At 43.1% G+C, this 144,179-nt stretch overlaps 5 protein-coding genes across 12 annotated transcripts in view; 2 read left to right on the top strand and 3 right to left on the bottom strand.

Moving 5' to 3' along the window:
* Positions 1-17,876: 17,876 nt before the first annotated feature.
* Positions 17,877-24,414, top strand: LOC108931636 (6-phosphofructo-2-kinase/fructose-2,6-bisphosphatase 3-like). Of its 3 annotated transcripts, none has more exons than XM_018747556.2 (15): positions 17,877-18,085; positions 19,481-19,609; positions 19,798-19,891; positions 19,972-20,038; positions 20,362-20,436; positions 20,535-20,591; positions 20,676-20,797; positions 20,882-21,089; positions 21,299-21,445; positions 21,574-21,678; positions 21,784-21,913; positions 22,007-22,069; positions 22,174-22,238; positions 22,329-22,493; positions 22,974-24,414. In XM_018747556.2, the coding sequence occupies exons 1-15, from the start codon at positions 18,004-18,006 to the stop codon at positions 23,025-23,027; spliced, it is 1,563 nt and encodes a 520-aa protein (XP_018603072.1). In that variant the 5' UTR covers positions 17,877-18,003; the 3' UTR covers positions 23,028-24,414. The 3 variants fall into 3 exon arrangements, with proteins under 3 accessions (XP_018603072.1, XP_018603070.1, XP_018603073.1); XM_018747554.2 differs by having other exon boundaries at positions 19,478-19,609; XM_018747557.1 differs by lacking the exon at positions 22,974-24,414 and having other exon boundaries at positions 19,478-19,609; positions 22,329-22,966.
* A 17,334-nt stretch (positions 24,415-41,748) lies between these two features.
* On the bottom strand, positions 41,749-55,982 carry LOC108931662 (protein kinase C theta type-like). Of its 4 annotated transcripts, none has more exons than XM_029249855.1 (19): positions 55,830-55,982; positions 51,073-51,243; positions 50,777-50,941; positions 50,299-50,498; positions 50,090-50,150; positions 49,301-49,475; positions 47,998-48,029; positions 47,816-47,901; positions 46,790-46,919; positions 46,593-46,702; positions 46,311-46,434; positions 45,481-45,638; positions 45,174-45,347; positions 44,667-44,758; positions 44,484-44,546; positions 44,161-44,299; positions 42,687-42,875; positions 42,301-42,429; positions 41,749-42,077 (listed from the first exon to the last, which is right to left on the bottom strand). In XM_029249855.1, the coding sequence occupies exons 3-19, from the start codon at positions 50,892-50,894 to the stop codon at positions 41,919-41,921; spliced, it is 2,139 nt and encodes a 712-aa protein (XP_029105688.1). In that variant the 5' UTR covers positions 50,895-50,941; positions 51,073-51,243; positions 55,830-55,982; the 3' UTR covers positions 41,749-41,918. The 4 variants fall into 4 exon arrangements, with proteins under 4 accessions (XP_029105688.1, XP_029105689.1, XP_018603129.1 ...); XM_029249856.1 differs by having other exon boundaries at positions 50,777-50,936; XM_018747613.1 differs by lacking the exon at positions 55,830-55,982 and having other exon boundaries at positions 51,073-51,302.
* Positions 55,983-77,256: 21,274 nt separating this feature from the next.
* On the bottom strand, positions 77,257-124,540 carry sfmbt2 (Scm like with four mbt domains 2). Of its 2 annotated transcripts, XM_018747487.2 has the most exons (22): positions 124,412-124,540; positions 117,711-117,865; positions 115,400-115,494; positions 109,726-109,966; positions 108,405-108,425; positions 101,041-101,129; positions 100,309-100,552; positions 98,270-98,367; positions 96,543-96,644; positions 94,392-94,539; positions 94,034-94,116; positions 93,807-93,933; positions 88,533-88,646; positions 88,024-88,066; positions 87,469-87,536; positions 86,841-86,980; positions 86,551-86,660; positions 86,036-86,211; positions 84,742-84,911; positions 84,342-84,605; positions 84,124-84,252; positions 77,257-79,884 (listed from the first exon to the last, which is right to left on the bottom strand). In XM_018747487.2, the coding sequence occupies exons 2-22, from the start codon at positions 117,805-117,807 to the stop codon at positions 79,744-79,746; spliced, it is 2,700 nt and encodes an 899-aa protein (XP_018603003.1). In that variant the 5' UTR covers positions 117,808-117,865; positions 124,412-124,540; the 3' UTR covers positions 77,257-79,743. The 2 variants fall into 2 exon arrangements, with proteins under 2 accessions (XP_018603003.1, XP_018603004.1); XM_018747488.2 differs by lacking the exon at positions 108,405-108,425.
* A 6,034-nt stretch (positions 124,541-130,574) lies between these two features.
* Positions 130,575-143,508, top strand: tmem110l (transmembrane protein 110, like). The gene is made up of 8 exons (XM_018747524.1): positions 130,575-131,257; positions 133,202-133,250; positions 133,771-133,866; positions 134,170-134,291; positions 139,786-139,898; positions 140,099-140,182; positions 140,568-140,696; positions 142,455-143,508. Exons 1-8 carry the CDS (start codon positions 131,125-131,127, stop codon positions 142,578-142,580), a joined length of 852 nt encoding a protein of 283 aa, XP_018603040.1. The 5' UTR covers positions 130,575-131,124; the 3' UTR covers positions 142,581-143,508.
* Positions 143,509-143,976: 468 nt separating this feature from the next.
* LOC108931622 (inter-alpha-trypsin inhibitor heavy chain H5-like) overlaps positions 143,977-144,179 on the bottom strand; it is a 12,193-nt gene continuing 11,990 nt past the window's right edge. For both annotated transcript variants that reach the window (XM_018747521.1, XM_018747522.1), the window contains one exon: positions 143,977-144,179. This exon is cut by the window's right edge and continues 2,760 nt beyond it. The gene's annotated coding sequence lies outside the window, so the exon portion shown is untranslated.

Below are 144,179 nucleotides of genomic sequence, written 5' to 3'. Positions count from 1 at the left end.
ACCACTGCATCCACACACTTGACACGCAATGCTCTCCCCCTCCCGCACAAAAGAAATGTTACTTCTCCCACAATGCGGGAGAGAGTTACCCTCAATCTGTTTTGCTTCCAACAAGCAAGCCAGGGATTTTAACACCTCATTGTGCCTCCATGTATATCTGCCCTGAGATGAACTAACTTTGCACGCAGAAAGAATATGCCTTTAAGAGGCTATGCTGCCACAGAAGCTGCAAGCTGGCTCCATACCTAACCAACGACTAAGATTCTGTGGAGTAGGAAGAACATCGTAGGTGGCTCCAATAACAAATTTAATATAACTGGCAACCATCGCCCACAGATCACACCACCTGAGCTTCTGTTTCTCCACGTGCTCCCTAGTTAAACATCACCCCTGAACTCCATGTGACATCGCAATTGCCCATCTCATCTCCTCCTCCTGTTCGTGGATGAAGCCAAAAACCATCTTCCTCCTTTCTGGTAACTTAGCTTTACTCCACAACTTTATCGGATCACTGGGGCCAACTACATCTCTGTGCTCCAACCCTCTCTGGGCATGCGCCACCGTTTCCTGCGGATTCTACTTACATCCTGCTTTTAATCTTATAGGTGCCGATCTCACCACTAGGTCCCTTGTGCCTGACAACGTCAGTTCCAAACCAACCTTGGCACACTTGAATTTTTCTACCACGCTAGTCAGTGGCAACTCCAGGACCCCTTTCCATATAGTGCCACACCACTCAAACAGTGAGGAACACCCAACCATTTCTTTATAGCTTTACTCAAAACACCTTCTAATCTTTTCACCCCTGATAGAGACCTTGTACACAGTTAGTGGCTACCTAATATGAGGCAATATACCAAACTGCAGACACCAAATCTTAAGCTTCCCAGGTAAAAAGGACTTATCAATCGTATTAATTGCCTGCACAACATCCTCTCTCAGTCCTTTTACCTGTTCCCTGTCACTTAAAGAAGAATCATACCATCTACCCAGGCTCTTAATTGGCTTCTCCACCACCAACAGAATCCATTCTCCATCAGTCTGAAAGTTCTCCTGCAATAACAGACTCCTACACTGACTTGGTTTAACTTTCAACCTAGCCAACTTCAGATTTTCATTTAGCTTTGCTAGTAAGCGACGGGTACACGGAACAGCAGTAGTGAGCGTGGTCATGTCATCCATATATGCTCCAGCTGACGGGAGGTGGGTCCCATCCTTTGACATCATACCCCCGGCCACCCATTTCAAAGATCTTATCACCTCCATGGCCATGGTAAAAGCCAATGGTAAGGTTATGTATCCGGCCATTATGCCAATCCCCAACCGGTGCCAGGTTGTAGTGTATTGTTTGGTGCAAAAATAAAACTGAATGTCTTCAAAATACACCTTAACCAGCCTTGTAATGCACTTTGGGACTTTAAAAAAATCAAATGCCTTCCACAAGAGAGCATGTGGCACTGAGCCAAAAGCATTTGCCAAGTCTAAAAATACCATGTGGAGGTCTTTACCTTCCATCTCGGCCTCCTTGATCTGATGCCAGAGCATACTACAATGTTCTAGGCATCCTGAAAATCCTGTGATTCCATTCCTGCTTTCTTCACAGATGTGTCAATTAAATTGTTTGCTAACAAATATGCAGACAACCTCTGTGCCACTACAGTAAAAAAAATCTTTCCCTCAACATTAAGAAGGCAAATTGGCCTGAATTGCCCTATCTCTACAGCATCTTTCTCTTTGGGTATAAATACCCCTCCTGCTCTCTGCCACTCCTTTGGAATAGTATCTTTCTTCCATACGACCACCATCTGCTTCCATAAAAACTTTAGAACATCCAGGGCGCCTTTGTAAACCCAATAAGGAATCCCATTAGGTCCCTGTGCAGATGCTGCCCTTGGCTCAAGCACCACCTCTTGTACCTCTTTCAACCTCGCAGGACTCACATCCATTTGAGCCACAATCTCCCCTAATGGAGGAATATCTGTTGGCACTTCAAAAACTCTCCCTCTCTCACCATCGGTGTGCATTTCCTGCAGGTAACTCTCCAGCTACTGGCTTCCAACATTTAAACAACCAGACTTCTGCTCAAGTAAGGACTTCACAAATTTAAATGGGTCCTTAAAAACACTACTCTAGCCTGCTCTTTCTTCTTTCTCTTCAACCTAAGCCTCTCTGCTCTCCTTAACACTGACAACCCTCATACATTTCAATTCTTCCTGCAGTGTGTTAATACCTCTCCTCCCCTCCTCATCTGCTAGTTTCCAAAGTCTTTATAACTGCCTTTTTTCCCAAATCAGTCCTTCAATTTCTACCTGCTGTCTTGACCTCGGCATAACCCGCACTCCTTTACTCGTCCCCTGATACACCCCAAATCTCGTCATTCCATAATTAGAAACGATCTCACCTCACTGGTTAATCTTACCTTCAGTTGTACCTTTCAAATCATCTAAAACCCCTCTTAAATCGTCGTTAATGGAGGTCCACTCCTTGCATTCAGCAGCACCTGGCCATCTTGTTTTAGGTTTTTGTTCTCCACACCTTTCCTTCCTTACCTGCCCAAATATCGACTGCCCCACATCCTCTCCATGATCGATGCTGCCTTATGTATCTGTGTTTGGTCTTATCCCCTCTAAGACAGAGGTGTTGATGTCCTGTGGACTTTGGTGTGCAACCTGCCCCTGGAGTTCAACCGACTTATTTGAACCACTCCGTAGGCCGTGGTGATTAAAGCGGGGCCCCTGCCCTCATTCCCCCAAACATTTTTTCTTGCTTTGATGTATTCTTAGGCCTCTCACTGAAGTCATGTTCCTCCAACCACAAATACACACCTGCAGCACCGATCCACCCCTGCTTGGCATGGTTATGTTTGTGCCTCTCCCCCTGCTCATGGTCAAGTTCACGCCAAGTGCTGAAACCATTATATCCACCGAGGAGTCATCATACACCCCTACTCTTGCTGACTCTTGGGGTATTGATAATGTTTGTATGTCTGTAGCTTAAGCAGGGCACATCACTTCCTGAAATAGCACAGGAGGCTACCAGCATCGGTTGCTAGCACATGCTAGCTCCTATTGGGGTCTGTTCCCTCCTGCCAGCAGTCTCTCCTGGCTGTCACACGATCTTTCCCATGTTGCCAGCTGCCCTATTCACAGCAGTCACTAGCCAACTTAGAATGATCATACAACAGTACAGAGGGAAAGATGTTAAAACCCTGGTGCTAAAATTATGGGGGCTGGACACAAACCAACCATGCCACCAATACTCATTTCCTTCTCAGTACCTATATCCCACCCACAAATAATATGTTTTTCTTATTTCATTTATTTAATAACAAAGTTATCCAATGCCAACTGGCACTGTGTGAAAATTAATTTCCACTTTACAGTTATTAACCGGTTGTGCCCCCAATGCTTTCTGGAATTCAGTATCAATGCTTTTTCATTAACTGTGGTTTTCCACAAAGCATGTTCATAGCTCTTCAGACTTTTCGAAGAATGCTCTATGGACTGATTAATCAAAAGTAGAACTTTTTGGTTGATATAGGCCCCATTATGTCTAAAAAATAATTATGGCATTTCAGTGTAAGAACTTAGCAGTCAAGCATGGTGCTGGCACTGCGACAATCTTGGGATGTTTTGCTGCCACAGGTTCTGGGTGCGTTGTTATTGCTCACAGATCCATGAATTTCTCTTTGCATCAGAAAATTCTAGAAGAGAATGTTGGGCCATTAGTCTATGAGTTGAAGATGACGCGCAGCTAGGTCAAGCTGCAATTCAATCATCTCAAAGATACAAGCAAGTCAAAATCAAAATGTCAGGAAGAAAACAAAACTGAAGTTATTGAATGGCCTGGTTAAAGTCCTGTGATGAATCAAATTGAGATTTAGTTATGAGACTGGAAAAAAGCTGCTCATGCTTAAAAACCTGCAGATGTTACTTAGCTAAATTAGCTCCGCAGGGTGGAATGGGGGGGGTGCAGTGGCGCAGTGGCGCAGTGGGTTGGACCGCAGTCCTGCTCTCTGGTGGGTCTGGGGTTCGAGTCCCGCTTGGGGTGCCTTGTGATGGACTGGCGTCCCGTCCTGGGTGTGTCCCCTTCCCCCTCCGGCCTTACGCCCTGTGTTGCCGGGTAGGCTCCGGTTCCCCGTGACCCCGTACGGGACAAGCGGTTCTGAAGATGTGTGTGTGGTGGAATGGGCTAAAAGGGTATTGCTTTCCCAGAATGATCTCCCTGACTTTTATTGTTCTGGATTTTAGATCAGCTATTCCACTGAGACTACCGTCCTCCTGACATCTGGTTAGTTAGAACTGCCTCCCTTTACTTGGTCTTACTTTTCCTTGACCTTTCTCCAGCATTAGATACCGTCACCTACTGGATCCTGCTTTTTTCTCTGGAACAGCTTGGACACAAAGTGCTAGCACTGAAATATTTTGGATCTTGCCTGTCGGGTTCCTGCCAGGTGGTTTGGTGTAGCTCTATGTCTTCCCATCACTCTCTCTCAACTGGTGTTCTGCAGAGTTCACTATTATTTTCCATCTACATTGCTTCCCTTGGCTCTGTTATTGTCCCTTACAGGTTTTCCTATCAACATTATGCTGATGATACCCAGCTCTACTTCACTTTTTCCCCAGCAACTACAGACGTAACCTGCAGCTTGCATCTCGGACATCTCTCCAGCTCATTTATGGTGTAACTGTTCACGCAACATAACTCCATAAGCATCCCCAGATACAAACTTATTCATCCATTACTCTGGCATTATACTTGCTCATTTGTGTATCTTATAATATTTAAAAAAAAAAAAATTAGTTGGAGGATATCAGGATTTGTCTATCCTCTGTCTTATGCACCTACTCGAATGATGAACCTCGGTGCAGCAAGTGGTAGGGAACAAATTAGGTTTGCTTGGGACTTTCATGTCTGCAGCTATGTCTCCTTCTCTTAATGTAATGCATAAATTGTACTTTTGCTGAGATGTACGTCGCTTTGGACAAAAGCATCTGCTAAATGAATAAATGTAAATGTAAATAGTGTAAATAGTAGTGTAAATCACCTTGATGAATAAGGTGTGTTGGTTAGTACACTACATAGTATGCGTTGTAATTCGCTTTGGAGAAAAGCGTCTGCAAAGCGAATAAATGTAAATGTAAATCTCTTCTTGGATGACTGACCACCACCTACAACTTAACCTCTCAGGCAGGTGCATCCATTTGTTGGGAACTCTGTATCAAACTAGCAAATTCAGTAATTTCCATGTCTCCTCTCTGGCACCTGGGAGAAACAGTTGACTCAAGACCGTGCATCTCGAAGTACACTGAAACCATATCCCAATCCTGTTGGTACAACAGATACAGGACCACCTGACATCCGCAGGATCTGTCTTTATCTCACACCACTCTACACGGCTCCTGGTGCAGATCATGGTGAAATCCTGGCTAGATTACTGCAATTCCTTCTGCTCTGTTCTGAGTTGGAATAAACTGGGATTTGTAATTGAAATTAATTTCCTGATTATAGCACAAACGTATAATATTGTTCTTCATGTACTTTGTACACACACACACACACACACACACATTTTCAGAACAGCTTGTCCCATACAGGGTCACGGGGAACCGGAGCCTACCCGGTAACACAGGGCGTAAGGCCGGAGGGGAGGGGACACACCCAGGACGGGATGCTAGTCCATCACAAGGCACCCCCAGCAGGACTTGAACCCCAGACCCACCAGAGAGCAGGACTGTGGTCCAACCCACTGCGCCACCGCACCCCCCATTATGTACTTTATATTTTTATATATTTTTATCCTTTATTCACATATTCTATCTTCTCATCTGTGTCTTGTCACTGTCATTCTGTCTGTGCTGTGAAAGTTTCTGTCACCAAGACAAATTCCTTGTATGTGTGAACATACTTGGCGATAAAGCTCGTTCTGTTCAAAGCTCGTTATGTATGCCTTTTGAAATTTACATTGACTTTATAGTGGAAGATACCACTTTCTCAAATGTTTTAATTTTACACATAAATTTTGCAAGTAAAATGAAACATTTTGCAGTGTACAGTTTAAGCTGTTTTACTGCTTACATTATTTTTAACATTTGTCCTATTAATATGTCTTCATAACAGCCCCTGAGACTTGAAACAGCATTCTTCCAGTCTTCAAGAAGCCTGTTAATATAAAAATGCAGAAGCAACATGACACAGACATGCAACATAGGCAGGAAGAACAGCACAAATAAGGCAGCACAGTGAGTAGTGCTGCTCTCTCACAGTGTCTGGGTGGTGCAAGAGGATGTGGGTTTGATCCCTGGTCAGTCTGTGTGGAGTTTGCATGTTCTGCCTGTGTCTGTGTGTGTTTCTTCTGGGTGTTCTGGTTTCCTCTTCTGGGTGCTCTGGTTTCCTCCTACAGTCCAAAGACATGCTGTTTGGGTTCACCGATAATGTGTGTCTAACAGAGAGAGTGTGTTCTACTGATGTATGGATGAATGACCCATTGTAGGTAGTGTATCTAGCAGTGTAAGTCACCTTGGTGAATAAGGTGTGGGGGCTGATAACACTACATAGAGTTCACTAAAAGCTGCTTTGGAGAGAAGTGCCTGCTAAAATAAATAAATAAATATAAATAAATGTAAGAACACTCTGATTTCCAGTAATGTGCTAAGTACCTTAAGGACAGCGACCTCTAGTGTTGACAATGAGGAGTTCAACATTCGGTACATCCTAGACAAGGAGTCCCTTCTTTCATAATAATAATATGTTTGCTCGTTTTTAAAGATTTAAAGCAGAAAGTCTGAGTAATTCTACCATAGTTGTGTTGCAGGAGTGAAATAAACCTTTTGGGTTCTGTTTCCGATCCCTGGGCACTGACAGCACCCTTTATAAACCTGAGACATACGGCACCAGATGGTACATAGTGATGATTCCGTTTCAGTTTTTTTTTTTAATATTATTTTTTTAAATGTTGAATATTAATAGCACTATTTTAACTTCACCAACAACAAAGCATCTGAACTTCAATCTTTAACACCATGTAATATCAGTTCTCTGTTTTAAAGCATTTATAGAGCTCATCTTTTCAGAACATTGTGTACAGTTTTTATTATTAGTACTGACCTGAGTTTCATGCAGCACAGTGTTTGTGCCTTGATTTTCATCGTCTGACTGTTACCTTGTGGCCTTGTACCACTCTTTTACCAATGTAAGTCACTTTGGACAAAGACACGGGCTAAATAAACATACCACGTAAATTATAAATAAGGGATTTGTTCTGATGAGATAGTGAAAAAAGGAGAGTTGGAAGAACATACAAGCTCACATGCATGCCCAAAAACAGATGCACACAGAGGCAAATGTGTGTGCAAAGCCGGCGAAACAAATTGTCTCTCCCGGATAATGGTTCCGCACACAGAGCCGAACACTGTCTACCAAGAACAGAAAGACCACAGAACCTGCAAGCTTGCTAAGGGTAGAAGCAGGTGATGTATTCATAATGTACTCTACTCTGTATTATAATTTCTTTCTTTCTCTCTCCTTTCACAGCCCACTTCCCCTCTCTATGTCACAGTTTCTTTCCCATTGCCATCCTTTGATCCTCTCTGTCTCAGCTCTGCATGGAGGCACTGTTGCCTCCCCCTTGTCATTGGTCTTGACACACACAGGCTGAAGCCACTTGTCCCAAGCAGGGTCACAGCAAACCAGAGCCTAACCCAGCAACCCAGGGTGCAAGGCTGGAGGGGGCACATCCAGGACGGGACACCAGTCTGTCACAAGGCACCCCAAGCGCGACTCAAACCCCAGACCCACCAGAGAGCAGGACCCAGCCACACCCGCTGTGCTGCTGTGCCACCGTGCCCCTTCAGCTGTTGATCGACTATCAATATTCCAATGAGTAGTAATGTTAGAATCCCACCGCTAGGGGACAGAGCTGCTCCTCACAACGACAATAATACATTACATTGAGAGTTACCTGAAAGAACACACACATTTTGCTAAAGATATATTATAGGACTGCTGTACATTTTGCCTCAGCTGTATAACAGTATGAAAGAATGATATTTTAGTTATAAAATGAACATCCTGTATTAATGTACATTTGAATTAAATATATTTATGTTTTGCAGCTCACACAGTAATATGTTCTGTTGTGTGTGTGTGTGTGTGTGTGTGTGTGTGTGTGTGTGGGTGTGCTCTTCTGTGGACATTTTTGTGTGTGTGTATTCCCTTTGAGTGGATAAAATAATCTCAGACGTGTGTTACAGAAATATATGAGAAAGTCAAACTGAGCACCTTTTTCAACGTAATTCATTGGAGTGTAAGTTTTGGGAGTTTGGTGAGTCCCTGGATTTCACTTTAAATAATTCTACTTAGCATTATAGAAAAGCAAGCGCTGACTCTTAAAGCCAAACTAACGTACAGTCTTTGACCCCACTTATGCAGCTGGGTAGCACAGTGGAACGATTCAGGATAATTACCGTGTTCAACGGTAGCAGGCAGGGAGCTCAGACCAAAGACCTTCATTTTACATGATACAACGAGGTACGGGTGTCTAAAGGGTCACTAAATTTGGATATTTACCAGCACCACAACTTTCCATAGATGTGATGATTTTCCTGGAGTTTGAGACTGCAGAATTCACTGTAAGTGCTGAACAAGAGGTTGATCACACCTCTGAACACTGGAATGCAAAGTGCCCTGGGGTGGATGCTGTGACGTTTGAACGCAAAGAGCGTTGGTATTTAACGCAAAAGGCAGCTGTGGAACTGAGTGACTGGATCTCTTCCATGGTGCCAAATGCATATATTGTAAGGCTTGGTGTCGAGCCTGTACACGTAGCCCGAATTCCACTCCTTTGCTCATAGATTCGTGTGGGGTTACATAAGCAGCCATTACAGCTCCTTGGTCCTCTGTGGCTCGTCCTCAACATTACATCACCTGTCCCAGGTGCTGTGGAATCAGAACAGCTGATTTAGGAGGTCGGGTCACAACGCTAGACTCAGCACTTCCTCGCTGGGATTCATGGCACTAAAGCAAGAGCCAAAGTCATGACCGAAAAGTAGGGGGTTCAAATGCACATGAAGAAGTGTACATGTTTGTACCCCTCCTCATCGTTGTGGACAAGGCTTCCAGGATAAGCTCTGGACCTCTGCAATCGTGGCCAGAACAAGAACACACACACCATCTGAACCACTTGTCCCCTACAGGGTCACAGGAAGCCAGACCCTAACCTGGAAACACAGGGCATAAGGCTGGAGGGGGAAGGGACACACCCAGGACAGGACACTAGTCCATCACAAAGCACCCCAAGTGGGACTCAAACCCCAGACCCACCAGAGAGCAGGACTGTGGTCCAACCCACTGCACCACCGTACCTCTGCCAGGGCAAGCAGTTAATGACAATTCACTGATGGATGTTTATGATTATCAGTGTGAATAAGAGCCTAAAGCCTGCAAGTTCTGAGTCCTGGATGGGATATAGCGATAATGGGAAGGTTGTGGGTGGGCATGACAGGAGTACAGGCCAGGGGTGGGACAATAGCTAGAGTGCAAGTTTTTTTTCTGGTCAAATATGGTGTGAGAGAGATATGAGCTGCAGTGAGGAGTGTGGCCCCTTGTGAGAGGAGCCACCATACTGCTTGGACTAGAAGAGCCCAGGTTTAAATCCAACCTCCTGCTGTAGCAGCCTTAAGTAAGGTATTTACCTGGAATTGCTCCCAAAATAATTTCCCACCTGGAGAAATGTGTAAATCCGGGTGCTCTTGCCCACAGTCCAAAGAGATGCTGTTCGGGTTTACCCATAGTGTGTGAGCGAGTGACAGAGAGAGTATATTCCACTGGTATATGGATGAGTGACCCATTGTAAGTAGTATATCCAGCAGTGTAAGTCACCTTGGTGAATAAGGTGTGTGGGCTGACAACACTACATAGAGTTCATTGGAAGTTGCTTTGGAGAGAAGCGTCTGCTAAATAAATGTAAATGTAAATCATTGTTAGTAATTTAACCTTAAGTAGGCTCTGGAGAAGCATGTCAGGTAATGAATTAACATGTACTCATGTAACACACATTCTGTCTGTCAGTTCATTCATCTATCATTAGTAAAAAGTGCTTATACAGTGTCATTGTGGTCTAGAGTCTATCAGGGAAGCATAGGGTAGACTCTGGAAGGGACTGCAGTCCACTGCATACATCCAAAGAGCAGTACATTCATTTAGCTGCCACCTTTCTTACATACATTTGTTTCTACAAAGTAACTTATACTACATACAACTTTCAGTTGTTTATGCCAATGAGTAATTTTCCTTGAGCAATTCAAAGGAAGTAAATTGCTCAAGGGTACCAGAGTAGTGGGTGAGACTCAAACTGGTGACCTTCAAAGTCAAAGGCAGCAAAAGCAACCCCTAGGCTGTCCACCACCAACAGTACTCAAAGTCACCACTTCAACTGAAATGCATGTCTTTGGACTGACGGATGACACTGGAACCCCTGGGGAGAGCACACAATCCCCACACACTCCATAGCCCAGGAGCTGCAAGACACCAGTCTTATCCCTTGCGCCATCAGCTGATGTTTAGTATAAATCACCATTTTAGGAGATTAAAGTGTATGTCCTGTATTTGTCCTTTTTTCTAATCATGTTGTACTGCCAGGCTATATGAATGGTTAGCAGAATCTGTGGCTGATATATTTTGATACTCGTTTTACACTTTTTTCCAGTTCCTGATGTAGGACAAGCACCTGTACAATGGAGCAAATTAGCTGCTGCGTCTGATGTGATGTAATGGCAAGTGCTCATGGGAGTCTTAAAATACACAGAGAGTACATTGTACTGGGTCACAGACAGCAAAAGCTTATGGGGAACCATCCCAGAGCGACAGCTTCCTCTGGGTCTCCTTCTATTTCACCCTAGAGTTTGTTACGTAAGTGTATGTGTGGTATTAAAGCAGGTGAGGGGGGCTTGGCGCAGCCACTCATTGAAAGAGGAGGACAAAGACAGGAACCATGATGTGTGCGGCACAAAGAGCAAGGCTGCATAAGTAGAGTCCAAATACTGCCCCTGTAGTTTTTCAGTGATCTGTGCAAGCATTTTGGACTGAAGGAGTACAGCAGAAAGAGAAGAATGTGTAGATTCTGTCATTGTTCATATTTTATTCTTATGATTTATCAGTGTCTTTCTTCTGGTAAACTTCCTGTATTTATTTAACAGTACTCATTAACTCGGAACTAATCCACATTAATCCGGAATCCACTGTGAAGTCTTCTCATGGAGGTGACTTATGTATACTTAATTTTCTGGCATCTATTATTCATGCTTTGCAACATCACTTTCTTGAATGAGGTTTAAATGTACAGTATTCAGTTATTACCAATTTTTAGGCTATTAGTCATATAAGGTTGAATTCTTTTATAAATAAGTACACACAAACACACACACACACGCAGTCTGAAACCGCTTAGCCCAAGTGGGCTTGCGGTGAACCAGAGCCTAACCCGCCAACACAAGGCGCAAGGCCAGAGGGGGAGGGGACACACCAAGGATGGGACCCTAGTCCATCGCAAGGAACCCCAAGCAGGACTCAAACCCCAGACCTGCCAGAGAGCAGGCCCCAGCCAAACCTGCTACGCTACTGCGCCCCCTTGAACAAGTAATAAGCAAGTATAAAGTATTGTACAAAATTAATATTTTTCTGTTTAATTGGTCATGAGGACATAATGAATGAAAACAACAGCAGCAGTTCCATTTACCTACAGCAAAAAGTGGTGGGGTAAATGGCAAAGAGTACCCTGTGTCGTGTTCGGGGAGAGGGAGCAAAGGGAAGCCTAACTTGCTGCTTCCTAACACTGCTTCCATTTCCTGGAAAAACAGAAAAGGCACATCTATTTCATGTTATTAGGTTTCTGGAACACCTGGCTGGTTGTAAACAGACCTATGTGTCCCCAGAATTTACCACAGTGTATCAGCAGGTGGTCTAGAGGTTACAGCCGTCTCCTTCGAATTGGGAGGTCTAGCGGTTCCAGTCTCACTTCCTGCTGCAGCACCTGTGATAAAAGTATTTCCCATGAATGTTGCCACAAAAGTTATTACACTGTATGTGGTCTAGTGTGTAAACCTATTGCTGTAAATCACCCTGGGTAAACACGTCAGGTCGGAAAATTAATAAATCTCCAGAGTGTCCCCAGCAGGGGGGTGCGGTGGCGCAGTGGGTTGGACCAGGTCCTCCTCTCTGGTGGGTCTGGGGTTCAAGTCCTGCTTGGGGTGCCTGGCGGCCTGGCGTCCCCTCCCCCTCCGGCCTTACGCCCTGTGTTACCGGGTAGGCTCCGGTTCCCCGCGACCCCGCATGGGACAAGCGGTTTGGAAAGTGTAGTGTGTCCCCAGCATTTGAATATTGATGAAGAAGAGGATGATTAAGATGGGGACAGCCATAGTGGTTAGAGCTGTTGCCTTTAGGCCCAAAGGTCACAGCTTTCAATCTCATCTCTGGCTGTAGTACACCTGAGCAAGCTACTTACCCTAAATTGCTCCAGTAAAATTACCCTGCTATATAAATGTAAATAATTTAACATTGCAAGTTGCTTTGGAGAAAAACTTCAGCTAAATGAATAAATTTCAAGTAAATTTCCTTATTATAACCTTGGTTAACAGAGGTTCAGTTATCTATCCCACCCATTTGAGACGCACTGGTATGGCCATCATAATAATACAGTTACGAGTCACAAGTTCAACATACAAACAGGTTACAGTAATTATAGATTCCCATAATGGTCACACTTCCCTGATGAACAGAACTAATCCTCAGCACACACACTGTTTGCTTTCTCACTCTGTGCTATTTTGGGCGATTGACTGGCCATGCGGCTTCATTATTAAATGGACACTTTCCGAAAAACATGACGCAGTGAGATATGTATTTAAGCTAACTCGCTTCCAGAAAAACACCCCAGTGAATTCAGTGGAAATTAAAGTGGGGTTCTGTGGAAGAAAAGATGTTTGCAATTACTTCAGCAATACTTGTGAAGTGGGGGGGTGTGGTGGCGCAGTGGGTTGGACCGCAGTCCTGCTTTCCAGTGGGTCTGGGGTTCGAGTCCCGCTTGGGGTGCCTTGCGGCGGACTGGCATCCCGTCCTGGGTGTGTCCCCTCCAGCCTTGCGCCCTGAGTTGCTGGGTTAGGCTCTGGTTCCCCGTGACCCCGTAAGGGACAAGCAGTTCTGAAAATGTGTGTGTGTGTGTGTGTATACTTGTGAAGTCAAAGAGGAAGTTGAAAATGATGAAACCAGAGTTCTCAGCTTTTGTGCCTTGTTCCCTGTTCCTACACAGTGAAAGGGGCATGACCTGCTGGGCCAGGAGTGCCATGCTCTACGGGTATGTTTGGGGCCTACTGTGAGGTGTCAGCTATGTGACCAGAAAATCACCCGTTGTCTTCATATTCCCAATAACGTAATAAAAACAAGGTACTGGGACTGGCTCCAAACATATAATGGACAGCTCTCAGAGGAGTCCCACAGAACCAACCCCATACACCCTTGTTACGCATATAGCTGCTCAGGTTATAATGCTGTAAACTACCTAACCGGGGGGCGCAAAGTAATATATACAATATTTCTTGCACAGGGAAAACGTTAACAAACACTTATTAATCCGGCATGACAGCATGCTTTTCATATTTAGCAGACTTTGCTCCAAAATGACTTAAATGTTAAGCTCCTTACAGTTATTTACCCATTTGTACAGCTGGGTAATTAATTTAGGGTAAGTACCATGCTCAACAGTAGAAGAGCGGGATTCAAACCTGCAAAGCCAGTAACTCGAACTGCTCTCTTATGAGCAGACCCCACACACACCACTACACACTGCCACATACCTCCACACACCGCCACATACCTCCACACACCGCCACACACACCGCCACACATTGTCACACACCTCCACATACTGCCACACACCTCCATAAACCAACACACACCACCACACACCTCCACATACTGCCACACACCTCCACATACCGCCACACACCTCCACATACCAACACACACCTCCACACACCTCCACATACCGCCACACACCTCCACACACCACCACACACCTCCACATACCAACACACACCTCCACACACCTCCACATACCGCCACACACCGCCACATACCGCCACACACCGCCACACAGTCACACACCTCCACACACCGTCACACACCTCCACATACCACCACACACCACCACACATCGTCACACACTGCCACACACCTCCACACATCACCACACACCGCCACACACCTCCACATACCGCCACAGACCTCCACATACCGCCACACACCTCCACACACCACCACACACCTTCACACAGCTCCACACACCTTCACACAGCTCCACACACCGCCACACACCTCCACATACTGCCACACACCTCCACACACCGCCACACACCTCCACATACCGCCACACACCTCCACACACCACCACATACCGTCGCACACCACCACAAATTGTCACACACCTCCACATACCACCACACACTGACACACACCTCAACACAGCTCCACACACCGCCACACACCTCGACATACCGCCACACACCACCAGACACCTCCACATACAGCCACACAGCTCCACACACCTCCACATACTGACACACACCTCCACACACCGCCACATACTGCCACACACTGTCACACACCGCCACACACCGTCACACACCTCCACACATCGTCACACACTGCCACACACCTCCACATACCACCACACACTGACACACACCTCCACACACCTCCACACAGCTCCACACACCGCCACACACCTCCACATACCGCCACACACCTCCACATACTGCCACACACCGCCACACATTGTCACACACCTCCACATACCGCCACACACCAACACACACCTCCACACACCGCCACACACCTTCACACACCTCCACATACCACCACACACCTCCACATACCACCACACACCTTCACACACCTCCACACACCGCCACACACCTCCACATACAGCCACACAGCTCCACAGACCTCCACATACCACCACACACCTCCACATACAGCCACACAGCTCCACACACCTCCACATACCGCCACACACCACCACACACCAACACACATTGTCACACACCTCCACATACCACCACACACTGACTCACACCTCAACCCAGCTCCACACACCGCCACACACCTCGACATACCTCCACACACCACCAGACACCTCCACATACAGCCACACAGCTCCACACACCGCCACATACTGCCACACACCTCCACATACTGCCACACACCTCCACACACCGCCACATACCACCACACACCAGCACACATTGTCACACACCTCCACATACCGCCACACACTGACACACACCTCCACACACCGCCACACACCTCCACACAGCTCCACACACCGCCACATACCTCCACACATCACCACACACCACCACACACCTCCACATACCATCACACACCTCCACACACCTCCACATACCACCACATACCGCCACATACCACCACACACTGACACACATTGTCATACACCTCCACAAACCACCACACACCTCCACATAGCTCCACACACCTCCACATACCGCCACACACCTCCAAATACCGCCACACACCGCCACATTCCGCCACACACCTCCACATACCACCACACACCGACACACATTGTCACACACCTCCACATACCGCCACACACCTCCACATACCGCCATACACCTCCACACACCGCCACATACCGCCACACACCGCCACATACCACCACACACTGACACACACCTCCACACAGCTCCACACACCGCCACACACCTCCACATACTGCCACACACCGCCACACATTGTCACACACCTCCACATACCGCCACACACCTCCACATACCGCCACACATTGTCACACACCTCCACATACCGCCACACACCTCCACATACCACCACACACTGACACACACCTCCACATACCGCCACACACCTCCACATACTGCCACACACCGCCACACATTGTCACACACCTCCACATACCTCCACATACCACCACACACCGACACACACCTCCACACACCGCCACACACCGCTGTCACCTTCCTCGTCCGGAGCAGTGGCCAGGATACAGTACACGAGGCTGCATTTCACTACTATCAATATACATTTCAGGGTTTTATATCAGAAACCACAAAAATACAGTGCTGCTTTGATTTTCCCACGACTTTTGATGATTTATGACAGCAGAGTTTGTGTTGCAGTGATTCATATACGTACTGTGGTGTGTGTTGCATTCGGTGCCTTCATGTGAGGAATACAGTAAACTCTGGAAGTTGAAGAAAAAATAAAGTGTCACAGAATTTCTTGATCTGATTTGTCACACACAGTACAGTAATACTGGAGGTTAAACAACATTATCCGTGTTAGATAATATGTAATATTTTCTATTAAAAGCTGAACTTCTTATCAAGCTACTTCCTCTGTTCTGTTACAAAGCCCTGCTGTCTAAACTAGTACATCTTTTATACAAAGTCGGCATCGACATCTAGTCTAGAGTGATCCAGAAAGAAATGGAAATATCTGGGTAGCAAGTACATTTATATTTGCATTTATTCATTTAGCAGACGCCTTTCTCAAAAGCATCCCATAGAAAATACAATTTGCGCATTACCTTATGCTAAGAATACAATATAAACGTTACTATTTTCCACATACCACATACCATGGCATGTACTACATTCGCAGCGGGACATGTGCTGAACCAGAGGATGCTGTGCTGTGGCCACACCCTTGATTCCAGCCTCCACCTCCTACGTGCCGCTCCGGCAGTAGCTCTTTTGGCGAAGGCTCGCAAGCCACTCATCACTTTTTTTTTTTTTTTTTGTATTTCTAGTAAATCCTCCAAAACGCGCTGCTTTTAACCCTAACTAAAACTTAAGGCAAAACACGATTAAATGCACTGACTGTGAATGTATTTGCATGCGTATGGGAAGATGTACGTGTACTCAACGGAGCGCGGATTTATATTAATTTCTTCGTCTGATTGGCACAGGTTTTATCCAAGCGATATTTTCATATGGAACACAGTTCAAAAACTAAGTTATGCCCCGTCGTTTTAATATTCAAAGCATAAGTTGGGAGAGCGCTGGAGCGCGACTCCTTTTTGAACTTGTGCATATTGATAATTAAATATTTATCATACTTAATCTATTATTTGCTACGATTTGACTAGTAGTGTACATGTCTTTAGCAGACAGTTACAAGACGCCATCGCACAAAAGACAAAAACAACATTTTCTTTTGCCTGCCTATTTATTCCCTCTATTAATTCATTTATTTATTTATTTCTGGCATTCTCTGCAGACGTCTGACTCGGCACGTGCGCCAGGGATGCCCATGGTTCAGCCAAGACGGGGATGTCCTTCACTGAGTCACTCGATGTATAATTAATGTTGACTTTAAAAAAAAAAACTGCCAAGCTCTGTCTGGTTTTCACTTTTGCTTCTTATTTTTGTTTAAGTTTTAATAATTCTTATTGCTTTTAAATGAGCATGGTAGGTTTACGTATGATACGTGTTGTTTTTTAGATGAATGTGGACTTCGTAGTTAATCCTCATAATAAAACTAAACTTTGGGAATTTACATGGGAAAAGAAAAAATAGCAGAGTTGTGAAGTCACTTGTACATTTTTTTACATTTCAATGTACGCTGGCTTTTCACATTTCAATTTTTATGCTAAATTAGCCCTTATGTCTACCATCGAACTGAAACTACAGTCTTTCGCCACAGTGGGGCGTAACTGAAAACCGTGAGCGCGAGGAAAGACAATGAGTGCACCCACGCGGAGCACACGTCACAACGTTGACGTCGCGCTTCCTGCTGCGCGCTCTTAAATACAAGAGCTCGAGTGAGTCATCCGAATAGTTCGCCACACCGGCAAGGACGACGCGGAAGGCGGAAGCACGCGGCAACTTTTGTCTTAACCGGAAGGAGCGTTTTTCGGTGGAGCGTGAACCGGTTTTGGTCCTCTCTCTTTTTTCATTTGATCGCTGAGGAATGCCAACTGAGCTCACACAGAACAGGATCCAAAAGATCTGGGTTCCCTCTAATGAGGATGTACCTGCGGTACCTCCGCGCGGTGAGTATGGATTACCACGAGTGGCGTGTGTGGGAGACGCGAGACGAGAGTGCTGGCATCAATTTTATAATCAATGGCATTTCTGTGTTAGTTTGGTGTTATTTCGATTCGGTGGCGTGCACAGTGTTGCGGGCGTGCGCCAGTTTTCGACTCGTCCTCTCTGTTCAGATCAGATGTTCTTTGATCCTTCGTTGCCTTGTGGCTTGTGCACTGACTGTTCGCTGTCTACATCACGTCGTCATGACGCAGGCTGGGGCAGATTCCATGATGTGAAAATGGTGACCGAGTGCTCGCTGGCTGCTGAAGCGGAATTATGCCCTGTTCGGAGGAAGGACAGAGTGCACCGGTATTTCCCAACGCCCGCTTCTAAGCGCTCCTCGCATCCCCTAGGCGCGGCGTTGCCACGCATGGGCTGGGAGTCGTTTGAGGGGTGTCCGTCAGGCGTTTCATCCGTGTGACCTCGCAACCGGCAAGGAAGGAAGCATTAGATTAGACCGGCTCCGGGAATGAGCCCGAGCCCAAACCCTTACCCGGCATCGTGCGCTTCACACGAGTCAATTGCGGGGATTAATGCGGTTGTCTGGCACGCGGCGCCCCTGCTTACACTCACACGTGTGTGTGTGTGTGTGTGTGTGTGTGTGGAGCACGGCAGTGTAGTGTTGCAGAGTCTCGACACCCCTGTACGTCAGTGCAGGAGCGAAAACCCCATTTTCTCACAGCTCCTCAGATTCTGACCCTCGGTTACAGGGATTAGGTTTCCTTGGTAACCATAGATTGGGGGGGAGGGGGGCGGTGGCCAGAGCGTTCCCATTTGCAGATGAATGGAGAGAGCTTGGGGTATTGGTCCAGATCCCATTGGGGGAGGGCAGGAGTGGGTGGGGGGAGGGCAGGAGTGGGTGGGCTGCGCTGTCATTGGGTGGCCGGAATCCGTCTGCATGGCGCGAGGCTCACTGGCCACTATGAGAAGCCTTCTTGCCTCTGAATGTGTTATGTTAATTGAAGGTCCATTTGTGTCGCATTGCTTCTCACCAAATGCAAAGTCTGAAGTGAGATGTAGGCTTTCTTGCACCTGAGCTAGAGGGTGCTCATCAAAGCAGTGTTAAAATTGATTTTATTCCAAAATTCTCTTTAGGTTTTAGAAATTATCCACTCTTAACAAAACCCCCAGTTTGGCCCTCTTCTCCACATTCATCTGTGATGAGGGTGGTGTGTACATGGGTCTGCTGTATGGGATGGTGCTGTCAGGTAGATGTGGCACCATCCCATTCTGGGAATGACTCTGTTCAGCCTTTGGTCTAACTTCTATGGGAGGAAATGTCAATTTCAAGTGTCTTGTTGTGCTGGTGTGGTGAGTATTAGCTTAAGTGTTAAATTCTCTTCTTTCCTTGTCAGCAGCCTATGGGGGTCCTCACCTGGCCAACCCCCCAACTGTCATTGTGATGGTTGGCTTGCCTGCACGAGGGAAGACCTACATCTCTAGGAAACTCACCCGTTACCTCAACTGGATTGGTCTACCTACAAAAGGTGCTTATTCTGGCATCTGTTGACTGATGGGTCTATATGACATGCTGATGCCTCTCCATATGGGGAACCATAGTGGACTAATGATCCCCCATCCACATCAGCAAGTTTCATATGTGGTGTGAATTGATGAGCTTGGTCAAGTGTTGGTAGGGCTTCTGACATTTGTTTTGTTTTTCCTTTTGCACCAGTCTTCAATGTGGGTGAATATCGGAGGGAAGCAGTCATATACAGCTCCTATGACTTCTTCAAGGCTGACAATAAAGATGCCGTGAGGATCCGACAGTGAGTAACGACCAGAGGATCTGGTGATGCTGGCAGTGGAGGTGCTTATATCTATATCTGACTTGGTCTTCTCTTCACAGCCAATGTGCCTTAGCTGCTCTACATGATGTGAAGACGTATCTGACAGAGGAAGGTGGCCACATTGCTGTAAGTGCATACTTGTTTAGAACTGACACCAGTAGTGAAACTACGTTGTTTGCTAGAGCAACTAAGTTACTGGAGTAATGCAGTTTAATTGCCAGATTCTTTTTCACCAGGTTGATCAATTTGTAAGTTAGTGCTAATTTTCCCTGAATAAAGTCAGGTTGTTACCAATACAAGCCAAAACATCACTCTTTGGCTCATTCTGCAAATGTGGATCCCTTCAGATCAGCTGTACAGTTGGATGTGAAAGAAGGTGTGGAGTGCTGATTGTTCAAAGTGTGTGCCCCATGCAAACCAGCTAACCACAAGGCTGTTCCTGTCCCCAGGTGTTTGATGCCACCAACACAACGAGGGACAGGAGAGATCTTATCCTGAATTTTGGCAATGAGAATGGCTTCAAGGTCAGGATTTGAAGTGTTTAAGCATATTTTTGTGTCTATTGTTACTATAGTGATTGGTAGAGATGCGTGCAGTTGGCTCAACGATGTTCTTTTTGCAGATCTTCTTCATTGAGTCAGTGTGTGACGACCCAAATGTCATCGCCACAAATATAATGGTTGGTCTGTTCTATAAGTTCTGTAATGTGCTACAGGTTGATATGGTCATGTTGCCAGAATGTTGACTTTTCTCCTCTCTACAGGAAGTGAAGATCTCGTGCCCGGACTACCAGGGTTGCAACACTTCGGATGCTGTAGAGGACTTCCAGAAGAGGATTGAGTGCTACCGTGCCTTGTACCAGCCTCTGGACCCTGAGCATGACCGGTATGAACTCTCTAAGCACCTAAGGCTCGTAGACTTATCTCATGTACAGTAATGTTTCTAAAAAGCTTTTCCTGGTGTCCGCAGGAACCTGTCCTTCATCAAAGTGATTGATGTAGGTTGCAGGTTTGTAGTGAACCGTGTCCAGGACCACATCCAGAGCAGGATTGTGTACTACTTAATGAACATCCATGTACAGCCGCGTTCAATCTACCTGTGTCGCCACGGTGAGAGTGAGGACAACCTGCAGGGCCGCTTGGGTGGAGATTCAGGCCTGTCTGCACAGGGCAGAAAGGTATGGAGATGGAGCAAACAATGGGATCAATCATGCAGTAGACTACAGAATAGTGTAGCATTGTGACAGTATGTTAAGAGGTGTGTTGAAACAGCCTGGTGTGGGAGTTGTGTGGAAGTCTTAGTGTAGTAAGAATTTTCTTGGCTGCTGATTGCAAGCCCAGGTTAACCCCTTTCTTCAATTCTCCCCCCTTCCCACCTCACCGGCAGTTTGCAGTGGCGCTGACTCACTTTGTAGAAGAACAAAACCTGAGTGAGGTGAAGGTGTGGAGCAGCCAGCTACGCCGGAGCATCCAAACAGCTGAGGCCCTGGGCTTGCCCTATGAACAGTGGAAGGCGCTCAATGAGATTGACGCGGTGAGTACTGCTGCCTTTCGATGTTTGTGTGTTTAAGCCAGACTGAGGTTCCTGTTCCCCTTGGTGACCTTGGATCTGGCTCAGTGTGGAATATAGTGTCTTCTATAGCAAGGTGTCCCTGCCTACAGGGTGTCTGTGAGGAGATGACCTATGAGGAGATCAAGGAGAAATACCCTGAAGAGTTTGCGCTGAGAGACCAAGACAAGTTCCATTACCGCTACCCCAGAGGCGAGGTATGTGCTGGCTGCTGCCTTCTGTTTGGATTCAAAACATTTATAGAGTAAGTCACATCTTGCTCCCCCACCCACATCCTTAACAAGTATGTATGTTTTCCTCAGTCCTACCAAGACCTGGTTCAGAGGGTAGAGCCTGTCATCATGGAGCTTGAGAGACAAGAGAATGTGTTGGTCATCTGCCATCAAGCAGTCATGCGCTGCCTTCTGGCCTACTTCTTGGACAAAAGTGCTGGTGAGAAGCACTTGCCATTGACCACTAAGAAAGCTGACATACCACATTTAAAAATGGGTCTGCAGGTGTTACATGGCTGCTTTTTGGTTTTAGAAGAGTTGCCCTACCTCAAGTGCCCCCTCCACACAGTGTTGAAGCTCACACCAGTTGCCTATGGTGAGAATACCAGCAATCTTCCCCTTCAGTTGCACACTTGGCTTTCCTCTTTTCTGCTGTGTTTCACTGGTGTGCAGAAATGACACTGGTATTTCTGTGTTCAGGGTGCAAAGTGGAATCCATCTTCCTGAATGTGGATGGGGTGAACACACAAAGGGACAAACCTGAGGTAATTTGCATGCCTGCTATAGGTGTGTGTGTGTGTGTGTGTGTGTGTGTGTGTGTGTGTGTGTGGTGACCTCTGACATATTTTGTACAGGAGGCAAAGAAGGGTCCAGCTGTGCCCTTGCTCCAGAGGCGGAACAGCATCACCCCACTGACCAGCCCTGAACCCTGCAAGAAGCTGCGGATCACCAACATGTCTCCCACCCCCCCACCATCTCCCTGCTCAGCCTCAGCCCTCCCTCCTGCCCTGCCAGGACAGGTCAGTCCTCAAACCTGCAGTGTCATGCTTACCCTCCCATAGACTTGTACTGTATTGCCTATGAGCACATCAGCATTACATCATTGTTCAGCATGTGCCTGTACTCTTCTGTTCCAGTCTGTAGTCTACTGGATTGCACAAGTTTTTCAAACAAATCATTATCAGGTAGAACACGCACTTCTCTGAACGCAGGAGCCTAGTCTCAATTGTTGGCATTCCCTCAACGCTGTCTGTTTCCTTTCAATAAACCTGACCTCTTCCTACAATAGAGACCACACACTGTTTAAATAGTCAGGAGTTGTTTGGGGGTTTTTTTTAGGGAAGGAATATTCCACTTCGGGGGTGTTTGGGTGTTTTGTTGCAGAATGGAAACTGAGTCCAAATTAAGCCCACTGCCAAATCTTGTCTGAGACACTTTGGCAGGATTCCCCCCCCCGCCTTCTCCACAGCAGTCAAGTGACATCTGTCTGTTCCTTTCAGAGTCTGCGGAGAAATGGTTCAGACCTTCACGAGGCTGTCCAAGTCTTCCACTGAGACCAGCTGGCATGGTTCCCCACAGCTTCATGTGGGAGGTGACAAACAGGACTTTCTCCCATGTCTGGTTCTTGATGAGCCTAAAGTGCTGCCCTAGATTTTGCAAGGGCAGGTTGCTCTACATGGGAGTTTCCATACACACATTGCACATTTACAGAAACAATTGATGTAACTGGAGGGATGATGGAAGTGATACGGAGAAATAGGAACTCTGGGTGTGTGCATTACTTTTCTTCACTGAAGAAACCTTGAAGGACCCAAGTGTTCATACACCGAACTGCATGGGTAGTTTTGTGTAGTCCATAAGTGAAAAGAAGGCTTTGAAATGCCACCAAAGACTTTTTTTTTTTTTTTTTTTTTTTGTTTGTTTTGAGTAACACTGACTTCCTTTCTCCTATTTCTTACCATTTTCATTTCACACCCATATGCACTAAGGTTACTTTCTTACACTACCAAACAGGAATGTTAATCTCAACAAAAATAACAAGTACTTATTTTGTTAAATTATTTCTAGTACTTAAACTGTCAGCCATAACTAATGTGGCTTTGACAGACTACTGCTTCTTTGGGCAATACATAATTTACTGTATATTTACAGTGCTTTTGTTAATTGCTGTATAGAAACTTGGTTAAGTAGGTCCAGTTAGTGATTAAATTTTTTATTTTGGGAGGTAATGAGATTTGTATGCATGTTTTGGGAGATGACAAAACAGGTTTGTCCTCCGGTGCACTTTTTCCTTCCATTGTTTAGGGTGGAAAGGCTGACTGGTTGATTGACACACAGTGCCTAGTGCTTTGTTTATAAGCTTTCTTACGAAGGGCCGTGTGAACCCCGGCTCATATCTGCTGCTCTAGACTGCTCAGGTAGAACATCAGTCATTTTGGTTCCTAACGCTCTCTGCACTATAATTAATGGTTAATGCACATCTTAGTTAATTCATCAATTAACTGTTTTCCCAGAAGAGCTGAAGCAGTGTGTTTAACTGTTGACATGTTTTTGGGTACTTAAAGATGTGACTAAGTTTCATAAATGTGCAAGCGTCCAACTGAAATTCCAGGAATATAACGGTGCTGGGAGATGAGTGAGATTTTGTAGATGCTGATTGCTCTGCTCTAAATTTGGGGACCAAAGTGTGTGTGTGTGTGTGTGTGTGTGTGTGTGTGTGTGTGTGTGTGTGTGGACCTGATGAGTACACTGTCTTGTCTGTGCAGACATCCTGGAATGTGTGTATGCGTTTGGTAAAGATGCTTGAATTTTGTTTGCCTCCTGCTAACTTATTTATTTTGAGTACTGAGGTACAATGGACTTTTTGTATACATGTTAATGTTGAATATACAGGGTTTGCATCAGACAAAAGTATATTTTGTATTTGCTGGACCAATAAAAAAAAAAAGTCTAATTTTGGCTTTGACTTCAGTTCTGTTCAGTCAGTGGTTCACTTTTTGCTGAGCTCATGGATGCGTACAAATAGTTGGCACCAGTGTAAATGACCCCATTATACACATTCTTCAGGACATCTTTGTTTCAGCCTGAGCTCAATAACATCTGTCTCAACCCCCACATCTCAGCTGCTCTTTATCATAACTTGGTTTCCCAGAAGGTGCTGTTGTGGCCTCCCATTTTCACATGCTTATTGCCCTAGATCTGATGCTTTGCTCACACAACAGCTACTGCTTGGCTGCACATCCGCTCTTGGGGATTAGCAAGATAGTCATCAGTGTGACAGTTCTCTTTAGAAGAGTGACTGAGGTGTCTGACGTGGAATCTGGTAGTCAATGAGACTATGACAATCTGAATCCTGCAATTTGTACTTTGCCTGAGTTTTTTAAAATTCAGATGCCAGCAGCAGCTGGTTTTATTTGAATGTGGAAAGACTTGAAATTAAAGCCATTCCTGTTGCAAGTTGTATTCACATAACATAATCACACAAAGCTTGTCTTCACCTGCTAAGGCTGACTACAAAAGACCTAATTATATTCAGCTCCAAGCTTTAGAGAAAAGGATCATTCACATGAATAATTATGTATAGTAAACTACAGAAAGCATTACCCAGTGCTCACTGATAGCCTGTGGGAGATGGAGTAGATGTCCAAAGTAGGTCATTCCAGAAAGCTTAGATTCCTGGCCATTGGGGGATGGATCTGTGTGCAGCCAGGTGGGTCAGGAGCGTGGCTGAGATTCTATGTGAACAAGTACACATGCTCAAAACCTGTGTGACCCTGCTGAGCACACATGTTCCCACCTTTTAACAGTTCAGCAGAGAATTTCTGCAAAGTCCAAATCATGCTTTGTGTTTCTCCGCTGGCAGGTTTTTCAGAAATTGTCCTTCACTTTCTTCACATGTGCAGTTTTCTGCTACTCCCTTAGAAGGAAAGGTTAACAACAGAAAGCGCCCAGTCATTAGTCAACTAGGGCTTGTTGTAAAACAATAAAAACTCCAGTCTTCAGGCTGCAAACTTTTGCAATCCTGTGTCCTTGTGACCGTGTGTTGCCAACTCCTGAGGAAACTGTAATGGGCCACACCGACTGTTGTTTATCCTTTTCCGGAAAGAACCACAAACAAATATCTTGCAGCGCAGAGCAAGCAGACTGTTTCCTGCTGCTGGGATGCTAGCAGCTCCAGCAGAGAAAAAGCCTGTGCTCTGCAAGAAGCAAACACTGTGTTTCAACGCCAAACGTTCATCTGTGACACCGAAGGGTCCGAGATGAGGCGTACTGCTTAGCACCTGGCGCTGTATGCTGTATGCGTATGTACAGTATGACTCTCTCTATAGGCTTTCTCATGACCTCATCTGTCCACTCCCTGTCGGCTACTGATCACCAAAACAGAACCGAATCCAGGGCAAATTTCAATTTTACTACGCTTACTGTGGGTGTGACCTGGTTTGAACTCACCAACAAAAGTGAGCATGGTCTGATTTAACATCATCCAGGTGTAAATTTTGAGGGATTTTGCTTCATCATGTTCTGCAGGGCAGGGTTGCCAACTGGTTGGGTGCTGAAGAACCCAGCATGCAATTGGAGAAGTAAATAACAGCTGAGTGGTGTGTCTGGGGTGCTGCTTAGGCTGTGGGTGATTTTGGTTTCCTCATGACTTATTCCTCATTCAGACCTGCCCAGCTTCACCCGCTGGAAGTCACTACAGCATGCAAAATTATTTGTTTACAGAAATAAAATTCGTATTTGTGAGATGGAAGTGTGTGTCTCAGTTCAAGATGTCTGAAAAGTTCAAAATAGCATCAAATATCTTGTAAAATATCCTTCAGTGTGACAGTATTTCTGAATCATTTTTGAAACACAGTGAGAGTTGCATGCTTAGTGGTCCAATGTCCATTTCCTCTTGGTATCACTGTTAGTCAGCTGGTTGGCCTTCAGATCACTGATATTGGGAAAGAGTAATGTCATCGCCAATCTTAGTTACCAAGTGTGTAAGGCCAGGAAAGGGCTTCAATGAGTACACGTGACATCCCATACGTCAGGCATTGCAAATACTGTTTTCAGCACAGCTGACGTTGGCTTGTTGACTTAATTTGACACCGGGAATGGGAGGAAGACACACCCAGGACACTCACACAGGTTGTCCTTCTGCCCTTTCACCCAGCCCAGCACCCAATACACCCAGACACATTGCCAGTTCACCCAACCAGCACCCAGTACATTCAGGCAGATGTCCAGTTCACACAGCCCAGCACCCAGTACATCCAGACACTGCCAGTTCACCCAGACCAGCATCCCAGTCAGCCAGACAGGATTCCAGTACAACAAGATCAGTATGCAGCTCAAGCAGAACAACATCCATTTCATAGAGAGTAGTATCTCACCCACCCAAGCAGAAGTTTATTGCATTCTGAGGTCTAGATCGATTCCATCTAAATACATGTTCAGTTCATCAGGACCAATGTCTCCCCCTGACAGCAGTTCAATGCACAGACACAAGTTTTCCAGTCCCCAGGCCAGTTTTTCCAGTTAAACATCCATTTCTGAGTGTAAAAAACCATTTAAAACTACATCTTTCTAATGTAAGAAAATCATATGATGATAATTGTCCTATCATCTTTGTTGCAGCTGCTGGGCTGCAGGTTTGAATCCAGCCCCTTCTTTGTACATGATTGTATGTTTTTCCAGTGGATGCACCACCTTCCTTCAACACCTCAAACACACACACAGACATTCATTTCATGTAATATATGTTTGTGACAGACACCTATGTACCATGTTTTATAGACTGAACACACAGCACCAGAGCACCTTTGAAAAGCTCTTCCTGACAATGCATATAGATTGATGTCAATCTTTCAGTCTACATTCCCGTTACACATACAGTACATGTGTTTCACACACACACACACACACATTTTCAGAACCGCTTGTCCCATACGGGGTCACGGGGAACCGGAGCCTACCCGGTAACACAGGGCGTAAGGCCGGAGGGGGAGGGGACACACCGAGGACGGGACGCCAGTCCGTCGCAAGGCACCCCAAGCGGGACTCGAACCCTAGACCCACCCGAGAGCAGGACCCGGTCCAACCCACTGCGCCACCACGCCCCCGCATGTGTTTCAATCTACATTAAATATGGGGCTTGAAAATATATGAAAGAAAGTTTCTCCCTTTCCAAAAAGAGCGTAGAAATATGTGTAAGACCACACACACACACACACACACACACACACACACAGAGCCTGAAGCCACTTGCCCCAAATGGGGATGTGGCAACACAGGGTGCAGGGCTGGAGGGGGAGGGGACACACCCAGGATGCCAGTCCATCACAAGGCACCCCAAGCGGGACTCGAACCCCAGACCCGTCAAAAAGTGGGACCCCGCAACCCCCACCCCCACCACTATAACTACATTTTTTTATTAAAATGCAGGAATAATGTGAAACTGAGACACAGATGCATTTTGGCTACAGACCTTGTTCGGCGTGTGCAAAAATGAGTAAATCATGCAAATAAATAACAGCCATACAAGGTCATGTGACACATAATTGCACGTAAGAATGAAGACCATTAGATACAAAACTGGTGAACATTAAAGCAATGGACCTGTCAAAGGGCATCTTGCATTGCAAGACAATTTGTCATTTTGACTATTTATTTTCACTATTAATGATTATATGGCACCTGTTACATTTCAGCACATGATTGTTCATTTTTGATGGTACAACATGGACAGTGGGCTTTCAAAAATGGCAACAGCTGTCATGCAAAACCGGACCTCATTTTTGACAAGTAAAGTAGCTACAAGAATGTAATCATCTGTTATTCCCAAAAAAATATCTGTGTCTACATCCCAACCAGGAAAAATTTACATATACACACTTAAAACAGTAAGAAATCCATATATATCCCAAACACCAAAAAATACAATATTCGTTACAAAAAAACATGAGAGGGAAAAATTCTCATTCATCTCCAATGGGGATGTCATGTTCAATATATGGATGTACCATGTCTGCTGTTAAAGCTATGCTATCTACTCCTAGTGCCACCTTTCCTGTGTTTACCTACAGATTCACACACACACACACACACACACACATTTTCAGAACCGCTGGTCCCGTACGGGGAACCGGAGCCTACCCGGCAACACAGGGCGTAAGGCCTGAGGGGGAAGGGGACACACCCAGGACGGGACGCCAGTCCGTCGCAAGGTACCCCAAGCGGGACTCGAACCCCAGACCCACCGGACAGCAGGACCGCGGTCCAACCCACTGCGCCACTGCACCCCCTCCTACAGATTCAATACCCATAAATCACAAAGTGTCCTAACTTCTCTCCAAAAAGCCAACAAGACCAAATAGCACTGGATCACAAGAGCAGTTTTGAATATTCGTTCATTTTCTCAGTAAATAAGTCTATAAAAGTCACAGTCACAATAAAATCATATGAATGATTGTTAAAGGTAGAATATGTAGAGGCAAAAGTATAAGCGGAGCTGTCATTTGTCGGCTAATTTATTGTTTTAACTGTCACACATTTATGTATATTTCTTACTACATGACTAATGCATGCAGTGATGGAACGCAGGAAGACAACAGGGTGTTTACTTCAGCAGAGACTTTGTTAGAGCAATTGCACATAAAATTCAGAAGCGTTCACACAGAAGACATGTTGAGAACACTTTACATAGGGACCTAATTCATCTTACCTTAGTAAATACATACTGACACTGTAGCTGATCAGTAGTTCTGGCTTTTCAGTCAACTTCACATAACACTGAGACATCAGAGAGTAAACATAGTCGTTTCCAAGACACCCTGCCAACCTCAGATTCACACCCCTCACAAAACCACAAAGGAAGGTGTGGACAGTGGTCTGGTCATTTGTGTCACCTGTTGAGTGTCATTTCCACAGGGCACTCACAACATGATTTGTGTGTGCTCACATCATGACCAATGTGTGTGCTCACAATATGATCAGTGCATGTGCTCACAACATGATCAGTGTATGCAGTCACAACATGATCAGTGTGTGCTCACATCATGACCAGTGCTCACAACAAAGTGTGGATATTCCCTTGCGCACATCGCTGTGTGTTTGTGTTGTGTTTCCATAAAGGACTTTCAGTCAAGAGAGGGGCTGAGTCAGGTCTGAGGACAGTATCCAAGGAGAGACCAGAGGCAGCAGACTATTGCACGTCTGCGGTTTATTCAGAGCTGGAGTCACATAAGGACAGCTGACTGCCTGCGGAAAAACAAACCGTCTCCCAGACCTCATCATGTACCGACAGCGAGCGCCTCAACTTCCCTGACGAGTTCCGAGTGCAAGCTCTGCACAGCCTATCTGCTGAAAGGCCCCCCAGAGCACCACCGAGGTGAGATGCACCTGGAAGAGATGCACACTTTCGTCTCCTCATAGCCAAACTGAGAAAGGTGCAAGGAAAGGAGGCGGCCTGTGTCTGAAAGGGGCTGTAGCTACTTGTCATCTGTCACCTTGCAGGAGGACATAAAAAAGTTCTCTAAAAGATCTCACAGGACTTCACGGCTTGTCTTTTGAAAGACTGATGTTGACAGATGGAGCAATTTTCCTTCAATACATGAAGCACGACAAGGAGAGCTGCTGGAAGCGTGCTGCCTTGCATTGCCAGGTCCCCTGCGGGCATGCGCTCCCATTGGCCGCACTCCCGGGCTACGCCCATGCCAGCGCCCCTCTCCTGCGCGCGACGGAACAGCGGTCACGTCTCGCACATCCACAGCACCTCACGTCTGATGCTTGGGGGGCGGGGGGTGGTTGTTCGGGCACATTCCAACATGTGGTGTACGAAGGAGCAGCAGGAGGAAAGAGGAGAAGGGGTGTGTGTGTGTGTGTGTGTGTGTGTGTGTGTGTGTGTGTGTGTGTGTGTGTGTGGGAACGGGGAGGATAGAGGTGAGAAATGATGACAGAGACAGACGGAGAAAGACAGACAGAATATAACGACAACAACAACAATAATAATAATAATAATAATGGTAATATACCACAAGTCTTTGTAATTATTAGTTTTTACTCTCCATCTTTCATTATTTCCCTCCCGTTTTCCTTTTTCTTCCTCTATAATAATAATAATAATAATAATAATAATAATATTAATGTCTTTAAATATGATATTAGGGAGGGATTACAATTATAATAATTACAGAGACTTCTTTATATGTTATTATGTATGAATTAAGTTTATCCCTTTAGTACCACAAGATAGTTTGTTATGCAAAGAAAATGTTTTGAATGGCAATTTGAATTGAAATTTGAATTTGAATCGAGACAGAGGTAGGGAAGAGAGAGACTTTTGTGGGCGCAGGAAGAAAGCGCGAGACAGAGCTTGAATCCAGTGAATTTTTCTTGGCGACACGACGTCGGAGGAGGTCACAGGAGCAGCAGACACGCCAACTGCGGGCCTACGAACCCACAGTAGAGTTCAGGGAACAATAGAGCTGGAATAGCAAACAGTTACATCACTACAGTCACAAGACCTCAGTGCATCAACATGACTTTGTGGGAAAAAATGCAAAACGAACCTAAGATGACATTTGTCTGATGTTAGTTTCATATATATGGAATGAATTCCATAATCTGTATTACAGTATCACATTCTGGGTCAGACGTGTGAAGCTCTTTATGTCTTTGTCCTACAAAAACATGGCACAGTTTAATACGTATGACATGGAAGTTCTAAAAGTTGCCTATTAGTTTAAATTAAAAATGTGGTGACGCATTGTGGTGTGGCTATTTCAGTGTACCGCCTACTGCACAACGATTACGGTCCAATTACAGCCAAGAGCTGCAGTCATTTCCCACTGTAATCCATCGCGTAAACATGAGCCCACAGCCTGCGTGGCGTCAAACCTGCAGATTAAGAGTTCACGTGAAAGCAGTGTCATGGTGGGAGACGGTAGGAAACAGGGTAAGAGACAAGATAGGACACAGGGTAGGAGACGGGCCATATGTTGGCAAAGGAAATGCTCCTAATTCCATGTGTCAAGGGTAAAACCTCATTAATTTATTTTTGTGCCAATAGAAATACAGGCTAATTATTTAAAATCGTACCCATTCCTGCTGTTGTACACAGTCAGATGAGGTCTTCTTTTTCTCTATTAGCTCTAAAAACTGGTTAACGTGACAATGAAATAATGAAACATGAGGTAGGCTTTCTGTTTGTTAGCTTAAAGAGTTCAAGGAGTGTACATAGAGCAATGTGCATATTTTAATATGTCAAATGGCTCAGACCAAGAAGGTATGATGGTCAATTTTTGTGTCCTGCTCAATGCAGGTGACCTCTGATGGGAAGACTCCCCACCCGTCTGTGTTCTCTCTGCTTCCTGGTGGCATTAATGAGCCCAACAGGTCTGTAAGCCTCTTACATCCCACAGTGAGACTGAGTTATTGTTGAAAACCTTCCCTGATTAGTCCCTGTCTTTACTCAGCATCCTACTTGGACGTTCACCAATATTTAAATTGAAAAATATTAATGTTCACATTTACTCATTTAGCTGACTCTTTTCTCCAAAGTGACTTACAAAGTCAAGCCACCTTACACAACTGGGCAATCCCCCTACCTACTGGAGCAATTTCAGAGAGGTACCTCCCTCAAAGGTACCACAGATAGGAGCCAAACCTATGATCTTTGGCTCCAAAGGCAGCAGCTCTAACCACTATGACAGCAGCTACCCCTCATGATTAGTGATAAAATCCAGCCTCTACAAGCACAAGGCATAACTGTTAGAATGAGTAAATGGTCATTTGAATAATGAGTGGATGAGGTTTAAAATTAGAATGACAGCACATTGCATCACACTCACTGAGTCACTGAGTCTACGTGCCTCTTGCAAGGTCTTGCAATTTACAACGATTTGCTTATGAACATTGTCCTCTAGTGATGGTTTATATTAACTACAGTGCCTGACGAGGGCATTTCTTTCAATTCACTTCTACTTTACAATGGAAAAAATAAACTTTATTCCACTACACCTCTTTTTTTGAGACCTCTGGGCTGCATAATCTCACTCATACATGTCAGAGATGAGAATGGAGGATGAAAACAGTACTCCATCCCTCTATACCTCGTACCCTGTGTTTTCCATCACTGAAAAATGCTGAGATACGGCTTCTGACTAGATTCGACCTTGTGAGATAGATGTCTAATCTTCACTTAATGCTTGGATATTTATATACTGTCCACAAAGTGAGAAATCCAGGCTCACAAGGATGAGTTATTAGGTCCACAGGGATCTGGAACGGTGTCCAAGACTGCTAATCCACTAGACTGTCCTGGATGGGTGGCTGCGCATCAGCTGAGCCTTGCCCTGTGCACCGCTGTGACGGACAGCCATGGTGTAAGCAGTGTGGCACGAAGCAGCAAGACTGAGGACAGTGACCTGCAGCTTCTACAACACACCCCCTTTAATGAGATAGTAGGTTGCTCTTTAGTGCCTGAATCGCTGATGAGACTGACATGTATATTAACCTTCATGTACGTTTCTACAAAACATTTCAAAATTAATAAGTAAACAGTTGAAAGATTTAAAAAAAAGTTTGTTTGCAATTTCAGCTTTGTAATGAGCAGAATATAACCGAACTAAAGAAGACCTGACAAGTATTCACCCATTTTTGAGTTCATGTAATTTTATTATTTATTTATTTTTATTATTTGTAGAGCGCTCTTCTCACACAGTGACACAATTTTGGGGTAAGAACCTTGCTCAGAGATACTACAGCTGGAGGGGGGGGGGGGGGGGGGGGGGGGATTCAAACCTGTCACTTTTGGGTCCAATGGGAGCAGCTCCAACCAGTACACTACCAGCTCTTCTGTTGCTTCTTCTGCAACCGAGCAAGATGTTGGTACGACGGCGCTACTTTAGGACCCTCATGTTCAGTGTTGGGTCTGAGCTGGTTCCCTTCTCGAGGGCCAAAGTGCAGCACGTTTTTCAGGACATGTTTCACTTTTCTTACTGACACCCAAAATAACTGGTTGATCCAGTGCCATCACTAGGGTATTTTTGTGATTTCATATATTTGACTAGCTTTACTTCAAAGATTGACTAAATATTTTGAATTATTACATACAGGGGTGCGGTGGTGCAGCAGGTTTTCCCTATGCCTGCTCTCTGCTGGGTCTGGGGTTTGAGTCCTACTGGGGTGCCTTGTAATGGACTGGTGTCCTGTCCTTGGTGTGATCCTTCCTTCTCCAGCCTTGTGCCCTGTGTTGCTGAGTTAGGCTCTGCCTCACTGTGGCCCCCCTTGGGACGAGCAGCTTCAGTCTGTGTGGGTGTATGTATGTAAGTAATACGATATGTTAAGATTGTGATATTTTTGTTGGCATTTATATGTTAAAAAATACTTCCAAAATTCCTGTCACATAAAGTATCTCCAAAATAAGTGGGAAACACCTCCAGTTTCTTTTTTGCATGTTTTACCACATTATTAAGCATGTGTACTCTGTGTAGAGTGTCATTAGTCCTGGGCAGAATACACACACACACACACACACACACACACACACATTTTCAGAACCGCTTGTCCCATACGGGGTCACAGGGAACCGGAGCCAACCCGGTAACACAGGGCGTAAGGCAGGAGGGGGAGGGGACACACCCAGGACGGGACGCCAGTCCGTTGCAAGGCACCCCAAGCAGGACTTGAACCGCAGACCCACTGAAGAGCAGGACCCAGTCCAACCCACTGCGCCATCACGCCCCCCTGGGCAGAATACTGAACTGCATTTGTCTGTTTTTCTGGCACCTGTACTTTCTGCATTGTGATCACTTTTTTCTTTCTTCTTTTTTAACCATCTATTAACATTTGTGATAAAAAAACTCCACAGACAGACAAGACGAGGCATTTTGTTGTGATTGTTGACTTAGTAAAGACCCTTACATGGTCATTGTGCCAGGAGTAGAGAAAGACTCCTAATGTGTTCTCTGTCAAATAATGTTGAATTGGCAGATGTTTGGAAGAAAACCATGCGTGTTTAATGTGCTGTAATGTACGACTAACTGCTGAAAGTCAGCAAAGATATGTTCTATATAGCGATATCCTCCAGAGGATCTTCCTTTTAATGGCCATATTTTTAGATGATTCCTGCCAGTAATGCCCTCGAGAAATAAAGGGATACCTGACAAAAGTGTTTTTTGCAATGGAGCCATATTTAGGCTAACGAGTCCATAAAACTCATTGGCCTAAATATGGCTCCATTAAAAGAAATCATTAAGGATCATAAAAGAAATCATCGGCACACAGCTACCAGCAGTCCAGGACACCTACACCACACGCTGCGTCAGAAAGATGATGCACATCATGAAAGATCACAGTCACCCCTCACGGGCACTTTTCTCTTTTCTGCCGTCTGGAAAGTGGTTCAGGTCTATTCGAACCCGCACTGCTAGGTACAGGAACAGCTTTTACCCCACTGCTGTAAGAGTATACAACACTCACCAATGTGCCACCTTTTGTAACTAGAGTTGGACTGCTCCGTCCAAGCACATTGGTAGAGTACACTGTCACTCTAAGCATTCTCATGTTCTGAGTTCTCTGGCTGGCTACTGTTATTTATTGTTATTGTTACCGTTATTTATTGTTATTGTTTATTAGCATTACTAATTGTCATTGTCGTTATTGTTTTGTTTTGTGCAATATTTCTATTGTTTTTGTTCATAGTCTGTGGAGAAGCATTCAAAAAGAATTTCATGATACTTGTACATGGTACTTGTGACAATGAACTTGAAACTTGACTGCTGCCATCCAGAAAACGTGTTTAGGAGCACTATATTCCTGCTGATTACTGAAACGGTTTTTTGTTCCTGTCTGTGGAGGAGATTTCATTTCGTTCTGCTCTCCCAACAGCCACCTGCTATTGATTGTCTCAGGATGAACTTGGTACTACTTTGGGGCAAAGTAGCAGGAGAAGTTTATTGCCTTTAAAAGCTCCTTCTGGGAAACGGAACCTTCAGTGTAGTAAGATTGCTGGGGTTTTTCCTTGTCATGGAAATGAAGATGATGTTTCCGCTGCGTTTTTATTTTAAAGTGTAGGAATCTTCGTGGGTCTTCTTTGCGCACGAAAACCTTAGTTTTGTGAAAAAACGTCTGGCCTGACTGAGCTGTCAATCATGTATGTAACTGCCATGATGAATGAGACTTTCCATGCTGAGCTGGGGATCCAAGATATCATTTAGCAACAATATCATTATTACTTGTTAAACTGGCTTACAATTGTTACTTAATCTAGAATTCCCAGGAGGGGTGGGCAACCACTGGCCCGTGGACCCCCAGAGGTTTTTTTCTCCCTCAACCTTCAGTTGGTAGTTTTTGCTCCTTTCCCCGGTGGCCAGTAGGCATACTTATAGCTCTATAAAAGTGCTTTATTATGGTAGCTATTAGTTGACTGTCTTCTTTGTTTGTACCTGTTTTTCTTGCCTTATGCCTGTGTTAAAGCGCTCTGTGACACTGCGTGAGAAGAGAGCTCTATAAAAATAAATTGAATTGAGCTGTATTGAATATTGTGTGTGTATACGGTATAACCACTCCCTAACCTACATGCGCTTTTTTCTACAAACTCAGCACCTCCCTACCTCCACCTCTCATTGTCCAGAAGTGTCCCAGTGAGGGGGGCTCAGCAACGTCACTCAGAAGTGGGTGCAAGACTTCCAGCAGACTCTGAGCCAACATGGAAAGTAACACTAAGGGTTCAGTCCAGTGTACTCTCACAGTCTAATACTTCCCTCTCCTGAAAAGAATTTGGGGAATATATTAATTTTTATAATGTTTTGTGATAATGATAAAATCTTTCAACTTAGCATGACCATTGTGCTTTAGCTTAGTATGTCAGGGTAATTATTTTGATAGCTGAATCACTGCTGTTAAAACCCAAGTCTCTGAAAGACCATAAAAAGAACATTGCAAATACCATGTGTCTGATTTGATAATCTCAGGGACACCTAGAGAAAAGCCCTTGCTTCTGTCATAGTTTAGAGTATACCTAGTTCTGTATACACAATATACCTTTTGCGCTTGAAACAATAATGTGGCAGAGTCTGAGGGGTTACTCAGGTACAAAAGGGAAACAATTTGAAAAAAAAAATCTACACACACACACATTTTCTGAGCCGCTTGTCCCATACGGGGTCGCGGGGAACCGGAGCCTAACCCGGCAGCTCAGGGCGTAGGGCCAGAGGGGGAGGGGACAAAAAATCGAAGTTTCCACAAATACATTATGACTGTGTTATGGCTTTGTTTACAGATTTTCAAAAAGAAATATTCTATAAAGTTTTAGACAATAGCACTGCCTGTGTACAGGACGATCAAATGGTTAAAGATCAGATGTGTAAGCTTATGGTTTCCCACTTTCATGGTAAGGTTGGTGACCATGAACTGCAGCTCTCTGAAGGGAGAGATTTTTCAAACAATTACTACCATCTGCTGGACGCAAATGGCAGAGGAGCAAATGCAATATCTAATAAGAGCAACATCATGAATGAATGAATGAATGAATGAATGAATGTTTGTATGTTATATACAATGCAAGGGAAAGTAAATGATGTGAAAAATAAATATAAATATAAATAGCGTTGTTTATTGCACCAGTTTACTCCCTAGGGGGCATTTAGCTTTATTGCCAAGTATGTTTATACATACAAGGAATTCATCTTGGTGACAGAAACTTCCACAGCACAGACAGAATAACAGTGACAAGACACAGATAATAAAAGTAGAGTGGGTTAATAAAAGATTAAAAAATATATATAGAGCATAAAGTAAACAATATACAAAATAGACACTAGTCATTATATGTTTGTACAGGTATGTTATATACAATGCAAGGGAAAGTAAATGAGAGATATGATGTGAAAAATAAATATAAATAGCGTTGTTTATTGCACCAGTTTACTCCCTAGGGGGCATTTAGCTGTTCATGAGGTAGATGGCCTGAGGAAAGAAACTTTTCCTGTGCCTGGCTGTCCTGGTGCTCAGTGCCCTGTAGCGCCGGCCAGACAGCAAAAGTTCAAAGAGGAAGTGGCCTGGGTGCGGTCTAGAATGATTTCGCCAGCCCTTTTTCTCACTCTGGACGAGTACAATTCTTGGAAAGTGGGGGGGGTGTGCCGATGATTCCTCCAGCCGTCCGGACTATCCGCTGTAATCTTCTGAGGTCTGATTTTCTAGCTGAGCAGAACCAGACAGTTATAGAGGTGCAGAGGACAGACTTCATGACTGCAGAGTAGAATTGCATCAACAGCCTCTGTGGCAGGTTGAACTTCCTCAGCTGGCGAAGGAAGTACAACCTCTGCTGGACCTTCTTCACAATGGAGTCTATGTGGAACTCCCACTTTAGGTCCTGTGAGATGGTAGTGCCCAGGAACCTGAATGATTCCACTGTTGCCACAGTGTTGTTCATGATGGTGAGTGGGGATAACGCTGAGGTGTTTCTCCTAAAGTCCACAATCATCTCTACTGTTTTGAGCGTGTTCAGCTCCAGGTTGTTATGACTGCACCAGACAGCCAGCTCTTTCACCTCCTGTCTGTAAGCAGACTCATCACCATCCCAGATGAGGCCAATGAGCGTGGTGTCGTTTGCAAACTTCAGGAGCTTGACAGAGGGGTCTTTTGCGGTGCAGTCGTTGGTGTACAGCAGGGGTGTCAAACTCAATTGCACAGGGGGCCAAAATCCAAAGCACACTTTAGGTCGCGGGCCGAACAGGATAAACATTTATTGAACACACTAAAACTAAACTTTTAAAACTTTAAAACTTTTAAAACTTAACTTTTTTGAACATAAATACGAATAAAAACAGACAGGAATATTATTCCGGAATAAATCAACTCAAACCTTAAATAACTTATAATATTTTGCTCTCCATAAAAATATATCCTGTCTAAATTATACAAGTTAGAAATAAAGTAAACGTTAAAAGAACAAACATTCGAATTTCTTTACTCTTATGTCATTTTATAAAAAAAATAAACTTAAATTTTAAATATCCCAAAATATTTTGCTCTCCATAAAATATATCCTGTCAAAATTATACAAATTCAAAATATGAACATGCTGCATAACAAAACCTGAAAATATAAATAAAATTTGTGCTTTTCAGCAATAACAAATCAAATCATTCAGTTGTCTTTGCTCTTATGTCATTTTCAGAGCTGGACGCCTGGCATCTTTTTTTGGCAACAAGTTCGTTTATGTTTGGTGTGAGGTTCTGTGTTAGATTAAATTCTTTAATTACAGCCACATTAGCTCCACAAATGAGACACACGGGTTTACCGGCAATGTCAGTAAACATATACTCAGCCTCCCATCGGTTTTTAAAGGCTCTGTTTTCAGAATCAACTTTTCTCTTCGGCATCGTGAGGGCTAGCTTCGCAATAACTTGCAGCATCATAAGCTAGACTTGATTAACGCGGGAAATGTTCGGCAAGGCAGCTGAAGCGCTGCATTATGGGATCTGTAGTTTATTGTGTTACCAGCGCTTCATATCGCTGGGCCATTAATAACACACACACACACACACACACACACACACACACACACACACACACACACACACACACACACACACACACACACATTTTCAGAACCGCTTGTCCCATACGGGGTCACGGGGAACCGGAGCCTACCCGGTAACACAGGGCGTAAGGGGACACACCCAGGACGGGACGCCAGTCCGTCGCAAGGCACCCCAAGCGGGACTCGAACCCCAGACCCCCCGGAGAGCAGGACTGTGGTTCAACCCACTGCGCCACTGCGCCACCGCACCCCCCCCCATTAATAACAATAATATATAAAATGATCTCGCGGGGGGGGGTGCGGTGGCGCAGTGGGTTGGACCACAGTCCTGCTCTCCGGTGGGTCTGGGGTTCAAGTCCCGCTTGGGGTGCCTTGCGACGGACTGGCGTCCCGTCCTGGGTGTGTCCCCTTCCCCCTCCGGCCTTACGCCCTGTGTTACCGGGTAGGCTCCGGTCCCCCGTGACCCCGTATGGGACAAGCGGTTCTGAAAATGTGTGTGTGTGTGTGATCTCGCGGGCCGGATATAATTACACGCCGGGCCGGATGTGGCCCGCGGGCCTTGAGTTTGACACATATGGTGTACAGGGAGAAGAGCAGTGGGGAGAGCACACATCCCTAGGGGGCGCCAGTACTGATCCGTGCGAGTCTTGGATGAGAATTTTCCCAGCCTCACTAGCTGCTGCCTGTCCGTCAGGAAATTGGTGATGCACCGACAGATGGAGGTGGGCACAGAGAGTTAGGTTAATTTGGACAGGAGGAGGTGCGGGATGATGGTGCTGAAGTCCACAAACAGGATCCTCACATAACTCCCTGGTTTGTCCAGCTGTTACAGGATGTAGTACATCATTTCTTTTTGTAAATTTATTTGCATACTTATTCATGTAGCCAACACTTTTCTCCAAAGCAAATTACAGTTATTGACTTATTTATACAGGTAGGTAACTTTAGCAGAGCACTTCAAGGTAAGTACCTTGCTCAAGAGTACTACAGCTGGAGTTGGGATTCAAACGTGTGACCTTTGGGTCCAAAGGCAGTGTCTTTAACCACAATGCTGCCAGCTGCTTTATTCACTGGACACAGAAGTATTCTGGCGGCAAATATAGTATATTCTTCACTTGACTAACAATCTTTAGAACACATGGGCTCTCCAATTCATTTGAATGTAAGCTTCATGGACACTTCAAATAATGTGCCAAGTTCCCTCGATCTTCGATCTTAGGAGAGAAATGTTTTTGACAGTATAACGTAAGCTAATAATGTCAGGAAATCGAAGGCCCATGTTTTAGTGGGAACATTGCTTCCCAATAAAATAGTACCTATATAGCATAGACATAAACAATCTTCATAAGTACAGACAAGTAACAACAAACAGGCTGTTAAATCTTAAATTATATTTAATAAACCAGAAAACCAGACAGAATCCACCATTTCTATGTACATTTTTATGGTGTATTATAGATGTAACACAACAAAGCAATAATATTACACATATATACATATCATGAGGTCATAAAATCAGGCATTCACATTATAGGGGAGCCACTCTATTGTACTAAATTATTTAACTACAAGCACAAATCATTCAAAGTCAAAAACTGGAAATACTATAATCTCAGAAAAAAATAAGCAAAATGATGCTTTAATAAACTTCTGAAAAGAGTAATAAATCAAAAGGCAAATGATAACTAATATTCGGAGATAATAGCATCCATTATCAGTGTCTAGTAGAGCCAGAACGTACTGTTTAATAGTCTGTCCAGTCAATTAAAACAGTCTGTTATGTGGCACAGCCACAGTTATTCTCCTTTTTCACATGTGAGAGAGATCATACAGCCCAGCTGTCTCCAGAAAAGGTTTGCCTTAGTGCAGCTTTGCCACAGTGTCACAACATTAAGTGATGGCTGGGCGTCACATTCAGTCTTGCAGATGCTAGGGATCTGATGTGCAAATCCACTTTGTGGTACTTCAGAAGGGCTACCTCACATAGCAGTGTCACCCTGTATCACATCAGCCATCAGCGCTTCCCTGGCCTCACACATATGGAGGGAACAAAAACTTTGCTCGGCGAACCAACTGTCATCCGACGGGAAAGACACACCTGGCTGCTCACCCCAGAGGAAACAGAGGGTCATACAGTATGTCCCACAGGACACACATTCAGAGGATCATAGAGGACACAAGATTTTTTTCTGAGCTACAGACTGTTTCAGCTCTATTCCTCTCATTATGATGGCTGTGGGGATCTTCCATCAGTCAGATTCCTGCAAGAATGATTGTGACCTAGTTTATGTATCAGCCTCCCAATGTTTCAATAGTGACAGAAGGTATTCATTAAGTGTTTCTTGTTTGCCTACTTCCTTTCTGCACTCACCCTTATGAAACAACACATTACCTGGGAAATACCTCCGATGATTAACTTTTGCGAAAGACCTGAGTCTGGGTACCCTGGGAGTTCATTAGTGAGTGTCTCTGCAGCTAACCTGCATCCGTCATGCTCTTGTATGCTGCTGATTGATTAGTGCTGACTGCCTCTGACACGAGGGGGTGCGGTGGTGCAGTGGGTTGGACCACAGTCCTCCTCTCCGGTGGGTCTGGGGTTCGAGTCCTGCTTGGGGTGCCTTGCGACGGACTGGCGTCCCGTCCTGGGTGTGTCCCCTTCCCCCTCTGGCCTTACGCCCTGTGTTGCCGGGTAGGCTCCGGTTCCCTGTGACCCCATATGGGACAAGCGGCTCTGAAAATGTGTGTGTGTGTGTGTGTGTGTGTGTGTGTGTGTGTGTGTGTGTGTGTGCGCCTCTGACACTAATCTGAGTCCATCATACTGTTGAACCTTCCTCACTGATCGTTGCTGACTGCTGCTATCCACTACTGGATAGGCCTACTTGAACTGGTGACCAATTATTAATGCTCTGGGTGATCAGGGACCCTTGATGCGGTCCATTCTGGGGTTGACAAAGGAGAAGTCGCAGAACATTGTCTGGTCCACGCTGTTGATGAGGGTCCGGTCTGCACATGACAGCCGTGGCTTCTCGTTAATGAACTCCCGGTCAAAATTACTGCAGTCACTTGCTGATTTCTGCAAATGGAAGGAGTGTTCAGAATACAATGGAGCGAAGGATCACAATGAACATCTCTTCTTGAGCAGACATGTCAAGAGAAGGGGATAGCATGCTTGAAGAGTGTTACACTAAACACTGACAACGGTGACCTGCAACCTCCTAATCATAAGACTAGAGTAATTTCAGGCAATTTCACCCTTTTTTCTTATTTATCAAGGAAGGCATGGAGGAGGGGCTCACCACAACTGGTTTAAATGGCGGCTGCACCTGCCGGCCTTCAAGAGCAATCCAGTCCATGTCCCGGAAAAAAGAGTGAAGCCGGATGTTGCCCTTCACCCCTAACCTTCGCTCTGGCTCCCGCACAAAAAGCTGAAAATAATCATAGACAGCTGTCAGTGCAAAAGACCACCTAACGCTCATTTGTCAACCAGCCAGTCAGTTTGCGAACAAGTATGCGTGATTTCAGACACCAAGAGCGTATAGCCATCACACTAACTTGAAAACAGGGGAACAGTGGAAGAATGTGGTAGGTGGAAGAAGTGGGATAAGCATTAGGACAAGCATTTAATGATTATGAATGAGAAAAAGTACAGAAGCTGGGTGAAAATATCCAATGGGATATGGACCTTAACCAGGATGTCATGGGCATCCTTGGGAAGCCATCTGGGGTAGATGGGGTCATCTGTGCGGACAGATTGAAACAACTCTTCTTCATCTTGTCCATGGAAGGGAGACTGTCCAATCAGCATCTCATACAGCAGGACTCCAAAGGACCACCAGTCCACTGAGAAGCCATACTTTTGTCCTAGGAGGATCTGATGGGTGATGTAACCAAGCGTTAGAGATAAAAGATCGGCACCCAGAAACAGAAAAACAGTGATGCATTTTGGCAGAAAACACTTGTTTAAATCGCATAAAGAATAGGTTTGGTCTGAGATATAAATACCTGTAGGCACAGATTATAAAAGATGTTGTGACATCCTAAATGCTACACGATAAGGTTATAGTGAAAAAATGTAAACTACTGACATTATGCAACTGCACAAAATAAATAAAATCCAGATCATTGTGAACCACAGGTAAAGCTCACTAACCTCTGCTTAAAATTTAGCATTTGTATGACATACTTTGTAGGCATAAAAACTGGCTATAAGGCAAGCTGTCTTTTAAAGCAGGCTGGTGAAAAGAACTGAAATAAAAGGTGTTTCATTTCCTTATCAGTGTGTATACTGTTTCCAAATTTCTCAGCACAATCATTGAGAAACAGGATGTTTGCGGAATTGTAGAAAAAAGTGAAAATAATTATAAGCATTCTGGAGTGCACATAAAAACCAGAGATTTAGGTGCTCTGTTGAACCAGTCCAAATGAAAAAAATTCACCACCACATTTAACAGTTAGGTCAGACTGCAACTGAGAAAAAAAATGTAGCATTGAGTTTGACTTCTTAAACATATGACAATTCAAAGTTTACAAGACCACCGGCATTCTCTCTGGAATAGATCAGCATGCTTTCATCATCTACAATGACTTAAACACTTCTCTTTGGGACTAGTAAAGAATTACAGTCTCCCCCCACACAGCAAATGCTCATATTTTGAGCACTTAAGAGGATATGCAATGCATACATTAAAATTCACATAAGAAGTTATCAACTAACATTCGAAACATTAACAAAACATACTTCAATTCAGAATATCAGGCTTGGTGATGAGCGCCACACAGGGCAAGCAGCCTGTCCCCATGTATGGTGTGACCTCTGTGGATCTCATTTCTCTTGTAGACAAGTATGCGCTTGCAAACATCTATTAGAAATCTTGTGATGTTTATTGGATTACAAAACCATCATCTATCAAAATAATAAGCACTAAAATAAAAAAATTTTCAAGTACTACTGAAAGATGTGGAAACTGCTAAAAGGCAAGAGAAAGCCTTACCTATCAGTTTAATACTTGAAGTTATCATGTTTGTCTTGAAAGGCAATGTCATTGCAAATTATTTTGTTTGTGTTACTGGATTTAATAATAACTGACAGCAAATGCATGTTTGTGCAGTCCGCAGCAGTAGTGCCTCGCTGAAATTTTGAATAGAAACAAGCTGACCTCAGGTGCAATGTAGTCCGGTGTTCCACAGAAAGTAGACGTTCTGGAATCTCCTTGCATATTCTCCTTGCACATCCCAAAGTCAGCGATCTTGATGTGTCCTTCAGAATCCAGCAGCACATTATCCAGCTTCAGGTCTCTATGCAGAAAAAAAGCCACAGAGAAATATGACATCACTATCACCATTAAAAGAGTCGCAAGGGCAGGATCATAAGGTGCCATAGTTGTGGTTTTGTGTCCAACATGAGGGACTCTGATGTTCCAGGCACAAACCCTTACAGTGATTCTGTACTTCTCACAGTTCAGCTCTGTGTATGAATTACCTGTATATGATGCCTTTTGAGTGCAGGAACTGTAAACCACATATTATTTCAGCAGCATAGAACCTAAAGTACAAGACCAATAAAACATAATGGGAGATTAGCTGAGTCACTTTATGAGTGGTCAATATGACCAAAATGCAAATGTCTCCCTTTCCCCCGAAGTAGGCAGTGAACGTCTCTCACGTTGATCTTGGCAAGTCAAACTTCTGACAGTTTTGTATATGGAACATCAAGTCACCACCATTCAAATATTCCATCACAAAGAAGAGGTTTTCCTGTAGAACAGAAAAATATTCATGGCACTTTTACTACTTTGATTCTTATTAGTTGTATAATCCCTGTAGATGTAGATGTTTTAGTGCAATAAGACCACAGGTGAGTGAGTACACACACACACATTTTCTGAACCGCTTGTCCCAGACGGGGTCGCGGGGAACCAGAGCCTACCCGGCAACACAGGGCGTAAGAGGAAATTATGATACATGGAAAGTAAGAAGGTGACATGAACCTGTACAAAGGGTGGCACAGGTACTTTATTTTGCAAGTCGCAGTTCAGGTGTGTGAGGAAGGGGTAGGACTAATACCTTGGTTTTTGAAGGTGCAGCTCAAGTGTTCATGAAAAGGGTAGGGATTGGTCGCTTTGGGTGAAAGGTACATTTCCCAGTGTGTCAAAAAGGGTGCGATAGGTACCTTGGTTTGAAAGGTGCAGTACAGGTGTGTTAGGTATGGATGCTCCCAAGCTAGAGACAGGACCCTCTTCTCCACCATGGTACATTCAACATCATCATCCATCAAAACCACATCTTTCTTTAGTGCTTTCACAGCAAAGAACTGATTGGTCAACTTGAGTTCTGCCAAAAAAACCTAAAATCATAGAGACCAAATCATAGATACAGTGTATGCTGACACCCTGTATGTAGTGTGCATTAACTTTCCCAAACCTGCCCTTCCCTACATGTATTGTAATCTAACTTTCTCAGACCCAACATACACTAACCTTTCCAAAGCTGCCCTTCCCAAGCATTTTGTGTAGGATGAAGTTGTCAATGGTGAACTTATGCACATCCTTTTGTGGCACAGCATAGAGGGGGTCCTGTATTTTGGGGGTTGACTGCTCTCCTTCCATGGGGCCATCCCAGGAGATCCCTTGAGGGTCTTTAGGATGCAGGGAGAAGAAAATGGCCACTGGCTGAACACAATCCACTTCATGGAGTACTGAGCAAAGGTCTTTAAAATCATACTGTGAATGACACAATTAGACAAACTCTTGACATTACACCATAGGAGGCAGCAGCAGTACAGCATCACCTCAGTAGACCTCCATGAGTATGAGACAAGATTTGCAGGTAATTTGTAGGTACGGATCTTTCACAGCCCCATACAAACTGCAGCTAATGAATGAGTCTTTGCTTAGCTTTAGCTTGCCCTTGTCAGTTTAAATACCAAGCCATCTGCTACCTTCAAAAGTCTCCTTAAAACATTTCTCATTCACATGTGGTTACCAACTTTGCCCTTCACTGGCAACCTTTGAGCCTCTCCAGTCGCTGAACTTCCTGCCTCTCCAGGTAGCTGTTATATGCACAATACCTGGCCATTAGAGGTTGACAAGTATCTTCTAGAGGATCCAATATTTCACAAGCTCTGTACCATGGACCAGTAGGATTTCTCCATTGAGCACCATGGACCATGGAGCACCAGCATGCTATTTGCAGAGCCCCAGACATCTAGAAGTTGATGGGTATCTTCTGGAGGACCCATGCTATCATCCTTCTGTACCAAAGGGCTCCCCCATCTCCCGGAACTAAGGTTCTTGATTCACTTGAGTACCTTTCCGGCCTGATGCTGGCCTTGGGAGTCTTGAAGGGGTTTCCAGCATCTCTCTGGTTCCTGGCGTGCTGATCGCCAATGGAGCCTGTCTCCCAAAAACATCATTGTCGCGGGAGTTTTTGGCCTAGGGATAGACCAGTTAATGTTACTTCTGAGCAATCAGCCTTGGATTTATCTTAAGAAATTAAGGTCCACAAGTAAACCTTGAGAGTGAACATATCATAACTGAACCTGAGATTTCCACAACCAGTCAAGTCTCGTGCGTGTATATGCTGAACCCACCTGCTGAGTGCTCTCAATCGTGGCCAGTGCCTCAGCCATCAGCTTCTGGTTAACACCACAAAGATTGGCCACTTTTGTCTGGCACTTGTGATGAATATTCATGCCACACTCTGCAAAACAGCAGCATAATATATAACTTTCTGTGATGCATGCAAAGAAACTAGCTTTCACATGTGTGTCCAGAGACTCATTCTCACCTTCACACTTTAGGCCCTGCCTCGCCAGACCCCACAGCAAAGTGCCACAGTGTTCACAAAAAGTGGGGCTCTTGTAGTTGTACACTTTAAACCTGTGCGGCATGTCGATCTTAAACCGCTCTTTGTGGATCTGGGAGGACAGCAAAAGAGACACAGACTGACTATGAAAGCATCATTTTACTCTGATACATAAGATATAAATTAGGCTTTGTCTGAAGTGAATTAGCAATTATTCTTGACAAAGTGTAGATTGTTAATTTGATTCAAAATCGTTTAGATAAAAACCTTGTTTCAAATCAACAAAAAAATTTTGTATACTCAGTTTTTTACATAGGGTACATTAGGCATGGATTCACAAAAAGTTGATCAAATTTCAAGAGATGCCACTGTAAGCTGTATCACTATGGGCAAGTAGAACAAGAAATTCTATTAACTGAAGTCCTATGAACATAAATACAGTACATTGGTAAATTGATCTCGGCTGTCTCACGTGCTGGCTTTTGGCAGCGCACCTTCTGAACTAAAACTCATAGAGCGGTTTACATTTACACACAGATGTACCCAACAAACCCAGCACGTAAAAACATTACATAGTCTTTCCTGTGCTCAAAATATTTGGCATCTTTTCATCACAGTGTTTGCTGCAACCACCAAAGTATCTATCTATCTATCTATAAGGAAGTCACCAACTTTTCACAGAAGTGTGACTCAACGGTGCCTTTTAATGACAATTGTTGATGTCTTTCAGTGACACCAGGAAAGTAGGAAAAATGTGAAAAACACAAAGCATCAGAGATCATACAAAGCAACCCTCTGAAGCACTGAAGACCACAGCTTCTTTGATGTTTTCCTGTCACCCATCACCTTTTTACCATAAAAACAAGTCTACACAGTAATTAGTATAACAAATTTAACAGCAATAAAATTACAATGGAAACAAATAGAACTGTGTTAATACTGGAAATGCTGGAACATTATAATGATGTTATTGCGCCCTCTGACATTTGAGTTCCCCATTGTCCTCACCATGGTCTCCTTGCTGTTGACAGCTGATCCTGTGCACTTGGCGATCACCTTGTCAATGCATTTCTTATGTATGGCTGCATTGCACTCTGAAAGAGAAGGAGGAAACTTTAAATGTGAGTCATCCAGGCCAGTGGGGGTATTGAGAGAGTACAAAAAGTTCTAATAAGTCGAGCTACACTTACGTCTGCACTGGTAGCCTTGTTTGTTGAGACCCCTGAAAAAATAAAACAAACAAAACAAGACAGTTTGAGAAACAGTAGACTGCAGCCATGGACTGAAGTTCTTCTACAAAATGAATAAATTTACATTAACATGTATTCATTTAGAGTGGGTGTGGTGGCGCAGTGGGTTGGACCACAGTCCTGCTCTTGGGTGGGTCTGGGGTTCGAGTCCTGCTTGGGGTGCCTTGCGACGGACTGGCGTCCCGTCCTGGGTGTGTCCCCTGCCCCTCCAGCCTTATGCCCTGAGTTGCCGGGTTAGGCTCCGGTTCCCCGTGACCCCGTATGGGATAAGCGGTTCTGAAAGTGTGTGTGTGTGTGTGTATGTATGTATTCATTTAGCAGACACTTTTCTCCAAAGCGACGTACATCTCACAGAAAATACAATGTGTGCATTACATTAGGAGAAAGAAGCACTTAGATGCAGACGTGTGATTCCTAAGTACAGTTAGTTTGTTTCCTTCACCATATGTACCAACATTCATCACACAAGTAGCTGCACAAAACTTTATAAAATGCTGTACCAGTTTTATATTATATATTAATATATAAGTAATACACACACACACACACACACACACACACACACACATTTTCAGAACCACTTGTCCCATATGGGGTCACGGGGAACCGGAGCCTACCCAGTAACACAGGGCGTAAGGCCAGAGGGGGAGGGGACACACCCAGGACGGGACGCCAGTCCGCCACAAGGCACCCCAAGCGGGACTCGAACCCTAGACCCACTGGAGAGCAGGACCCGGTCCAACCCACTGCACCACCGCACCCCCTATATAAGTAATATATTATATAAAATGTTGTACTAGTTTTATTCTATGAAACAATACACTATAATGTAAACTTGAGCACACAGGAGGTAAAGATATGTGAAAATGTTATTTTTCACGGAAAAGATGTGGGCTTAGTCTGCAAATCACCAGGACAATTCTCATGGAGAACAAGGAAAAGATGAAAAAAATTAAATCTGTTGTAGATCTGGGACTTGCCTATATTAACATAACTAGAGAAGTAAGTGAGATTCAAACAGTATGAAGCCCACTTTGTTCTTCATTCCAGTGGTTGATTTTATTGCCATAGCAACCATTCTTATCACACACAAATGCTGGTCATAATGCACCCCCACTGGAGTTGATGCTTCCCTCATTCTACTCAATAAGGAAGCCAGCAGTCTATGGATACCAAGTAACGTACTCCATAGGTGTGTGAGTGCGTATCTTGTGAGGTGTTAAACAAAGACAGAGGGGCCTACCACACAAATTCCTTGCAGACAGAGCAGAAAGTGGGCTGGGGAAAGAAGGTGGCTGTGAACTCATGGCACTTGACCACATGGATCTTCGCCTGCTTGATAGCACCTCGGCGCTGGTGCAGGGCGAAGGGTCTCTCGCCATCAACTTCACCCTCACCCTTGCTCTGTCCTGTAGCATCTGGTCAAGAGAACAGCTCTCATTGCTCTGGGCAGCCTTACACTGCTCAGTGTTGCACTGTAGTACCAACAGGAGTACAGAAGTGTCGAGAACCAATTACATCAGGGCTGGCTGGAACTTACATGAGTTATCCAACATACAGGTCACCCTGAGCTCAGTGTGCAAATTAGGTCCGACATTTAGCTGACGTTTAGCGACATTTTTGTCTACATTTATGTGAATTACAAAAATGTCTTATCAATATGTCTGCAGATGCACTGAGGTGTGGGGGGCTTGAGAAATGGAAAACTGGTGTAATCTGAGTTATAGGATAGTGACTTACAGTGTGGTTACTTTACCCTCCAACTGGTGTAGAAAGATCAGAGTGCAAGGCTGGTGCTTGTGAGTGCGTGTCTGAGGATGTGCGTGTGTGTCCTCACATGATGTGAAGTGCTTAATTCAACAATTTATATTCTAATGGTTCCATGCTGCGTTACGATTCTGGTGGGTCTTCTAACTGTCTCAGTGTGCTCTTTATTAAGGTGATGCTGCAGAGGAATGTAAAATGTGAACACTAGTGCTGGAGCAAATAGAAAAACTACACCACAGACAGTCATGCTTCGTTTCAAACTTACCGCTCTTCTCCAGGAAGTACCGAGCCTCTATTAGCAAGCGACCGAGTGGCTTCAGTTCTACCTGGTTTTACACAGGAAATTGAAGAAGAAAGTTACAGCACAGCTACACCCCAGTCTAGCTCTCGAGACTCAAACTAGATTCCGTTCCAAAAGCACAGTGTTAGTTCAGATCTCTCATCCCACACATACACACACTCAAACAGACTCACCCAGATCTCTAGCTTGCCGTTCTCCCTCTTGCATCGCGTGGCAAGTGTGTCCAGCTGCACGGTTGCTTCAGACTTGAACTGGGCGGTCTTGTCCGTGACGACCACGTGCATCACACGGCCCTTGTGGACGTGGGCATCGAAGGTGGTGCTCCACGGGGGGTACATGGTGGGCTTCTTCTGTTTGTACACCTGTCCCTTTTCTGTTTGGGAAGTTGGGGAAAAACAAACACCAGGGTCATCTGATGGCGAAGTGCAAAGTACTTGCAGAGAGTACTGACCCATAGCATGGACAGTAATGATGACTGACCCAGTGTAAGCTGGCTGCATTGACTCTTTGAACATTGCCCTTGTTCATTCAGTTCAAGAATATAACAGTGACAATTTTTGGATTATTTGTATTGTATAATGATAAAACAAATCTTACTGGGTACAAACATTTTTTGCATGGCCTGCCAAGTACCTGCTGCAGGTGGCTCACCTGTTTCCACCGCCTCCTTTATGTAGACTGCACAGTAGGGGTTGATGTTCTCCTCATATTGCGGCAGTCCAGGGTCCATTTCGAAATTTGACAAACCGATTCTCAGGAAGGGGGACATGGCACTGCCCTTGTTGAGTACGTTGTAAGGCAGCTAGAAGACCTGAGCTTTTAAGAGCAGAAAGAAAAGTGAAACTGCAGGGAGAGACGGAGAGATGAGAGGGAACAAGAGGCAGGACGCAGAGAGGCAGCTAAGAGAGCGACCAAGAAGCACAGCGTTGCAGAATACGAACACTCACCAGGAGGATGATGACACGCAGTTTCCTCTTTGTGTGGAGGAAGGGCACTGCTGCTGTTGGCAAGTTAGGCCAAGAAGCCCTATCAGTCTGGATAAGGACTGTATGTCAGCCTGTGGTGGGTTGCGGAAGCCACGCCGGTCTGCTGCCCCGAACTCCAGTGACTCACCACTGCTGCAAGGAAGAAAAAACAGCAGAGTCAAACAGTAAAGACTTGACACGGCAGCAGCATGAGTCTTGACTCACTCCGATCGCACCGAATCAGACAGGCCTCTCGCCATCTGATGATAATGAAAACATCCCAGTGCCATTATATTGGTTCCACCCAGACTGATGAACTCATAGAAAGCAGAATTAACAATGTTGTTGTTGGTTAGCTAAGAACTTGTACATTTCAAAATTAGCACAACCTCAACCTTTTTGCGCTCTTGTAATGGGCACGTGGTGCACATAAATAAACACACCATATTTACACACACACACGCATTGACTGAAACCACTAGTCCCAAGCGGGATCGCAGCAAGCCCGAACCTTCCTGGCAGCACAGGGTGCAGGGCTGGGGTGGGGGCACACCCAGGGTGTGGCACCAGTCCATCGCAAGGCACCCCAAGCAGGGCTCAAACCCCAAACCCACGAGAGAGCGGCCACACGCCGTTGCACCCCCACCACCATATTTACATGTTGCAAAATCAGATGTCATGCAACACTATTAAAATATCATGACATTTTAAAGGAGGAACAACACTGCTCTTCCATGAACTGTGCCTTAGCTAAAATGTTGTCATTTCCAGCCTTCTGGTGTTCATTTAGTGTCCATCCTACCCTGCGGTGCTCTGTTTACAGTAGTACAAAAATACCCAAGTGATGTACAAATTAAAACAACTGCAAAAAGTGTGTTTCCTCAACATTGCTCTATTTTTACCACCACCCCCTGCTTATTGCCCCCCAGCTCATCCTCATTTCAGTAAAGCTCAGCGGAAAACATGATGGTTTCAGTTATCCGAGCTCCATCTTCAGATGCTGGTGCTGCTCACGTGACAGCTTAGTTTCCATGACTAAAGTGCTGCCAGGAAGATCTCAGCACCGTGTCACAAAATGCTCATACACATACAAACACGCACGCAACTACACACACACACGTATACACATACATAATTTTCATACTTATCTATACAATACTGTACCTCAACAATCTGTCTCCAGTGGTGGAAAATATGCTTCTGTTACAGTAGCTACTATAACCTCTGTAGCCTTTATAACTGAACAACTTTATGATAGTTGCCTTCAATCTTCTTACTCTATATTGCATTATTTCCCATGCACTTAGGGGAAAAAAAAATCCAAATGTTCCTGTTTTTTCCCGGGTCAAATTTAAAATTTGCATGTGACTTTCGTAAATTTCATTCCATCTGGATGATGGCTCTGTTTAGCACAACAAAAAAGAAACCATCGACTTGTGAAAAGCATTACAAGAGAAACATTACAATTGCCCATGGTGGCTATCCTTGTTTGAGAAGTGCCTTTGCGAGACGTGCTGTTCGTTAACAGAGAACTTCCTCCTGCAGCTGAACGACTGCTTGGTAACCACACTTCCTGTGTTTAGTTATGAAAAATGTCACAGGTGGGTCTTTCACCTAACTGCCTTGATAAGCCCCAAAGAGATACAAAAACAAGAATCTTCAGCTCTTTTTTCACACTTGATAATATTTTTCTGTTCTACCAGAATCTCTAAAAAATATGGGCATAATTTTAAAAGCAGCTACAATCGTTACAACAGTTACTTCATTTAAAATTTTCTGTAGATACGCTTTACAATGAGTTTTTTAGAACAAAGATTTTCCAGATAAATAAAACAGCACAAAAATGCAGTACTAAGGCCAATTAACTTTAAACAGAAATAAATGACCAAGTATTTATTTATTACTTAATTTTAATTTATACTGTAGTGTAGGCATTACTAATTATACTGAGAATATAAATTAGGATATAATTATCACATAATTCCAATATTTAAATGCAAATATAATATCTAAAAAAGCATCAATGATGGGCAGAAGAGAGCAAAGCAGTGCTGCTGCCTTGCATGCAAAAGGCCAGGGCTTGAACCCCGAGCCTTTTTGCTGTAGCGCCCTTGACCAATGCACTAACCCTTACTCAGATAAAAATGATCCGGCTCTATAAGTACATACCTTGTTGAAAGTCACTTTGGAAACAAGCTTTGGCTAAATAAGTAAAATGTCCTCTATTCACATTTCCTAAAAGGCTACAATACATGATTTACGTACTGCATTTTACCTACCCCAGCTGAAGCGTTACCAAACGTACATAAATCTGTTTTATTCATTTTGTTATTCGTTTTTGTTATTCGCTTTTGCTTTCCTCGGCTGTTGAAGTTGAATAGACTAATAACTTTTACACGGTCAGAGCTAATTTATTTTTTTTTTAATTATTCTGTATATTCCCACTTTCCTGCTAATTTAGGATGGAGTTTTTTCATCAGTCATTTCTGCTAAATCAACAACTCCCCCTGTGTGTACCCCTGAGCAATCCTTGTCCCCAGCATTTATGGAACTAGAGTTCAACATTAATAGATCAAATTCTCATGTTTTATCCAAATCTTCATTGGAGTTGAATTAAATACCAAATCTAATGTAAATCTGTACAAATCTGCCATAACTCACCCTAATCCAATGCTAACAGAACACCTCTCTTATTTAAAATATATCCACCCTCATCTCAGGAATGTTATGTCCCTCCCTATTTGGGTCATGGTAAAAAACATATTGTTGTTTCTGTGTCCGTGTGACTTTGACTGGTTGAATAAGTCATGGAAAATTGTTGCTAAACAAGGGATCTGTTTAGTATTTACTGCATGTAGAAAGGGGAGCCGTGCTCTATACACATGCTTTTTTATTCCTGGTACATATAGAGCTCCTATTTGCATGATGCTGCCCACGGTATGCGGGTGACCAGGTTAAAAATCCAGTGGCAAAGCAAAGAAAGCAATTTTTCAGATAGCTGCTTAACTAGAATCTGGCACATCAGGCCGTTCGGAAAATATAACTAAAAACCAGCACATACAGGTTACACTTCAGATAAAAACTGAACATCAATTTGAGGCATATTTTCCAAAAATAGTTTAGGTAAAAGTTCATGTCTGTTACACTGATATCTTTTGAAGCAACATTTTCTCCAAAATGAAGAAGCTATAAATGCATGTATGACTATAATATAATTTATAACCTGCATTTAAAGCATGCATATGTGTCTCATTTTCCACAAATATTTACATTAACCTACCATTCTAATGAAAGACTTTTAATGCTTACTCATTTAGATGACACTATTCACTAAAGTGACTTGGAATGTTAAGCTCTTCATAATGATTCACCCATCTATACAGCTGTGTAATTTCAGCTTTAGAGGACATTAATTGCTCAAGGGCACTGCAACAGCAGGGGGGAATTCAAACCTGTGAGCATTAGGTTGAAGGGTAGGAGCTCTATCCACTGTGCTACCTGTTACCCTGGGCAACTTGCTACTTGTAGCTCAAGTCTTCCATCTGAACATGGGTTAACATACTGGATGACAGCAATGAGGGAATTATTCATTCAAATAACAGAAAAGACAGCTGGCAGCATGGTGGGTAATGCTACTGCCTTTGCCTCCAAAGGTTACAGGTTTGATTCCCTACCTTTAGCTGTAGTACTCCTGCATAAGATACTTATCCTGTATTACTCCACTAAAAGTTACCCAGATGGGTAAACCATTGTAACCTTAACATGAGAAGTTGCTTTGGAGAGAGATATCAGCTAAATGAATGTAACTAGTCTGCTCACTAACATGAAAAAAAAAGGTGACAAGCAAATTACCAAAAGACAGAAGGGTCCAATACAAAATACACATTTCCCTCATGCAGCTACAGGTTCCTAAATCCCCCAGATAACAAGAAGCCTTTTTTTGCACCGGTAGAGTGAACCATGCATCAGTGGAAAAGATCTGCAAAACAGGTCCGGGAGGAAATTTCACCAGCAGAGTGGGAGAAAACTAGAATAACCCTGGACAAGAATCACATAGTATAATCATATCAAGTGTCACATTGCATGCAGCTTAAGGTATGATTCAGTTTTCCCTGCACACTCCACAGTTCCATTTTTAGAAATATATAGTAAAAATACTGGAGTATAAGTAACCCATGAAGGTTCATAAATGGGGCAGAATTGTTGCTGTAGTACAACGCCATCCAGTTTATTTGGTTACAGAGATTACCCTGTGTGATGAATTAGATTCATAATTAGTGCACCACATCATAAGGCAATGAAAATACTAGTGATTTGAGTGTACCAGCTTGTTACAGACAGGACAGGTAAACGACTGCGCCCAGAAGGGTAAAACACAGTAAAACACTGGATTTGAACCCAAGAAGGAAGCCTGGAAGGTGCTCTGAGTCTGAAACACCCATGAGGTGTCTGTTCCTCAGTAACCAGAATGAAGTTATTTCTAGCCCAGCATGCCATTTTCAGCTGGATGCAGCAGACTGGACTGAATCCACTGAATCCTTCAGTCGCACACGGCAATGTTACAGAAAGTGCGGAAGAAACGGAAAGACTCAAAGTTTATTAGAGGAATTAATGTACCGGGTTAACGACCTTTTTCAATAACACAGCAGGAGCAGGGTTCACAAAAAGAGACGATACGATTGAAATGACTGTTAAAGAAACACAAGAAGAAGCAGCCGCATCCTCACAGCAGGTCTTACCGTAAACGGGAGGGGGGGGGGGGTTAGACGAATCTGTCATGAGACCATGAGCGATGAAGATGGGACGCGCTCCTCTGTTCAGCCGCGCATCTTAGTGTTTCCTCGCGTTCCGTCGCACCTCTGGAGCGAAGCGGAGCTCCTCGCACACACCCCCCCCCATCTCACACACACACACACACACACACACACATACACACCACCCCCCAGACGCAGAACCCCCACGCGCTAACCCGGCCCCTCGGCGTGGCCACGCCCCCTCAAAAAAAATACTGATTTGATGTTCATTTCACTTTAAGTTTAACAGCACTGAAAAGTGTATTTTAGCTCATAATACGCAGATTTATAGTTTTATTATAGTCTATAATAACCCATTGTACAGGTTACTCTAGTTTCGGCAATAACAGTTTAGTTTCAGTAGTATGTCGCGACTCCTCATTAACTGCAGTATTGTACTGTCCGACACCTACAAGAGCTGACGGCTCAGATCGCTACGATCAGGACCCAGTGTGGTACAACGACCGCTCTCTCTCTCACTCAGAACTGCTGAATGAATCTCCCTCGACATTCCAGAAGAGTCTCCAAACACCTCTTTTTTAGGACTCACTTCTCCCGACCACCTCCCCTGACTCTCTGTGCTCAATAAACGCGCACTGCTGTGTTGTCTGTTTAAAACAAGAAAAAGTCTGTCTGCAGCTACTCGTGTAACACACACTGCTCAGAACTGCGGTGTGACAAATGGACTGCGCCCAGAAACCACGTGTCTGCATCCTGATCTGCTGATGTAAGGCACCGTTTGCATCGCTCTCAGAGGTGGGCGTCGCTTCGTCCAAATGAATAAAAGTAGATGTGTGTGTGTGTATATGTGTGTGTGTGTGTGTGTGTGTGTGTGATGATGGTCTAGTATTTTACATTAGAACCATATTTCGGAATGAACGTGGCTGCCGATGACAGTCCATGTGCACATGCAGTGTTTACATGGCAGCGTGCGTGTGTGTGTCACTCAGTACACATGATGTGATAGGTGGGCGTGGGGCTCTTTTTTCGGAGAAGGTGACACGTCCAGCGGAAAGTACCGCGATCGCGTCCTTCCTCACTCGGGACACCCACGCCGCGCGGCGGAGGGGAAAAATAAAGCCTTGCGGTCGGGTGTCTCTGGTTTCCTCACACAGCTGGGGCCGCTGTGTGGGTTCAATGTCCTCGTCATGCCATCCAAAGTAATCCGTAATGCAGTACATGGTAATGCGCTCCTCCTATCTGAGTGTCACTAGGTAAATTCCCAGATTAATAACTTTATTGCTGTTATCTATTAATACCTATTTGGTTTTTACATTTAAGTTACATTTAAGTAATATGACGTGTCATGAATTAAGTCATAATATGGCATTGTGTGGGGTCCGACAGGAATGAGCAGATGGAGGGAAAACGTCTGGAAAGGCACTACATCAGACCAAGGGGTTGGACCCCACTTCTGTGCATGTTATGGTATATTTCATAACTGTGAAAGCTTTCAGTGGATGTTCCAGGGCAATGTGTCGTGATGAATGCGCTTCAAGATGTTCCGGTGAAAATGAACTGCAGCGCTGCGCTCTGGGTGCCGATGGGGCGAAGAAGGACGCGGACGCACAGCCCGTGTTCATTACGAACGTTTATTGGAACATCAGCATACATGATACAGGGAAATAATGCTCTCGGACCTACGACCCCTTTTCCTCAAGCATCTACCTCAAGCCAGACTTCCCAGTTTACCTAGCGCCCCAGGGTTTTTTTTCCTAGCAAACACAGTCACCTTATATTCCCCACAAATCCCCACAACGGTTCAATACAATTCCATTTTACCCATAATTCAACTGGTTACAATAAACTAATTTTCCCGTTCAAACTCACTATAACGCGGGTCGTTACAGTACACACACACACACACACACATTTTCAGAACCGCTTGTCCCTTACGGGGTCACGGGGAACCGGAGCCTACCCGGCAACACAGGGCGTAAGGCCGGAGAGGGAAGGGGACACACCCAGGACGGGACGCCAGTCCGCCGCAAGGCACCCCAAGCGGGACTTGAACCCCAGACCCACCAGAGAGCAGGACTGCGGTCCAACCCACTGCGCCACCGCGCCACCGCACCCCCTCCGTTACAGTACACTGCTAATTAAACTTGTACTGCAGTGGAAACTCATCGGTGTGTGTATTGGTTTCATGGAAGGGCAACGCATCTCATCGCGGCGCCACGATTTTGGTGAGTTTCTGTTTCATCAAGTACAACGAGCAGTTTGCCGAGAAAAGGCTGTGTCTTTTTTACTCCACTCTTTCATACGAAACCGCGTAAAGGCCGTTTTCTTACCTCGAGGGAGGAAACGTTTAGGTCGCCTCCTAGTGGCCACGGTGAAATAACACTTCCAACCCACGTGTGATGTGCTGGTGTCACACAGGTAACGCGCAGAAGAAGGGAAACACTCAGTTTCCGAGGCCTTCACATTAATCCGAAGCCATGTGCTCCCACACACGTCGTGTGGTTCTTCTGCTGGAATTCCTATCATCAGAAAGAATGCTGACTTAGATGATGCAGTCATGGAAGTAAGAGGGAAAGATCACCAGTGGGGAATAACTGCATGTGAAAGAGCAAACTACAGTAGTGGGATGTTCATGCACTGATTCTGGATGAAAGGACAAACTGTTAAGCAATTCTGAATCACTTGACCGTAAATATTAGTCTAAGATGGTGGCATCGTCAAACACATTGAAAGTATGATAATAGAGTAAAACATATACCAGCAACACCCCAGCCAACCTAGTCGAGCACTTAAGGAATATTCTGGAGTGGTGTCAGCAGTGTATTCCTTCTCCACCATGGAACTTCTCATGGAAGAATGGTGTCACGCTTTTTAAACAGGTCATACAGCAGAATCTATCGCAAGGTCCATTGATGTTGTTGTGATGGCTCATAGTGGCCCAACGTCTGTTTCCTTTCTATGCACAGGTAAGGAATGCTGGTACTGTGTGGGTGAAACATTGTGTGTTTCCTGAGAACTGAATGCATAATGAATCTGTCTGCAGAAAGTTGTGCCAGAAAGCCATTGAGACTGACCTGCCTGCTAGTTCACAGATGAATTGAATTATCTTTCCATAGACAAATACTTGCATCTAACATATGTTACATTCTCAGGTGCAGCATAGCAGTTACATTCATGTTTCCAGGACCAGTTTGTTAAGCACTTTGCCTAAGAGCACAAAAGCAGGACCCTGACCTTTTCATTACATGTGGCACAATGTAGTATTTTCTCCTACATCAGCAAAACCAGACTAGACACTGATGTAGTTCACTTTTATTAAAGACACTGAAGTCTATGGTCTCCAGACACATACAACTACACTCTATGAAGTAGCCAGTCTCAGATGATGCTACTTGTTCTAAGTGAAAGCTTCTTAATATCTTTAATTAATAAAATGATTAAAAAAAACTTCACAGTCTAAATGGAATAAAACTTTTAAATATCTTAGTGTGTCAGTGAAATAAAGTACTATCTTGACTCTGATATGAGGTCACATCCAAAAAGCAGAGCTAGATCTGCGGTAGGTATTTCAGGTTAAATGTTAAAACGTGATTTGCCACAGCTGTGGATCTGTATTGTCTTTTGAACACACCCTTAGATTAGATTTGACTTCAGATTCCAACACACATCACTGGCAATGAGTCACATCTGGACAAGAAGACTAAGCACTGCTGACGAGTACATCTGGCAGAAGAGGAGCACACAGGGCTTCATGTCTCCTGGCATGTGTGGGAAGACACAAGCAATAACTGATCAAAGCATCAGAGACAATAAGTGAATTTGTGAAAAATGCATAAAAATGGACTATGAACCATTCTGATACATTCAATTCAACTTATTTTTATAGAGCACTCTTCTCACGCAGTGACACAGAGCGCTTTAACACAGGCATAAGGCAAGAAAAACAGGTACAAACAAGGAAGACAGTCAACTAATGGCTACCATAATGAAGCACTTTTTATAGAGCTATAAGTATGCCTACTGGCCACCGGAGAAAGGAACAAATACTCCCAACTAAAGTTTGAAGGAGAAAAAAACCTCTGGGGTCCACGGGCCAGTAGTTGCCCAACCCCTCCTGGGCATTCTAGAAAGTAACAATTGTAAGCCAGTGTGTAACAAGTAATAGTGATCATGTTGCCAAATGGCATCTTGGATCCTCAGCTCAGTATGAAACGTCTCGTTCGTCATGGCAGATGGACATCATCCTCTGTCAGCACGGGATTCGTCTGTCACCACTGGCTGGCCTCCTCAGGCCTTATGTAGCGAGGTAGTGCTCAACAAGAAGCTAGAACAGAGTTAGTAATATGTTACTTAAATTTAATATGCATTTTTATAAAGGTGATAAACAACCAAGGCAGGTGGAATTACATTCCAAGGTGGAATGCCTGAGTCAACATGTAAGTCTTTAGTTGGGATTTGAAAATAGAAACAGATGGGGCATTTTTGACAGTAACCAGTAGACTATTCCACAGTTTAGGTGCTCTATAACTAAACAGTGGAATAGATTGGAATACACTGGTCAGAGCAGCAGGCTGGAGGTTTGCAGAGTGAGTTTTGTTCATGCAAAATACATCAAAGCCAGAGCTGTGTGGGGTTCATATATGAGACCCGCTTCTCCGGTTGAATTCAGCACCTGCCCTCATTGACTCATTTCCATTCCCATCAGCTAATTACCTCCACTGATCATGCTCTCTCATGCAAGTGGCAGCACATTCCCTCCCCTTCATTAAAAAAAGAAAAATAAATTTAAAACAGCTTTATTTGGTAACAGGGTTTCATAGTAATTCCTCGGACTGGATTAAACGTTCGAAGGCATTGGATCAGTGAGTTAGGCCAGGATATTTTGCATAATACCAGGCTGTGCAATGCAAAGGGTTCACCTGTATGAATATTTAAGCAGGTGTCCTGTGGGTTTCTGCTGGGGAAACGCTATGCCTGATGTCATGAACAGGATTTGTGTCAGCTGAAATATGTTTTGTAGCACATACCTATTTTGTTCAAATGCATTATTCATGACACATCTGTGTCTCTGCTGCAAAAGGGTGCGTCTTTCATACATTAACTGAATGTACAAGTGGGAGAGCAGGTGAGAGAAAGGGACAAATGCTTTTCACCGTTTTTCAAAGTAGGTTCACCATGTCATTTTAATCTTGTGTAGGTAAATAGGCAATGATTTGGTAAGTTGCATTTTCTCCGTAAACTCGATATTATCTTAGTGATATTGTATTTATTTACTTACTTTTTAAAACATTGATAAACACAGGAATGAATGAATGAATGAATGAATGAATGAACGAACGAACACGGAGTTTACTCAATAGAGTCCGTAAGCTTTTTTCGCTTCGACCTCAGACAACGTGCAGTTCTCTTTATGGACACTAGTGGACGCCGTTGCACAAGCAAAGATTTACAATCAAGTACAGCGCTATACATGAAACGTGCATTGCTACAAACACCTTTCCAATAAAATACTCACTTTTTGCGCAATTTTAGCGCAATAATATAGACAAAGTATTATCTATTTAATAGACAAAATATTTGGAAACCAGCTGTCATTTAGGCTTGATGGAATACTTAAAATACTCATGTAAACACGATAAATGATGACATCATGACATTAATCAAGAAAAACAAGAAATAATCAAAATGTACAAAAGTGTAACTTTTGAAATAACCAGAGAAAATTAAAGATATGGGAGAAGTCTTGATTTTTTTTACTTATGTAATTGAAGTTTAGCGTTGTGGGATAAACCAATTGAGTCATGAAGGGATAAGCGATCAACCGGAAGGCAGACAGAGCTCATTGGATGAGAATAGTCAGCGCCCGTCCCGCCTCTGGCCGTCATCCCTATCGCAGTGCGTGGCTTGGCAACCGGGCCAACGTTACACCGCCTCCTCACGAACTAGTCCGGCGTATCCCCGCCCCCCAAGTAATTAGCCAGGCTTGTCCCCGCCCCCGCTGCAACCTGCCCGCCAGAAGCCCTCAGTCTGAGTTGTCCTCGCCCTCCTTGTCCCCGCCCCCACCCTTCTTGTCCCCGCCCAACTTGCCCTGTTAGTCGGATCCTTTCCAACGATCAGAAAAGAGCGACAATGGCTGCGGTGCCGCTGGATTCGTTTTGCTTTCTTTTGTGAAGTGCTTTTTCTTCACCTACCCACCCTGTTTATAACCTCACAGCGCCCCCAAGAATGTGCCAGACGTTTGCAAGAAAAAAAAACCCTTAAATCATAAATGCTGAATATTCTGTTAACAGTACCCCTTCTCCTCCAGCTCTGCCTTAATCCTATTTCATTTGACTGAGAAGACTTGAATACTTTATATTATAACTCAACCTGTATATTCTGGAGTGGCCATTGCTAATATAACTAAGATGTTATATAAATCAGGCATGGCTATTACTGGAAGAATAAGACGTTCAGTGATCAAAAGTGATGATGAAATGTCTTTGAACCACTGCCAGTTTGTTGCATGGGAATTCACAGAAACAGGATTAGGCCACAACTGATTTTGCATTTCCAACAAACAGTAAATTGAACTGAGCTATATTTAAACCTTCAAATGCTTCCCTTTGTGTTTGAACCCTAAAGCAACTGAATATATAGACAGGGACAACAAGCTACGAACACACCGTGTAACGCGCACTGGTTAAATAAAAGCAATTCGGTGCCCGCTAATCTAAAAGCAAACGTCTGATTATGTGAAATCGAAGGTTTAAATCTCACGAGGGCCTTGTTTCGATGCTTTGGGGGAAAGTTTTCTTCAGGAACTATACGTCAACGTAAATGAGTATAAATGTCTGTTTTAAAAATGTATTAAATTGATAGCATGTTACTGTGAGTGATAATAGCATTTTGACTGCCTGTGAAGCTGCAGTAAAGAGATTGAGAGGGAGTATGAATACCAGCAGTGTATATAGTTCATGAGGGACACTATTGTCGCAAGAAAGGAACCCCTGTTGGTGACGACTGCTGTCGTTTACCATCAGCATTACAGCTTCAAGAACAGTTAATATGTATTTACGTTATAGGGTGTGCAAAAGTCTATTAAAATGACTTATTGCTACTGGTCTTCATTAAATTGCTATACAATTTCAGCTGCAATCGCTGTCAGAATTTAGGTGCTTCCACTGCCACTGTGACATTCACTCCTGCGGCAACTTCAGCTTTTGTACCGAGGATAGTGGAAAGGGCAGTGGGGTCACCTGGTGTGATCACCTACAGCCTCCCAGGTCACTTCGGGTGCCAGGAAGACAACAAAGGACATTGTGATGACATCAATGTGCTGCCACGGTTTCCAGGAACATGTGAAGAGACGGTCGGCTTGACGCACAAACTCTTGAGTCATGCTGCACTTGGAGCTGACTGCTGCCACTTGCCGCTTCCGACGTCCTGTGTTCACTGAGGTTTAAACAGGTTGTGGTATTCACTTTGCCCTACCTGCAAAGGGGATGAACCTTTTCAGCTTTTTGCTGAAACAAATAAGGTATCAAAAAGTTCTATCTGCTGGACTTTGTCTTCCTCAGTGCTTCTTAGGTACCTCTCTTGTCTGGTTTGATAGAACAGCCCTCCAGAAACAGACATCACATCACATAGTCTTTTCATGTAGCTGCACTCAATAAACAGGAAAAACATGATATTTTCTTGCATTAGTATAGCAGCTAGTGCACTCGCTACAGAAGGACCCACATTTGAATCCTTGCTCCTGCTGTAGAACCCATGGGAAAACTATTTAACCTGAATTACTGCAATAAAAAATTACCATGCTGTGCAACAGGATGCACAGGTGGGATCTTTTCGGACCTCAAAACACCCATACTTATTATAGTTCATAACAATTCCCTGAATGAGATTTTGAGATTAAGATTGAGATTTTGAAGAATAGAATGAAAATATAAGATGTTTTTGCAAAAAGACAAAATTCTAGAATTTGAAAGCTATGTTTAAATTTTAACAGACAAAAAGGAAATGATAAAATACTTAAACAAATATTTACTTAGAATGCTAAAGATGACGCATAAATGACCCATTAATGCTTAATAGACTTTTCTATGCCCTCCAAAAGAAGAACTGTCTGACATTTTAGAGTTTTTACTATGGCCCCGTAACCACGATAACAAAGTATTGTTGTTAGCACATCAAATCGAAGTCTGGTCAGTTTTATTTATTTATTTATTTATGAATATTTTTACAGAACTGACCCCTAAGAATGCACAAGTCAGGGTTTTTTTGACCATTAACACTGTACATTTGTTACTTAACTTTGCAAATGTTCAGCTAAATGAACAAGTAGTAATAGCAAAAGACCTTACATGTATGGCAGAGGCCAATTACACACACACATACACACACACAAACAAACCCGCACGCACACACACAGAGTGGGAAGAGACAAGTGTCATGTGCACATTAGACAGAGAGCGAGAGAGATCAGGAGCCCTGCTGATCTCTGCTATACTTCCTGGAGAAAGATCAAAATATCCCACTGACTTTCCCCAGTCACCCCAGAACAGAGACATCTCTTTCAGCTTTATTCAGTTATTCTCCAGTCTGAACAGTATGTTCCAGCAGTTCTGCTGAAAAAGGCTTGACTGTGCACTTTCAGAGCTTCTCGCTATGATCACTTAATAAATGATGGCGAATCCTGTAAGAGCCTGCTTCTTGATCTTAATGAGCCTGTAGGCCTTTGAGTTGAAAATGTTTCAGCAATTCTTGGTAATGCCTGAGTTATAATGCTGAGCTTGGTGCTGAGATGAATATAAAAACAACATTTCTGTGTACATAACATTGGCTTTTTCTCCTAAGGCCTCCTACTTGCGTAGAGAATGAGGAGTTGGAACCTCATGTGGGTATACAGCAGAAATGCCTCACAGTGTCTCCAAGTCTGAAGGAGGCTATTTATTATATATTATTTTTTTTAATCTGTATTGACGTACTCATAAAAAAATGTACATTTTTAGAAATACTTGGTGAGACTATGGTGGTGAGGCTATTCATAGAATGCAGTATTAATTGCTTTCACGAACAACTATTTTTGCATTGCTTTCTTCATATTAAGTGAGGCTGCTGTAAATTACCAGTTTGTTCACTGTAAGTAAGATATATGCTCTGCATGTTAATAACATAGTGCAGTTATGTGATTGCCTGCGTACAAGTTAGAAAGATATAGCTTTGCTGATGAGCTAGGAAAATTGCAAGATTGCTGTGTGCCTTTGAAAGATACTGCAGGTCAGTTGCTGGGTGACAAGTCTGCTATTTGCTTGACAGAGATATAGCTAATCTTGAGGCTAATTAGTTCACTAGCTATCTTGCTGAAATCCTTATCATTTTTGCACATTCCAGATAGGTTGAATCACACTCAGTTTTTAAAAACTGAATTGTTACTGTTGCTTCTGCCTTCTGCAAATATTTATAACAACATAACAACAGCAAAAATAACAATAATCATACTACTACTATTATACTATAACAACAACAACAACAACAACAATAATAATAATAATAATAATAATAATAATAATAATAATAATGAATGTTTTTCATAGACATAGGTTACACAGCAAAACCATTGGACGGTGCCATACATTCAACACTTTTGTTGCTATGGAAACCCTTGGTGCAGCAGGAAGGCAATAGGAAACACCATCCACAACCCCAGATACCACAACCCACTGGTGAAGCTTTAGCCCTACAGACCTCACAAGTTATAATGTTTTCTGTAATACATTCTGCTAAAACATGATAGAGAAATTCAAAGTTGGGTGCCTCCCTGAAGTGTACAGTGTGTGGGTTCTATGATTCACTTCTTAGTCTCCAAAAGATCTGTTGTTCTTATTTTTATTATTACTCTTTGTAAAAATCAATTCTGCTGTATGGCTTTTTTAAAAAACTTTTTCACATCTCTGGGAAACAGAAACAAAAAATATAAGGTCAACGTGGTGATTTACCCATCATGTACACACACACACATACATACATACATACATATATATATATGTATACATACCTACATACTGTATATACATACACATGTATATTCTCCTATTCTCCTTATTTGTTTTACAGGAATTATTGTTTACATGGGGGGGGAGGCGCGGTGGTGCAGTGGGTTGGACCGGGTCCTGCTCTCCAGTGGGTCTGGGGTTCGAGTCCTGCTTGGAGTGCCTTGCGATGGACTGGCGTCCTGTCCTGGGTGTGTCCCCTCCCCCTTCGGCCCTACACCCTGTGTTGCCAGGTAGGCTCCGGTTTCCCGCGACCCCGTATGGGACAAGCGGTTCGGAGTGTGTGTGTGTGTGTGTGTGTGTGTGTCTATTGTTTACATTATGTTATTAGTGTATATAATTTTTAATAAATTCAAATGTACTAAGGGATGTTCATGTAATGAGGTTGCTTTATGCAAGGTGTCAAGCAAATTGTGGGTTAATGATGAAGGTTAGTTGGACTTAAATGTTAAACTAGTAACATATTGTGGAGTAACAGAATCACAAGTGTGCGAGTATGGTGTGAACAGTAAGATGACACACAAAGGCAGGAGAATAATGACTTCTAGAAGTTCGTGTCAGTCTAAGACAGCTGTGAAAGCAATCTCATCTCAACGGAATATAATGTAAAGATTGAAAATGCCAATAACAGCACCCTTTTAAACTCCTGTTTTGAAGAAAATATCTAAACTTTTTTAAATTCAATGACCACACCATGAGAACCAGCTGAGTTTTTTTTATTTCAACTAATGTTTCTAGTCAGAGGATTATTTTGACATTTCCTTAAAGTAGTACAAAGATATATGCACGTTTATAGAACTATGGAACAACACATATGTGGTTACGGTTAATATTCCCAAACAGTTTAGAATGAAAACAGACTCAAGGAGTTGAGCGTGTAAAAGAAAATATTTCCTGTTTTTAATTATGGCCACTGTCAGTATCGTAATAATACTCTGAAATATCAAAATTGGAGATATTTTTTGGTCTATTCAAAGCTATAAATGCAATTACATCAAGTAGTTGCCAGTTCTTGCCAAACTGAATTCTTTAAAGAACAGCTGCATAGCAATGTTGCAGTGATAATGTGCTCACAATGGGGAGCTCTCTATAAAATCATTGTTCTAGAATGTGAAATGAAAACAAATCCTGCACAAGTAATTATGAGAACATTCCAAATCAGGCAAATACTGGATGTGCGACGTTTGTGAATCACCATTTCCAATTAGTGCAAGGGGAATCTTTTCTTTAATTAAAATGACTGTTTCCCAACTGCAGTTATAAAATGTCTCTTTATAGTTATTGAGTTTGTGTTTCACACGCAGCCTGCAAAGCACCGCTCTCCCGGGGGTCAGCTGTTGCTGATGAAGTAGCCTGCACTTTTAACACACTTATAGGACACTCTCAAGCAGCAATGCGTCCAACATCAGGCAAACCACACAACGACATTATAAGCAAATGTATTTCTCATTGGGACCCCTGCTCATGGTAATGTTGACTTAAATGCTGTGAATGAGCCAGGCATTGCAAGATGTAATGAGATTAGAAGTGTACTCTGCTTGTGACCCAAAGATTGCAGATTCAGCTCCCCGGTGCGCATTCCTCTTGTTTTCTCACACAGAAAATATTTCAGTCAGGATACGTCTCAATCGGAGTCAAGTAACTCCTCAGTCCTCAGATCAAGTCGAGTAATGCAATCTAAACAGCATATTCCTGAGCTCAAATAAAGGAATATGCAAGTCAGTCTGTCTAAATTTATTATTGCTGGCTTGAAAATGCTTTCAGGAAGTGAAAAAGAGAAATCCTTGTGGTCTAAAATAGCTGACATTTGTTGTCGATAGTTCTGAATGACTAATAGCTAGATGACTAAGAATGAGAGAAAAAATGAGTTGCAAAAAAAGGACAAGAGAGAATGTGTGCATCCAGGAGGTCTGTTGTGCTTGATTAGTCCTCTAGAAAGACAGGGTAATGACATTTTAAGTTACACTTCTTTAAGGGATGTGTCAGAGCCTCCTAAGTGAGACCCAGTTGCACACAATGTGTGTGTTTTATTCAAGCTTTAAGCATGCTCCGAGTGTGTGTATTAATGGCTGTGCTACATCTTAGCCATCCAAGTGTGACATCAAAGCACTGTGGTTTTACTTAAAGGTACCACAGTGGCGTGTGGACCCCACTCAGCTGATCCAGGACGAGCCACCTCAGTGCCACTCCACAACGCTCCGCAGCTTGTTTTCGCGCAGCATCACATGCACAGATGTGACAGATGTTTTTGAGAACCTCTGGGAGATAGTTATAAAATAATTAATTAGTAATAACTGGTCGGCAAACCGTTCAGATTGACAAAAATGGATGATGAGGCTAAAAAAGATGGACTTGACTGATTTCGGTGTCACTCACACACTACTTTTCCTGATTGCACATCATCTGTATAGATTTTTTGAAACTTAAAGAAAAACCTCAGGTGGTGAGGAGAAGTGTGTTGAGTACTGTGTAGCTGCTCATTCATTATTCAGATATCTGAAAACAGGGTGACTTCTGCTCGCTGATCTGCTGCTGGGAGCCTGTTCTCTTTAAGAGGGTCACAGCGAAAAGTTTATCTTGTGAAATCAGATTCTTTTGGCAAAACAACTGCCTATGATCAACTGTCTGATTTCCTTACCCGGAACCATCTCCTCAATGGTTATCAGTCTGGTTTCTGCTTTCTGGTTGGTCACTCCACTGAAAGAACCCTTCTGGCGGTCTGTGATGCTCTCCAAGCCACTAGAGCTGCCTCCCTCTCCTCGGTCCTCATCCTCCTCGATCTGTCTGCGGCATTTGACACAGTCAACCACCGGATTCTACTTTCCTCTCTTAACCATCTTGGGATCAAAGGTGTGGCACTGAGATGGTTTGAGTCCTTCCTATCTGACAGATCCTATCAAGTTGTCTGGCAGAGATCTCCTTCTTCTCCTCTGTCTCTCTTAACCGGTGTCCAGCAGGGCTCGGTATTGGGTCCTCTTCTTTTCTCGATCTACACCTCCTCCCTTGGTCCGGTCATAGCCTCCCATGGATTCAAATACCACTTCTATGCTGATGACACTCAGCTCTTCCTCTCCTTTCCACCTGGTGCATCAGACATCTCGGCAAGCATTGCTGTCTGCCTGTCAGATATCGCTTCCTGGATGTCTGGACACCACCTTCAACTCAGCCTCTCCAGAACAGAGATTCTATACCCCCCAGCTGTCCCGTCCTTGTGTCACGATCTATCGATTAAACTGGACAACTCACTCATCTTGCCTATATCCTCGGCTAAGAGTCTGGGAGTAATGATTGACGTTAGTCTGTCTTTCTCTAGGCACACTGAAGCCACAACCCGGTCCTGCAGGTACATCCTGCATAATATTCGTAGGATCTGTCCCTACCTCACAATTGACTCTGCCAAACTACTTGTCCAGGTCATGGTGACTTCCCGTATGGATTACTGCAACTCTCTCCTCTGTGGACTTCCTGCTACTGCCATCAAACCTCTGCAGCTTCTACAAAACGCTGTTGCACGAGTTGTGTTTGATTTGCCAGTGTTCCCACGTATCTCCTCTTCTCATTTCTCTGCACTGACTTCCTATAGCTGCCCGAATCAAATTCAAGACCCTAGTTATTGTCCACAATGCATCAGTAGGACTGCTCCCAGCTATTTACAGGTCTTGATCAACCACTACACCCCAGCTAAACCCCTTTACTCGTCTACTTCTGCTCGCTTGGTGGTCGGAAGGTCGGAAGGCACGGAAGGTAAAGCACGGAGGTTCATTCTTGTTCCATTGTGGTGAAACGACCTTCCCCTCTCACTCAGAACTGCAGAAACTCTGTTTACATTCAAGAAGGGTCTGAAAACTCACCTTTTCTGGACCCATTTCACCCAAGATCTCTCCAGCTCATGTATGGTGTAAATGTTCATGCACCGTAACTTCATGAGCATCACTAGATAAAGCCTTTATTCAGCCACTACTCTGGCAGTGTTTTACTTGCTTGTGTATCTTATAATATTTAAAAAAAAAAATTGGTAGGAGGGTATCAGGATTTGTCTATCCTGTGTTTTTATGCACCTACTCGAACAATGAACCTCAGTGCCGCAAGTGGTAGGTAACAAACTAGTTTTACTTGAATCACATGTCTGCAACTGTCTCTTTCTCTTAATGTAATGCACACTGTAAGTTGTACTTTTACTAAGTTGTATGTCGCTTTGGACAAAAGCATCTGCTAAAGGAATAAATGTAAATGTAACTGTGCTCTATCAGGGAGATGAATTTTGAGCTGTTTCTTTAAACTTCACAATCAATTTGAACCAGTAGTGACAAAACTCTGTGAAATGACACATAAATCTGCAGGCCTAATATGAATTAATTTCAGGAGCAATATTTTTTTGAACCTCAGAAGAGAACATTAAGCATCTACCTCCTGAGAAACTAAAGCAGGAAGACAAGTGTGTTCAGATAACCAGTGTGTCTGCAGATCGCATGATCCTACTGTGAAACAACAATCTGATTCACAGCCATTTGTCCGCTGACTGCAGTCTGGGGGTCTGGCAAAAAGCTGCTATATGTGAATATGAATGTGATCTTGTCCCACATCCTCACAGTTTGGTGTCAAATGCTTAGTTTCCAGGATCCTGTCCAGTCATCCCAACCTAAGCATCGGCACTTGGTGCGTTCCATGACCAATGTTCTTTTTCAGCTCATCTAGAAACCCTAGCCCAACCCAAAATGTCTGCAACCACAGTTCTGCAGCTTTACCACCAGATAACGTTGCAAGAATGATGATAAATTCATCATCCAAACCAAACAGATGTTAACATACAGGACTGTGCAAAAGTTTTAGGAAATTGGGGAAAAAGGCTGTAAAGTGAGAATGCTTCCAAAAATAATGCTCTTAATTAATAAGCTTCCTACAAAGCTTAGTAACCATCCATTGTCAACAACCACTTGCTTCGAGAGATGTCACAGTGGGTTTGGCTGGGCCCTGCTCTCTGGCAGGTCTGGGGTTTGAGTCCTGCTTGGGGTGCCTTGCGATGGACTGGCATCCTGTCCTGGGTGTGTCCCCTCCCCCTCCAGCCTTGCACCCTGTGTTGCTGGGTTAGGCTCCGGTTCGCCATATGCAGTCTCAGACTGTGTGTGTGTGTGTGTACCTTCTCTCTTTAATGACATACAAAACCCTTACCGTAAAACTTTTTTCAAAAGGAATGCTTGGAAATCTAAAATATGCTCTTTCCCATCACACTAATGCAGAAGACATTCAATAACCGTCTAAAACAAATATTTTTGTGAAACATTTAAATGCCTAAGACTTTTGCACAGTACTGTACATTGTTCCTTTTTCTAATATGTCTACTGAGCAAGAAATTTTTTTGAGTAAAATTAAAGAGAACTAACCTAGTAACTCCTTGCCTTGAATACAGCTGGATACTGGACTACGTTTAGCTCAACTGTCTACATGAAGTTTACCAACAAGGAACCATGTCCAGCATCCCCTAAGAAATGCCTGCAAAGTACATTTTTAATGAACTACATCTCGGCAGTACATGACCGGTTTCCCTCTTGGGATTTTACCCAGTGTTTTTTTTTTTTTTTTTGCCATTTGTCCACATTCACTGACACACGTAAAGTGTTTGACCACAATGTCTGTTTATGTTTTTCCCTTTCTTCATTTTTGCAAGAAGTCACTTAATGTTAAAACATCATAATGTGCAGCACTTCTCCCACTCCTGGCTATTTTAAACTTCCTGAGAGGTTTGCCATCTCTTCGCTGAGAATCAATTATGTCCGCTCTTCTCTGAAGCATCTCCCCAGAGCAATGCAGGTCACTGTGTGTCATGAACGCTAAGCCTCAGCATCCCGGCCCAGCTACCCGATTGATCTCCCTCTCCATTTGCAAAAGATTCACTGGAAGCCAAAATAGCCCAATGCACGGTTCCTCCACTCATCAGTTATTTTAAACTCTGTGGTGGAGACTTACGGCATCTCCTAATCTTTGATCTGGGGTAGAAATGAAAAAGAGCAGGCTGCTTGAGAGAAACTGGGTTGTTTCTCTGGCAAATTTCACTGCTTTTCTGCTGCATGACACAAGAGGCGCATGGCACAAAAAAACACAGGCCCTCAATAACTTGCTTTTCATTATGCAACTTCAGAGCAAAATTCACTTTCAGAACTCAAAAACAAAATACCAGCATCACATAACACCTTGTCAGTCTGTGAAAACATGACGCATGCAAATACATTTAAAAGCTTTGGGGGACTTTGATTCCGTAAGTCCGTACAGCTACCAAAGCTACAGATGATTGAAAAGAGTTGTTCATAATGGGACTTCCAGGCGCAGACACTGGCATTCAAAGGAAACATATTTAGTTCATCCAAATATTGTGTGAGTAATATAAGAGAATTCTTATTGATTATTGTTGTTTTGGGAGAGCGATTCACATTATCTGTCTATTCTTCCAGATGTTCCCACAATAAATCTATTTTTAAAGGGTCTCAGAATGAATAAACTGAGAAGCACAGTCTGAATTCTAGGCCACACAGTTATTTTTTTAAGCTTAACTAGAATTAATCAAAGAATGCAATGACCCAAAAACATTTCATTTGCATTGCAATTTCATAAATAAAGACTGTGCAGCGCAATTCTTTCTTACGTGCTTTCATTTTAGAACAGTAAGACAAGGACAAACTGGTACAAATAAACGTCTTTCATTTTATTAACTGACATTGGACACTACATAGGAGTAAACCTACAGTAGGTTCTGAAACGTAATTTATGGTTATATGCTTGTTTGTATTAATTATAGAATAATAAATCAAGGAGAGGCGAATTCAACAGCACTCGAGCCACTCTTGAATCGGGCATCTGTGATGTTCTCTGCAGTGGCCCAGGGGCTGAGCAGTGTCTCCCCAGCACTCTTGGAAGGACTCCATTTAGTTGTTAGAGAGACATCTAAATCACAGCTGCTTTTCTGTTCATCAGCATTCTTTCTCTGATAATCATTTTACTATGCTGACTATGTGTGTTTCTCAGCAGAAGATATTTAAAATATTTAAATCTGTTCATGTTTAATCTGGGAACCAGACAGACGTGATTGAAGAACATTATATCATACCTAATTTCAATATCTATTGCTGCTGTTGGTCTGAAAAAGTAAATTTTTTGTGTTAGATAAATGCCCATTGCAGTTACTCTATGATGTTTTACTTCTGAAATGTAAAAATTACCAGTCATTGATCCTTGAATGAGATACCCTTTGTCTGTACCTGATGAGGATTCATTTGGGGGGCTATTAACTGGCTGCAGCCAATTAATTCATTCCTTATAATAATAGCAACTTGTTCAGTTCAGGACAATGGTGGTTTGTAGTCTATCCCAGGTGCATAGGGCATGTGACAGGATACACTTTGGACAGGATGGTGTTACATTGCCGGACAATTACAGTACTTCTCACATACACAGACACAGCCATTTAGAACCACCAATTCACCTGAAGGGGGTGTGGTGGAGCAGCAGGTTTGGCTGGGTCCTGCTCTCTGGTGGATCTGGGGTTCAAGTCTTGCTTAAGGTACTTGTAACAGACTGGCGTCCTGTCCTGGGTGTGTCCCCTCCCCCTCTGGCCTTATGCCCTGTGTTGCCTGGTTAGGCTCTGGTCAATGTGTGTGTGTGCTATTCACCTGAAACATGTCTTTAGAGTGTGGGAAAAAACAAGATTACCCTTAGGAAACTCATGGAGAACAAGCAAACTCCACACAGACTGAGCCAGACTGACACTCATGCCCAAAAATGAAGCCCAGGGGCTGTGAAGCACCAGTGCTACCCACTGTGCAACTGTGACCCGATGCTCTTCTCTTTGCTACTGTTTCTACACAATCAGATCAGATGAGGTACATTTGTTCTTCTCTCATTCACAGTCACTGTCTTTGTTCAGTCCTTAACTGGGATTTTTCTGTTCCACTGCCAGTAGATACAGTCTGAAACAAGTGCTTTAATGACAGACTAAATCCCCTGATGATACAGCTGCTCCATTATGGAGCCCCATAAAACAAGTGTAGTGTCTCATGGTCCTTAAAGGTTCCAGAATGTGTGCACATGCAAACGCATGCACACACACACACACACACACACACACACACACACACACACAGATGCAGTAAACTGAAGCTATGATTGCTTAAACATCTGGGTGAATTACCTTCAGGCCTGCCTTATGTATAAAGACTGTACTCTTCTGTCCTCGGCTTTGCTCACATGTTTGTTCTTGGGTCTGGAGATGCCAGTTCTCTGGTTCCGTAGTCCTTTTTGCTGCTGAATTCATTTAGTGGCCTTTGGTGGAACTGAGTGAAATTTCACCACATACTGTCACGCGCTGTTGATGTATCATTCCCAACATAATGCAGGCAGTCAGAAGCAACTGCCCCTTACAGTCTCGTGTCATTTTTCTTTTCTGTTGTTTTTTCTTTGACATTTCACTGCATAGAAGTCCATATCCTTAAACAACAATTCTGTCAAGACATTTTTTGTCAATGAGCAGTCATAAAACATAACAGTCGTTGCTGGATTTGTTAAACTGTGATATTATGCACTGTGATGTTATGTCACGCGTTCCATATTCAGAACTATGATCATTATTAAGTTTATCCATTTTCAGTGGCGCGACGAGTTCAGCCAGTGGCTGCTGTGTGGTGGGTCTGGGGTTTGAGTCCTGCTTGGGGTGCCTTGCGGCGGACTGGCATCCCGTCTTGGGTGTGTTCCTTCGGCCTTGTACCCTGTGTTGCTGGGTAAGACTCCGGCTTGCCGCGACCCCACTTAGGACAAGCGGTTGTTGACAATGGATGGATGGATTTTTCCGCGATGACTTTGTGATTGCAACGTAGACTAATATATAAAATAAAGGGTGATAATAGTTCCATTGTTAACAGTCCTATGTTCATTAACTCTAATCTAACACTGGTTCTTTTCATTTTCGTGCCTTGGAGGGACTTGCCGTCTGATATGGTTTCCCACTGGCCTTGAAAGGTACTTTTTCTTAAGCCCACAGAACTATTACTTTAATAATCCTCCACTAATACACCACACTGAGCGTTGAGGGGAAATTTAAAACACATTTCCTGAGTATATTTATTTTATTTTCTCTACTCTATATACATTCCTTCATTTGTAGAGCAAGAGTAAAATAAAACATTAGCAGATGGTGAAACAGCCCTGGAGGGATTGCAGATGATTAGTCAGTAATGAACAAAAGAAAAGGACTGTATCAGCAGCGAAGGCAAAGACAAGAAGGAAAATTTGTCTGAGCCATGATGAATAGTGGATCACATTAAACAGTGTATAGACTGACACCACCTCTGTCAATGGTTTCATCACTCATTTCCTTTGGCAGATGTCTGTCTACTTTTATCATTCACACGAGGCTGCTGAGATTACTTACAAATTGCTCCTTGATACAGCTGGATGTTCTTACTGCAGTCGTTCTGTTGAGTTAATCTCACTTTGGATGGAGTCATTTCCCATTTACGCAGTTAGACTTTTACAGATTCCTGTGGGGCCACTGTACTATGAAAGTCAGTACCCCAGAAGGATTTTAGCGTAAAACCTGCTATCATTCGCCAATATGTGTCTGAAACCTAAACATGTGCTTCCTGAAAACAGAAGGGTAACAATCTGAGTCTGAGTCAAGGACACGGTGCTTGTGTTGGGAAAACACCTGACAAGCATGGCAAAGTCCTACACTGTTGCACTTTCATTCAGGTCCTAGCGTTCTAACCTCAGCCCAGACAAGCCCAAAACAAAATGCAAAGGCCAACCAACAGCAAAAACTTCGCCATGGATGATCACAAGCCCGGCTGAGAAAGGAGGGGGGTTGGGCGTGGGGATAGCTACCTCACGCCGTAAAAACGTTGCCAGCTACAGAAACACCAACAAGGAAACGTCATCACATCTCAGCTCTTAGGGACACCTGAAGAACCCTTGTTGGTGGCCTATGCCCCAGGAGGGGTGGAAGAAGAAGACGAAGAACCAACAGTGGAAACTGGTGTAATCCTAGGATTAACAGGATTCATTGGCATCAAGGAGAGCTTCTGTGCGAGACATCAAACTGACTGAAGAACAGGATACAAAACAAACATACACGGGGGACAGTATACAATTTGACTGATGGCATCATCACAAGCAGATCCAGTTTTCTGAATGCTCGTGTGTGTTTGTGACAGCAAAACTCTTGTCTCTCTTGCAGGGGAACACATTGCTTCTACAGAGTCAAACTCACTTAAAAAGGATGTTCGAGTCAGGAGTGGTTATTCTTCACAGCTCTGGAGAATTATCTTCTCTTATGTATCTAGAGCAGTCCAAACCCATTTGAGACTGCCTTGCTTTGCCCAAAAATATGACTATGGGATGTTCTGTTCATGCTTCAGCTCATCTACAATTTTCATACTTCAGTTCATTGAAAATGAGATTTAAAGTTAGAAATAGAAAATATTAAACAATTATATTTTCATTAGAACATTGATGGAAACTTTAAAAACATTTGTATAAATTCAAGAGACACATTTTCTGCTCTATTACAGCTTTTGTTCAACATGTTTCATTTTTCAAGACATTGTATTTCCCGTTAAATAGAAACTGGTTGCAAACTGCATTGTTACTACAAAGCTAATGAATTCTTTGTCGTTCTGAGGAACATTCCTCACAGTAAGTGAAAATACAAACGGTCTCTCTGCCAAACACGCCAACACACCTCCTGGGGACTAGTCCCTGAGGAGGGGGTGCAGCTCACACAATGTCTAACATGCACATTTAGTGTTTTCAGTATGATATCATTATAGTCTTATGTTCCAGAAAAATATCCTAAATATCTCTTTTATTTCTACCACTGCAGTATGAACTATTAAATCTCATCAGCAACCTTATTTTACTGAATCACTGCAGTGCACATAGCAGCCACAAAAGGATCTATGCTGTGATGAAACAATGTAATATTTAATTTTACTGCCTTCTAATTTTACACTTTTCAATCTATAGTTTATTTCACAGCAACCATTTCCAACTTGTTAATTCTCCTGCAATTCAAACTTGTCCAGTTTATGTAGAGAAACAGCTGGGAGAAACATACACAGCAGACGTTCAAAATTATGTTGCCTGGCAACCTTGAGTGGTGGCAGTTGATCAGACTGTATTTTCACAATGACTCAATAGAAAATGTCAGGGAGTTGTAGTGTTCCGTATTAAAATAACCCAACACATAACTGCACAAAGCAGCTCGTTATTAGGTTTGTCCTTTAAGGTCACTGTAATACAGCAATCTATAATTATTCCTGACCAGCAGCGACAACATTAGCCAGACCATAATTCACGCATGCACACTGGAATCACAAGAGTCACAGGAGGGGGTAGGGGTTGGGCATTTATTGAAAAAAGGTGATCTAAAACAAGGAAATGCTGCAATGATTAGCCTGTTATGTTGATTCATATTTTTGTTTTTCCAAAGCACTGTTGCTCATTTAAGGATTTAGAAATTAATACTTTATCCATCAAGCAAAAAAGGCACTGACATCACTGATGCAATCAAACCTTGGTTTGCCTTCGTTTTATTTCCTCTGTGCCACTGAATTCAACAGGTACAAATGTATGTATTCACACTGAGCAAACATCTGAAATAAAAACCTGAATATGTACACTGCCCAAATAAATGCAGCCAAAACTGCTGCGTAGCAGGTTCATATCAACCCTTCATTTCACAGTCACCAACAGACAGACAGGATGGTGAAAACTGAACAGGACAAAAGAAACAATTTTAGAAGAAAAGCTGGCAGTTATTCATACAGCTTGATTCCTCCTCAGTCAATACAAATTTAAAATGACTAAGTATGATGGGTGTTTATGTTTCCAGCACCAAGATGTGCACTGTCCTCTACCGCCTCTTCAGTGTTTCTTTCAAAACAGGGGTGTGGTGTAGAGATGTGAAGCCAAGACAAGACAAAGAAGATGCACAAAGCATTTAAACAATTACTTCTTGTTCTCCTGGTTCTCCACGTTCACTTGTGTCACCTGCACAGGGCAAATGCCAGTGAAATTCCTTGCGCCCCATCCGGGAGAGGTTCTTTCTGTGGTCCAGGTGCATGAGGGTCCCAAAGTTTTTCTAGCTGAAACTAATAAATTAAGCTTCGACAGATATGAACTGCATTGCATAAATGTGAAGATTAAAAAATTTTCACACTAGTATTAATAACCCCTCTTAAAAGACAGAAGGTGAATCCTTCATAGTCTCCCTAATTTCTTTTTTTTATAAAAACCAATACAAAATGGACTTTATTTCAGTCAATGGCATATGAAAAATTCCTGCACCGCATTTTGCATAGATGGATAAAGGTGAATTTTCACAAAAAAAGCACAAATTCAACAATAGTGAGAGCAAAACACAGGAAAAAAGACTACTGTATGCATTGAAGCACTCCTATACAGTACCCATCATAAAGGAAACATTTTCTCCAGATCTTGATGTTATCAAATGTTTGCTGTCACACTGATGTTCATACACTGAACTAAAGCCATTGACCAATAAATTATTTCTAATATTAAATTAAAATATAATGTAAAATAATTTAAGGGTGTGCATAAATATGTTGCTTTTTTAAACAGCTAACATAAATACAGCGTAGAAGTCAATGGCTTTTCAGACCTCATAGTATCCTTAGAACTTCAGCATATACAAGAAGGTAAATAAATATATATGGTAAAGAAATGGTGATTGTGCTGAAATCTTATTTCTCACTTGACATGAGGCTCTGTACTTGTGAGGCTTGACTCTCCTTCTGTGGTGCTCAGGTCTCGCTAAAGTGCCTTTTCACTGATAATCAGACATCAGTGGCAAATCAACAATGGTCTCATACCCTGTTTACGAGTTCTATTTCCGTTCCCATTTACACTGTAAACGCCCAAACAGGGTTATGTTTCAGATTCAAGATATGAACTGTGATTAATGAGACTGGTTTAAAAAAAAAAAAAAAAAAAAAAACTACACAGATGACTGAGAAAATCTGAGAAGTAAGGCTGAACAAATTATTTCACATGTATTACTGTATGGCACTATCTCTACTAAAATCCCTGCTGATGAAGAACTTGCCTGTTCGGTAGGGAACAGAATTTATGGCATTTCGTGGAAATAAAATGCAAAAGGAAATAAAAACATGGAAATATAAGTCACTGTAGACACAGTAGAAAACAAAATCAAGACTGTATCCATGCTGGTTTCCATTTACAAAACATCTTGAGAAAAACAGACATACAGTAGACTGCGGATGGAGAATCACACCCCTGTGCTGTTGTTTTTGCCTTTCAGCTTGACTGTTCATCCAGCTTTCAGGTCTGTGTTGATTTCATTGGTGCAAAACTTCCAAAAGGTAAACAGCAGTGGGATCCAAACTCTAGAAATGTCCCACTGCACAGGTTGGTGTTTCGCTTATACTCAGAGCATTACAAACCAAGCATTCCAGCTATGAGCTGTGTGAAATGTAAAGAAAGTAAATCATTTTACAAAGTTCCCACTGATTCCAAATAGGAATTTCTGCAGATGTGTCTGATACCACTTCCTCAGGTGCCTGTGACATCTGTTACACGTTTGCTGAGATACAGAAGAAAAACTAAGCAGCAGAACATTTCTTCAACAACAGATCCATCAAAAATAATCGTCAATAATCCAGAGGGAGTTACAGCTCCACTAGACTGACCACCACAGTCTCCAGGTTATGAATCCTCTTGTTAATCCCAAAGTCCATTCAAGTTCAAATAGATGATATACTCAAAAAAAAAAAAAAAAAAAAACTTCCAACATCCTTTGCTCTCGATGGTCAAATGGCCAGCGCTGCCCGAGGGACTGCCAATCAGTTGGCGTACTGAGCATAGAAGGCCACCTTAACTCTCTCAATCTGATGGCAGAGCTTGATGGCAGGCCCCAGCTTGAGGTCCATGCACTCCTGTACCGTGGGCAGTGTGAGCAGCAGCAGTGCTTGGCCATCAATGTCCTGTACAAAGAAAAGAGAGGGATGACCTCATGGGCCGGACCCTGCAGCACATATGGCTGACCAGTGGGACACACACAAATGCACAAAAACACACAGAGGAAATGTCAGGGCCTGGCCCAAAGGGTCCAGGATAGCCTCCTTTGGAGAAGAAGAAAAAAAAAAAAAAAAAAATCTCATTAGGCTCCACTTCATGTCTTGTTCTACATCTCTGGAGTGTAATTATCTTACCAAAAGATTGGTGACACTTATCAGAGCAGAATTTTTTTCTTAAAAAAAAAAAAAATAGAAAGAGTGACCCAGAGCACCCCTTTATTCTGCAGGTAGTCCTTCACTTATGATATGTGAATTATACAAACCGGGACATAAGACAGCTGTCCTGTCGATCTCATCTTATTTTTGAGTGACGGTGTTTGATTGTAATGCCTAACGATGACCGTTGCATCTGCTATGCAATAATATCAGCTGGATGCACTGCCGCAAGGCACCATATTTTGCAATGACTCAGTGTGTCTACCAGTGACTGCGTGTCATTTACAAAAACATTTCATTTACAGAACATTTTGTTTGTGACTAAAGTTACTTTTTGGCTAGCAAGTGAAAAGTTGAGTTTTCTGGTGGTGCAGAAAATAAAAAGTGAAAAAACAGATTTGGAATTGAAAGTGAAAATAATAGTGCAGCAAAAAATAATTATAGCATGGTACTGTATTTACATTATTATATATTATTATTTTAACATGGATAATTTGTGAAATAATTGGAAAAAAAAAAATGTAGGAAAGCCCTAGTACGGAACGCAGCATTAATGCACGTTAACTATTTCCATCCCCTCCGTGAACCGCCACCTTACCGTGGTGGAGGGGTTTGAGTGCCTGAATGACTCCAGGAGCTATGTTGCCTGGGGCTATATGCCCCTGGTAGGGTCTCCCATGGCAAACAGGTCCTGGATGACAGACGAGACAAAGCGCGGTTCAAAAGCCCCTTATGAAGAAACTAAAACCAAGGCTTTCATTTACCCCGCCCGGTATGAGGTCACCGGGGCCCCACCCTGGAGCCAGGCCTGCGGGGGGGGGGGGGCTCGCATGCGAGCACCTGGTGGCCAGGTCTATGCCCACGGGGCCTGGTGGGGCTTAGCCCGAAGCCATGACATGGAGCCGCTCTTCGGCAGGCTCACCACCTGCCGGAGAGACCGTAACGGGCTGGTGCATTGTGATTTGGGCAGTGGTCAGGGCCGAGTGCCTGGCCGACCCAAACCTCAGGCGCCAACTCTGGTTTTTGGGACTTGGAATGTCACCTCACTGGCGGGGAAGGAACCTGAGCTGGTACGGGAGGTTGAGAGATACCGTCTAGATATAGTTGGGCTCACTTCCACTCACAGCTTGGGTTCTGGAACCACTCTTCTCGACCAAGGGTGGACTCTCCACTATTCTGGCGTTGCCCAGGGTGAGAGGCGGCGGGCAGGTGTGGGCTTTTTAATAGCCCCCCAGTTTAGCCGCCATGTGTTGAAGTCTATCCCGGTGAATGAGAGCGTCATCTCCCCGCGCCTTCGGGTCAGGGAACGGTCTCTCACTGTCATTTGTGCTTATGGGCCTAGCGGCAGTGTAGAGTACCCGGCCTTTTTGGAGTCCCTGGAGGAAGTGCTGGAAAGCGCTCCCACTGGGGACTCTGTCATTCTACTGGGGGACTTTAACGTCCACGTGGGCAGTGACAGTGACAGCTGGAGGGGCGTGATTGGGAGGAACGGCCTCCCTGATCTGAACCCGAGCAGTGAGTTGTTATTGGATTTCTGTGCTAGTCACGGTTTATCCATAACGAACACCATGTTCATGCATAAGGGTGTCCATCAGTGCACTTGGCACCAGGACACCCTAGGTCGGAGGTCGATGATCGACTTTGTAGTCGTTTCTTCTGATCTTCGGCCATATGTCTTGGACACTTGGGTGAAGAGAGGGACTGAGCTGTCAACTGATCACCACCTGGTGGTGAGTTGGATTCGATGGCGGGGGAAAAAGCTGGACAGACCTGGCAGGCCCAAACGTATATAGTGAGGGTCTGTTGGGAACATTTGGCGGAGGCCCCTGTCAGAGAGGTCTTCAACTCCCACCTCCGACAGAGCTTCAACCAGGACCCGAGGGAGGCGGGGGACATTGAGTCTGAATGGGTTGTGTTCCACGCCTCCATTGTCGGGGTGGCGGTTCAGAGCTGTAGCCATAAGGGCTCCGGCGCCTGTCGTGGCGGCAATCCCCGAACATGGTGGTGGACACTGGAGGTAAGGGATGCCGTCAAGCTGAAGAAGGAGTTCTATCGGGCCTGGCTGGCTCATGGGACCCCTGAAGCAGCTGACGGGTACCGACGGGCCAAACGAAACACGGCTCTGGCAGTCGCCGCGGCAAAAACTTGGGCTTGGGAGGAGTTTGGTGAGGCCATGGAGGAAGACTTTCGGTCGGCCTCAAAGAGATTCTGGCAAACCGTCCGGCGACTCAGAGGGGGGAAGCGGTGTTCCACAAACACTGTTTACAGTGGAAGTGGTGTGTTGCTGACCTCAGCTGAGGATGTCCTCGGGCGGTGGAAGGAGTACTTTGAGGATCTCCTTAATCCCTCCGACACGCCTTCCATAGAGGAAGCTGAGGCTGGGGACTTGGAGGGGGACTCGTCCATTACCCTGGCCGAAGTTGCTGAGGTAGTCAAAAAACTCCTCGGTGGAAAGGCTCCGGGGGTGGATGAGATCCGCCCCGAGTTTCTCAAGTCTCTGGATGTTGTGGGGCTGTCTTGGCTGACACGCCTCTGCAGCATTGCGTGGAGCTCGGGAACGGTGCCTCTGGACTGGCAGACCGGGGTGGTGGTCCCTCTTTTTAAGAAGGGGGACCGGAGATTGTGTTCCAACTATAGGGGGATCACACTCCTTAGCCTCCCTGGGAAAGTCTATGCCAGGGTACTGGAAAGGAGAATCCGATCGATAGTCGAACCTCGGATTCAGGAGGAGCAATGCGGTTTTCGACCTGGCCGTGGAACACTGGACCAGCTCTATACCCTCACTAGGGTGTTGGAGGGTTCGTGGGAGTTTGCCCAACCAGTCCATATGTGTTTTGTGGACCTGTAGAAGGCATTCGACCGTGTCCCTCGTGGCATCCTGTGGGAGGTACTTCGGGATTATGGGGTTCGGGGCTCGCTGCTTACAAGCTGTTCGTTCCCTGTATGAACAGAGCAGGAGCTTGGTTCGCATTGCCGGCAGTAAGTCAGACCTGTTCCCGGTGCATGTTGGACTCCGCCAGGGCTGCCCTTTGTCACCGATTCTGTTCATTATCTTCATGGACAGAATTTCTAGGCCCAGCCAGGGAACGGAGGGTGTCTGTTTTGGTGGCCGCAGGATCTCGTCTCTGCTTTTTGCGGACGATGTGGTCCTGTTGGCTTCATCAAACCAAGACTTGCAGCGTGCACTGGGGAGGTTTGCAGCCGAGTGCGAAGCGGCGGGGATGAGAATCAGCACCTCCAAATCCGAGGCCATGGTTCTCAGTCGGAAAAAGGTGGATTGCCCCCTCCGGGTTAAGGGGGAGCCGCTCCCTCAAGTGGAGGAGTTTAAGTATCTCGGGGTCTTGTTCACGAGTGAGGGAAAAATGGAGCAGCAGGTCGACGGACGGATCGGTGCGGCGTCCGCAGGTCATTGCACCGGTCTGTTGTGGTGAAGAGGGAGCTGAGCCGTAAGGCGAAATCTACGTTCCTACCCATGCCTATGGTCATGAACTCTGCGGATGAAACTCATTTCTGCCGCTTGTATCCACGATCTCATACATCTGTTCCGGATGCCTCCTAGACGCCTCCCTGGTGAGGTGTTCCGGGCATGTCCCACTGAGAGGAGGCCTCGGGGCAGACCCAGGACACGTTGGAGAGACTGTCTCCCAGCTGGCCTGGGAACGCCTTGGGGTTTCCCCAGGGGAACTGGAGGAGGTGTGCGGGGAGAGGGAAGCCTGGAGGACTCTGCTCGGACTGCTGCCCCCGCGACCCGGCCCCGGATAGCGGAGGAAGATGGATGGAACTATTTCCATTTCCTAATGGTCCATACAATAGAGTACAAGGGAATTTTCTGCTTACAGTGAAGTCGACTTATGACGTTGGAACCAAACCTTGTCGTAAGTGAAGGATCATCAGTATACACAAGCCACGTCACACTACACTTCAGAAGCTTCACATTGTTGAGGGTTAAACCAACTACAAAAAAAAAAAAAAAAAAAAAAAGTGGCCTACCTGCTCCTGGAATATTTTAGCAAGTGGGGCACAATCGGTGGAGCGAATGAACTGGACCACATCTGCAACTGTCCACTCCAGGGGGTTACTGTCCAGAACCAACTTGTCTTCCTCTTCACAGCTCTCTACCTGTGGAACCATGGGAGATGGATTGAGAGAGTTGAGACAATGGCCAGATACACCTCTTTCAGGGTTTCAGATGCTGGCATCTCTCGTACCTTGGTGACATGCCGCTTGGCAGGGTGGTACTTCGTACTCTCTGTATAAGACAGAGAGCGAGTCGTCCTCTTACGGCGAGCTTTATCTGGACCCCCAGTGACCCCAGAGTCAGTGTTTCTGCGGAGTGTAACAGCTCTGCGTGGGCGGCTGCTGGCTGCCACCTCAACGGATGAAGTGTCAGTGTGGTCCCCCCGAGGCTCTGAGCTGGTCCCTTCCTCACTGCCTGACTGGTCCTCACCATTGTCATCATCCTCTTCACTGTCCTACAAAGAGCATACCATGCAGAGGAATCGGCGACCACAGATCAAAAATATACCATGCTCACAACAGCAGCAGTTAGAGGATATCAGATTGTTCCCACCACTTTTGGAAGTCAGAGAAGGGATGGGAATGGCTGACCTGAGGTGACCCTGCAGGAGTGTAGTCTACTGCAGATGACCGACGCTTCTTCTGGACAAAAATGGACTTGCGCTTCTTTCTGCGGCGTGCAGGCTTAGAGATCATGCTGTCTGGAGAAGCCTCTCCCACTGATGTGAGGCCCACTTTCTTCTTCTTACCATAGTAATAGGCTTTAAACCCAAGGGAGACCAGAGCTCAGCAACATCACAGTGCAGCACCAAAAGCCAAACTACATTAGACATTTTTTAGCTAAATGCTTTGCTTCAAAAAGACAAACTGCCCAGGAGGGGCTTTGTGAAATATTTAAGTTAAAATGGACATCATTATTCAGCTTCCCCACTATCAAGAAAATCAATGAACACAAATTTGTTATTCTCCATTTGAACAAAAACAACCCGTGTAGCCTGTAATAAAAACGCTGCACAGATGTATATTTAAAAAAAAAGAAAACTAGACTTGAATTCTGGAGTCAGCCTACCATTTGTCATACGTCACAGAGTAAAGTGACATCTCCACCATACAGAAAAGTAGCAGGATGATTTACATACAGTAGAAGTACCTCCCCAAAAAATGTGAGCACTGCAGATTTACAAAAGGGTGCAGTGCACATATGTTGAGCTTTGTCTTCATACCTATGTTGTATTTAGCTTTGGTGTGGGTGTAGGAAATTACACCCCAAACTAACCACATTTAGTTTTCAGTCAGACAGCTTTGTGCAGAAGCAGTCAACTTCTGCTCTGGGATTAACCCTCTCTGAAAGGAGGCAAGTTAAAGGATATGATCTATAAGTATTCATTTAACAGGATCACTGAATATACTGATTTTCTTAGGAGACTTATTTCTATCAACAGGTGCAAACGTGGTACTTGCCAACATTTGCACCATGTTCTCACTGACTAGATGAAGCAAATTCAATCACCCCCAAGAATGGATGCACTCCCTCCGGCAATGGGGTTCCAGTGACATGTCAAAGAGCAACAAATGAATTTTAATGTCAGTTCACCTTGGGACATGGGTCACATGCCTTTGTGTACCCAGTTTTTATTGCCCGATTTAAAAAAAAAAAAATAATAAAAAAAAAAAAAAAAACACATTTCTGCTTAGAGATTTACAGATTTTATTACATTTACATTTATGTATTTAGCAGATTCTTTTCTCCAAAGCAACTTCTAGTGAACTCTATGTACTGTTATGAGCCCACACACCTTATTCACCAAAGTGACTTACACTTAACGCTTATTGTATAATTTTCTTATTTCTCATGCCAACTTTGTATCTTGGTTGGTATACTCACTGTATTTGGTCTTAGTGTGCACAGAGCAGTTTTCAGGGCACTTGTCGGTGATCAGCAGGGGGCTAAACAGGTTTGGACAGCATTGTAGCTTTAGGCAGACTTTTCGACAGAAGTCCGACACCTGATCCGACCTTCTCACAATCCTGATGGTTGACCTGTATGTTTTCCCCTTGTACCTGCAGAGTATGCCAGAAACATGTTAAATGCACAGTGGCGATTCCACATATGACATGTGATTCCAGCACTGACACTCTCTTCAACCATTTAAGTGCTTAATTTTCATTTGTCTTTTTATCTGTGTACACTGGACAGTCCTCAAACAATAGCCAGGAGTCAACAGGACCAGAGGCTCTAAAAGTGTCTCCAATCACTGCATCACATCAACAACCACAGGAACACAGAAGCTCTAAAGAAAGTCTGTCCCTGTTTGGGACATTTCTGGGGTATAAGGGATTAATCTTAATGAGTGCCTGTACTATAGTGGACTATGCATGCGGTTGGAGGGTTGGGCTCACTTGGCTTTCAGCGTTTCCTCCTGAAAGTTCCAATGAGGGTCTTCCACGAGCTGTAGCTCCCTCAAAACACGCCCTGGCTTGTATGCTGCATTGATCAGCATACTGAGTACCTATAGCATTGAGAGAAAAACTTGTGCTTTAACCACTTACAAGCTACATTGTATAGTCATGAATCCCATGAGACACATAGATTGTATGTATGGCTGAATAATAGCAGGGCACCCGGGATGAAGTTACTGTTCTCATGCACATACACATACCCCTACCCCTATGACTCTAGCAACACCAACCTCCTTCAGGACCAGAGTACACTTGCCCGGGCCAACAGCCTGTGGTAACTCAGCGATCCGCCCCTTGTTTAGGTAAGGCCCTGAGAAGCACCGGTGGTTGACAAAAATCTGTGAGCAGCAATACTTCCCATTGGCAGAGCCTGCAAGGAGATGGGGAACAAAAAAGTATCATGAGAGTTCCTCATCAAGAGAGTGCCAGAGAAGGCAGTGATAATTCTCCAGTTGCACCATTTCTTTTAGAAAATAATGACTCAGTTTACACAACAGCTTTAGGATGTATTTACAACATGGTTCTTCAGCTCCTGTTTTGTAATTCAGTGTCACATTAACAATTGTTACCACCCTGTGGCAAATTGCATCACTGTAGAGGGTTCTTGCAAAGGCTTATCTTTTTAATTAACAAGTGCATAAATATCAATGAGACTGCAGTATCTGAAGAGGACATCGTTCATAGCTGGGTGGGTATGATAAATGATTTAAAAACATTTAAAAATTACACTTCCCTCATGGAGGACTATATACCTGATACAAGGGCCCACTTGCTTTCTCCCACATATAAACCTACTGTATCACTGCAGCCCACAGACATGAAGGTTTTCTTTTGAGAGTTTCTCATGAGACCCCTTACCTGCATCCTGAGCTTGGGTAGGACACAGCCCTGGAAGGCTGTTCTCCACTGGCTGTGCTGGAACCGACCTGCAAAATGGAAAAAATGTTGTCAGCGCCTAGTAGACAGTAATGATACTAACATCAATATTTTATCAACAGTCCAACAACCACTTTATAAAAGCAGAACACTTGAATTGGGGAAAAAGGCATTAAAGGTTGAAACTTGAGATCCCAGTTTCTGGAAATACACTCTATACACTGCTGTGTGTATGTTCTGAGGAAAGAGGTTGTGAAATTCTTTAGGCATCAGCCACATGGTTTAAAAAGTCACAGAAGGAAGGAATCTATTTTCCAGTAAATGCAGTACTCAGGTAAACAGGCAATTGCTGCTGGTATAGCTGAGAAAGAGAGCAAAAGAGTGAGAGGGTGAACTGGGCCAAATCTCAGGGGAGAGAGAAATGCAATCACAATGGCTTTAGGCCCCAGCAGAAACAGAAGAAGAGGTGCTGTGATCACTTAGCCAAAGGCTCCGTTTATGATGTCAGTGAACAATGGGGGCAAAATCCAAACTTACTGTTTTTCCGGCTGCACCACCGCAATCTTCTTATGGTTCTGACCTGTAACACAGGCAAACACTTACACCTGCTCACCTAACTCAAGGATCCTCATTAAGAGCAAATGGGTAAAACTGAGGATCCCACATTTGATGGTTTTTTTATAAAAAAAAAAAAAAAAAAAAACAGTAAAAACCACTAGCACAGAATCACATCAAACTTCACTTTGTTTCAAGCTTTTCTATATTTGTTATAGATGAATTTAGTTGATGCTCATACCCAGAATAAATGGCATAGCTATTATGGAAAAAGGCTATTTAATTTGTGCATCTAACAAAGTATAGCATCACTAGCATTCTCATTAATCACTAGAGCGCATTCTTGTACAGCATGCGCCTTCACCAGCGCCAAAGCACCATAGATGTCTGTGTGTGGACAGATGACTCTCCCCAATTCCAACCCTAGCACTGCATTAAGTTCTGTCACGCACAAGCAGGCCACAGGCAACATCCCATAGTTCAATACGTACAGACAGGTTTGTGCGGAGGGGTGAGGGGGTAGCCATTGGCCTGACACCACCCCAGGGGGAAGATATCCATGGACTCCACATCTACAATGTAGTCAGGCAGCGCAGTGGCCAGGCCTGTGGGAAACAGAGGAGGCACTGACATCCTGTAACCACGGATTGCTCCCACCTGCCCAAATCCTGACCTCTGAGCCCTTTTCCCCACCACTCCACAATATTGCACAACCATAACTCCTAAAATAAAAAACCCTCTGTGGAAACTCAGGTAATTAGCTATCTGGTCAGAAGCATAAAAAAATATTTTTGTTGAAAAATTGGGCTCCAATATCATGGGACTCCTTCCCTAGAAAATGTATGCGCTTCTCCGGGACACAACAGCAATTAATTTATACTTGCTGCTGGCAGACCCAGCACAGTCATACAAGCATACAGTACACAATGCAAGGGCATCTCCTAAGCTGGCACCCTGGAATCTCAACTAACAGCCTGTCTCAAATGATGAACACATCCAAGAGCCCAAAGAGCTAACAAATAACTTCCAAAATGGTTCTCCTGATCTTATAGAGGCTGCACAAGTTATCTTTCACAATCCAGCCTTTATGTAGAACAAAGACCCCAAAATTTATCATAGTATAGTAAACAACCAGTTGAAAATGCGTACAAAAACATTAAGTTCTTTGAAAAATATACACTGACCCTGTACTTCATTAATACATACAGAAGTGAATCAAAGGGAAACTATTCTCACTGTTCTACAGCCTTTTATTAAAACCCACACACCTGAGTTAGTTGATTTTTGGGGAGGGGTAACTGCTTTTGAAAATGTGGAGGAAGCTTTAAAAAAAAAAAAAAAAAACTGCTTCAGATAATGTGGCAGTTCAAGGATTGTTTCGTTTTGTCTCAAACATTTATGTCATGTGAACAAACAAGAGCTTATTTAGTAAGAAATGAATGTACACTGGAGGGAGTGCGGTGGCGCAGTGGGTTGGACCGCAGTCCTGCTCTCCGGTGGGTCTGGGGTTCGAATCCCGCTTGGGGTGCCTTGTGACGGACTGGCGTCCCGTCCTGGGTGTGTCCCCTTCCCCCTCCGGCCTTACGCCCTGTGTTGCCGGGTAGGCTCCGGTTCCCCGTGACCCCGTAAGGGACAAGCGGTTCTGAAAATGTGTGTGAATGTACACTGTACTCAATATTGAATTTATATGTTTTTTTACCAAAGTGAACAAACAATATATAGTTAAACATATAGCTATTCCTAAATCCAAGAATTGCTTGAAAATCCATCCATAAGGCCTGGGTTTCAGATAGCAAAGAGCCTGTTCCCATTTTTTCTTATAGAAAAAAATAATTCATTACAAGTGCAAAAGGGCAATGGAAAAAGAAAATTCACTCAATATACACATGCTGTTACAACTAAAATATAAAATTCTATGATTCTTTCATATATATTATTTCTAATATTATTAAAAGTTCTTATGTTAGTATGTAATGTTACTGATAACAGGGGGCGCGGTGGCGCAGTAGGTTGGACTGGGTCCCGCTTGGGGTGCCTTGTGGCGGACTGGCGTCCCGTCCTGGGTGTGTCCCCTCCCCTTCTGGCCATACGCCCTGTGTTACCGGGTAGGCTCCGGTTCCCCAGGACCCCGTATGGGACAAGCGGTTCCGAAAATGTGTGTGTGTAATGTTATTGTAATGTTCTTTTACTGTCCTCCTTATCAAAACAGTAGCTGCTAATATCAAATTTCAAAAGATGTCTATGTATTTTGATGCAGCTGAACTGGGTGTTTTAATTATTCAGCCACCTGTGTGCAATTTCCATGACAATTTTCACAATTACCTGAAATCAGCAGGGCAAAACAAATATTTAACAGGCTATTTGTTAGCAGTTTATATATGTGAAACAGACAAAATTGAAGATGGCATGTTGCAATGCTGTCCAGACAGACAATTTGTCAAAAAGGGGAATGGAAACAACAGCAAACCATGGCCATAGATTATAATAATTATCAGGTCGATATTAATTATCTGATCATTATCACGTGCTGAACTGAAGACTTCAAGTAAGATGTAATGTATCAAAAACAAGTACGGAAAAGGCTCAAAATTATGTTGTACGGTAAACTATAGTTATCACACCACTGTTTCGCTCACCACACAATTTGAAAATAAGGATGTGCAAAGGATAACAAAACACTGCGTTTATATAAAACGCAGACATAAGTGAATATCTATGCAAAGAATGTCTCTACGAGAGGGATAAGTATTTAAAATGTACACCACTAATGTTTATCCTGCACAGGGTTGCATAAGCACTAAAACATAAATAAGCAATATTGTACTATAACTGCTTGCAGGGATATCAAGAAGCTGTTCCTGCACGCATCAAAATAGGGGAAAGGGATGTTAGTTTTGTTGTGTGCTGGGAAAACAAGCACAAGGACACACCACAAACTTGACTTGTTTCATCGAACACCATGTGACTGCTCTGGAGTCCACATAAAACGAGGAAGCTGAAAGCTTTCAGGGATATTTTATTCTTTCTTTTGTAAAATGTTTAATCCTCACAACGAACTACATCTGATTTACTGTTCACTACTGAATTCCGCCCCATGCTAGTGCCTGAGATGTAGTGTTTTTGCTGTTGCGTTGCATAGGTCCCTTCTTGCCCGGACCACAAGTTTTCCCATCATTGAAGCCAGACCATTTATACACACACAGTCTGAAACCACTTGTCCCAGGCGGAGTCGCAGCAAGCCAAAGCCTAACCCGGTAATGCAGGGCGCGAGGCTCGGGGGGGGGGGGGGCACACCCAGGACGGGGTGCCAGTCCGCTGCAAGGCACTCCAAGCAGGACTCGAACCCCAGACCCGCCAGAGAGCAGAACCCAGCCGAACCCAGCCAAACCCGCCGCACCACCCAGACCATTTATAAACCCTACCGAAAGAAGAAAAGGGGCCATTAGTCTACTGCACCAGAACATGGTTACCAAGCAAAGGAGAACCAGCTCCATGTGATTCTTTGGCAACCTGGTTTCAACAGTGTTTTGATGCCCCACTGAGCAGATGCACTTTATTCCTTGACTACAACCCCCCACTCTACCCAAGCTTCCTGTCTGAGCTCTCCTGCCATTCTCAGGGGTTACTCACTGCAAGCTGTCAGCCGCTTCACCACAAACATCCTCCTTCAGCAAGATGGTCCAATCCACAAGTGTCCGCCCTCAGCGAGATCATTAACTCCACAAAACATCCTGTCTCAGCAAAACCCGTAAAGATTTTGCAGTGGGAGTCATTTAAAGAAATGTGCTTGGCTGTTTCTATTGCCTGTTTGCCTAACTTTTTGACATAACCTACAGTACCTGTATGCGTCCAATTGTGTTCGTAATAAAAATATTTCATTCTGCTGACAGAACTAAAGCATGCTCCGCCTGTGCTCTTGTACTGTGTGATGTGGCAGAAATGAAAGGGAGATAATATCGCATACAGTTCCTTTTGCATTTAATTTGACTAAGGATGTTATTTTTTTCAGATGATTAAAATGTGTTGCATGCTTTTTTAAAACATTCTGCAATACTTTCCAGGGCCACAATTTTTGTGTTGTCTTCTGGGAGTTTTATGGAAACGCAAATCTCAGTACAACAATTGAGTACTACACCATGTGAAAAGAGTACAACTTATAAAGCAAGAAAAAGTGAAACTCAGTGAAATTCATAGTGAAAAAGCATTCTGGCCGCCTCCCCAAAAGTGTGATTAACCTGCTGCTCCAGTGTCTGAGAGGTTTATTCACATTTTTTTTTTTTTTTTTTTTGCATTGCAAACATCACATGCATGACCTTATACTGAAAATTACAGGTCAGTGGTTGATACTGGAATTGACCATGCTATGTCGACCAGTGATGAGTTGAAGAGACTGTACTCATTTAAATTTTTATATTTTTTGATGCTAGACTGCATGTAATTTCTCAGTGTATATTATCTGCATTTTGACACTGTATAATTACTTTATGCAGTATTCTTTTAAAATGTTGTGACCCTGTGGGAAAAAACCATATGATGATGAATTTATATCTTTTGATATAAAACAACATTTTAAAGCAAGTTAAGGCCACTTTGCATTATGTTTCTGGGAGTTTTATCTCAATAGCTGTAAAAATAGTCGATAAATAATAAGAAGTTTAGGAAACAATACTGTTTCATAGAAAAGCATCAGTTAAATTAATATGTATAATAGTTTTCATTAACAATAAATTAAGCAAAATAAGAAATACACACACACACACTTTCGGAACTGCGGGTCCCATACGGGGTCGCAGGAAACCGGAGCCTAACCCGGCAACTCAGGGCGTAAGGCTGGAGGGGGAGGGGACACACCCAGGACGGGACGCCAGTCCATCGCAAGGCACCCCAAGCGGGACTCAAACCCCAGACCCACCGGAGAGCAGGACCGTGGGTCCAACCCACTGCGCCACCGCACCCCCATCTCAAAATAAGAAATAAATAAAGGCAATTTGTTTTCAAAATGAAACAGTGCATTGTGCTCAAGTGTGAACTGCTACCAGAATAATGTGTCAAAAATTGCATTACAAATGAATGCAAAACATTGTTGTACCAGAGCAATAATTAACACCCAGGATGGGACACCAGTCTGTCACAAGGCAACCCAAGCAGGACTCGAACCCCAGACCCGCCAGAGAGCGGGATCTGGCCAAGCCCGCTGTGCCACCGTGCCTCCTAAATAGCAGTAAAGGTTTGCAATTATGTTACATGGATGTAATAAAAACATCACAAGTAAATAGCACTGCATTTAAGTAACTAAAAAGAATGATTTATCTAGCTGAAGTACTGTTTGCATTCAAACGTTAGAAGGAATGACAATATTTACAGAGAACCAGAGAGTGATTGTACTAAAAATTGGATTCCAAATCAGTCTTAAAAGCTAAATATTCAGGGATACAACGATATTACTTTCAGAAGAGGAGCAAAAGACCAAAAAAAAAAAAAAAAAAAAATCAATACTGTATTCATTCTTCCCTTCTGGGTGATATAAGATTTCTGATGAGTACCCCAGACACATTGTTGCACCTTATATGTTTTCAGCACATCTTCAGATGTCAAACAATTCAGAATGCTATAACAGTACAAGGCAAGAAAAGAAAACACAGCAGACAAGACAGGGTTGGTGTGATGGATCCCCAACCCACACAGATGAAAGCCCAATGAGGCAGCAGTGTGAAACTGCAGTGTACATAGTGAACACAGCCCATCCACTAGAAGCAGGACCTTACCTTCCAGGTGGAGCCACAGCAGCCTCCCCTTCACCTGGCTGACAGAGGCTACACAGATCTGGGAGGGTCTCAGTGGGTTCACAGCCTCCAGCCACATGCCTTTGACAAAACCACGGCTGTGTCTAACCTGCACATCAGCAACAGATATCACCAGGAGCCCATAGCAGCTCACACAGACCTTGGTACGGACCAACACACCCTCCTGAGAACACTAAGAGAACACTTACTTCTGGGAAGCAAGCTTCTGGGGCAGGCTCCGTGCTGCTCTGCTTCAGGTAATCAGCCCAGTCAAAGTCCTGGCCAGGGTAGCCTGGCACAGAGGAACACAAAGTAATACAGGTCAGCAGTGCCATTTACACAACTCAGGCTCTACATATGAACACATGTACGCACACAGGTTCTGAGGTCACACACACATCGGGGAGAGCTGCTGTAAGACAGCTCGTGTACAACTTGAACATTTGCACTTAGGATCTCAAAAGTCAGAGAATTTCCAAGCCCTAACATTAGGCTGAGTTGTTCCTAAGCAACAATGTGTGCCCCCTGCAGAGTCTGTGAACTAGTTAGGCTGAGCTTGGGTCGCACCTCGTGGTCGCTCCAGAGTCACTCCATTCTTAAGGCACCACTGTGTGGGAAGGATCCCTGGAGAGTGGGCATGGCAGGCCACAAAGAAGGGTGTCCCCTCCCCAGTGAGGTCATCCTCTGTCACCTGGAAGTAGTATTCACTCCAGACCTACAGAAACAAGCACTCATATTACTGCAATGAAAAGGAACAGAAGCATCACTTCCAGCATCGCATTTCTCTGTCATTCCACAGTGCATCTCCAACTGCTGAAACCTGCATTTATTTACGAAGTAGGCAAATTCACAGCTATCCAATCCACTTAGAGAAGAATAAACAGCAAATACAGCAGAAGCAGAGCACAGCTCTCTAAAGCACAAAGGAAAAGCCCTACCTACTGACCCTTCAAACCCAGGACACCATCATACTGCAGTTATTCCACAATTCCAGATGCACTTTTATAAACAGAACCTTTAGAACTGCTTGTATATCTTGTGCCTTGATGTATAAAAGGCTTTAAGTGCAGAAGTAATCACTGGTTTGTTTGCAGTATTTATTCCCAACACAGTTTGTGTGAAAGAGGAGAAACCAAGAGCATCGTCACGGTTGTTCAGTGTACAGAAATCCAAAGGCACACCATGCGGAATCTCTCGAAGCATAGAAAGCTCTGTAAACAGTGCGACATGGCTGCGCACGACTAAGGACACACACAATCCTGCTCTGGACTTATTTATAGGACCTCGGTTGTGTTCTGCAGTAGCTATTGTCAAGGAAGCAGCAGTGAAACAAACAATCTAGATGTGGCAGGGCAATGAAAGAAGAAAAGAAAAATAAGACAGAGCCAAGGACAAGGTAACAAGTTTATAGGAAAGAGAAAAGAATAAGTGAGGAAGGAATGGGAGATAGAGGTGGAGTGGCAAAGGGAGGGAAAGAGAAATGGGTGAGAAAACAAGAAAAAGAAGAAGGCTTGACAGAGGGGTGCATGAAGTAGGAAGCAATGTGTCCTACACTTGTGTCTTGAGCAGAAGACATCAACCGTGTGGCACAACATGCTAGCTGACAGAGCTGTAGCAAAAAGGAAAAAAGGAATCAAATGAAAAGTGGTGCCACAAATGAAATGTAGGAACATGGGATGGGAAATTTTACATCACCAACAAGGCAAGACTTGATCCCATCAATTTAAGGCTTTGCCTACCTGTCTCACATGTCTCATTAGACCCCTGACTGACTCATTCAAGAACTCCTCATAAAAAAAAAATCCCTTCCTTCACTGTAAGTTCCAGGAAGCTGTTAAACAATAACAACCATTCAAAAGTTTTGTAGCAAAACACCTAGAGAGAAAAACAAGTCCTACAGCTGTGATGAACAACAGGAACAAAGACCAGTCTGACTAAACAGAGGCTGGAGACTTAAAAAAACAAACGTCTTTCAGAAACTCTACTGGGAAAATACTCCATCAGTTCCACAGAAACAACTGTTATTGAATTTACAACAAAATGCATTAAGCACACTTTTACAATCCTACAAAAAGACAATTAAGAAGGTCATGAAAACAGAAGCATTTCAGAAAAGAACTAGAGACAGATTCCTAAGAGGCAAAGCTTGTGAACTGAATACTGAGCAGCACTGGTATCCGACAATTTATAAAGAATGAGTGAAGAATGATCTCAGCCAAAGCAGACCGCTCATTGACTCAATCAGGTTCCTTTGGGTCAGAAGAATGATTCTGCACACATACTTTAGGGTTCTCATAAATAAGCAAACACACACACACCTTAAGCTTGTTCATGTTAGATTTGTACTGTTCTACATATACATTTATTCATTAGAAGGATGCTTTTCTCCAAATGTAAATCTCACAGAAAAATACAATGACTGAACTAAATCAGCAGAAAGATTTGGATGCAGACATGTGAATCCAGAGTAGTTAATTTGTTGCATTCCACCATATGAAGTTGTATACATTACACAAGTGGCTGCATACAGGTTTACCCATTACTGAATATTTCTAAATGCAAAATTATTAAACATTTTTGCTGGAAAAAAGGAAACATGATCATTCTTGGAAAAGTAGTTCATCTGACTTGAAATCATCATGGAACAGGTAATAGGAGACTGACTGGATCAATACAATGCTGCCCTGAACTGACTAAACTCGGCTTTGGTGTGCACACCTTGGTCACGGACACAGGATAGATATGAAATGGTTCCCGAGGGGACACCATCTCCAACTTCATCCCCGTGTTGAACGTGTGTTTCAGCAGATCTGCGTGGTCCTGGAAAACAAACCAAGGTCAGGCCATCAAGAGTCAGTTATATACCAACTCACACAGACAGATATGCAAACACCAACATGAATACACACACTTCCAAAGTGCACCGTTTCTTCAGTCAAGATAAAACAACAATTTAAAACCTCACGATTCTGATTAAAGATTTTAATGTCACAGGGAGGGAAGCTAATGCATTAATCATACGCCATTCAAAGCAGTTTGCTTAACTCAAGTATTCTGGGAGCAGATGTGCATTTATCAATGACTGCAACACCAGTACGCTCTTTGCTTATGTGAAGAGCGCTACGAAGCAAAAAGTTACCACACAAAGACATTAAAAACACTCACACTGTTCACACTGCTGAAAAACGTCTCCAAGGGAAATGTGGGAGAGCTTTAACAACTGTTCAACTTATTTATTAATGTTTGTGTGGAAAATGTTAGTTACAGTGCAACAACTTTAAAACTGTTTAATGGATATTTTTTGTATGCACAGGCAAGCCATAATCCAAAGATGAGTCAATGACTGTAACAGGAGGAGGGATCAGAATTCAGGCTGACGGAGACTGCTTTTCTGCTGCCTGTGCTGTTTTTCTGGTCCTTCTTCACAACAGTGTAACCTGGGTGAAACATTTAATGAGGTCCATTTACACTGTATTTATTGTTTAGTTATAATGTGTTAAAATATCGGCCACCAGAGGGGCAATCCGGAAAAATAAAAAAAAAAAAAAAAAAGGGGTTTGGGCCTGTCTGGACACAGCTGTCCACTAGTTAAGTATGGTTCTGCTTCGCTGCTATTTTGTGTGTAAATGAAGAGCTGGGAGACTAACAGGAATAATCTTTTAAGAATCTATCCCCATCTCCTTCAAGGTGACATTTAGCATTTTAGGAGCCGCTTGTCTCACTTGCGTTGTTTTCATCAGGGACCACAAATTAATTATCAGCATGACTGCATCTTCACTGACACCCAGACTTCAGTGACTTCAAACAGAAATAGAACTTTTTTCACCAGTTCTATTTCTGCCCCAACTCCCTGTCCCACTTCCAGCAAAGCTGGGCTTGGGTACAATGTGCTCAGTGTAATGACAGCCTAACTGTATCAGCTTTCTGTTGATTACACCCCACTTTCAAGGCCATGGGCAGGCATTCTTCTTTGCCTTCTCCACCTCTTGAAACCCTATGCAGATATGAGGCAAAGTGTCACAAATCTAGATATTTTACTCTGAATGAGCCTGTTGAAATAGAGAAGTGAGCTTCACAATCCACTATTGGTGTCAGCAAGAGATAAACTGTGGCAGTGAACCTGTCAACAGACATTTAGTTTAAAGAAGGCTCATGGCCTCATCACAGTAAAGCACTGCTTACAGACAGACAGCTCCCACTGATGTAGACAATGCCACAACAACAGAGTATTTTATACTGGATGGAGGGGAGGGGTAATAGGATGGGTGAGGAAACAGGAAGTCCCATTTAGGAAAGGTGACAAAAAGATGAGGTAGGAGGGGGAGCCAGATTCACTGTAATGTCAAACGAGGGTGAAAGGTTAGAAGGTAAAAGTCATATCAATACTTTGCCACACTTTCTGAAGACACAAACAGATTTGTTGGTTGCTCCCGTGACCTCCTCACCTTGAACACTTCCAAAGGCAGAGGGTTCTGTTCTGCTTCTGTGTTTGCTTGCTGGAGGGTCTCCTGCCATTCAGAGGTGCTCTTCAGAGCCCGTAGCTCTGTTGGGTGGGGAAAAAGGCCATATTAAGGTGGGCTTACAATATGGGCTAATGATAAACAAAAGGGGAAAAAAAAAAAACAATCCATTTCTTGGTACAGAAAAACTGTAGGAGTTAAAATGTACATATGACTTTGGTTAAAACTTTACAATCCAAATTCTCAGAAGGTGCCTGGGATGGTGACATACATCTCCCAAGTAAATCACTCTTTGAAATGGATGAAGAATTATATTCTTAAGTACTCATTTACTGTAGTGTTTTTTTTTTCCCCCAATTATTATTCCCTTTAGCCAAAGCAACATAATGATTCAAAGGCTTATGGCTTCTGTTCTTCTAGTGTGTGCATGCTTTCAAACCAAACTGCACAATCTAAGCCTACACAGAGTGTGACAGGACAAACTCCACAATGCAAGCCTACAGGCAAAGCTTCAAAGGTCAGGAGAATGAAACAAGCCCACCCCCTTTAAGCGGGTAGTACTGATGACTCAAGCTAACTGTTCACAGAGCCACAATTACAGGCACAGAGAAGTAAGTCAATGGCTATGACAAGGCTGTGCTGATGTCACCAAACATTGTGCTTAGAATAACAGCCCTGTGTTCTGCTGAAAAACAGAGTTTCGGTACCTTCCAAGGTAAAAATTATGCAAGGCTATTAAGACAGAAAAGGAGGAAGTACAGCACAGTTTGTCAACACTTCTCGCACACATCACACTCATTCAAAGCCCTGCAGGTTGGGATAGAACATTCACCAAAATTCCAGCCTCTTTGCTAGGAGGCAAAAAATTTACATTTATTTATTTAGCAGATGTTTTTCTCCAAAGCAATGCACAAAGATAACAATGTACTGTTTAACAGACAACTCTATCCAAGGGCACTTCCACTTGAAATACATGCCTTTGGACTGTGGGAGGAAACCAGAGAACCTGCAGGAAACCCATGCAGAGATGGGGAGAAGATGGAAACTCCACACAGAATGAATGGGAATCAAACCAGTGTCCAATCACATAGCCCAGGTGCTGTGAGACAGCAGCTTTACCTACTCCACCATGGTGCCAGTAGAACTTGCTGGTGGAACTCCACCCCACACACACACACACACACACACACACACACACACACACACACACACACACACACACGTCTACAGCTGCTTGTCCCGAGTAAGGTCACGGTAAATCGAAGCCTAGCCTGGCAGCACAAGGCGTAGGGCCGGAGGGGACACAGACAGGACGGGACACCAGTCTGTCACAAGGCACCGCAGGCAGGACTCAAACCCCAGACTTGCCAGAGAGCAGGACCTGGCCAAACCCGCTGTGCCACTGCACCCCCCACCACATACAGAACAAGAAAATGTATCTTTCGATATTGTGTCTGAACAGCCTACGTTTGTGGCATATGCTGTGTGTATTTCTTTGGGGGTGGTGTGATGTTAGTGGGGGAGCCTGAAGAACAATCAGCCAAGGGCTGCATTTCTGGTGTCATCACTCTTCTGTGCCTCAACAGTGAGCGGCAATTTATAAGACAAACAAGCCCAGGTATGGCACATACAGGTTCTTGACCACTTCCTAGTATGCTTTACACAGCAGCACCACAAAACCCAATTAAACTCCAACCAGACTTCCTCTGCTGAAATACAGCATCTTCCTCCAGATGGAGACACTATGAAATCATTACTCTGAGGCCCCAGGAAGAGCTCAACCTACAAAGGCTGAGGGCCTAGACAGAACTGCCTCAGACAGCCTGAAATCTCACCTGAAATGAGGTAGACTTTTTTATACTTCTGAACAAAATACAAAGGTCACCTACATGTTAGGTCTGGGAGTCTATATGAAGATCAGGATACCCAACCATCCAGGAGTTTTCCAGTGTGATGTCCTGACTGAAGGACAGAGTTGTGCTTCCAGCAGTAATATTGGTGTGCACCGTGTGAGAGCAGCACACCTGAAGGGGGTTCCATAGTGTAATGGTTCTCCTGACTCCAGCCCACAGGTCGGAGCCGAACATCCAGGTAGAAGAGCCAGGTGTCATGGTCATCGCTTTCCAATCCAGCGTAACGCAGGCGAAGCCGGCCACCCATATTCTCCATAACCCTCACTGGCCAGTAAAGAATGGGTTCACACAAGTCCTGGAGCTCCAGCAGGGAACCTGGAGTGATCAGGTCAACTGTGTTCTTCCCTCGCAGAGGCTGTTGGATGAGTTACAGATTTTCATTCAGCATGAGTCAATAAGGTTTGGGAAAATCTGAAAAGGATCAGGAAAACTTCAAAGGCATCATAGTCTTGTAGGAAGTCTAATCTTCAACCAAGTGGTCAACAAAGTACTCCAGGAATTCAGTGTCACAGATTGTGCCCAATCTCTCTGGATGTGAATGTTTAACATTGTTACTTCACCATCCCTAGCATGCATGGTTCATAGGGACATTTTCACCCTAGAACATACATCACTTCGCCCCCTTGCTGTTGCTCAAAAAGCCTGTACGACAGCAACAGCAAGTTTGCTCTCCAGAGAAGAAAATGTTAACTTTTGCTCCTACATTTGAATACGTACACTAAACTTGGTACACACGGTAGGAATTATTAAATTTTTGATGTGTGATTAAAATATGATGTCTTTTACCTATATACTGTGAATATGAATATAATTTACCCCTCAATAATACACTCATGCACTCACCCCTTCCAGCAGGTTAGCTGGTGCAGTCCGAGAGCCTGTCAGCTCCTGGATCAGAAACTCAGCCCAATCACTGTAGCGCTCCTTTATGGCTTTAAAAAGACCACAAGACAGAGGATCAGGTCACAGCAGGTATACCATTGCAATGCCAATTAGTTTATTTGGGTCTTTTGGACAAAACAGTACATGCAGATACCCCTCTACTTACATAAATTTGACTTGCATAAATCCAGATTTACGTAAAAAAAATTCCTGGCAAACACATTATTTACGGACAGCACTTACGTAAAACATCTGAAATACATTAAGCGCAAGTCGGCGAAGCCAGACAAGGCAGGAAGCTGCATCTTCCCAGTTCTCACTTGTCTTAGGCCATGAACACATCTCCTCTCGTTAGTGTAGTGCTTTTTTCCCCATATTTTTTATCCATTTCATTATTCACAATGCCTGGTGGTAAACGTGTACTTGATGGAAAACGAGAACCGTCTCACAAGTGTACAGCAGTCGATTTGGAGATAAAATTGAAAATAATAAGGAAGTATGAAGGTGGCGGGCCTGGGCTTCGAGTCCTGCTTAGGTTGCCTTGCGACGGACTGGCGTGTCCCCTCCCCCTGCAGCCTTGTGGTCCTGTGTTGCTGGGTCAGGCTCCGGTTCGCCACGACCACACTCGGGACAAGCAGTTTCAGCCTCTGTGTGTGTGTGTGTGTGTGTGTGTGTGTGTGTGTGTGTGTGTGTGTGTGTGTGTGTGTGTGTGCGCGCGCGCGCGCGTGCCAGAGAGAGAGTATGAAGGTGGACAGGGATTATCGTCTATGGCGCAGGGACCAGGTTTAGCCGTATTGACTATAAATACGAGAGTGAAGGATGCTGCACATACAAAGGAGCACGTAAAAGCAACAGATAGCATGAAAACAACAATAATAACAAAGAAACATCCAGGTGCAAAAACTGAGATGGAAAAATTATTAATGTTATGTTGAATGGTGGAGGAGGAGGAATCTGATATACGTAACTTTTGACATACGTAAGGGGTTGAAGAATGGCCTATTTGCGTAACTCGAGGGGTGTCTGTATTGCTATTTAATAGAATTAAAATTTAAAATTCACTTGGGGATTAAAAAAATGACCTGATGTTAGTTTACTTTCAGGATTTTCTGCAGTTTTAATTACATTTTTAATTGAAATTTTTTAAAAAAATTTTAAAATATTGCAAAAAAAGTCTGGTGTTGCTATATATCCACACTTACAGAGCCAAGTGAAGAATTTGTAAATGTATGTCAAATTTAAGTCACACTTCAGCTAACACCTCAGTCAAGTATAGACAGCTGAGCTGGAACTGATACCAACACACACCGTGTTCTCACTGGCTCAACTGGAGGTGACACCTTCAAACACGTTATTCTCATTGGTTCAACTGAAGAAGATGACAAATACTGGGTTCTCATTGGCTGATCTGGAGGTGTCATAAACAAACACTGTTCTCACTGGCTTCCACCTAGTGACAGGCAGCACATCAGTCCTGTCTTGAGTATGTCATGCCTACAAACCCCCCACCTTAACCCCATAGAGAGACATAAACACAAGCAGACATATAGATGCAATCATGCACACACTGGTTAGCAAGAAACATGCACACAGAGAAAACTTTCACACACAAATATAGACAGAAACATGCATGCCCAGGTAGTAAGCATCCACACACAAAACACACAAAAACATGCATACACGAGTTAAGCATACGTGTGTATACTCACACACACACACACACACACACACACACACACACACACACACACAAACCACATGAGAATGAAGAGCCCAGCAGGTGGGCATCCTCCCCAGAGACATTAACCAGCACGGTGTTCCTCATTTGAATGAAAGTGCCTCTCTTCCAAAAACCCGATCCTGCCTCACACTGCTCTCTCAGCGACATACTGATGTATAATTCATGGGACACTCTGGGTCCTGATTTGGTTTAATCCAGAGAGGAGGGCCTGCTGAGAACATGAAGCACGGTCCAATCACGGGAGGGTTAGGGCGCTACAGGGTGAGAGAGCACCTCCATAATGTACCATCACCATTCACAAAACAACTCCCCACTGAGAAACAGCCTTGTCTATCTACATTTACATTTAGCAGACACTTTGTCCACAGCAAAATACATCTCATAGAAAATATAATGTTTGCATTACTTACATCAGCAGAGACTTAGATGCAGATGCGTGATTCTAAAGTACAGTTAGTTTGTAACTTTCCACCATATGAACCAATGTTCATCACACGAGTAGCTGCATAAAGGTTTATTCAAATAATCGATAATTCCTAATCACATTCTTAATCTAAAAATAAAAACATTTACATTACATTTACATTATCTGGATCACATCTCATTCCTCTGCAGACACATCTCCTTCCCATCTCATAATGTAACAGGGTGTAGGGGTCTGATGGACGGTCCTTCCACACAGAAGGATCCACCTCTGGCCTCAGCCCTAGTTATGCCTCTTGCCCCTCAGACACTGACTCATTTCACAAGATCTATTGTCCTTACTTTTTCAAAAGGTACACCATTTGTACATATTCTAGCTAGAGTAATGAGCATGCATTTGGGACCGAAATGAAAGCAATAGATAGACAGGAAAGCTAAAATGGGCAGGTCCAAGCTGTCCCTGGCAGGGTAGTACAACTTCCTCTCCTATCATAAACAGGACTGCAATAACTCTATAATCAAAATGTCACAGCTCAGACAAGTACAGGAAGAGGAACCAATGTTTAACCTTTTTGATCACCGAGCCACACCTGACACAGGTCGAAAGTCTACACACCACTTCCCCTGGGAATGTAGGTTACAGTAGACAAGAAATGATGATCCCCAAATCTCTCACATTCATCTTTATTCTGCTGTTCTGGTTCAGTAAAAGCAAAAAATATATAACACTTTTTAAAATGCTAACAAATTCCTCTTTAAAAAGCTGCAGGTTTTCATAGTGGTGTAAATCTGCATTTTGCTGTGGCAACTCACAACAAGACACCAAAGGAAACAATGAAAGGTAGCATTCAAGTAATTAAACAATACAATTATTAGGTTCTCTTACTAAGCTCTGGGCCAGCAAGACCATCTTTTTTTTTAAAAAAAAATTTCAGTGCTTTTATCTTTCCCTCCCTTTTTCAAGTCAGTTCCGTTTAAGTGCTTTAGTGCCCCACACACACACACACACACACACACACACACACACACACACACACACACACACACACACACACACACTTTCTGAACTGCTTGTCCCACACAGGGTCACGGGGAACTGGCGCCTACCCGGCAAAACAGGGCGTAAGGCCAGAGGGGGAGGGGACACACCCAGGACGGGACGCCAGTCCATTGCAAGGCACCCCAAGCGGGACTCGAACCCCAGACCCACTGGAGAGCAGGACCCAGTCCAACCCACTGCTCCACCGCGCCCCCCTTTAGTGCTATAGTAAACACATATTCATGTTACTAAAGCATGCACAACGACAATGAGCATGACAGTAAGAGTAAATCATGTTGCTACCCTGACATTTCTTCTAAAGCAAACTGAGTAACACTCTCTCTGACCTCTTTCTCTGTCTCCCCCTATTTTCTCTCTCTCTCTCCGCTCAGGATGCCAATGAGTGCCGCTGGTCCGGCAACTAGAATGCAAATCAACCCACAACCTTGGGTGACCCAGCTTCAGGGGATGGCACATTCCCACAAAACACTAAATGCATCATTTACGTGAACGGAAAATCCACTTGTTTCAGACATCTCTCCGTGGAGCAGACTGCAAAGTAAACATCTATTATGCAAATATCTAATGAAAATTTTATGCAAACGAGATAAGACTGATTTCAAGGATTTATTTTTAAAAGTAATCAAGGCAATTATGGAGAAGATGGAACAAATACTGGGGTAATGTTCTGCTATAATGAAACACTGGCTTTAGCTATTTCACATACAGAAATAGAACTCAAAAGTTTTGTGTTTTCACAAACAGGACATGTTCCACTGGTCATGAACAGAAGTAAATAATAGCTCAGATAGCAATAACTGAGAGGCATTAGTGTAGATGGATATGGACAGAGTGCTTTAGTTTTAAATAAGGAAAGGTGCAGCTGTAAATAAACAGCCCACCCCTGCAAGCTGGGATAAAACAGGCAGTTTGCTAAACACTGGCAGGACCCTGCTTACCCCGAAGGGTCAGTGGCTGAGAGGTATGCGGAATGGACTTCACCAAGTCTGTCATTTCAGCCACGGTGCTTTCCAGATCGTAGGAAGAAACGGTGATCAATCAAAAAACCATGACCAGTGAACAAAGCATCAGATGAAACTGGCATTTCATGTTGAAGAACCATTCCCTCTACATGTCTCTTCAGTGTGCGATTCCTTAGTCTCATTCTACAGCCTCCACAAGTGTAACTGCACGCACAAAGCCAAATATACAAAAAGTACTCATATCCACACAACACACACACACTCTCACAGTATACACACATATACATGCATGCAGGTACAATGCGTGCTGTGACAAACTGGCACACCTCTTCAGGGAAAACAAAGCAGTTGCAAATACCAGGAGTCAACCAGGAAGTGCAGCACTATCCTCATTGGGAGTTCTGTCCCAAGGTCATTTGGGTAACAAAGCAGGTCAACCATTTTGCTGGAGCATTCCCGTTTCAGTCCAATGGCAGTAGACAAGGGCCGAGGGTGTGCTCCAGGTCGCCACCACACACGGAGGAGTCAGTTGGGTTAGCATTGCACCACTTTAACGTCTTCATCTCGAACGTCAAATATCCTCTCTGCTGCAGGTCTGCCTTTTTTGGTCCAACAGAACCCCTTGCACCAAGTTCCCCACGTGACCACAGCTTTGACTGGCTTTCTGCTGTCTGTGGCGTCACCCACGGCTTAGCAGAGTTACGAACATGGAGTGCGGAGCACTGCTACAGCTAACGCCACTTCCTGCACCATCCTGCAGGGTGTGTCTGCCATGCAGCACACTTCCAGCCCCTAACCCATGATAGAGAAACAGGAAAGTGATTATTAAAAGGACCTCTTTGCAGTCACTAAAAGAAAGAAGGAAAAAAAAGTTCTTCCAATCAGCTTTTCTCATTTACCGAGCCACATTTGTGTCTGATGTCATCTCTCTGGCCGCACTGAACTGTCCTCAGCCTTTGCAGGGCCACACTGGGAAAACAGTAACTGTACCAAGAATTTTATACTTTTACCCCAGAGTATGACAGGGAACTGTAGAGCAGCTGTAACCACTGTCTGAGAATGCCTGGTTTCACAGAGTCGCAGCTTCTTATTGCATATTGCTAAAAAACAGTGAGCGTTAAAAATAGAAGCTACATGACCTGACACCAAACTCACCAAGCTGCTTCTGTTTGGTTGTCATGAGATTTGTTTTTGTTCACTAGTACAGCAAAAACAAACAAAAAGTATTGCACAAGCTGACAGAATTATTTTATTCTTCTGTGGGGATATTTTTTGCTTTGATTGTGAATTTTCTCACTTCTGTTTGACAGACCGGATGGAATTTAACTTGGTTCTGTACTCAAAGCAAAAATTTCTAGAAGCTACATCACACTGCACACACAGACACGTCAGAAGGATCAACTGAGGACCAAGGGAAAGACATGAATGTTGGGTATTTCACACACCACTGAGTCTTCTATTGAGCTCTAAAAGCAGAAGTGTGTTTCATTTCTGTAGATTGTCAAGCCAAGTCAAACTCCCCTTCACCTCTGCAGCAGTGCTAGGATCCCATGAAGGCAAGGGTCCCATTGGCACAGCGCAATGCCCTGCTTGCACCCTTTGACACAATACGTGGACCCGCAAACTTAACATAGCAAGGGCCCTTAAACACAGTACAAATGTCCAGGTACATGGTTTTTGAAGAGTTGTACAATTCAGTGTTCAGTACATCCCAAAACCAATAGGTACCTGCATGTACTTAACTCCAGCAAAGACATATAATAGCCAGCACAGGCAGGTCTGGTGGCTGAAACAGGACAAATCTGCCCTGCAAATCAGAACTTCTTGCATCTCGAGAAGCAGGCAACAGCAACTCCTGAATCTACAACCTCAGACTCCTCAGAACCTTCAGATCATTCTCTGCAGAAGGAGGCAGCCATGCTAGTTTCTCCACATTCCTTCCGACCAACACGTGTTGCATGCAAGAGACACACCAACTGCTACTGCATGTGAGAATCAGAGGCTCCCGTGAGTGAAGACCTCTGTGAAGGGACCACAGGGCAATAACAAGGCAAAGGTGGCATTTTGTAACCTGTACTGAAACATAACGTGGGGGGCTATGGCTTAGTGCAGGAAAGAATGGTTTGTCCACAGATAAAGAAACTTTTTTAGGATTAAGCACCGGCCTTGCTGATGACTTGATCTTTGCTTTTCCTTTAATGGGTTCGGAGGTGATACTTACCTCTTCAATGCAGACTACATTTATCAAATTTTGCTGAATAGGGCTCCCAAATTTCCCACCTGACATCACTTGCCTTGTTCTGGCATGAACTAAAGACCCATAACTTTGGCCTGTACCTCAGTTACATTTTAGCAGAAGTGCTCTTGCGTTAAATGACAGGCTTCAGCTTTAGACATGCTAACTGAAATTTAAACTTTCAGCATTGAGGCACTAAATATATTGAATCTATTCCATTCTAGCCATGTACATCGCAGTGAATTACGCTTCGGTTCAGTGACTATAAGGACAGTTGTAAAACAAAGAGGAAACGGTCAAGCCCAGTTGGACAAGAGCCATAGAGCACGCTGACCCCATTACGAGTCTTTTTCTTCTTGTTGCTTTTGTTTGCCCCAATGGCTCGAGTGGTTTTCTGCTGTACTGGGTTCAGCACTACGCTTCCTTTTTGGTTTCCAGTTATTTCTTTAAATAAACTGTGAATCATCAGACTGCTTAGGCTCCCACGGCTTATCTGTCTCAGCTACTGCACGATGGACAGTAAGTCCTATGCACGCCTGTACTTTTATTAATGGTGGCTTCCACAGCTTCTGTGAATGATCACCTCCTCGAAATAAAGAAACACACAATAATGATAATGATTCTAATGGTGCTCAATCACTGTCCTGGCGGAACCAGATCATGTGCTTGCAGTCCAACAACAAGCATGTTGTGCCTAATTTAAGCAGAGGGGAGAACCAGCAGCTCACACAAAGGAGACACACAGAGAGACATGCAACATGGAGTTTAAGGGAGATGCAATGCTCCAAACTACGGCCGTGAGTGCAGAAACAAAGATTAGACAGCAAGCATGCTCTCTCCTTTTACAACAGCCAGCAGAAGCGACAATGGCAGGCAGAATGCGGTACCGATCATCCTGCTTACCTTTTCTTAAGTAAACGTTATCTGAGAAAGAGAAAGAAATAAAGACAAAACTGTAAAAACAGCAGCCACGGCAGTCACTGAAATGTACTGTCCAGTGGTGAAACTGTATACATATGTGGACAAAAGGTGAAATTTCATAAACCATCAACCGAAAATTGAATTTGCCGTGGACTATAAATTGATAATATTTGTACATAATTGTCAAGAAAATATCACGTTTGCTGCAGACCACCACAAAGAAAAAAAAACCAAGCTTTATTATCAACCATAAAGTGACAACAAGCTTTATCACCCAGTATCAGAAGACAATGTCACATGCTCTGACAGCTGGGTGAATAACACTGCCATGATATAAAATGTGAAGGTCATTTATTTGCATTCCTGTAAAGAACATTAAACAACACTGAAATTTAACTTTTGCTGGAATACTCTCTGGAGTAATTAGAATCCAAATTATAACACACAATTCCTATGTTTAACCTACACTACCCCACTGCAACTGAAGAGAGTAAAAGGACAGAGGTATAGTCTTTTGCAAAATGACATGTCAGTTTCTGCTGTTATTTAACAAATTGGTCATTTGTCATTTTTTAATCTAACAAGGGGAAGCACATATTGTCTGATTTAACTGCTGGCGTTAATGTCAAGATCACCAAGTTCAGTCCACATAAACACGGCCTTCTGGGAGGCCCATGGGAGCCTTTTGGTACACACAGAGCTCTGACACTTAACCCCTCAAGTTTTTTGGAACTGGCACAGTTTTGGGCACATGTAATTATCCTGCAAGTCAAAGCACCCTTTTATTAAAACTAAAATTAGAGGTTTGCAGTAATATATAACGCAGAGGCTGCCCACAAATGCAACCTCAGAATTTATTACATCTGAACTTAAAGAACTGCTGAATACGTGCATAAACACACAAGAATACACACACACACACACACACACACACATTTGTCTTTCACTCTCTCACAGTTCCCCACAATCGCCTATGCTGACATATCTATAAATAGGGCCGCAGTCTGACAAATATGAAGTGGTGCGAAGTCTCTTCTATCTATAAGCATCTAAACGTTTGTACCTGGATGTGTTTAAATGAATCCAGAACAACCAGCACCAGGTTACTTAAGAATGCACAATTATGCTAAGCAGCAGCTTTTCACTGTAGGATTAAGAAGTTATTTTTGATTTCCACGACCTACCAACTGCACCGCTTTAATCTAAAATTAGAGGGAGAGCTTAACTTTCCTTAACGTGCTAATGATGTCTCACCAAGGCTGCCTCTATCAAAAGGGCTGGTCACTATTTGTCGGTGGCTCACCTTCAGGAGGCATAAGAACTTTGTTGTTCTGGGCACACCAGCCGATGGGATGCAGGTTAGCTGTCATCACATCACACCAAAAGTCAGCTTTCCGTTCCTCGCCGTAGCCGCAAAAGCGTAGCAGGAGCAGCTGACCGCATGTAGTAATGATAGTTGCAACCCAGTAGGTGTCCGGACTGCTCTTATTGGCTACTTCCAACTTCATCCCCGGCTGAAAACTGCTCTGCAGGCTGATCTCCACCTGAGGGAAACAAGCAGAGCCCATGATTTCATAAAAGGAATCTGTTCCTTTGGCTGCATCCAGAGGGCAAGCAACAGGTCTTAACCAAACCCTGATAAAAATAAGTACGACCAAAATATCCACCTCATTCTATCTCTGCTCACCTGTAAAAACTAAAAGGTTAAATGGGTCAGAATGAAATGTGCAATTCCTGCCATTTGAACATTTCCAATTAAATCTTTCCTTTTTCCAGTTTCTGCTAATCCAAATCCAAAGATGGTTCATTTGAAGATAAGTAGCAAATACTTGAGGAGTGCTGTATAGCTGTATTAACAGAGGTATAAGGTTGGCAAGAAAAATATAACAATAAGCTCAAAGTTGGTAGGAACAATATAACAGTACAAATCTGACTGAAGAACCAATCAGCAAAAAGAATCTGATGATAAAACAAAGTTTTGGCTCCAGTACTCTTAGAGCATATTACCCATAAAATTAAACACTACATCCAGCACAATACCCTTTCCTTCATGGACTATGTCATACTCTAATGTTTGAAGACCCCTGAACTGCAGATCAAATAGTTCTTAAAAGTAACTCTGAGATACTGATTTGTAAAGTATTATTTTACAGTCCCATAATTAGAACCCGGTGACACCATATTTTAAACTTTATACGAGACACTACATTTCTAAAAAAAAAGTATACAATATGACAATCCAAATTTTACCATTACTACACTAGTAAAAGTGACAGTCTCATCCCAAAGGCATTCATAATTCACAATGCAGCATGTGAATCAGTGTTCCCTTGTCATTCTACATCCTCAGCATATATTCTTTTTCCCCCCCTCTCAGTCTAAATTTAGCTAATACAGATGCTCTTTGACTTTGGCTGTGTTGCAAAAACAGCACTGTGCAGTAGCTGGACTCCGAACCTGTCGATATATTCAGATCACTTTGGATTAAAGGATTAAATGTATTACATAAAAATTAAAAACCTAAAAGCAAGAATCAGCAGATGTAAATGCTATTTTAAGATGTCAGTGAGTCAAACACATTCCTTCTCAATGGAGTTTGTCAAGGTACGCATCTATCCATGTGGTGAATGCTGCAGTCTAGAGCTGCAACCAGAAGCCTACCAGTGTAAACCCAAGTGACAATATTGCTTTACTTCTGCATACCTCTACAAGTACTCCTGGGAAAGTGATATTCTATAAATTGAAAGACATAATAAAAGTTCTGAAAGCAATCTGATAGTCCATGATGGACATTATAATAACAAAAGGTGTAAAATTGTGTGTGCATGTACTTTGTAACCACTTTAAGTTAGTTAGGTTAAATGAAAGCAATAATACAGTAGTGTAAACAGCAACAGTGTAGGGCTGAGAGAAAGCAAGTGCAGGAGGCTGCCCGTGGTAAGAAGTGCAATGAGCGCATCATTACTGAAGCCCAGTCTGCAGAAACTGGTGAAGCGTTGCAAACTGAAGGTCCACTACAGGGTACTGAAACTGTGATACTCCACAGCACAGCAAACAGCTTGGTCTTTCACGGCTCAAGTCAATCACACCGGATGTGGGTAGGTAGCTAAGCTTTAAATGTGGTAACAGAATTCCCCTGTTTGTCAGGTGTGACGAGGAAGACCAGATAAGTCTGATTTTATTTGTCTCACAGTTAAGCATTGAAACAATGACACAGGCTTATATAGCCATTTAAAACAATTATCTGCTCAGGATATGGAGCTTAACAACACACTTATCTGCCTATGATTGGCAAAATTTTAAACACAGGTACCAGCCTGGCATGCAAAGAATTCTAAGTTATCTACTCAGGTTGTGGAGCTTTTTACTGGAATTGCCTATCCAACTTGTGCAACCATTTCACACACACACTTTCTGAACCGCTTGTCCCATACGGGGTCGCGGGGAACTGGAGCCTACCCAGCAACACAGGGCGTAAGGCCGGAGGGGGAGGGGACACACCCAGGACGGGACGCCAGTCCGTCAGTGGGACTCGAACCCCAGACCCACCGGAGAGAAGGACCCGGTCCAACCCACTGCGCCACCGCACCCACGTGGTCCATTTCACACAGTTGTGTTAAATTTTAAATGACCTGTGCTAGCAGCCACTCTGTCTGTGTGTGTGTGTGTTATGGGGAGGCAGGGGATCGTGTGCACGTGAGCAGCAGCGACCAACAGTAACCAGTAGTAACCACCCCTTTCGCTGTATCCACCGGCCACTTGATGTCACTTTGTTTCGATTGTATCAAAATGTATTATTGATCGCTTCTGATGTGTACAAATCACTACAGGCATGTAGTCAGGTGTAACTACTGATTTGTATAATGTAGTTTGTGTGTGTAATCTTCGAATATAGTGTGTGTCCATAACATAACATTCGTGCTTGTTACAATAGCAACTCCTGAAGGAGCTCAGGAGGAATTCAGCCTTGCAATTGTAATCACAATTGTAATTGAAATATAGCGTGAGAGTGACAGAGAGAGTGTGTTCCACTGATGTATGGATGAGTAACCCAGTGTAAGTAGTGTATCTAGCAGTGTTAAGTCACCTTGGTCAATAAGGTGTGTGGGCTGATAACACTACATAGAGTTTGTTGGAAGTTGTGCTGGAGAAAAACATCTGCTAAATAAATAAATGTAAATATAAAATGTATAGGGTGTGTAGCATTTTTATATTATTACCCTGTCCAAGATGTGCCACCGTTTTCTTTCTAGTGTAGCTCAAAAAAGAAACATGGACTGGATACTTCTTAATTATTCTAGTTCTTTCAAGATGGTTTTTAAAATAAATTCCTTGATAATTGATATTCCTTCAGCAGCATTATCAATACGTATCAATACTGGACCTTTTTGCAAAGGTTGATGTTAGTCCGAAAGGTTAATTGTAATTATGTTTCTGCTGCTAGTCCTGTATCTAAACCTTGGTGAAAACTGTACATGAAATAAAAAAAATTCTTCTTATTATTATTATTATTCTTATTAGTAGGTCTTACAAGTAACCAGGAAAATATTAAAGAAATATGTACATCTTTAAGTATCACCTGTCTAATAGTTCTGTTACTAGTAAGTTGTTGGTTCCAGCTTCAGCAAATATACAAGTTTATAATAATTTAAAGAATTTTAATTTTATTTTTTAAGCCTGGCAATTTTGTGTAATCTGGGGTAGAATTTGTGATTGCTATTTTGCAACCCGTCAAGAAATTGTGTTGCTCAAAGCTAACATTGTCAGTTGCATTACACAAATTACAAAAATAAATAAATAAATAAATAAATATGAATAATAAGAAAATAAATGGATGAAATGGTTTAACTATCATCCCGCAAAACAATTTTTCAAATATATCTTTTTTAAATAATGATATGCCACCATGCTCCTTTACCTCTTAGCTTTAAAAACTTACATTAACATACTAAATAATTTAGAAACAAATCTGATATGCCCCTTGCTAATGTTATAATTAGCAGTGGATTGACCATAAAGTAACGCTTACTTTACAGCCTTGCTTTAATTACTTTTTAATTAAATTAATTGCATGAGGGGGGTGATTTACATAGTGGAATTAACATGAGAAAATGTGCTTCATACTAAAATACCTCTTGTATGTTACATCCACATTAAAGCAGATTGAGTGTTAAACAATTAGACTTCTTTTGTTCAAGAAAAAGCTTCTGTAGCTTCCCCATTCACTCTCTTAATTGTCTCTCACACTTACGCTACAGCTGAGCTTAAGGTCATTGTTCCTAAAGGTACAGAGAGCAGCACTGGAGGCCAGTGACATATTCAGCTCAACTCTGCACACCCACAAAAGAATGTTACATGCTATACTGAAAATTTCATGCTCCATTTAATATTTATTTATTTAGCAGATGCTTTTCTCCAAAAGCAACTTCCAATGAACTCTATGTAGTGTTATCAGCCCACACACCTTATTCACCAAGGTGACTTACACTGCTAAATACAGTACTTACACTGGGTCACTCATCCATACATCAATGGAACACACTTTCTCTGTCACTCACACACTACAGGTGAACCTGAACAGCATGTCTTTGGAGGGTGGGAGGAACCCAGAACACCCACAGGAAACCCACAAAGACATGGGGAGAATATGCAAACTCCACACAGACTGAGCGGGCATCAAACCCAAGTCCTTTCACACCATGAAGGTGCTGTGAGACAACAACGCTACTCACTGTGCCATTGTGCCGCTCATGTTCTAGGTGTTTCCTACACCTCTCCAACTAACTAGCGCTGAGGTTGACAAATTCACAAGACAGGCTATGTAATGCATAATTTTTAAATATATTACATTAACATGTATTCATTTAGACATAGATGCAAACGTGTGATTCTTAAGTGCAGTTTGTTTCTTTCCACCATATGAACCAATGTACATCACACGAGTAGCTGCATAAAACTCAGAATATCAACAATTCCTGATCACCTTCCTTCTGATTTTTTTTTGCGATACATGTAAACATTTACATACATTACAGGTGTCTATTACGTACAGGTGTACTGCAGTGGTACACAATTCATGTACTGCCTTCTTATACTTTTATAAATTCCATAGTGGGTGTTCTAAAACAGTTCTCAACTATGTTGCACTGAAAATCAAAAGATTTTTTTTTTTTTTTTTTAAAACCTCAAACAGCTTGAGTCTCTAAGGCACTAATACAGACACTGGTCTCAAAAGTGTGGGTTTTAATGTACTGTGTATGCACATTTAAACCAAAACCAAAACTAGATATCTTTTGGATTTTATGGAACCAAGCACACCTCCAAGTCTCAAGAGTGACTGGCTGCTGGTCAGCCATAAGTCTTTGAGAAAGAGCAAAGAGATCCACTGAATGTGGGCCTTCTGTATTTGGCCTTGTTGAAGCTGTGTGGCAAAGTTTAAAGGGCAGGAGGGAGTACAGCAAGTAGCCGAGAAAAACACATTGACTGTGCTGCTTTGCTCCAAAATCCTGCCGGACTGTATTTCAGCACTTCGGTGGTACTTTACAGGATGACTCCTGAGGCCTTTGTATGCAGCAAACAATTTCAAAGCAATATTTTTCACAATGTACCAACTGGGATTGTCAGATGAGGGAAGAATTTTTCCCCCCCACACTTATTCTCAGCATGGCTGTCATCACCTTTTGGCAAATTAGGAAAGTAGGGACACAATTTAGCAGAAATGAAAAAGTATTGAACCCTCTATTCACATATTAGGCAGTTATGTTTCATATCATCTTGACAAAGAATTTTCCTTAATTCCACTCTAAATTTTCAAAATAATTGAAAGCTGTCTACAAAATAATTTAAATATGAAATCATGTTGAGTTATGTTCAAGCTATTTGTAGTGTCAATTCTCCTCTATAAAACATAGAAAGCAAGAGGAATGGCAATTTAACTCACATTTATGGAACATATGGAGGGGTGCATTTTAACTCACATGTTTGAAGGATGAGTGGGGTGCAGCAACTGCCTCATTCTCCTCTAGGTACTCCTCCCAGTTGAAGTCTACATCCTCCTCGATAAAGTCTCCATCTGACACAGATGAAAACATTATCACGATGACCAAAGTGAAAACACAATAAACCTGTGAAGATCGATTCAAACACAATAGGAGTTGCTCAATGATGCACAGTACAATAAATGATTGGGGTGAGGGGGGAACAAAGATAATGTATTTAAAATGATACCATAAAATACCATAAACCCCTGGAAAAGACTTGGGAGCATTTTTACTGCAGCCAGGGTGGGTTTAGCCAAGAAAGAAGAAGAAAAAAAAAAAAAAAAAAACACAAACCCATCAATCTAACCTGTTCTAAATGTGTTAAACACAGCAAAACACAAATACATTTAAATCATGTGCTGAAGCACAGTATGTGACATTAAGTAAACAGTTTAAATGCTGTAGTTGTTTCAGATTCGTCATGCAGTGATAAAAAGAAATAATACAAGATTCAGAAGTCTTAGTTTAGACAGCAAGAACTGCTGTTCCATTAATGTAAGATAAAGTTTGGCGCCGATTTCCATGCCTTTCACAATGAGTGCCGCTTGCCACCGGCTCTCGCGGGATCCGAACGAATGTACAGGCTGTTTGCAGAACCAACACAAGGCTCCCTTACTGTGCAGAGCCATTAAACCTGCAGTTCTGCGTGACTCATATTTTCAGAGCTCAATAGGCACACACTCAATAACGAAATCAAAGTGGCTCAATGGCATGGTCATGAAATTAAATGTTTTAATGCAGAGACTGAATATGTTGATATAATTTTCCAGGTTTTGCGCAGAAAAAGCCCTGCTGTTTTCACAACACAAACATAAAAATTTTAAAAATAATTAACTCATTTTATGCATAAAAAATAAAATTTAATTCAACAGGATTTTGTGGAATTACAAATTACTTTTAGACAAGGCAATAACAATGGATAAGAATACTAAAGGATTCTGAGTGTTTGAAAATTAAGCCCTGCAGCACAATACGCATCTCACTGTTCACTAGTCCTAGCCGACAGGAGGACATTGTTTTCACACGTAATGGGTCCCAGCCAGTGAGACGGCACTATTCTCACCATTCTGTGAGAAAGGAGATCCTAAGTCGAACATTTTGTTGGTCTTAAAGTTGTACCATTTAAGGTTCCAGAGTGATTACCATAATATGTATATCAACTAATGCCATGTAGCTTGGAAAATCTCTGCCAAAGTTACTGTGGTGCTGGGGATGTGTCCATTACTCATCTGTCACTGCTTTAACTGCTCTCACAATGAGTCACATTCCATCTGCGAGAGCACCCACACTGCCAGGTTAATGCAGTGCAGATCGGTTATAGCTCTGGGCCATGACGCTTTCCCTCGGCAGGTGAAACGCTCCCTTGGAGGTCCGGCTTGCTCCATTCAAGAAGCCTCAGGCCAGGAGCGCGTGCTACTACACACCACAGAGCAGAACCGCTGCACTTGTTTGTGAATGGCGTCCAGCACTCGGCGGCACCACGGTAGCCGTTTAGTTTCACAGACAGGTCTCTGAGACCACAAAGCACAATGCACAGGATGAGTGTGTGCGTGCGTGCGCGCGTGTGTTCCACAGAGTGCTACTACCACTATGAGCTCAACAGAGGCTCTGTTAGCAGATAACCTCATCAACACAGCCACTACGAGATGCTCCCAAAGCAGCGTCCTGACTACACAACTGACATCTTAAATTCAAAACAAAAACAAATAAAGAAAGAAAGAATGCACAGGTACATTTTCTTGTCATTCAAGGAGGGCGTGGACAGTAGTAGTGCTAAACCGGGTGTGATTTTAACAAAATTCAGATAAAAGCAGAGAAGGCTTTCACTATATGTACTGCACTTTTATTGGTGTCATGAGATTTAACTTACACAACAGAGAAGAATGTGGTAACCTGGTGCAAAGAACAGTTGTACATTTATTTACAGTATTCATTTAATAAAATATCATTGCTTTTTCGCTTTACATCTTTGTAACAGAGAAATTAAAGAACATGTGAGTGCATAAAAATTATTTTAAAAAGGATACATATGACTCAAGCGTAGAAGACAAAAGTGAGAATCACCAAAATGATCTCAGTTTCATTTTGAGTGTCACTGTAGTGTAATTCCCCCTGTTCTGGGCCCATTATGTATATACTGTGTGCATGTGTGTGTGTAAGGTGTTTTAAGCAAATGCTCCCACACATTCATCCTAAAGACATGGCTCCTGAAACCCACGCCAACAACAGATAATATATCCTATCTCACCTGAGTGGGACTGTTCACCCATCCCGTTTGTTGGACTTTGGGATTTCCCTGGCAATGACAATGATGTCATCTCTTGGATTTTTCTCGTGGATGACATTTTGTCCTCTTCCTTTGCCACCGTTATTCTCTCAATACATGGCCTTCACTCCTTTGACCTGAAACAATTGATTCCACCTTTATTTCACTTTTCACTCCATGCAGTTGTTCTCCATTCAAATAACTCCCACATTTCTTTTTTCCCCTCAAACACACATAATAGGCTAAGACACAAAAGAAAAACCAATGACCAATTTTGTTTTTGTCATGTTCTTTGATATCCTCACCCCCTCAGAAGACAGTATTCAGATAAATACAAGATGGACTCAGAAGGAATTTCTGTAAAAACACCAATTGTTTGAAATACTATAATTTTAGATATGTATATGGAAATATATAATAGATAGCTAGATACACTATGTATTATATAATTATGTAAATAATATATGTAAAAAATGTTTTACTTCAGATTTCCACACACAAGACCAAAACCTCAAGTATTTTCATTTTGGGCTGAAAAAATATTAAGTGGTTTCTATGTCTTGTCAGAATAGTTAACAAAAGATTTTGTGAAAGATATCCATGTAAGGCAGCAAATGTCTAAATAATCTTATGCAAGATAACTTAATACTAAAATTTCACTGATAAACATGTCTGCAAATAATGTCTGTGTTTAATTGTACAGTACATCTATTTTTGATTTTTAAAATTAGTTACAGCATATTATAAAATACAAACTCTTTACAATTAGTCAAGCTAATTACTTTCATAAACTATCAATTAATACAAATTGTAATTACTTTCATTAAACCACAATTACCACAACCTGAAGACAGCTGCTCACTGATGGCACAAGGAGTGAGCCTTTAAGGTGCAAATCTATACAAAGACAATGAATTGCTAATGTGATTCCATCCACAGCAAAAAGCAACAGCAATTTTCCGAAATGCAAATCATACAGATTTGTGCACTTTCAAGTCCATCCTGCCTGAGTGATATAATTTACACACATATAACAAGGCAGTTACTCTATATTCACTCACCATAATCTTGTTGTGCAAGTCTGAAACAATACAAAAGTGAATATGTACAAATGCAAAGGCTTTGATGAGGCACACCTAGCAGGCAAACATTGCTTGGGCTACAAGACTCTCCTTTTTGTGTTATTCAAAACACTGCATATAATGTTTTGCAGTTTATCCTAGACTGCTACTTTACAGCCCTTTATCCTAATCTTGACAGTAAACCTTTTTAGCTCAATGATTTCACTGGGAATACCTTAGCTCTCCTGAGCCACATAGAAACAAAAAGATAGGTTCTGTTGTTTAGCTAATTTAAGATTTACTGAAAAATATAGATGTATATACAAATTGACCTTAGACAGTCAAAAATAAATTAAAATCATCACCAAGTCTGCCTGATTAATCAGCCATCCAGAAATAACCCCAGTATGTCAGCAACACACGCTTTTTCTATACTCCAGGTTCGAGTATGTCTGTTGTAGAAATGTCCCTTTAAAGAATTTTATATTAGTATTGTTGTTACCTCTTTGGATAAATTATCTCCCCTCCAAAAGATCCCCTTTCATCCTGTAGTGTACACATAAGCCTTGTTTCCTTGATGGATTCTGTTGAGTTAAAAGGTGTCAGGTTGGCCAGCTCATAACTGAAAGTCCAGCACAATGGCCATATACCTTCTTGAAAATTAGGTAATCAGTAGTTTTCTTTTGAATCCCCCTTCCAAAAACGTCAAAAAGTAACCAAACACATTTCCAAGCAGAACCCTCAACATGACTATGGAGGGCTCCCTGTGGCTTCATTAATATTTATACTGTCCATTTTGCATGAATTAACATTGATACTGCCTACTGAGTTCATTAGTCATTAAGTTATTATTTATTCATTTAGCTGCAACTAAATGACAATAAAACATTAGGTTTTGTGCACTGAGTCACATACAAAGACTTATTCATTTACACAAGTGGGCAATGTTTACTGGAACAATAAACCTGTTCAAGGGTAATGCAGCCATAGCGGTATCTGAACCTGGCACTTCTGATTACGAGGCAACTGCTCTAATTCTTACAGTACCTGCTGCCCAAGTACTGATCAAATAAAGCTTTAAGACGAAGACAACTGGAAGTGGGTCACTTTCAGGAGTACCCGTGTTCTAGGCATTATTCTAAAGGTGCGTGGCTGGGATGGGGTGGGCTGGGGCAGGAGGCACAAGCTGTTGAAGTGTCTGTGACATAGATGTGCTTGCTTTCCCTCCTACATACCCTGATCTACACTGTCTGCAGTGAAAACTTAACTGGTGACCACACCACCTGCACCTCATAGCCACAGAGACAGCTACAAAAAGAGTTTCAAATGAGTGGAAACAAATGAGAAGACAGTTTAAAAAAGGCCCAATGCATTTTCTGACAACATCAATGACATCCCAATACCCTCCCCGTCTGTCCCCAGAAGTTTCACAAGTGAAATATTTGATCCATATGGTCCCAAGCGATTTATTCCCTCGGCGAAACAACTTTCCTCCAGTGAACACATGATTCAACAACCAATCCACCAGTGCTGTTTTACTCAGCATTCCACCAGTATTGCTCAAGTCAAGAGTCATCATTCCATTCCAAATGTTTTAGAGATATTACTATAACTGCGGCTCCTTCAAAACTACATTCTTTCATTTTTAACCATTACAAAAACTGACACAGAGCAACTGAAGGTTAACATGGCCAAGGACTACAACAAAATGGAAGCAAAACACATGGCAAATATGACTTCTGAGCAGCTGTTTGGAGAATCTAAACATTATCTTCTGCAACTGTCAAGCCCCAAACTATTGTTTAGTATCCCTGCATCTGGTGACAGGTCAGAAAGAGAGTAAACAAGAGACTTGCAGCCAAAAAGAGCTGCCTGATTGTACAGTAATGTCTCACACACACACACACACACACACACACACACACACACACACACAACTCCCCAAAGAAAGACTGCCCCACATACTTAGTGCCACCATTCATTTTTAGCACGTTGAAGCTGAATTCCCAAATGGTTGACATAAGGAATGGCTGTTTGCCAGTGGCCTCTGTCCAACAATTACTAGGGAAATCATACAAAATGTGCAGCGGTTATCGTGGTGGTTTTTTTTTTTTTTTTTTTGCCGTTTCTTGTGAGAGTATGCCTTGTTTGAACTCTCTCTTGTTCACTCCTGTGAAATGCACCAGTTCTCACAGCCCACATGCACAACTAGAGCCAAAAGCATGAATGTAAGCAGTCTACTGCTCTGCAGGTAACAGACCTTATTTCACTGGAGGCATTGCTAATTAGAGCCGCTTGCAGAAATCACAGGCTTTTTACTAAAGCTGCCACTTAAATGGCCTTACTTTCTGCAGCGGGTTCTTTTCATGTTCAGCACAAGTGTATTTCCTGTTTTCAACAGACATGCTGTTGCTGCTTTCTGTATTTATAGTATTGCATATACATTGGCATTAGATACTGGTGTATATGCATGTACACACATAAAAGTGTCTGCATATATAATATATAAACACATGCACACACTTTACTATACATATATACAAGTCTGTGTATACAGTGTGTATAATACACACACACACACACACACACACACACACACACACACACACACACACACACACGCACGGTATAAAGACAGCTGAGGAAAACAACCTAGAGAATATAAGGCACAGGTCAACCACATTCTAATACATTTATCTATTAAAATACCAAACCATTCTTAATTACATATTATGCAGCAAGTTTCTTAATTTCCGAAATAATGTCAAAAAGAGAATTAAAAGCCTGCTGTTGTGCGAACCGTTACACTGTTACTGTGCTTTTGCACCCCATCTCGTAAACTGTGTAGCAGGTTTGATACTTTAAAATTAAACTGTTTTTAGGATGTATTATTTATAGCATAAACTCCCATTATAATTAACCAGAAGTGAAAAGGTCAAGCAGGAAGGGATTATAGGAGGATTTTGCTGATTTCCTCGGTTTTTAGAGAGCAGCTGGAAACCTCTTCTATCCAAATACAATAACTGCTCGTATTAATTATAGGTAGACCTGTATAAACGTGCATTTCTCAGAACAGAGCTCGTGGTCTGTCGTCTGGCTCCGTGTTCACACTGTACACTGCATTTTTACATGCTCAAGTAATAGTGCATTTGCTTTTTAACTTGGTATTTCTGCGAGCATTTGTCACTTCGATCTTATCTCGTAATTTCCTAGTTGCGAATATTGAGCAATTAAATGTTTCTGGCTCCGTCTGTGCATTATATTAGCTCGTCCGCATAAACGCTCACTGACAATGTTCTTAATCTCTGAAAAATGTCTTTTTTACCCCCCAATACTGCCTCATGGCATCCAACAAAGCAATGACTTTCAGACAGACCAAGCTTGTTCTGTAACATCGTGAAAACATGCAAAAAGCTCTCGGGCCTCAACAGCTGCTTTGCATGGTCAGTATCATCCAGCACCTACATGTACAGCAGTAAGTGTGCAGGAATAGTTATCCACCGTGTCATTTTAGCATAAATAATAACTTATTAAAATGCGACTCGAGAAAATGAAGCACCTCCGCCAGCGCTCTGCTACGAGATGTGCTGAGCTCAGTAAAACCGGACACCGGCATGCGACCGTGCCTCTGACGCTGTACGCGCCACTGACGTCCTCTGACGTACTCTGACGTCCCATCGCACCGGGGCAAGCTGCCGGCCAAACCCGACTTGCCACATCTTGGCACCTGTCCCAAACCCTCGGGCTGCACTGTTCATGGGTTTTTCTGCGCAGACTATATACTGTATCCACGTTCCGGTATTAGTGATATGCAAACTATGCATATTCACTATCAGTCAGTGGAGTCATCTCTCTTCGGTGTGGCTACGCCTAACAACTTAGCTAGGTACGATGAAATGGGGACAGATATGTTCACTTTCTTCCTCCAGAAATAGTCACGAGCCAGAAGAACGTGGCAATATGAATTATCAATGGATGTGCCGTTCACAACGTGATGCCAGACACAAACAGCTTGAGCCGAAGGTACTTCGCGATTCGTAACCGAACGTTACCTGGCCATCCCCTGTCCTGTCCCCTTGTTTTGAACGGATCCAAATTAAATTTACCGCAATCAGATTTGTCGTCCAAACACACCAGAGCCCACGCCATTTGCGAAAAAGCCCACTTATTATTTTAGCCATTGGAACCAAAGGCACCTTCCACAACTGTAGCCCACCTTTGGACTATAATGAAATGGTTCCGACTCTGGACACTGCTATTCTGAAGAATGACTTAATAAAATATTAACAAGAAAGATTAAATAATAATAATTTATCTGGCGACTGTTCTGGAATGACGTGCAGCTAAAACTAGTATTTGCATACGTTCACAAAAAAGGGCAAATAAATAATTAAACGAGCACGCTTTAGCCTAATTAACTTCTTCGTGGAAAAGCAGGTTTCTGTCCCCATAAAAATAAACTAAGAACCTTCGGCGATATCCATTTTATTTATTTATTTTTCTTTCTTTCTTTTTGCGGTGGGGGGTGCTGCCAGTGATGGAAAAAGGAGAGGAAAAACAAAAGAAAACGCTAGGATTGATAAAAGACGGGGTGCACAAGGCATCACCCGGCGGTGCGCGCGCTAGCAAGCGGCGGCCACAACGCGGGTCTCATTCCCGCGCGGGCTCTGGCTGTCAGCCCGGCTCGCACACGGGGCGCCGCGCGATCGGCAGTCCCACCGCACTCCGACTCCACTCGCGTACTTTGCACTCCCTCCTCAAAGTATTGCAGCGGAAAAAAACGCGAAAGACGTCGCGGCACGCTCACTTCGCGTTTAATTCAGTAGAGCAGAGCCAGCTACACAAAAAGAAACTTGAACGGAGCCGGTAGCCCTCTTGGCTTTATTTTTTCCCTATTCAAAGAATTTATTTTCAGTTTTTATACACCTCAGCCCGCCATGTTGAAGCAGGCTTTGACATAGTGCATGCCGACGCTGTGCGATGCGTTGGCGCACAGAAACCGTGTAACCAGGGAGATGAAATTAAACGTGACACCTACAGAATATTAAGTAAAAACCGCAGTGTTAATTAACGCCGAATTAACTGCAAGCAACTCGTGTCTGGCGGTATGAGGCACAGTAGTGTAGAAATCGAAAGAGCTTATGTAAGTTACACTCCACACGGAAAACAGGGTGCTTTGTTTTTTTTTGTTTTTTTTTTTATTTTAGGAGCGTATCTCTTACATTAATAAACGCATCTTGCTTCATCAATGTGTACCACTGTCAACAGTTTCTGAAGGACTGTCACAAATTCATAGATGTGATGGCGCAATGGGCCAAACCGAAAGTTGAAATTGTCGTCGAACGATTCTCGTCATCACGCTACGGGAGGAAAAAAAACTATTATTCCGTGGAGGAAAACACTTAGTTTGAACAAGTTGGCTCCTGTTGGCCACATCGTATTTCTGCTTCTAGAAAAAGAAGGACAAAAAAAAACACACACACACACACCCGCGGAACTGCTTCTTCTTGTTTTATAACCAGGAAAAACCTTAGTGGCCAGTGGAATTAGTGAGAAAACGACGGAGTGGTTAGATGGAACGCACGAGGAGGTGAAGAAATAACGAGGGAACACCTGTCTTACCGTTGTGAAGTTTTTGTTTGTTTGTTTGTTTTTTCCCGCCGTGCTAATTGAAGAGCCCGTGTGGATTTAGGGTGAGAACGGAGAGCGGTGTCTTCTTCAGCTGCCCAGCACAAGCCTCCTTCCAATATGGCATCCTATAACTGCGCATGTCTCAAATCTGCACATTATTTTTCAGCCAACTCCTTCATTGACCTTTACAGCAGTTGCAACATTTTTTTTCTCAGCCAATTACACATTGAGCGGCAGAACCTCCACCCCCAATTCCGGAGGGAAAATATTTTTCGCCCTTCTCCTGTTTAAAAACAAAGAAAACGCTGTTGCGGCAGTAAGTTAATCGACACACTAGCTGCTCTTCTTGCTTAACTATTAACAGCTTTGTCACATGTCCGTTAGTTATCATTTATTTGTAGCTTTCAAATCGCGGGGGGTGAGTAAGTTATGGGGTAATTATGGGCATCATGTTTTTACATGGAAGTTTGGAACAGATATAAAAAGGATGTGAACACATTGACATTTGCTGTGCGGTCATTGCTTTATAATAAGACAAGAAGTTAAAGTCGTTTGTCAGTTCGATCATTTGGTGTTTGTGTGCACATGTGCGCGTGTAAAAAGAACTTGATTGTTTGTTCACGTGGTCTCGATGGGCTGCGTATCACAGCAGGAAGGTCGTCCAGTGTGTGAAGCTAAACGCATGCTTTTTAAAACTCCTTTTCTTTATTATTTTATTTGTGTAGCGTAGATTTAATTAAAAAGAGACTCTCAAGCTGTTGTAGGAGGATAAAATCTTGGAAAAATCCTACAACAGTTCTAAGCCAACATTTGACCACAAAGTTACTTACTCAGCAAGTTCCAAAGTCCGAGTTGTTTCTAAACGGCACGTTCACGTTTGTCATCTTAGTTTACGAAGCAACTGGTTCTGTGTGGCTAGCATGTCTTTGCTTTGAATTAAAATTAAGGGGGGGGGGGGAGTTTAACTGAACAATTAATAATGGGAAGTGGTCGTTAGTGAAGTGGAGTATAAAATAAATCAATGAATTACATCTGAGATTATTAGAGATTTTGAAATGTAAATGTGCAATTCGCGTGTCACTTTGCAGAACGAGTCATTGTGTTTTGCTTTAAGGTTTATGAATTTTTCATATATGTCTTGTCAGTCTCTGTTTGTTATCTTGTGACACGTTTCGCTGTGATCTATATTTCAGTTTCAGTGAACGTGAAGAACCAAGATGTCACTGTACCAATGTAACACTGACCTCTAGCGGCTGCGTTCACGAGCGTCAAAGCGCCACTTACTCCATAGTTCTACGTGTGAAAAAGGGCCTTTAATTTATTGGGCTTTTAAAAATATTGTGAGAAAACTGCATTGCTATATATTGTGCAATATCTCGAGCCCCTTCCAGTAACTGTGTAAATTTCCGAAATTCCCTGTGGGTTTCAAACCCTCCCAGTCAACACAAACAATTCTGCATAGCCCACGTGTTCTTGAGATTTTTTTCGTTGTGATTTTTAAGAGACATAATTGCGTGATTAATGCATTTGTTCCATTTCTGCCTAAACAGAAAAACCTTTCGCACTGTAAAAAAAAAAAAAATCTATAATTTGATCGCACTCTTGGTTCATATTTGGACGGTGCGGCTGATGCAGTTCTCCAAGCCTCGCGACACAAGCACGCGCGTTCAGCTTGCGTGTGCGCGCGCAGTGAAGTGATTGGAAACGAGACAGCAATACAGTATTACTCTTTTTTTCATTTGTCTGATATTGCAACAGGAGTAGATGTTCAAGTGACACTGGAATAAATAAAGCCACCTCATCTCAGCCATGAGTTCATACCACACTGACTGAATAGAAAAGAATTACGCCGGTAATACAAAAATGCAGTTTTCCTGTCACGGCTGGGGCAACAAGCTGCAAATGCCCCTTCAGATAATAGTGTCACAGAAAAGATTTCTGGAACAGATGGTGCGATAAACGCAGCAAGGATTACATTTGTGTGATTAACGGGCTTCTGCCGGGAGCGCGTCCATGTCCGGTGTGCAGGCATGTGGTTTTAACCTACATCACTGCTAATCACTGTCGCTCGTCACCGCTGATGTAATCAGTGATAAATGGTTAAAAATGAAATTTAAAAAAAAAAATGCACATATGCTGCAGTCTCTATCTGTCTTTCTGTCTACTTTGATTGTTTTGGATCCTTGGGGCTCCAATGAAATATGACTTATTACTTGCAGATTAGGTTTTCAGAAGGATAACAGTGATGTAAAAAGTTGTCCAGCATTGGGGACCGAAATATGATTGGGGAGGGTCGTCTGCACTCGTTACACGCCGGTACAATAACCTGTCCGTATCCTTGCTTACGAGGCCATGAGACAAACCCTGAGCTGGGTTACACTGTAAAGAGGTTCGGACATCTCAAGAACATATAATCATGATTTGCAATGTAGTGTATTTATTATATGCGCACACACACACACACACACACACACACTGAAACCGCTTGTCCCAAGCAGGATCACGGCGACCTGGAGCCTAACCTGGCAACACAGGGCACAAGGTTGGAGTGGGAGAGCACACACCCTGGACAGGACACCAGTCCATCACAAGGCACCCCAAGCAGGACTCAAACCCCAAACCCACCAGAGAGCAGGACCTGGTTAAGTCCACTACACCCCTCTGTTTATTATAGATAGTCATTAATAGAAGCCCTGCTGTTTTAATCCTATAACAAAAGTCCCCATTAAAGTCTATTTATTATAGATGATCATTAACGAAATTGAGCACCCCCCCTTATCCATTGCGTGCTCCTTTGAAAGGCACAGGTCATACTCCTAACAGGGGTATGACATATGACCTATGATAACCTATGACTTGCATTTCACTTAACTAACACTATCCGGGTGGTCTTTCCTGCTCTGAAGGAGTCTAACACTTTCTCTCAGCAGAGCAACAGCCACATATTAATAGCGCAGATAGAGACATACTGACCAAAGACGTGACAGATAGAAATAAGGCGATGATCATCAAGTCTGTGCATTTCCACAAAGCTTGGCAAATATGTTTGGTAGTATATTATTAAACATCCGGGATGGACCAATGGGATGCGCAGCAAGTAGCGCTGTTATTCCAAAGCGAAAGTATGTGGGTTCGATTCCCTGCTCAGGTGGTGTGGAGGCTGTATATGTGTATGGGTTTCCTCCCACAATAGAAAGACGTTGCCCACTGTGTGAGTGAGTGTGATTTACTGGTGTATAGTGTGTGAGTGACAAAGAGAGTGTGTTCCACTGATGTATGGATGAGTGACACTGTGTAAGTAGTGTATCTAGCAGTGTAAGCTACCTTGGTGAATGAGGTGTGTGGGCTGATAACACTACATAGAGTTCATTGGAAGTTGCTTTGGAGAAAAGTGTCTGCAGTATGAATACATGTAAACGCACCGGGGACCAAAGACACAGCCAGAGTACCGGCCGGAGTTACACACCCACATCGGGGTACACGACAGCCCTCCTGTCACCTGCAGGCCCTCTTGGTACTTGTGACATGCAGGAAAGGTCCAATAAAAGATAAATATCCGTGTGTGTATTTTTCTACAGAATGGCAGAAGTTTACAGCACTTCCGCAGTATTTACAGCGGTGTCTGGTGCTCGTCAGTGTCGGTGATCAATAAGATGGTGACAAACGCTGCACATTTTTATGGGATGAATCAGCCAACGATCACACTGAATAAGAGTTAGCTGGGACAATATCCAGTATTCATCTACAGCATTAGCGCTAATTTGCCCGTTGTGTGCGTGCGCCTAGCTTGCGATGGACTGGCATCCCGTCCAGCGTGTTCCCCTCCTTAGCCTTGCGCCCAATGCTTCCAGGATAGGCTCCGGTTCACCGCGACCCTGCACGGGAGGCACTTACTGGGATTAAATGGATGAAAGGACGTACAGTAGTGGAAATAACAGAAAAAATCATTCATAGGAACACAGCACAAGACATAACACCATTAAACAAAAGCACACTCGTTCTGGGAAGAAGTTCTGAACTTCAGGTCTCCGCATCTATCTCTGTTTTTTCTTTTTTCAAGCTTTTGCAGAAGCCCCGGGATTAACTGGAATACCGCAAAGCTTCAAAATTTAAAATTGTCTTTGTTGTTTATCATAGCTGCATCTGTGATGTTTAAAGTCCCCAAGTCGTGAATAAATAAAGTGTTGGGTTCTTTAACAAATACTGCACTGTTAAGCTTTTAGTGACTGTGACTTGAGTGCCACTGTGGCACAGCAGGTAGCACTGGTGCCTCACAACCTTGGGCTGTCCACTTCAACATTTTATTGCATGTTCTCCAGAGACAACATTTTCAGATTAATTGCTGACTTTAACTTGCATTTAGTGTGCAAATGTGTCAGCGGTGCTGTGTGTGGTTGTCTAGATGAACTGAGTCTTCTCTGTCTTGCCAGGTGCCTGAGATAGGCTCTGGATCACCAGGCCCAGCCAACAGTTTTTTATTGGTATTTATTACATTTACATTAAAGTCATCCATTTCCTAGACACCTTTCTTCAAAACAAAGTAAACAAAAGTGTATTTCACTAAAGGACGAAGAGTTACAGATGCAGATGTGATTCTCGAAGAGAACAGTCTGTCCAGCACCACCCAGAGTTTTTGCAGGCGCTCATCACACAAGTTGTTGCATATAGAACTGATAGGAAATACAAGGGTAAATGCGATAGAACATGTAGTACAAGTTTATGGATCAGATAAAGGTGAAGAGAGACCTGTGGATCTGAAAGATTTCTTTTGAGACCCATTCTAAATGTTGAAAGGGACTCAGCAGTTCTGAGGGACAGAGGGAGCTCATTCAAATTAGCTCTTTTTATGAACAGGTGTACAACACGTGTGCTATAATTTACATTCAGCGGAAGTAGACGGTTAAAAACATTTCACATGGTGGCGCCTGAGAGAGACAAAACGCAAGACGCTGTAATGACAGAGGAAATAAGCCGACAAAGTTGATAAGAAGGCAACGTCCGTCACATGAGTGTATCGCACCAAGTGCACTCTGAGCGGCCTTTATCTCTTTCAAACACACATGTAGGACATTCTTACACTTTGAACTAGATCACCTTTTCCCCCTTTGTTTCTTTCAGTTCTGCTGTTTTCTTTTGTTTTCACTTCTAATATATTGTGGTGGAAAGAAGAACACGCACAACCTTTCAGTTCATTCCAGGCGTTGTGAGATCATCGACTAAAAGTTTCACTGTGTGCGGCTCTGAGAAATATGGGGCAGATCGAGGGGGGTGTCGCTTTCTTTCGAAAACCTCTCAGGAGGGTGGAAGGTGTCATAATGGTTAGAGCTGTTGTCCTACAATTGAAAAGTTATTGGTTCAAATCCCACTCATGCTATGGTACATCATAGGTAAAGACACTTGTGCTGCACTGATACACTTAGGAACACACTACTATATGCTGTAACTTGGTGTAAGGCTAAGAAGGCGCACGTTCTCCAGTGTCACCTTTCATACTCGAGACAGCAGTGGTGGAGAGGTGTAAACAGGAAGTCGGTGCGGGGATGTGACTACACTAGAGCAACTTATCTCTTCCTGTTATTACTGGGTTCCGAGACCAAAAAAAAATCCGCAACTACACGTGGTCACTAAAACATCATCTATCCTTGCTTGACTATTACTCGGTGGAGTTGAACACAAATAGTTGGGGGGAGGGCACCCATGGCTTGCTTCAACATATGAGGGACATGCCCCCTTTTTAGGCCTATGCATGTGGGCGTGCTTCATTTTATTTAGTGCTGTGCTGATCTCCTGGAGCAACAAGGGTCCACGTGTTCCTCCAATGTTCAAGTAAAAGCAACATGTCCCCCACCCCAGTATTTGTGTGTAACTCTATGAGGCATTTTCATCTATTCTTTGTGCCCTCCCCCCATGTCTGACAAGTTATGTCACTGCTTAAATCAGCTTCAGTCACTATAGCAACACTACAGCAGCACAACATTAAACACAATCATATGAGTTTTGCAATCATAGATTTAAAAAAATACAAGTCTTACATCAGAAAATCACATCACTATACAATAGTCTCTATACTAGTAGTATAACGACACTACTATCATTATATGTCCCTTGATTGAAACACAAATGACTGTTAGTTGATAGCTTCTTCGAGGGGAATTTCAATTTGAAAATTAATGTTCAGCATTTACCCACGGCAGCACATCGTTACTGTAAATCACTCAGCCGATAGTGGAACGGGAGTAGGATTCGAACCCGGGACTCGTGGAGGGGCTCGAAGACAATGAGGAAAAGCAGTCGGGCTCCCTCGGCTGCTCCGATTCCACTGAGGGAATTCAGGGAGCAGGAGGTGACGTCACACTCCACGCGCGCATCGCGGAGTCGTGCAGGACAAGTCCCGGCTCCGGCGGAGCCTCGCGCGAAACTGGTGTCCTTTCCTCAAATTCCTGCCCAGTTGCTCGGAGCGCCTCATGGAAACGGTGTCCCGAGCTGGAGGCAGCATCAGCCGCCACGGAAGCCGCGCGCCGCGCTTTTCTTCCCGGGACACCGTGGGAAGAAAGTGAGTTTGGATGCGCGGAGGATCCAGAGGAGTTCTCCCTTTGTTCGCCGCTTGAGCACGTCATCGGTGTGTGTTCGCGATGGACGACTGAAGATACAAAGCGTGGGGCTTTCGGCCAAGGGTTTGGGGGGGTGTGTGTGTTGGCAGCAGGATGGCCCCGGTGGCAAACGTGAGCGATGTGACGAAGGCGGATTCTCAGGGATGCGGGAGCGGGGCGCTGCTCGATGACTTCGGAGTGCTCATCCAGGCGCTACTGGCTCTGGTCGCCTTCAGCACTTTAATGCGTGAGTATCATACGAAGTAAAGGCGACCCACCTTCCGGAGCGGTTCTCACCTGGCAGGCGCATGAAAAGATGCCAAACTTCTCGCGCGTTCGAGAGGACGCTGCAAACGCGGTGTTAAAGGCACCGGCGCGCTGACACGTGGCCGCGTGTGCAGTTTGTCCTCGGCAGAAAACAACAGTCGAAGGGGAAAGTTTAAAACAGTGGCGTAGCAAGCAACTTCTGACACGGGCACTGGGGAGAGCTAAAATAATACAGTAGTTAACGAAGTTATACACACATTTTTTTTGGGAGGGGGATGTCCCCGCCCCTCCCCCATGTTATGCCTATGACGTCATAATAAACGGGAATCATAAGGTCGCTCCGCAAAACAACCTCAGCCCTCGATCGTGCTATGCCTGCCCAACCTGCTCAACAGCGTGAGGTCCGTGGGCTTCATGTACACGTGTTCTGACCTCCAGAGACCCTTTTTTTGGGGGGGGGGTCACTTGGGCGTTTTTGATTGACGTCAGCAAAGTCCTCAGTGTGAGGGTTTGCTGTTATTAATTGGTTTGCTTGAAAAAAATGAAAGATGCAGAATTTGTATAATCACACGACGAAACACTTTTTTTCCCTCCAGAGTTTCTCAGGAGAACAGACTGAGACTTGTTTCATCTGCTGTTCTCCATCAGATGACTGCGAAGCTATTTTTATTTAGATGCTCAGAGCACGATGCAGTTATTTTTTGGATATACTGTATTTTCCCTTCAGTAGCTATAACTGATTATGGCATTACTGAAGATAAGAGTATTTAATTATTTGGAAAGTATCAGTCTCAATCAGGGGGATCCCGCAGGTTACGGAACAGTGGTGCACATTTGTGAAATGCTGCATGAAACACTGCACACACTACCTCCCCAAGCCATTTTATTTTGTAATCTAAAAACCTGAATCGGATTCTTTTTTTTTAGTGAGTGCGGTCGGCAGAACTGAGGAATTCACTCTTTTATTCTGTCATATGAAACTGACTCCCTACTTTTTGTCCTGATTCCATCATTTCTATTTACATTTTACATGTATTCATTTAGCAAATGCTTTTCTCCAAAGCGACTTACACCTTATAGAAAATATAATGTTTGCATTACATTAGCAGAAAGAGAGAGCTTCAACATCAGTGCTGTCTTGGACAGATTAGGACATCAGTCACATATTTTGGAACAGCTTTTACTATTATATACTTGGTAGCCTTTTCACATGTGGTATTACTCCACTTCATGGTGTGAAATGTCAACTCAACAGCTGGGAGTCCTACAGATCTTTGTTTAGGAGTAATTTTTAGATGTTTTAGCCTCGTAAGTCAGTTAGTTTGTCTTGTACCCTTGAAACCCAGGGATGGTGTACACCACACACACACACACACACACACACACACACACACACACACAGAGAAGCTGCTTGTCTCGAGTGGGGTCGCGGCAAACTGGAGCCTGACCTGGTAACACAGGGTGCAAGGCTGAAGGGGGAGGGGACACAGCCAGGATGGGATGCCAGTCCATCACAAGGCACACCAAGCAGGATTCAAACCCCAGACACACCAGAGAGCAGGCCCTGGACAAGCCCGCTGCACCACCATGCCCCCCAGTTTAAAACCAAGCATCCTAAAAACAATATCTACCAAGTGAATTGGTTATACGCGCGCGCACACACACACACACCCACACACACACGCTGTATATAGCATATGCTATATAGTGAGATTTGTGTTCTAGATGTAAATTTGTAATTTCATTTTTCTTTTGGTATTGTGTATTAGTATTCATAAGATTACGTTCTCTTTTGTTTTGAAGCATTTAACATTTGAAACATGTTTTTATGGAAGTGGTGGTGTTGGCTTTTCAGAAGAAAATGAATTGCGGACCAAAAATTAAAGCCTTTGCATTGACTAAGCTTTGTGTGGTTGTTTGGCAGTGAAAAGATTCCGTGAACCTGCTTCAATCAGACGACCATGGAGAATCTGGTGAGATCTCTTTCTGTATTTCCCATAATAATCTCACTGTATAATAATATTCTATAAAACTGATAAAGCTAAAAAATATTCTATATGGATTTTTTTTGTAGATTAGAAAATTTGTTCTTGTGTTTAATGAAGGCTTTTAAAATCTAGTTTAGTTTATATGAAGTGGAAGCACTGAATCTAAAGGAGATTGATCATCTAAGCAAAGCTCATTATTATGATTGTACTCAAAAAAATGTTATTTTTAAATACATATTTAACCTTGTATGGGGGCGCGGTGGCGCAGTAGGTTGGACCGGGTCCTGCTCTCTGGTGGGTCTGGGGTTCGAGTCCCGCTTGGGGTGCCTTGTGACGGACTGGCGTCCCATCCTGGGTGCGTCCCCTCCCCCTCCGGCCTTACGCCCTGTGTTGCCGGGTAGGCTCCGGTTCCCCGTGACCCTGTATGGGACAAGCGGTTCTGAAAATGTGTGTGTGTGTGTGTGTGTGTATTTAACCTTGTGATTTTTGGGCTGTTTTGTTTCAGGTTTTATGATACATCAAAGCAGGCAATTGGTGCGCTCTTCATCCATTTTGCCAACGTCTTCCTGTCCACTCTTACAATAGAAGACCCCTGCTCTCTGTAAGTGAGACCTTCATCTAGCACTTGCTGCCTACATTTCACACTCAGGACTGATAGAATACTGGTCTGGCTCCGTTCCCCAAGCCACAGACCCAGGGAGAACATCTGTTTATCCACAGCAGGGAATTGTTGTACTCCTATGAAAGATAAATGATGGATGTTGCCATTTCGGAATGTTGTATAAATTGTGCAAAAATGTGAAGCCACTCATGGCTTTTTAATTGATTACGTTTGCTGTCTTGTGTGAAATGGATTGTGTGTCTGGTTGAGGTGTGAAACCTCACTCTCTGTCATCTTGTAAAGGTACCTCATGAACTTCCTGCTTGATGCAACACTGGGAATGCTGGTGATATGGGTAGCGGTCAAGGCCGTATCCAAAGTGGTGGCGTCCAAACAGTTCACGCTGCTCACCTTTGGAGAATATGGTGAGAATTGGTGCTCTATATTTCAATTACATTTATTCATTTAGCAGATGCTTTTCTTCAAAGCAACTTCCAGTGAACTCTATGTAGTGTTATGAGCCCACTCAACTTATTCACCAAGGTGACTTACACTGCTAGATACACTACTTACAATGGGTCACTCATCCATACATCAGTGGAGCACACTGTCTGTGTCACTCACACACCATGGATGAACCTGAACAGCATGTCTTTGGACTGTGGTAGGAAACCAGAGCAGACATGGGCAGAACTTACAAACTCCACACAGACTGAACAGGGAGCAAACTCATGTCCTCTCGTACCACCCAGGCAACGCAACTCACTGTGCCACCATGTTTCCTGTTTACATTCAGCATAAAGCAGTTTTTCCTTTGTTAAACACATACTTAGGGTCTTTAAGTGATAATAAATTTCTATGAAATGGGTTAAGTCACATTGTTGCAATCCAGATGAACGCTCGTCCCTTAGACATTTTCTTTAAATTCTGATTGTATTCACTGTGTTCGTGTGAGATGCTCACGGTAATACCACCAGAGGGCGCTGTGCACAAAAATACACTCTGCCCTCACATAACGGGGGTCCCATACAATGAAAAACTGCTACAGCAGATCATAATAATACATAATATTTATTCATAATACAGCAGATCAAAATATACTCTTTTTAATAAGAATAAGAAACAGCAGGCTTATTATTCAGTACAGTTGCATCTTTGCGCATTATGCGGTAATTATCCTTGCACTGCAAGTGTTTTATTACTTGTTAATGGTGTAATGGAATGGAATAATGGTGTGTGTCAGGCATTCAGGAACAGAGATTCACATTTGGTGTCTATAGGGTCCCTCAGTGGTGTAAGTCTGGCTATTTTTTGATTAAGCTAGTGTACTGGTCTTTACATTACTATGGAAACAATGACTACTAGTGTGAAAGTGGGGTTCAAATGGTGCTCATTGGGCTCCTCTCTGTTAAAAAAGGCTCTAAATGGAGACATATATCCCTTCCAGAAGTTCATTAATACAATCTCACTTGTTCCATAACAAACTACAAAACGCTGCTGCACGAGTTGTGTTTGATTTTCCAAAGCGTTCCCACGTATCTCCTCTTCTCATTTCTCTGCACTGGCTTTCTATAGCTGCTCGAATCAAATTCAAGACCCTGGTTATTGTCTACAAATGCATCAGTAGGACTGCTCCCAGCTATTTACAGGTCTTGATCAGCCGCTACACCCCAGTTAGACCCCTTTGCTCATCTACTTCTGCTCGCTTGGTAGTCCCGCGCACGAAAAGTAAAGTACGGAGGTTCTCAGTTCTTGCTCCGTTGTGATGGAACGACCTTCCCCTCTCACTCAGAACTGCTGCAACTCTGTCTACATTCCTACATTCAATAAGGGTCTGAAAACTCACCTTTTCTGGACCCATTTTGCCCAAGATCTCTCCAGCTCATGTATGGTGTAAATGTTCATGCACCGTAACTTCATGAGCATTACTAAAGCCTTTATTCAGCCACTACTCAGGCAATGTTTTTGCTTGCTTGTGTATCTTATTTAAAAGAAAAAAAAATTGGTAGGAGGGTATCAGGATTTGTCTATCCTGTGTTTTTATGCACCTACTCGAACGATGAACCTCGGTGCAGCAAGTGGTAGGTAACAGACTAGGTTTACTTGAGTCACACGTCTGCAACTATGTCTCTTTCTCCTAATGTAATGCATAAGTTGTACTTTTACTGAGTTGTACATCGCCTTTGACAAAAGCGTCTGCTAAATGAATAAATTTAAATGTAAACTAAGTACAATCATTGCTCGGTTAACACCGTATGTGGTCAACGATAGCTGAGTTTTATGACTGCGCCATGTTTAGACCATGTTCATTAATGCTCATTTAGGGGCTGCGGTCATAACTGCGTTTTGATAAACGTTCACGTCTAGAAACGAACCTGCATGGCCTACCAATAATACTGGTTTCTGTGCAGGAGACACAGCTCATGTATATGCATTGCTTAGACATGTACGATAAATAAATATCGATATTTATTATTTGCATATAAAGACCTAAAATATACGTTATGATGTGGACCTAACTTTAAATTAGAGGTTAGTTTCCTGTTTTTTTTTTCAGTAGGGCAAATAAAGTACAGTTGGTCCCCAGTGTGTAAACTTTCAAGTACCTAAATTTGCTGACATGAGCTTTTAAGGGATGTATTTAGGCTGGCATACTTTTTCAAGTGCATCACCCGATGTACCACCAGGTAGCGATTGTGAGCGGTAAACGATGCCTTGCCTTACGTTTTTCCAAAAAGTGGAGCAGGTAGAAAAGAAGGAGGGAGAAGACGAACAATGATTCTTTGCCTTCTACATCTATCATTTCTGAGCTCGTCAGTGATATGCTGCATCTTATTATAAACCTCTGTCATTCCTTTTGGCTCCAAGTTGATGTGCAGTTGTCTGCACTTCAAGGAAAATACCCAACAACCAATTAAGGTAAATATAAAATTGCAGCTCAAACAGCAGACTTGTTGTTATTATTATTATTATTATTATTACATAATTCATTTTGCTGCGGTCCTACTCTCCAGCTTACAATTATGTATTCATTTACACAGCAGGGTAATTTTCACTGAACCCATGCAAAGAAATTGTCTTTTTGGCATTACAGCAGGAGCATGATTTAAACCCTGTTGCTCTCAGTCAAGGGTGAGTGAGTATGTGTGTGTGTCCCTTCAAGGGTATAAACTCCATCTGCCTTTGCAGCCAGTGATTCCAGTATAGGCTGTAGATTTTTGCAAGCCCGAGCAGGACAAGCGGTTACTGAAAATGGATGGATAGATGCTTTCAGTCCAAGGCCCTGACAACTATCTTACCTGCTTAATACTAATTTTTTAGACATAAACTATTAACAAGTAATTGTTACTGCCGTTTGAATCATACTAAAAGGCAGGGTAGGAATAATAATTTTTGTTACAAATATTGCCAAAAAAGTTGACATTGTTGTGATGCATAAAAGTAAATTTTTGCTTTTATTTTGATATTCAACTTAAGGGGACTTTTTTTGACTGGAAACAGATTATTTTTTCCCTTTAGAAATAACTCTAATTAGACCCCTCTCAACTGGAATACAGCCATTGGGGAAGCCCTTATTTTCAGTGTTAAATCGATTTCATTCGCATCAACTAGATATCAGTAAAATATGTGAAAACATGACTATGTCTTCGCCACAAAAAATGTCTGTTGGATTTAAACGGTGTTCAACAAGGAAACATTTGAAAGGTCAAAAAATAGAGGAATGAGTGTAAAAACCTGATATGTGGGAATTTCTGTAGGTCCACATCAGTAAGGGTTTCTGAGAACAGGAAAGCACTTGGAGACTAAACTTATCAGACTGGACCAGCAATAACTTTAAATCTTTGGGTCTGTCACCGAAAACACATTGCTTTAGTAAAATATGCATATGTAGGAATGGGTAAAGGACAACATTGCAAATAAGACGAATATTCCTCTCGTATAAACATCTGAGCTGGGCAGTATAGGGAAACATGTGCCGCATGTTGTGCTGGGTTAAAGCTCTGACACAACGTTGAATTACTGTTGTCTTTGTAGGACATCGATGTGCAAATTGGAGATGGGTCTTCAAAAGGCAGTCCTGTGTGTCTTCACTGCCCTTCTTGTCATTGTTCCTTTTCAGAAAAGCACAGAAGTCAGACCAGCACCCTGCTTTCTTGTGTTACAGACATTCAAGTTCCACATTTTTTAGGATACACACATTTCCCATGTCCAGGGTATACCCTGTCTTGCAACCTGTGCTTCCTGGGTACACTAAGGATGCTGACCCTACACTGAGCAAACAGCTATTGATAATGGTTGGATGGATGAAGAGTTTTCAGAGTGTTTTTTTAAATTTATTATATCTTTGTCTGGTGGGTGCAGTGGCACGGAAGGCTCAGCCGGTACCCACTGTGTGGCAGGTCTGGGGTTCGATCCCTGCCTGGGGTGCCTAGCGAGGGACTGGCATCCAGTTCTGGGTGTGTTTCCTCCCCCCTCAGCTCTACGCCCTGTGTTGCCGGGTAGGACTCTGGCTTGCCGCGACCCCGCTAGAGACAAGTGGTTGTTGACAATGGATGGATATCTTTGTCTGTGGATTTTACAGAGTATCACCTATGAGTAAATGTAGGGATGTTTGTGCTAATCAACTTTTATTTATTGAGACTCAATGGAATGGGTGGCATGGTGGCACAGCAAGTAGCGCTGCTGTCTCACAGTGCCTGCGTGGTGCGAGAGAACATGGGTTCAGAGGGGGGCGCAGTGGGTTGGACCGCAGTCCTGCTCTCCGGTGGGTCTGGGGTTCGAGTCCCGCTTGGGGTGCCTTGCGGCGGACTGGTGTCCCGTCCTGGGTGTGTCCCCTCCCCCTCCAGCCTTACGCCCTGTGTTGCCGGGTTGGGCTCCGGTTCCCCGTGACCCCGTATGGGACGAGCGGTTCTGAAAATGTGTATGTGTGTGTGTGTGTGTGTGTGTGTGTGTGTGTGTGTGTGTGTGTGTGTGTGTGTGTGTGTGAGACTCAATGGTAAAAGTGACTAAAGTAACCTTGAGGTGTGTGTAAGCTGAGAACCAACCGCACACTTATGAATGTTGTGTTTGGGTCAAGTGAACTAGCAGGGTATCTGCAGGCAAAATTTTCTTCCAACTGCAGGAGAAACAGCTGGCAGACTAACCCAGGATGGTCCATTTTTGTGCAGAAATTGAATCAAATATTCTTTTCCGCATTCTCAGGTATTCCCACAGTTGTTAGTTTATTAGGCCACTTGTTGTTTTTTCAGCTTGTCCACATTCAACTCAATTCAGCTCAACTTTTCGCTCCAGAATAGCTATTGACTCTGCTTGTGATATTCCGAATTCTTCATAGCAGGAATATTATATTAAGCCTGTCAATGTAAGTCTTGTCTTTGTCAATTGTTGCTATAGAAACAAAGGCTTCTTCAGTTTACCGTTGACAGCATCTAGCTTTGCCATCTAACAAAAACATCATTCGTTTTGTCAAATATCTTTTGTCCGTGGTGCAATCTATTCGTTGGATCGTGAACTGGTATGACTAGAAGCAGAAACATCAATTTATTTGGATGTGTGTGTCCCAACAGTTCTGCACTGCAGACCATGAATTAATTAGTGTTCCTTGGCTCCTTCTTTAGCTCTTTTACCTTTCTGAGAGCACGTTGTACCAAAATGTATTTATGATATAATTATAAATTATAACATTTCTTGTCATGCTTGGAGGGAGACATATGCAATGTTTTTTTTAGAATTGTTATGGGGATGAACAGATTAAAATTGTTGGTTCTTAGAGCTGAGCTAGCATTTAAATGGTCATCATTGATCCTGGCCATGCGACAGCCAAGTGTAGTGTGTTTTCATCAACAAAAAGGTCAAGTTAAAAAGGGTAGGACTTTGACTAGTGTGCAGTTAGAGTTATGATGAGTTTTCTCTTTCCAGGTGACCCTCCACAAGCAACCGCATGGGTTGCCCAGTGTGTAGTGTACTTGCTCATCATGGTCCTTGAGAAGACTGTAGTCAGTTTGGTTCTGCTCATTCCAGGATGGACTGAAGTAAGTACTCTCAATGCATGGATTTTGCCTTCACTTACTTAGAAAAGATAACGCGGAAGATTATTATTAAGGAATTATTATTATTATTATATACAATGAAAATTATTGTATTATTAATAACAACAGCAAATATAGTCATAGTTATGTTTCATTGTCATTTGTTAGTATTTGTTGTAAGTGCAACCATACCTGTGCTGCAGGTTCAAAAGGTTCTGCTGGACTACATTCCCAACCCTCAGCTGGAGCTAGCCCTGGTCATGCTTATTGTGCCTTTTTTCGTCAATGTGAGTCTGCGTGCTTGTGTATAGTGTGGCAGATCTCTCCATCTGTTGGAGTAATGCACGTTTTGTATTATTCTCAGAGATGTGCGTCACTTTGGAGAAAAGCATCTGTTAAATGAATAAACGTAAATGAAGGCTGATGTCTTCTGTCTGAATATCTGTGTATTCGTGTATTTACGTATAAATATGTGCTGGAATGTCAAATTCAACAGTGCTCAGGGAAATATTGTACAGATGGTAACACGGTGGACCCACTTCACATGCATTGCAGGACAATCCTGGAAAGTTGCAATGCTGTATTATATAATCAGCATAATGGGCCTGTTGAGGACAATTAGATAAGCTCTCTTCTGGGTGGCTGCCATCAGTATCCTCTGTGTTTTCTCAGGCTATCATGTTCTGGGTGGTTGACAGCCTGATGATGCGGAAGTATAACAAGAGCCTGGCAACCATCAAAGGGTCTTGTGACACTGGGAAACAGGGGGAATCATCACCATTGTCAAGCGAGGAGTCACAGGTGAGAGAAAAAAAATTGTCTTCAGTGAGAAATTGGTGCTGCTGACCACTTTGTTTACAAATGTGAAACAGAACATTTTAATATAATTTATGGAACTCCCTTTGTCCTCTCATAAAACATTTAGTTACTAAGGAAACTTGTAGTGGACAGGGTGGGGTGATCAACAAAGACTAACAATGACATCATCTGATGAGCTGAGTGCCAGCTCTATTCCAGCTGTGTGAACAACGAATGATGTGGAAATAGAGAAGCAGTAACTCTGGGTTTTTAACAACAGCATAGAATTCATTTGTGGAACTCCTTGTGTTCACGAGGGATGGAGTTTTACTCTGCTCTTGCAGCTGCTTCATATAATTTTCTTGCTCTGCACCTGCTATCATTAAGTAGGCTATGGTATGTGGTACAGTGTGATTCACGTTCTTTAGGGGAGAGCAGAGGTAAATGGGGAACACCTCCCTTCTGGCTTCCAACCCTAGACCTTCTTCCTTGGTCATCCCCGAAGGGTTCTGTCTCCATAATGGATCTCCACCTGGGACCTGAGTCACTCGTGTCCTTGGTGGTTGCCTACAGATGTATAAAATTGCTGGTTTATAGATTTAATTTACTCAAGTACAACTGAATTTATTCCAAGCTTACATGATTGTGTACAGCTGTCCAACCGACAGAGCAACATAAGTCAATTCTCTAGCAGTTCACTGGCACCTCAGTTTATAAACACATTTGGGATCTGAAGTCTGTTTATGATTTTTGTTAATAATTTAAAGAAACTTTTACCTTTAAATCATAGTCAGCAAAACCTTAATAATACAGATTTCCTGTCTGTGTTTTCTTAAAACCTTGCATATGGATACATTGAATTATTCAGACTTTTTATTATTTTTAATTAGTTATGAGTTAAAACTGTTTCCAAAATTATTGAAAATAAAAATATTGTGTCCAGAAACTAATATTCAGTCCTAGTTACTGACTTACTCATCTCATAAATGTGCAAAATTCGTCAGCTCCTTTATCAGAGACACCCATGAACACCAGATTCAAGCTGTAAACACTGTGGAACTGAGTGAAGGTCGTCTCTCACTGCTTGAGTGTGACTTACTGCCTCCTATCGACTGAGAGGGTAAACACAGGTGGCTAGTTATTATCAGACAGCCAATTATTTTTCTACAAATGAGGTAAGTAAAGAAAATGCAACTCAAATAATCTGAAAGATGTTTTTATTCAAAACTTTGTAGCTCATCTGTTATGGAGCCATGGTATTGTCATTTTCTCCAATTATCCTCTATTGTGACTGGAATAGTTTCTCAGAATTCTTCACATCGGAGAAAACAGTGTTTCCAACTGCGGTGACTAAGTGTGCCGAAGCAGCCCATTTGAGTATAGGCTGTTTAACAGCGGGTTCATTCTCTCCCTCCTCAAGCCTGGTGTGTTGCCAGAGAGGAACAAACCAAACCATTTATTCTCCCCTATAAAAGTGACATTTGAAGGATGTTTCCATGTGATGACGTCTCGGGGTTGTTCAGAGATCAGGGACATGAGTGATCTGGCTTCAGGTCTTTGTGTGAAGTGACACTCCCCAGGTTCTTTGACATTTGTAGAGGAATGTGTTTTGTGAAGATCGTTAGTGTAATTGACTCTAGTGGGCACATGGTCCAGCTGCTGCTTGGCTGATCTCAGAGCTGGCATGGGCAAGGAATTTTTGTTGGGTAAATGACTTGTGCAAATATATCATGCATGATGCTTGTATCTGTATTGATGTAGGTGCTGCTGGCAGCTGACCCAGATGTGGACCTTGAGGCCTCAGAAGGGGAACAAGACAAGCTGAAACCAGGGTCTCCTCACACCCTTCCAGGGGGCAGCAAAATTCCAGGATGGGTAACAGCATAGTTTCCCACCTGGAGCAGTCAATTGCTGCTGAACAACACTCTGGAGCTTTGATGAAAGATGACTCCATCGAAGCCCATCACAAAGATTGTCACCACGCAAAGTCTGGATGTGCACAGCTGGAGAATAACTAATTCAGCCTTTTCTATTCTTGTTCACTGTTATACGCCTATACTTGCTCTGTGGTCAGTTTGTCCTTTTCCTGGGACCCTTTAGAAGTTCTTTTTGGATTATTTGTATTTATGAGTTCACTGATGGCTTTAATGCTACTGGTTCCTAGGCCAGAAGTTTTCTTTTCTTAATCTCAGTATGATGTTGTTCTGTAGGTCTTTGCCATGTCTGACCGTGTTCCTTAAAAGCATTAACAGAACTGAATTTAAACTGAGGAACATTTTACATTAGGGAGCCAAAACCATTCAGCTGTAAGGAAGGTGGGGAACATCACTTTTCATCTCTAATTGCCAAAGCTCTTGGCTGGAAATACAGCTGCTTTGTTTTCCAGCTGTCTTAGGGTGAAAATCCCTCCTAGAATAAACTTAGTGTTCTGTTACAGTGAGAAGAGATTCACTCCACCTGTTGGTTGGCCCCTTCCATCTTCCAGGGAAGGATACTAAAATAATTTTTAGGCCATTTTCCAGACTGTAGTCAGCCATAATGTTAGCTCCCCGATTCGGTTATTAGGGTAATGCCACTTATCTGCACACTTGCAATATGCAGCACGATCTCTTGCTGTAGTTTTCTCATTCTAAGATGTGATGTCAAAACATGTCAGATAATGAGCATGCTGAACACTAGTTAGTGCCTAGGGGATGCTGGAGCATGAAGTTGATGAGAAAATGAAATAAAATATTGAGAGCCAATAGAGGGTTTTTTTGCTATGTTCATGCTTTGGCTACCCAAATAAGAATGGCTTCTGTTATCCCTGTAGGAGAATCACTGTTGAGTTCAACATAAGTTTCAGCTGTTCTTCATTCTGTGGTGTAAAGTGCAGCTAGTCCCAGCACGTAAAGCTGATAAAAAGCACAGTAAGTCCATCAGAGATATTGGGCAGCTGGCAAGTGTCTGCAAGTATCCTTCGCATTTATATTTCTTTAGTCCCAGTCATGTAAATAATGTGTCAAGCAGTCCGGTTAAAACATATTTGTCTCATTAAAATGTTTATATTTGAGTATAAACCAAAGAGCAAATAAATTCTAAGCAGATGTTACAGCTTTTTTTTATTATGTAAAGTATAACACAACATCAAAGTGCCATGTTTATGACAGTATATTTATTGTTTACGAGTGTTACCCCTTTGTCATTAATAAAACACTTTGCAGTTTATAAATGAGTATTTACCATTCGTGTGGAATACATTTATATTCAGTTGAACCTAAAGGGTAAAGCTTATATATTTATGTTTGTTAGTTTCTAAATCTTTAAGTAATCAATATTCCCTGACAATTCAAAGGGGAATATTCTGCTTTACAGTAATAACTCAGGTAAAGTAAGATACTTTCACTTGTAATATGTTTATTGCTACCACTATCTAGAAAGGCGGTAACAATGAATGCTGACCTAAAGAAGTTTACTTGTGCATCATAAAGTATGTTTTTTATATAA

The sequence above is a fragment of the Scleropages formosus genome, chromosome 2, assembly GCF_900964775.1.
Source record: "Scleropages formosus chromosome 2, fSclFor1.1, whole genome shotgun sequence".
NCBI classification, from domain to species: domain Eukaryota; kingdom Metazoa; phylum Chordata; class Actinopteri; order Osteoglossiformes; family Osteoglossidae; genus Scleropages; species Scleropages formosus.
This window is presented reverse-complemented; position numbering and strand designations above follow the sequence as displayed.

Coding starts and splice junctions, on each gene's coding strand:
- LOC108931636 (XM_018747554.2), top strand. CDS start 18,004: ATGCCAACTGAGCTCACACAGAACAGGATCCAAAAGATCTGGGTTCCC. Junction 20,592..20,675: donor TCATCGCCACAAATATAATG/GTTGGTCTGTTC, acceptor TCCTCTCTACAG/GAAGTGAAGATCTCGTGCCC. Junction 21,446..21,573: donor CGCTCAATGAGATTGACGCG/GTGAGTACTGCT, acceptor CCCTGCCTACAG/GGTGTCTGTGAGGAGATGAC.
- LOC108931662 (XM_029249855.1), bottom strand. CDS start 50,894: ATGTCCCCCTTCCTGAGAATCGGTTTGTCAAATTTCGAAATGGACCCT. Junction 50,151..50,298: donor ACGGCAAGCTAGAGATCTGG/GTGAGTCTGTTT, acceptor GTGTAAAACCAG/GTAGAACTGAAGCCACTCGG. Junction 46,435..46,592: donor CGATTGAGAGCACTCAGCAG/GTGGGTTCAGCA, acceptor GTCTATCCCTAG/GCCAAAAACTCCCGCGACAA.
- sfmbt2 (XM_018747487.2), bottom strand. CDS start 117,807: ATGTCATCCACGAGAAAAATCCAAGAGATGACATCATTGTCATTGCCA. Junction 108,426..109,725: donor AGTTCTTATGCCTCCTGAAG/GTGAGCCACCGA, acceptor TCTCTTTCTCAG/ATAACGTTTACTTAAGAAAA. Junction 84,606..84,741: donor CTCCTGCAGGGTCACCTCAG/GTCAGCCATTCC, acceptor TGCTCTTTGTAG/GACAGTGAAGAGGATGATGA.
- tmem110l (XM_018747524.1), top strand. CDS start 131,125: ATGGCCCCGGTGGCAAACGTGAGCGATGTGACGAAGGCGGATTCTCAG. Junction 140,183..140,567: donor TTGTGCCTTTTTTCGTCAAT/GTGAGTCTGCGT, acceptor GTGTTTTCTCAG/GCTATCATGTTCTGGGTGGT. Junction 140,697..142,454: donor TGTCAAGCGAGGAGTCACAG/GTGAGAGAAAAA, acceptor GTATTGATGTAG/GTGCTGCTGGCAGCTGACCC.